This window comes from Ranitomeya variabilis, chromosome 4 (assembly GCF_051348905.1).
Source record: "Ranitomeya variabilis isolate aRanVar5 chromosome 4, aRanVar5.hap1, whole genome shotgun sequence".
Taxonomy (NCBI): domain Eukaryota; kingdom Metazoa; phylum Chordata; class Amphibia; order Anura; family Dendrobatidae; genus Ranitomeya; species Ranitomeya variabilis.
The window spans coordinates 57,883,556-58,005,451 of record NC_135235.1 but is presented as its reverse complement, the minus strand read 5'-3'; the positions used below and the strand labels follow the sequence as shown (position 1 = coordinate 58,005,451).

The following is a 121,896-nucleotide window of genomic DNA, read 5'->3' as shown; positions in this document are numbered from 1 at the left end:
TAAAACAAAACGTCACCAGTGTTAGGACATTTCCGCGTCCATGAAAATGAGCCAACAAATCAATAAGTGTAAGAATAGCTGCATGAGCTCAGCGTAACACCGGCATCACTGCGCCGCTGTGTCCGTCCTCAGGAAGGATCATTTGGCCACAAAATTAAAATAAAATCCCACATGGGTAAAGCCGCTGTGCGAGTGGTGAAAAATGTAAAAATGGCAATCACAAACTTCGGTTTATTCTCCCATGTAGCTGACAATCTACCGCTCTGCGTACAATATACTACGGGGCTTAGAACCAGCATGTGAGAGGCAAAACAAAATGGTTCCAACGACACGATGATCGGAGCGTCTAGAGCCGTGAGCGGCGATATCCCACGGCAGCGGCGATCTCCCGCGGCCGCCCACTCTTGTAAGTACTTATCCTGCTAAATAAAAGTGCTTTATCGTGTGTCGTGAAGAAGAAAAAAAAGTTGTAGCAGCCGCAGCTCGTCCACAATCCCGGGACCGTGCGATGGGGAAGAGTCACTATGACATGTATGACACGGAAAGGTTAAAAGCTTTATACTTCCTCTGCTTCGGAGTTGTTGAGGATCTTCCGATGGGCCTGGCGTAAGTACTGCTGCTGCTTGAAATACACCTTGAAGGCTCCTTTTATGGCCACAAAAGCTATGCCACCCTGGAAAACAAGACGTATGGGTGTGAAAAATGGCACAATGCTTGGAGGGGTATTCCCATATATAGTAGGTAAAATAATATTAGCAAATATCTCCAATTAGAAATGTAGTACAGTTCTCCAGATTAGCTATGTTGTTTACCCCATGGGCAGGCATTGCAGTAGCTTAGGTATCCATGGTTACAACCACTCATACATTGAGTTACTAGTGGTTGTAACCATGGATCCCTAAGCTACTGCAATGCCCTACACATGGGGTAAGCGACATAGCAGGATAACTATACCACATTTATAATTGGAGGGATTTGCTATTATTATTACACCTACTTCATATTGGGATAAGATCTTGGAGATTGGAATACTCCTTTTAATCAAACAAAGCCGCCTTTGTTCCAGTCGATGAATGTCTTCACCTAAACTGATGATTCACTGGTAAATTACACTCGCTGAACATTTCCTATGGTTGAAATCGTCCATTTTCTCAAACTTTAGTCTATTATGTATGAGCATCTTAAAGCCAATTTTGGCGCATTAACTCTTTCCAGACACAAATGGGTGCAGGCAAATGTGAAAGGGCTTGTTCACACGATCCTTTTTTCGATGCGGATTTTTCAGGTCCTGATTTGTGAAAACCGCAGTGCAAAACCTGCGGTGGTTTTCACTGCGGTTTTCAGTCCTTTTTCTACTGCGGATTCCACTGCGGGTTTCCAGCTGCATTTTCCTAATTGGTGCAGGTGGAAACCCGCTGCGGAATCCGCAGAAAGAATTGACATGCTACTTCTTTTTTTCCGCTGAAAATCCGCGCTGATTTTCAAGCCGAAAAAAGGATAGTGGGCACAGCGGTTTTCGTTTTCCATAGGGCAACATTGTACTGTACCCTGCATGGAAAACGTCTGCGGATCCGCAGCTGCAAATCCGCTGCGGATCCGCAGCGAAAACCGCATCGTGTGAACATAGCCAAAGGGCTCAGGAGCTGAGCCTGCTCCATACACGATGGGTGGCTGCTGTGCTATACTGCCGGCTCCTACCTCTAGAGGCTGCTGTCAATATCTGATATTGGCATTTAAATGGTTACAATCCGTGTGCGCCCCCAATACTGGTTCAGTGTCAGATTAGCACCATGATGCCGCAGCACATTGGTGTCTGAAGGAGTCAGAGGTGCAACCACACGGTGGCCATTTACACGCCAAGTGGGGCGCCTCCTGTTCCCTCCGCTCATCAACTCTTACGGGACAGATGTGTCTGTAAATGACCAGATCACATTCAGTTTTCTGTATCAATAATGCATTTGCCTTTTCACTCCATGGACACAGAGATTTGCTGGGTCTGCCAGTATTTTTTTTTTACATAATGCAATGCACTGAAGGCAAACTTCTGTTGCATGAAAAATGTTGACAAATCCTAAAAAAATAGTAAAGGACGAGATTAAAGACATCACCCCCCCAAAAAAAAAAATTCTACACCATTTTACTATGAGCGGTTATGTTACAGAGCAAATATATGGCTGGTAGGGGATTAATACATTCCCTCTATTACTGTCCTTTTCATGTAGATCCTCCTTACCAAAATCGTCCTTTGTAGGTTGGAGTTAACACTGCTGAACATCAGTTTGCCAACTATTGTAGCGATGGTGGGAAAGACAAGAGCTCCGCACAGTATGCGGGTAGCAGAGACATGATCTGCTAGAGGGTTGGCCTCAGCGGGCACCCGAGGCACCGGGCATCCAATTCCTGTGGAAAACAATGCAAGGAAAGCCATGAAATATAATGTGAATGTGCACCTTGGTATCCTGCATTATTACATAAAGGTATGGAGGTCAAAACGTATATATCCATCTATGTAGACTACAGAGGGGGCCAAAACATCTTGTACAACCAACACATGGTTGCAAAAGTGAAAAATAAAAGTTGGTAAACCTATCAGCAGGATTTTGCTAAGTAAAATACAGGCAGTGTCAGGTTGGCAGTGTTACACGAATTAAAATTATACCTGGGGTGAAGAAATCTGTCTTGTGGTTCTTGTGTAATCAGTTTTTAGAAGATTTCGGCTACTGATATGCCTGTTCTCCAGGGCAGGACTGTAGGCAGAGTGTTATCTTCCTGCTCTAAGCCAGAGAAACCAAGAAAATACCTACCCACAGGCTGCCCCGAAGCGCAAACACGTTCCTCATCATAGAGGCAGAGAGAGACAGACTGTTTGTGCCTTGGGCGGCCTGTGGGCAGGTCTCTCCTTAGTCTTTCCTTGGATTCTCTGGCTTAGAGCAGGAAAATAACACTCTGCCCACAGTCCAGCCCCGGAGCACGGGCATATCATTAACTGAAAACTTCTAACTCTGATTACACAAGAACCACAAGACGGATTTCTTCACCAGGTATCATTTTAATCAGTGTATCAGCGCCAACTTGACAATGCCTGTCGCTTATTTAGCAAAATCCTGCTGACGGGTTCGCTTTAAGGCTCAGGCACTCTTAGATGGCTAATATATAAAGTCATGCAGGAAGTAGGCTGTGGAACAAGTACATTAAGTAACTGTGGTGCCATCACTATTTTTGAGGGTACTGGGACCTCTCTAGACCAAATCAAAATTAAAAAAAAAAAAAAATGTCCACTCCTTTATATGGTATAATTGCAGACTACAGGACAAGCATGAAGTAAAGGATCACTTCCCGAGTCTTTCTGGGATAAGGACCTCCATTTATTAACCTTTTATGTTCCTTTACCTGGAAATATGCTGTTAAGTATCTGCAATTTGTTGGAGTATTTCCGCCACAGCCTGAGCACGTAATCTTCCCAGCGGATCATTTTGCCTAGGATCAGCATAACAGGGATGGTGGGAAGACCGATCAGCAGGAACAGAGGGTCTGCACGCTCCATAACATCTAGACCTTCCTTGTGCCCAACTACCTGCAGAAAAAGGAACCAACATGGACAGCTACAGTGAGAAACTGGCAAGCAATGTCTGGTTACCTTGGTGCACGTCAAGTTATTTGGATCTATAATAAGAAGACAAGCTAGTCCTCTTCCTCTCCAAAGAGACAATTTTCATATTTAATTTACCAGAGGAGCATAGCAAGCCTTAAAAGTCTCCTCACCTTGGCATGACAAGCTTGACATGTCACTCTCCGCAAGGAGAAATGTTACCCCTTAGATCCTGGCCAACAAGCAAACTGTTCGTCGGGTGAAGATTTATATTTTTTAAGCCCACAAAAAATATATATATCTTAAGAGGCCACACGGTACTGTATGTTTTATGGGTGTCGACCCCACCGATCTGATACGGATGACCAAGGGAGAAGTCCATCAATATCAAAGTAGTTGACAACCTCTTTAAAGGGAGTGGTCACATCTTGACAGGCACATTAAACATTTACGCTGTAGGTCATGTGGATGGCTTAATATTTGCTCCCACTTCCCGAGACACTAGATCTGCAAATAATCCGCAGCACTTGCTGAACCGGTCCGTAAAGTACTACAAGCGCAGCTTTCACTTGACCCGCCACATGTAACACAACATTTCCCCTCTAATGGCCACTGCAGAGAAATCGAGCAGCTGGCGGCAGCTTCCCAACAATACGGTGTCGCATAGCTTACAATGTTGAGCCATGTTCTTAATGACGGATGTTGAGCCATGGAGGTTTTCAGAAGGAACATCTGATGGATCAGAAACCCGAAATGCGTTGTACACTTGCAGGGCTGGGCATATGGCGCTGTCGGCAGGATGTATAATGAAGCACCAGAGAGCCTTAAATACTTAATGGGCTGCCAGAAGCTAATAAAGCATCAGGGAAACAATAATTGTGCATGGTCTCTTCTCCACGTGGTTCTTGTGAGTAATCACTTATATATTCCGTATGCAAATACACACAACAGAAACTGGAGGAAAATCAAAGTCAGCATCAACATAACTAGCACAGATGTTAATTAACAATGATAATCGAGCTTAACATTACTCATTAGTGAGAAGAAATAAACCTATTTTCTAAACTGAGGAAATGTATGGGGTTTGTGGTCCACTATGAAAACAGGAGCAGAAAAGTTCCCAGTAGTCAGGAGACATCCTCAGGTACAGGTCCAGCACAAAGCCAAACCTGCTACTGCAAAAAAAAATATGTCATGCTACCAATGTCATTTCATTACTGTAGGAATGGAAAAGCAAAACTTAACTACATTTTTAGCTGCCAGAGGGGGAAGGAGACTGATTCTGCTCCTAACAACCTTTCCGCATGACTTTTCATGGGTAACTCCTTTAAAGACAACCCCTCTACTACATTAATATTTCTTTTTTAGCAAATACTTGTTTTCTCATTAACTACTTCTAGAGAATATTTCCATAAAACTGTGTTGTACGCAGTTCCTCTGTTCTGAAAAAATGTAGGAATAAATGTGTAATAATTTTTATTGTCAAAGGAGTGGGTTCCAACAGTCTGGACTATGAACACAGACTGGGTCCAACTGCAGAAAGACAAATCTACAATTGGTAACATCAAGTTGTCAATTTACTCATAAATTTCTAGGTGGAATAACAGAGGAACGATACAAAACAGATGGATAAAAAATATACGTAAAAAGTGTGTATAGTATGGGGAATTCAGGTATTTACTAAAATAGACATGATAGGAGCAGGGACAGAATTTTTTTAAGGGGTTTTCCAGTTTAAAAAGAAAAGTTACTTAGTATGCTCAATAGCTGTATTACAAGAGAGGAGTTAACTCCTAACATCCCAGTCAGACAGCTGAATTTTGACAGTGCGCCCCGTAATGGCAGTTATGTGCAGATTTTTTTCATATGGCGTCTCTCAACAGAAAATAATTGAGAGAAGTAAATGAGAATAGTATGCAACTGCATATATGCTGTCACTTGACCAACTACTAGCACAGGGACGTCAGGGAATCATGACAGTGTGCACACTGCGCAAGGTCATGATCTGGCAGTCTGCAGCCATTTATACCTCTTCTTCGACCGGAAAACCTCTTTAACTTACAAGACGTAGATGACTTGTCTGTATGGCCTGTAAGTGTATATGAATTGTATAATGGGGGGGGGGTAACCTATGACGAGAGCGGCTGCAGAAACTCTGATAGGTTCTGGCTCGTATGGCATGTCAGGAAAGTATATGTCATGGTCTGCCACACTAACTGTATTACGTACCATAGATAACCTTTTTTTCAGAGTTTTATTTTACATTTTAGGATATATGACATATCGATAGTCATATATCTTAAATATAGTTATTGCATCAGATGTCTACAATCCTTCACATTTATTCTCCTCTCTGAGCCAATTTTTCATGAATATTTCCGGGGTCATATCAAAAGATCTTGACACCCTCTCTTTTGGTAAGATACGGCGTCTTTCCTCTGCTGGGATGCACAGCGATGGCTTGTGACAGAAGCTTGTCTGGCCGCTCTCCATGGCTCACACAGCTGTCTACAAGTCCGCACGTCTAGGATTATTCCCCTAGAGAGCAAACATCTGTAGCCAATACCATAGGGATATACAGTGAACACATCTGCTAGCAGTAACCATGCGTTTTCCAGGACATCTAGGAGCCGCTAATTAAAATGCATCTTATGTTAGAAATGCACCCTGGCGGCAAATACACGAGGGCCGGCCAGCCCTATCCTTCTGGTGTCACATCAAACTACTACTACTATAGAAAAGAATTTAAAAAAAATACAACCCAGGAGAAGACATATAAAAGAAAAGCATAGTAGTCAGAAGATCTCGCACTCTCAGATGTCCGCAGATCTATACAGTGCATTAATTATTTGGAGACCCAATTCTGGGAGAATAGTCATCAGACGAAAGTACACCCGTCATCAAGTCAGACATCTTTTGATCATTTTATTGGAAGGATATACACTAGTGGCCAAAATTGTGGAAACCTTTTGAAAAAAAGAGAACTTGTAAAGTCTGATGGCTCAAAACTCCATTTTTTGGGGGGGTTAAAATACCATAAAATAATATATCATTGGAAACAGAATTCAATGTGATGTGAGGCAGCACATATTTTGTTAATCCAACGTAGTGGCTTCCTTCTAAGATCCAGGGTTTCATACTTTCTGTATGACTATAGGGTCATTGGCTGCCTGTACGGAGTATGTTTTCTGTGCATTAGACCCAGGGTTTGTTAAAGGGGTATTCTCATGTTATTAAATTGCATGAGTTAGACAGCATGAAAATAAGCAACTCTGCCTTTGATTTGCTATTTCTAACTGCTTTCATTCTCCTGCAGTGAGGACGTTTTTCTTACATAGTGTACAGCTTGTTTCCAAGGAGCTTTGTCACCAAAGCCTGGCCGAGTACGCTCAATTGTTGTATTACAAGAGAGGAGTTAACTCCTAACATCCCAGTCAGCTCTCTCCAGTCCTTTGATTTCTAAACAGTAGTGCTCACCTCCCTATCCTTTCCTCTCAGCTATTTTCAGTCCTGCAAAATCACCGGCTCCCCTCCTAGCCTCCACCATTAGCAGCTTCCAGAGCAGTTCTCCTAATCACTGCTCTTACTTTCCTGACCAGGGTGCTTGTTCAAATGCCCGGTATTTCTCAAATTCTTTTAAACACACGCCAAACAGTCCTTACCTAGACACAGTCTACTAATCCTTCCATCACTACCTGCTGTTGTGCCCTTTTTACTGCCTTTAACAGTCTAGTTTTAGAGTGACCGTCTTATTATACCCCATTCAAAGCTTGTAAATACCTCCTTAGTTAAGGTTTCCACTGATAGATCTTTTAGTTTCAAAAGTGTAGCCTTGATCAAGCAAAATTACTATTTTACATCGCTTTCGGGGAACAAGTCAACTGATTTCTTTTTTTTATCTGGTTAGTTAGCTATATATTTAGATAGAATCCAGATACAAACATTTTTTTATTGCCTTTACAGAAGCCATGCCGCTAATGTGAACACAGCCTGTAACTAATTCCTAAACATACAAGACGCTCAATACAGGGACCCAAAAAACAAGCATGGATTTTATTTATTGCCGGGGGATGTAGATTTAGACAGTAATAAACCCACTTGCCTGCATGACCGTCACTGCACCATAGGTGACGGCAGTCCAGTAGATCGAACCCACCATTATCCCAGCAGCAGCAAATGGACAGGCTTTGGATATCAGTCTGTCTGCTAGGTCCAACATATATACAACTGGACCTGGAAGAGAACAAAAATAAATTATTACAATACAAAACCATGTGTGTTGAGATTTAGAATCTAAGAATTTATTTTTTTTTTTAGTTTGGAAGAACAGTAGAGGATCTCGCTCTGTGACGACGGTATCGGGAGGGGTGTAAATACGTTGTCACATTATAAATAGCTCGATTCCTCCAGAGACGCCCCGGAGAACTGTGCGGAGCTGTACAGAACCTGCTCATCAGCCGGTGAGTATAATGCAGCTCTGGCTCCTCTATTGTCCAGGACCTTCCCAGTGGACCTGACCCAAACTAAACAAAGTGCCTGAACAAAGAGAAAACGCATGGCTGGATGCTGATACACAATGACTTGAAATGTTAAAAAAGCAAGTTTATTTTTATCCCTTTTTCAAAATCAAGTGTAGGGTATTATTTCTGCATCCTCTACCTAACGAACAGTCAACACAGGAACTGCATGTACAAGCACTTCTGGTGAGTGAATGGAGGAAGGAATTACTACTACAAACACTTCTGGTGAGTGCATGCAGGCAGGAATTACTACTACAAACACTTCTGGTGAGTGCATGGAGGAAGGAATTACTACTACAAACACTTCTGGTGAGTGCATGCAGGGAGGAATTACCAGTACAAACACTTCTGGTGGGTGCATGCAGGGAGGAATTACTAGTACAAACACTTCTGGTGAGTGCATGCAGGGAGGAATTACCAGTACAAACACTTCTGGTGAGTGCATGCAGGGAGGAATTACCAGTACAAACACTTCTGGTGAGTGCATGCAGGCAGGAATTACTACTACAAACACTTCTGGTGAGTGCATGCAGGGAGGAATTACTACTACAAACACTTCTGGTGAGTGCATGCAGGAATCACTACTACAAACACTTCTGGTGAGTGCATGGAGGAAGGAATTACTAGTACAAACACTTCTGGTGAGTGCATGGAGGGAGGAATTACTAGTACAAACACTTCTGGTGAGTGCATGGAGGAAGGAATTACTAGTACAAACACTTCTGGTGAGTGCATGGAGGGAGGAATTACTAGTACAAACACTTCTGGTGAGTGCATGGAGGAAGGAATTACTAGTACAAACACTTCTGGTGAGTGCATGGAGGAAGGAATTACCAGTACAAACACTTCTGGTGAGTGCATGCAGGGAGGAATTACTAGTACAAACACTTCTGGTGAGTGCATGGAGGAAGGAATTACTAGTACAAACACTTCTGGTGGGTGCATGCAGGGAGGAATTACTAGTACAAACACTTCTGGTGGGTGCATGCAGGGAGGAATTACTAGTACAAACACTTCTGGTGGGTGCATGGAGGAAGGAATTACTAGTACAAACACTTCTGGTGAGTGCATGCAGGGAGGAATTACCAGTACAAACATTTCTGGTGAGTGCATGGAGGAAGGAATTACTAGTACAAACACTTCTGGTGAGTGCATGCAGGGAGGAATTACTAGTACAAACACTTCTGGTGAGTGCATGGAGGAAGGAATTACTAGTACAAACACTTCTGGTGGGTGCATGCAGGGAGGAATTACTAGTACAAACACTTCTGGTGGGTGCATGCAGGCAGTACCGTCTACGAGCCATTTGATAGCCAGTGGGATTAATTAAGCAATAAAATCTACAATGAGGCGATTTTCTTTTATGCCAAATCATCGGTACTCCCCCACTATCACTATTTAGGAGGACTTCTTATGAAAAGATTTTAGGACAGCCACTATTTATGGGTGTGTCTGACCTGAAGAAAAGGGTCTTCCTGGTTCTGGGCAAAGTGTATGCAAATGCATAGTTACTGCTTACTGGAAATAGGCTTGCGGAAAAAAGGATGATAATAGATCATATATAAGCAACATGGAAAGTGCTGCTCACTTGGCTGTTTCAGTATCAATAAGGATATGTGCACACAGATTTTTGGAGGCAGATAAAAATGAAGTTTTTTTTTCCTCTCTTTTTGGAGGCATTTATTTCTCCTAAAAGTAGGTATTGAACCTGTTTCTTGACCCCGAAAAGGTTTCTTGCAGCCTTTCAACTTGACAGTGTTAAGTTTGGAGCAGATAACACGAGAAATCCTCATTATTTTTCAGCAGTGAGTCTTTCCAAAGCTTCGTAAGGAAAAAAAAAATGCTCAAAAAACTCCTCGTATGAGCAGCAAAGTAGAATGTCAATTGAAATAAACAAGAAGAATATATAAAAAGTGTATTTTGAATTTTTTTTTTATGTGGATATTTGTGTGGATCCACTTCAAAATGCTCATTAAAAAAACAACAACTGGACAAAGGGACTGGACAATTATCCCCAGGATGGTCAAGGATCCCACCAATCTCATTTATGAATCCAATTACGGTAATAACTATGCATTTAAAAAAAAAAAGTTGCTTACTTGCATAAAGTCATAGCAGTGTACAAAGAGTAAAAAAGTTGCGGAACAAATACATTTGTTTTGTGACTATTTTTGCATAAAGAGTCGAAATTTGCGTAAACTTCTCCATCAACATGCCACTTTTCACACTTTGATGTCAGACTCTTGTTTGACATTAGAAAACAATACCATCATGCCTAAAAAGATGCGCTGTCCTGATTTACTCCAACTTTATCATTAAGCTGCGACATTTGATAAATATGGCGCCAAAGACGTGCTGCAGAGTACAAGCACAGCGTTAATCGTGTTCCCCCAGGCCGTGTTTGGGGATTTCGGACGCTCATTGACATGTTCATGACTTTTGCTTGTGGGTCGTCTTCACAAACCTCACAATTCAGTAGTATGATTCCTTATTATCTAGATTTTACACGCACAGTAAATGCCACGGACCGGACAATCTTGATCTTCATTTTTACAGACGCGGCGTCACATCTGAAGAGCTTCTCTAGGCCTTTCATCCTCGGCTTTTATTTCCTAACTCTGTTCCTTGTTATCAATAATTGATCTAAGAAAGTAGCAGCGGTCTACAGCGTCTATGTCTTCACATCCCCCGCAGAGCGATCCGCCTCGTTATCTTCACATTATGGCCCCTGTGGACAGCAACTTGCAGCCCTAGCCCAGTGCTCGGGGCGTCTCCAACCACCTTAATAGTCTCACATTGTGGAGGCCTGTAGTGTTCTCAGAGCCACCATTCGCAGCCAGGTGCATTCTCTGTAAATGATGAATGCACAGATAGTACTGCTTCCTAGTCTCTCCCTGTAAATGATGAATACATAGATAATACTGCCTTCAAGCCCCTCCCTGTATATGATGAATACATAAAACAGTACTGCCTCCTAGTCTTTCCTTATTAACAAATACTCAGATAGCACTGCCTCCTAGCCTCTACCTGTACATGAATAGATTCTGTATATGATGCATACAGATAGTATTGCCCCCTAGACTCTCCTTGGAAATGAATACATAATACTGCCTCCTTGTCTTTTCTTGCTAAAGATGAATACACAGATAGTACTGCCTCCTGGCCTCTAACTGTACATAACAAATACAGAGAGTATTGCCTCCTAGATTCTCGTTGTAAATGAATACATAAACAGCACTGCCTGATAGTCTTTCCATGTTAATGATGAATACATAGATAGTACTGCCTCCTAGCCTCTACCTGTACATGACGAATACAGATCTTGTATATGATGAATATAGATCGTATTGTTTCCTAGACTCTTCTTGCAAATGAATACATAAACAGCCATGCCTACTAGTATTTCCTTGTTAATGATGAATACACAAATAGTACTGGCTCCTAGCCTCTACCTGTACATGATAAATACAGGTAAGTATTACCTCCTAGACTCTAGTTGCAAATAAACACAAACAGCACTGCCTCTTAGTATTTCCTTGTTATTGATGAATACACAGATAGTACTGGCTACTAGCCTCTACCTGTATATAATGAATACAGATAGTATTGCCTTCTAGACTCTCCTTGTAAATACACACAAACAGCACTGCCTCTTAGTATTTCCTTGTTACTGATGAATACACAGATGGTACTGGCTCCTAGCCTATACCTGTATATAATGAATACAGATAGTATTGCCTTCTAGACTCTCCTTGTAAATACACACAAACAGCACTGCCTCTTAGTATTTCCTTGTTACTGATGAATACACAGATGGTACTGGCTCCTAGCCTATACCTGTATATAATGAATACAGATAGTATTGCCTGCTAGACTCTCCTTGTAAATACACACAAACAGCATTGCCTCTTAGTATTTCCTTGTTAATGATGAATACACAGATGGTACTGGCTCCTAGCCTATACCTGTACAAGACGATTTCAGATCCTGTATAAGATGAGTACAGATTGTATTGCCTCCTAGACACCCCTTGTAAATCAATCCATAAACAGTACTACCTCCTAGTCTCTCCCGGTAAATTATAAATACTTCCTTCAAATTACCTCACATGCATTTATGAAGAATATATAAGCTAGCACTGCCTCATAGTCTCCCCCTGTCAATGATTAATACATAGATAGTACTGCATCCTAGTCTCTCCCCCTGTGTGATGAGTTTTGTTGAAGTCACTCACAAGGCTGCATTGACAACTGTACTTCAAGTAATATCTGCAATGATCAGTACAACGGGTGGTCTCCTGAACGGAGACCCCACTTTGGATGACATTGTGACCCTAACAAGAACCATTAAAAACAGTCATATCACCTTATCTCACACAACACTAGGCAAGGGCAGGAACCTATTGAAAAATATCAGGGAAAAAAATATGCCATTAATGTGAATTAATGCCACTTACCGAGGTTGGGGAACTCTATCAAGTATTCGGCATTACACTGTGGGCAGGCGACTCTGGCAGTGCTGTTTCCTCTCTGCTTCTCATCTACCCAGCGCTGGAGACATGACTGATGTACCCACTTTGTAGACCCTCGGCACCGGCACGGTCTGACCCACTCCGCTGTTCTGTCATCTTCATCCGTAGCGAAACACACCCAGCAACTCCTGAAAAACAGGTGGTCGACACGGAGTCGTCAGTTCGCTGCACTTATCAACAAGGTTATATAGAAAAAGTGATACTTGACCAGCTCTCTCTAAATTCCCAAGTTATGTGGAAATCTGGATCTACTCGCCATCATTATCTTCACAGCAGGCACGTGTGGAGATCAGTGGCCTGTAGGGGTCGCTGTTCCTCCTGCTGCCTATAGTCTGCATCTCGTCAGCATTCAATAAAGTGGAAAGTGATTGTGTTTTCTGCAGAGGGCAGACGCCAATGTCAGGAGAATTGTGTCACGGCTCTCGGATCCGGGGATTTAATACTCGCCGTGCCTAACCAACGCAGAGCAGCACGATGCCCCTGGAATCTAGGCCTATTTTGCTTTTCTTTTTTTTTTTTTTTTTTTTTTTTTAGAGGTGGGGATTTTTGTGGTTGAAAAATCTACAAGTAAAAAATACTTCTGTTTTTGGCGCAGAACATGTTTTCATGCACTATATATTTTCTCACTGAAATGAACTGGAAGCTTCTTGTTAATGGATTTTAGAGCAAAATCTGCACGAAAAACAGCCAAAAAGCTCAGTCTGATCATATTCTAGAGGGTTTTTCGGCTAAGTAAAGGAGTGTACCTGGTGTTGCAAGATCTCCGCTTACAGTCACTGAATGACATACTCATACGTCAGAAGGATATCAGATTAGGAACTCGGCCTCTAGTTATAAAGAAACCGGTCGCCATTTACGGACAGTAGGAACCTGCACGTGTGGAGGAATACGTATACACAGCATAGGGTTTTTTTTAATTGTTTTATTGTTTTACTTAAAATTGGAAAAACCTGCTCTGGAAGTCTAGATTTGAGGTCCACAGGCGAATGTATGCGGCGACATCCGCGTCTACAGAAAACAAGGATCATGATAAGTTCGAATATGGAAAGGAAAGGAAAGCAAATTTTGCACTAAAAAGTCACACATGTCGCAAAATTTAGCAAAAACTGGCACCCTCAAAACACACATCAGGTGGAGACTGGAATTGAGATGCGCCAAATGTTGCGACTTTTAAAAAAAACGCACATAAGAGAATCTGGAATCGCTAGACTCTGCCCACAAAGCAAAAAATAAAAACAAAAATGAAACAGGCATGCAAGTATAAAATAGACTTCAAAAGAGGCACAAATAGAATACATTGGGTACAAAAAGAAAAAAAAAGAAAAAAAGATCACAAATCTAGACAAAAAAAAAAAAGAACAGGCGCAAATGTAATGATGAATTGTGGCTACTGGGCCACCTGGTAAATATAATGCATTAATTACCGTGTACTGGTGATCAGGAGTTACAGCCTATATTATACTCCAGAGCTGTATTCACAATTCTGCAGATTGACACCAGAAACATTTAATAAACTTGATGTCACCACTACCAGCTAAGCTATGACGCAGCACAAAGGTTTTCCTTTGTCAAACTACCCGGGGTGCATGGGCTCGTGGAGCGCACACAGAGAGCGAAGCGCAGGCTGACACAGAGAGCAGCGCACATGTTACGAGTGTTCGGAGCGACGGATGGAGATCTGGGTCTTCAGCCCATACACTGCTGTGTGTGCTAATGCAGCGGCAGGGGGCAGTGCAAGGGGGCACGCGTGACAAGGCTCTGTTCTAGGACCCTTACTCTTCTCAATCTACACTTGGCCTGGGACAACTCAAAGTCCTATGGCTTCCAGTACCACCTTTATGCTGATGACACTCAGATCTCCCTGTCTGGCCCAGATGTCACCTCTCTGCTCTCCAGAATCCCGGAGTGTCAATCAGTCATATCCTCCTTCTTCTCTTCTCGCTTCCTCAAACTCAATGTGGACAAATCTGAACTCATCATCTTTCCTCCATCTCACAGATCTTCCTTACCTGACCTAAGTATCGCAATTAACAACATCACGCTTTCCCCCCTACCAGAAGTCCGCTGCCTCAGAGTTACCCTTGACTCTGCCCTGTCCTTCAAACCGCACATCCAAGCTCTTTCCACCTCCTGTCCTGTCGAAAAATATCTCCAGAATCCGTCCTTTCCTCAACCGTCATTCTACTAAAATGCTTGTGCATGCCCTCATCATCTTCCGCCTTGACTACTGCAACATCCTTTTCTGAGGCCTCCCTGCTAACACCCTTGCACCTCTCCAGTCCATCCTTAACTATGCTGCCCGACTAATTCATTTCCCTCCTCGCTACTCCTCCGCTTCCTTCCTCACTGGCTCCCATTCCCTCATCGTATCCAGTCCAAATTACTAATACTGACCTACAAAGCCATCCATAACCTGTCTCCTCCACATATCTATGAACTAATCTCCAGATATCTTCCCTCGCGTAATCTCCGGTCCTCCCAAGACCTCCTTCTCTCCTCCACACTTATTCGCTCCTCACCCAATTGCCTCCAAGACTTCTCCCGAATATCCCCCATCATCTGGAATTTTTTGCCCCAACAAATCCGACTATCAACCACATTCGGATCCTTCAGACGGAACCTGAAAACCCACCTCTTCAAGAAAGCCTACTGTTATGGTTCTCAATGGCAAGAGAACATAGCCCAGCAAACATAAGAACTAGCTCTTGGAAGGATGGAAACTAAACTGACCATGAACTAAACCTGCCGCACAACTAACAGTAGCCGGGTAGCGTAGCCTGCGTTTTATCCCTAGACGCCCAGCGCCGGCCGGAGGACTAACTAATCCTGGCAGAGGAAAATATAGTCCTGGCTCACCTCTAGAGAAATTTCCCCGAAAGGCAGACAGAGGCCCCCACAAATATTGGCGGTGATTTTAGATGAAATGACAAACGTAGTATGAAAATAGGTTTAGCAAAATTGAGGTCCGCTTACTAGATAGCAGGAAGACAGAAAGGGCACTTTCATGGTCAGCAGAAAACCCTATCAAAACACCATCCTGAAATTACTTTAAGACTCTAGTATTAACTCATAACATCAGAGTGGCAATTTCAGATCACAAGAGCTTTCCAGACACAGAAACGAAACTACAGCTGTGAACTGGAACAAAATGCAAAAACAAACAAGGACAAAAGTCCAACTTAGCTGGGAGTTGTCTAGCAGCAGGAACATGCACAGAAAGGCTTCTGATTACAATGTTGACCGGCATGGAAGTGACAGAGGAGCAAGGCTAAATAGCGACTCCCACATCCTGATGGAAACAGGTGAACAGAGAGGATGATGCACACCAGTTCAATTCCACCAGTGGCCACAGGGGGAGCCCAAAATCCAATTTCACAACAGTACCCCCCCTCAAGGAGGGGGCACCGAACCCTCACCAGAACCACCAGGGCGATCAGGATGAGCCCTATGAAAGGCACGGACCAAATCGGAGGCATGAACATCAGAGGCAGTCACCCAAGAATTATCCTCCTGACCGTATCCCTTCCATTTGACCAGATACTGGAGTTTCCGTCTGGAAACACGGGAGTCCAAGATTTTTTCCACAACGTACTCCAACTCGCCCTCAACCAACACCAGAGCAGGAGGCTCAACGGAAGGCACAACCGGTACCTCATACCTGCGCAATAATGACCGATGAAAAACATTATGAATAGAAAAAGATGCAGGGAGGTCCAAACGGAAGGACACAGGGTTAAGAATCTCCAATATCTTGTACGGGCCGATGAACCGAGGCTTAAACTTGGGAGAAGAAACCCTCATAGGGACAAAACGAGAAGACAACCACACCAAGTCCCCAACACAAAGCCGAGGACCAACCCGACGCCGGCGGTTGGCAAAAAGCTGAGTCTTCTCCTGGGACAACTTCAAATTGTCCACTACCTGCCCCCAAATCTGATGCAACCTCTCCACCACAGCATCCACTCCAGGACAATCCGAAGATTCCACCTGACCAGAAGAAAATCGAGGATGAAACCCCGAATTACAGAAAAAGGGAGACACCAAGGTGGCAGAGCTGGCCCGATTATTGAGGGCAAACTCCGCTAAAGGCAAAAAAGCAACCCAATCATCCTGATCTGCAGACACAAAACACCTCAAATATGTCTCCAAGGTCTGATTCGTCCGCTCGGTCTGGCCATTAGTCTGAGGATGGAAAGCAGACGAGAAAGACAAATCTATGCCCATCCTAGCACAGAATGCTTGCCAAAATCTAGACACGAATTGGGTACCTCTGTCAGAAACGATATTCTCCGGAATACCATGCAAACGGACCACATTTTGAAAAAACAGAGGAACCAACTCGGAAGAAGGCGGCAACTTAGGCAGGGGAACCAAATGGACCATCTTAGAGAAACGATCACACACCACCCAGATGACAGACATCTTCTGAGAAACAGGAAGATCCGAAATAAAATCCATCGAGATGTGCGTCCAGGGCCTCTTCGGGATAGGCAAGGGCAACAACAATCCACTAGCCCGAGAACAACAAGGCTTGGCCCGAGCGCAAACGTCACAAGACTGCACGAAGCCTCGCACATCTCGAGACAGGGAAGGCCACCAGAAGGACCTTGCCACCAAATCCCTGGTACCAAAGATTCCAGGATGACCTGCCAACGCAGAAGAATGAAACTCAGAAATGACTTTACTGGTCCAATCATCAGGAACAAACAGTCTACCAGGTGGGCAACGATCAGGTCTATCCGCCTGAAACTCCCGCAAGGCCCGCCGCAGGTCTGGAGAAACGGCAGACAATATCACTCCATCCTTAAGGATACCTGTAGGTTCAGAATTACCAGGGGAGTCAGGCTCAAAACTCCTAGAAAGGGCATCCGCCTTAACATTCTTAGAACCCGGCAGGTAGGACACCACAAAATTAAACCGAGAGAAAAACAACGACCAGCGCGCCTGTCTAGGATTCAGGCGTCTGGCGGACTCAAGATAAATTAGATTTTTGTGGTCAGTCAATACCACCACCTGATGTCTAGCCCCCTCAAGCCAATGACGCCACTCCTCAAAAGCCCACTTCATGGCCAAAAGCTCCCGATTCCCAACATCATAATTCCGCTCGGCGGGCGAAAATTTACGCGAGAAAAAAGCACAAGGTCTCATCACGGAGCAATCGGAACTTCTCTGCGACAAAACCGCCCCAGCTCCGATTTCAGAAGCGTCGACCTCAACCTGAAAAGGAAGAGTAACATCAGGCTGACGCAACACAGGGGCGGAAGAAAAGCGGCGCTTAAGCTCCCGAAAGGCCTCCACAGCAGCAGGGGACCAATCAGCAACATCAGCACCCTTCTTAGTCAAATCAGTCAATGGCTTAACAACATCAGAAAAACCAGCAATAAATCGACGATAAAAGTTAGCAAAGCCCAAAAATTTCTGAAGACTCTTAAGAGAAGAGGGTTGCGTCCAATCACAAATAGCCTGAACCTTGACAGGATCCATCTCGATGGAAGAGGGGGAAAAAATATATCCCAAAAAGGAAATCTTTTGAACCCCAAAAACGCACTTAGAACCCTTCACACACAAGGAATTAGACCGCAAAACCTGAAAAACCCTCCTGACCTGCTGGACATGAGAGTCCCAGTCATCCGAAAAAATCAAAATATCATCCAGATACACAATCATAAATTTATCCAAATAATCACGGAAAATGTCATGCATAAAGGACTGAAAGACTGAAGGGGCATTAGAAAGACCAAAAGGCATCACCAAATACTCAAAGTGGCCCTCGGGCGTATTAAATGCGGTTTTCCACTCATCCCCCTGCTTAATTCGCACCAAATTATACGCCCCACGGAGATCTATCTTAGAGAACCACTTGGCCCCCTTTATGCGAGCAAACAAATCAGTCAGCAGTGGCAACGGATATTGATATTTAACCGTGATTTTATTCAAAAGCCGATAATCAATGCACGGCCTCAAAGAGCCATCTTTCTTAGCCACAAAGAAAAAACCGGCTCCTAAGGGAGATGACGAAGGACGAATATGTCCCTTTTCCAAGGACTCCTTTATATATTCTCGCATAGCAGCATGCTCAGGCACAGACAGATTAAATAAACGACCCTTAGGGTATTTACTACCCGGAATCAAATCTATGGCACAATCGCACTCCCGGTGCGGAGGTAATGAACCAAGCTTAGGTTCTTCAAAAACGTCACGATATTCAGTCAAGAATTCAGGAATCTCAGAGGGAATAGATGATGAAATGGAAACCACAGGTACGTCCCCATGCGTCCCCTTACATCCCCAGCTTAACACAGACATAGCTTTCCAGTCAAGGACTGGGTTATGAGATTGCAGCCATGGCAATCCAAGCACCAACACATCATGTAGGTTATACAGCACAAGAAAGCGAATAATCTCCTGGTGATCCGGATTAATCCGCATAGTTACTTGTGTCCAGTATTGTGGTTTATTGCTAGCCAATGGGGTGGAGTCAATCCCCTTCAGGGGTATAGGAGTTTCAAGAGGCTCCAAATCATACCCACAGCGTTTGGCAAAGGACCAATCCATAAGACTCAAAGCGGCGCCAGAGTCGACATAGGCATCCGCAGTAATAGATGATAAAGAACAAATCAGGGTCACAGAAAGAATAAACTTAGACTGTAAAGTGCCAATTGAAACAGACTTATCAAGCTTCTTAGTACGCTTAGAGCATGCTGATATAACATGAGTTGAATCACCGCAATAGAAGCACAACCCATTTACGGAATTTCTGGCAGTATATTTCAGCTTCGTCTTGCCCCTGAGATAGGGACATCAAGGCCTTTTCCGCCTGAAGTTCTAACTGAGGTTCCTCATAAAGCAACCCCAAGGCCAGAAAAAACGCATCCACATTGAGCAACGCAGGATCCCCTGGAGCCAATGCAAAAGCCCAATCCTGAGGGTCGCCCCGGAGCAAGGAAATCACAATCCTGACCTGCTGAGCAGGATCTCCAGCAGAGCGAGATTTCAGGGACAAAAACAACTTGCAATTATTTTTGAAATTTTGAAAGCAAGATCTATTCCCCGAGAAAAATTCAGGCAAAGGAATTCTAGGTTCAGATATAGGAACATGAACAACAAAATCTTGTAAATTTTGAACTTTCGTGGTGAGATTATTCAAACCTGCAGCTAAACTCTGAATATCCATTTTAAACAGGTGAACACAGAGCCATTCCAGGATTAGAAGGAGAGAGAGAGAAAGGCTGCAAAATAGGCAGACTTGCAAGAGATTCAATTACAAGCACACTCAGAACTGAGAAAAAGAAAAAGAAAAAAAAAAAATCTTCAGCAGACTTCTCTTTTCTCTCCTTTCTCTGTCAATTAATTTAACCCTTTTTTTGGGCCGGTCAAACTGTTATGGTTCTCAATGGCAAGAGAACATAGCCCAGCAAACATAAGAACTAGCTCTTGGAAGGATGGAAACTAAACTGACCATGAACTAAACCTGCCGCACAACTAACAGTAGCCGGGTAGCGTAGCCTGCGTTTTATCCCTAGACGCCCAGCGCCGGCCGGAGGACTAACTAATCCTGGCAGAGGAAAATATAGTCCTGGCTCACCTCTAGAGAAATTTCCCCGAAAGGCAGACAGAGACCCCCACAAATATTGGCGGTGATTTTAGATGAAATGACAAACGTAGTATGAAAATAGGTTTAGCAAAATTGAGGTCCGCTTACTAGATAGCAGGAAGACAGAAAGGGCACTTTCATGGTCAGCAGAAAACCCTATCAAAACACCATCCTGAAATTACTTTAAGACTCTAGTATTAACTCATAACATCAGAGTGGCAATTTCAGATCACAAGAGCTTTCCAGACACAGAAACGAAACTACAGCTGTGAACTGGAACAAAATGCAAAAACAAACAAGGACAAAAGTCCAACTTAGCTGGGAGTTGTCTAGCAGCAGGAACATGCACAGAAAGGCTTCTGATTACAATGTTGACCGGCATGGAAGTGACAGAGGAGCAAGGCTAAATAGCGACTCCCACATCCTGATGGAAACAGGTGAACAGAGAGGATGATGCACACCAGTTCAATTCCACCAGTGGCCACAGGGGGAGCCCAAAATCCAATTTCACAACAGCCTACAGCCTGCACTGACTCCGCTGCCTCCTCACCACAACTGATGCTATCGTCTCACCAACACCGGAGCTCCTGCAGCCCTCAACCTATTGTCTCCTTCCCCAACATCTTGTAGAACAGTGTTCCCCAACTCCAGTCCTCAAGAGCCACCAACAGGTCGTGTTTTCGGGATTTCCGTAGTATGGCTCAGGTGATGGAATTGTTGCCTGTCTAGGTGATGGAATTCTCACCTGGGCAATACTAAGGAAATCCTGAAAACATGACCCGATGGTGGCTCTTGAGGACCAAACTTGGGGAACACTGCTGTAGAATGTAAGCCCGCAAGGGCAAGGTCCTCGCCCCTCTGTATCAGTCTGTAATTGTTAGTTTGCTTACTGTAAGTGATATCTGTAATTTGTATGTAACCCCTTCTCATCTACAGCACCACAGAATCAATGGTGCTATATAAATAATAATAATAATAATAATAAAAGTGCAAGGGGGCTTGTGTGACACGTGCAAGGGGGCATGTGTGACAAGTGCAGGGCATAAAAAAAAGTGTAGGTACTAGTAATGAGCGAGCGTGCCCGACACTCGAGTAAGCATTGGGGTGCTCGGGTACACATTGAGTACTGTGGTTGCTTGAGTGTCCGGCCCGCATGTTTCACTTCTCTTAGCCAAAAAACATTTGCTAACAGCCGCAAAATATGTGGGGCGGAAACTCTAGCATGGCGCTCAAGCACCCCGATGCTCACTCGATGGGCGGGCACGCTCGCTCATCGCTAGTCGGTATGCATTCATACACACACACATTCTTTTAGTACATTTCTTGTAGAGAATCATCCCATAAAATGATGGCTGGGGATTCATCTAGTCTGCAGTCACAGAAAGCTACAAACCAAAAACTGCCTTCTGCTTTTCAGCTTCTCCGCTGGACTCGCAGTTTTCTTCTAGGTTTCTGCATTGAGCCTTTTCCCACCATTCATGTAATTATCGATAATTGCCCACCGCACACTTGTCCCCATCTCCTTAGCTCGGGACTTAGTTCTGCCCAATCCTTGCCGGTGGACGATACCGATTCTGCAAGGTAAAGTTCTTCTGCAGTGTCATTTCTAACTAGAAAGATGTAACGGAGTGAAACAGCCAAGGGATCGGCGATTCTATTACTAATTTCTATACTTCTGTATATACAAGACTGAGTGCAGCAAACGTTTCGTCAAATTAAAGATTCAAGGTCGACCTCCTTTTAAACCCCCGGAACAAAAATGGCAGCACATGATAACCCTCTGGATAATTAAAGCTTTACAAAGCGATGAATAATGGATTGAGGTTCCCTTGTATTCTCTCGCCGGCTTCGTCTCTTTCTATTGTTGCATGGTGAGCTAAATAAAAAAAAAAAAACACGGTTTCATCACAAGGCTCCTGGTGCTTGCCAGATTTTCCATTTTCTTGCGCTGAATAAAACATGACCTTGGTCCTGGGACTGAATCAGGTCAGCGCTCAAATAACAACCTGAAATAGAAAAAAAAAAAGTCTGGCCGGCAGAAACAGCAGCGGCATTGTTGGGAGAGTCGGGCCGGGTCCTCTGATGATGACTGCACAAAACACCAGAATCTGTCCGGTAACACAACGCTTCCGGCAAACAAACGGAATCAACGGGAGTGTAAAAAAAGCACAAAGAAAGCAAAGCCTGGGGTGTACGAGCTGGACATGGCATCTATAGGGATGAGGACCCGCCACCAATCTGACAGGTCTCATAGTCAACACTTCCGATACCCATGAGAGGACACATTTTCTAAGATCTCTGCATTGTCCTGTTCCTTACAGAAATATATAACTAAATCAGGGTTACAAATTAGGGGAGGGGTGTCCTTTAAGATGTTTTCCCTCAAACAAAGTTCATTTTAATCAATAGATCTTGGAATAATAATAATTTCCACAATTGGATGTATGTAAATAAAATGTTCCTGTGCTGAGATCTATATATATATAATTGTCTAAGGGGTACTTCCGTCTGTCTGTCTTTCTGTCGGCAACTTCCGTCACGGAAATCCCGCGTCGCTGATTGGTTTCGCCAGCTGCCTGTCATGGCTGCCGCGACCAATCAGCGACGGGCACAGTCCGATTAGTCCCTCCCTACTCCCCTGCAGTCAGTGCCCGGCGCCCGCTCGCTCCATAATCCCCTCAGGTCACCGCTCACACAGGGTTAATGCCAGCGGTGACGGACCGCGTTATGCCACAGGTTACGCACTCCGTTACCACTGCTATTAACCCTGTGTGTCCCCAACGTTTTACTATTGATGCAGCCTACGCAGCATCAATAGAAAAAAAATGTAATGTTAAAAATAATAATAAAAAAAAAAACCCTGCTATACTTACCCTCTGTAGTCCGAGGATGCGCTCGCGCATTCCGCCAGCTTCCGATCCCAGAGATGCATTGCGAAATTACCCAGAAGACTTAGCGGTCTCGCGAGACCGCTAAGTCTTCTGGGTAATTTCGCAATGCATCCTGGGAACGGAAGATGGCGGCAGACGCGCGCACATCGCCAGCGCGCCGTTGGATCCCAGGAGGTGAGTATGTAACTATTTTTTATTTTAATTCTTTTTTTTTTTTTTTTAACAGGGATATGATGCCCACACTGCTAAATACTGCGTGGGCTGCGTAATATACTACATGGCTGCTATATACTACGTGGGCAGTGCTATATACTACATGGCTGCTATATACTACGTGGGCAGTACTATATACTACATGGCTGCTATATACAACGTGGGCAGTACTATATACTACATGGCTGCTATATACTACGTGGGCAGTACTATATACTACATGGCTGCTATATACTACGTGGGCAGTACTATATACTACATGGCTGCTATATACTACGTGGGCAGTACTATATACTACATGGCTGCTATATACTACGTGGGCAGTACTATATACTACATGGCTGCTATATACTACGTGGGCAGTACTATATACTACATGGCTGCTATATACTACGTGGGCAGTACTATATACTACATGGCTGCTATATACTACGTGGGCAGTACTATATACTACATGGCTGCTATATACTACGTGGGCAGTACTATATACTACATGGCTGCTATATACTGTTATGATCTGGTGACTTTGGAGCCGCATGAACTTTCTCTGGAGTAGGTGGAAACTGTACTGACCGCAAAACCTGAACTAACACCGCAACTAGAAGTAGCCGTGGGGTGTGCCTAACAAACCCTAGACACCTCGACACAGCCGGAGGACTAAATACCCCTATAGATGGAAATAGGAATACTACCTTGCCTCAGAGCAGAACCCCAAAGGATAGGCAGCCCCCCACAAATATTGACTGTGAGTAGGAGAGGAAAGACACACGCAGGCAGAAAACAGGATTCAGCAAAAGAGGCCACTCTGGCTAAATAGGGAAAGATAGGACAGAATACTAAGCGGTCAGTATTAAAACCCTTCCAAAAATATCCACAGCAGATAATACAAAAAGTTCCACAATCTAACTAAAGACATGGAATGTATATCTGCCACTCCATAGAATCCAACAAGACTGAGAAAATACTGACACAATCTAAGCTGGACACCAAAAAAAACACTGAGTAGCACAGAATTATTAAGCACACAGCATGTGTGCCAAAGAAACAAAACCAGACACTTATCTTTGCTAATTTGGCAGAAGGCACCAAACCAGGACCAAAACCTCCCAACAACCATGGACAACTGGCAAGGACTAATGAATCCTGCACGCCTAAATACCCCAGTCAGAACTGCAATAAGCAGATACACCTGACCAGGACTGCAACTCAGAGACAACTGCATTACCACCTACAACCACCGGAGGGAGCCCAAAAGCAGAATTCACAACAATATACTACGTGGGCAGTACTATATACTACATGGCTGCTATATACTGCGTGGGCAGTACTATATACTACATGGCTGCTATATACTATGTGGGCAGTACTATATACTACATGGCTGCTATATACTGCGTGGGCAGTACTATATACTACATGGCTGCTATATACTGTGTGGGCAGTACTATATACTACATGGCTGCTATATACTACATGGCTGCTATATACTATGTGGGCAGTACTATATACTACATGGCTGCTATATACTACGTGGGCAGTACTATATACTACATGGCTGCTATATACTACGTGGGCAGTACTATATACTACATGGCTGCTATATACTATGTGGGCAGTACTATATACTACATGGCTGCTATATACTATGTGGGCAGTACTATATACAGTACTACATGGCTGCTATACACTACGTGGGCTGCGTTATATACTACATGGCTGCTATATACTACGTGGCCAGTGTTACATACTATGTGGCCTGTGTTTTGTACTGCGTGGGCTGTGCTATATATTGCGTGGCCTGTGTTATATACTACGTGGCTGCCATATACTGCGTGGCCTGTGTTATATAGTACGTGGGCTGTGTTATATACTGTTTGGGCTGTGTTATATACTGCGTGGCCACTGTATATATCTATATTGTGTGGCCTGTATTAACGCATCGGGTATTCTACAATATGTATGTATATAGCAGCCACATACTATATAGCACAGGCCACGTACTATTTGTCTGCTATATACTACATGGCTCCTATATACTACGTGGCCTGTGCTATATACTATGTGGCTGCTATACAGATACATATTCTAGAATACCCGATGCGTTAGAATCGGCCACCATCTAGTAATCTTATAAATGTGCCCCTGCTGTGTACTGTGTAATGGCTGTGTCTGACTGTGCAGGAATATTGTCTGATCATACCACTTTTATGACTTCGACCTATGTGCAAATCAAAGCTGACGTGAAGATTATCTCATAGGAACAATCCTCCAGTTTACATGTCCAGATAAAAATATATAACTTTTATACCAACACGATTAGAAGGGATACTGATACCTCCAAATACATCCAGCAATGTTAAGCGATCCTACGCGTTTCAAACTGCAAACCAGTTCTAGTATCAGTTAACATTGCAGGAAGGCTCCCCTCCGTGCCGCTTATCACAGTGTTTCAGCAGGGGTGAGCCGCTTTTCCTCCACTTTTTCTGTAAGATTATGTAGAGACACACCCCTTTGACAAAAACAAACGGTAATGCCTAGTTGTCAGTTTATTCATAAACTTCTATGAGGAATACAGAGGAACAGCACAGTTATCCAGAATTAGTATTTGATGGAGAATACATGTATTTACTAAAAAGAGACTCTTTAAAGTGACATTTCAGAAAAAAAAAGTTGAAAATACACCAATTGGTACATGCCTATACGCTGGCAGCGCCCAAGAAGCTGTATAGGAAATGACTCAATGCACAGGTAGGCGGTGTTGTACACTTAGGCCAGAGGGGCAGGATCCATGTGAAACCTGCCGCTTCATTCCACGCCTAATGGACACTGTCCTGCCGCCGAGAACCAGAGGAAACAGTAAGACTCAAGTCCTCTGTCCTGCGATCCTAGAGATGTGTCCCATACATCTTATAGAGAACAGAAAATTCCCCCTAAAGAACACCACTAGGGCCTGTAACTTTTGCAAGGGTAGGTACCGGTATATATATTTGGACTAGATCTGTACAAAATGCTAGACCTACAGAGATGCTCCATGTTTAGTCTTATATCACTGGATACTACTTTTAGTATTATATTGCATATCTGATCCAGCCTATCCTTATTGATATCAATTTTCTTTAGTTACAGAGGACCTTTCACTTTAATTTTTTTTTTTATTTAAACTAAGTACCTCCTCCAATTGCTGCCATGCCGCCGATTCTGGACAGTTTTTCCTTTCTTTTTTTTTCTGTCTCCCTCTGTCACAAAGTTATGCCCCCTGAAAATAAAAGATGCAAACTTTCCCTTCAATCCAGTGGGTGGATACCACAGAACCTCTCTGTGGGTGTTTCCTTTTTCGTTCCCATGACACTGGCCAATCAAAACAAGGCCGCGCCCACAGAGAAGTTCTGTAGAACACGCCCAGCTGATTGAAGGGAAAGTTTTGGCCTTTATTTCCTGGGGGGGTATAACTTTGGAACGGAGGGGCATGGGGGAAAAAGAAAAACTGCTCCAAAAAACAGTGAAGCTGCGGAAAGTGCAGGAGGTACACCGCTTAAATAAAATTAAAAAAAATCCAATGAAAGGTTCTTTTTAATAAACAGCTATACAACCGTGCGCTCACAGCGAACGCAGCTGAACAGGAGAGAAAATGTAGCATTGATGCATGCTAAATGTTTTTCCTACAATTTAGTTTGGATTCCTAGTGTCAGCTAGTTCAAAGTCAGAAGTGAGGCAAGCAAAGCTCTCAAAACAGCAAAGCGGTGCCCAATATTCCCCTTTGAAGATCACTGCAGCATGTTCAGAATTAAAAAAAAATTGTAAATTATGCTGATCACGCGAAAAGATATTACTTCACATATTAAAGTGAAATTTAAATAGCTGCAGATTAAAAAGCTAATGAAGGATAAAATCAGCATATGTGCGCATTAATGAAATGCCATTCTGCACTGGCAAATGGAAAATATTGGTATGCAAAAGCCTAAACGGGAATTAAACCTTGCATCTGTGAAAAACAGAATGTGGAATTTCATTAACAATAGAAAGTTAAATGATTATAAAGATTAAAAATAAAAGTGCGGAATAAATATGCACATTAATTCATTTCCTATACCAGTGATGGCGAACCTTTTACAGACTGAGTGCTGAAACGGCAACCCACTTATTTATCAGATAGTGCCAATACGGCAATTTAACATCACATGACAGAAGACTTGCAAAATACTCCCCCTTACACATACACATACTACCCTTCTGCAAAATACACACACACACAGCCCCTCTGCAAAAAATATATACGCACACACATTGCCCCCTCTACAAAACACACAACGCATTTCAAAGGAAACAGTCCTTCCTCAGCCAGATATCATAGCTTTATAAGCCTCAACTTGTTCCGTTTCCAGTTAGTTCAGAAAAGGGTGAAGAGTAAAGGGAACAGAGTAAAGGGTAAATGGAAAAGGGTAAAGGGAAAAAAATAAAGGATAAAGGGAAAAGGGTAAAGGATAAAGGGTAAAGGATAAAGGGAAAAGGGTAAAGGATAAAGGGTAAAGGATAATGGGAAAATGGAAAAGGGTAAAGGGAAAATGGAATAGGGAAAATGGAACAGGATAAAGGATAAAGGGAAAAGGATAAAGGGAAAAGGATAAAGGGAAAAGGATAAAGGGAAAAGGATAAAGGGAAAAGGATAAAGGGAAAAGGATAAAGGGAAAAGGATAAAGGGAAAAGGATAAAGGGAAAAGGATAAAGGGAAAAGGATAAAGGGAAAAGGATAAAGGGAAAAGGATAAAGGGAAAAGGATAAAGGGAAAAGGGTAAAGGGAAAAGGGTAAAGGGAAAAGGGTAAAGGGAAAAGGGTAAAGGGAAAAGGATAAAGGGAAAAGGATAAAGGGAAAAGGATAAAGGGAAAAGGATAAAGGGAAAAGGATAAAGGGAAAAGGATAAAGGGAAAAGGATAAAGGGAAAAGGATAAAGGGAAAAGGATAAAGGGAAAAGGGTAAAAAGTAAAGGGTTAAAGGGAAAAGATAAAGGGAAAAGGGTAAATGGTAAAGTGAAAAGGGTATATGGTAAAGGGAAAAGGGAAAAGGGAGGAGGGAGGAGGGAGGAGGGAGAAGGGAGGAGGGAAAAGGGAGAAGGGAAAAGGGAAAAGGGAAAAGGGAAAAGGGAGAAGGGAAAATGGAGAAGGGAAAAGGGAGAAGGGAGAAGGGAGAAGGGAAAAGGGAGAAGGGAGAAGGGAGAAGGGAGAAGGGAGAAGGGAAAAGGGAGAAGGGAGAAGGGAAAAGGGAGAAGGGAGAAACTCAGCCATTCCTCGTTATGTGGCCCATCCAGAAATCATAGCCTTATACAGCCTCAACTTGTTCCACCTCCAGTAAGTTCAGAAAAGGGAAAAAGGTAATGGGAAAAGGAAACTCAGTCCTTCCTCATCCAGAGATCAGTCTTACATAGCCTCAACTTGTTCCGCCTCCAGTAAATTCAGAAAAGGATGAAGAGTAAAGGTAAAAGGGAAAAGGTTAAATGGAAAAGGGTAAAGGGAAAAACTCAGTTCTTCCTCATTGTGTGGCCCATACAGAAATCATAGCCTTGTACAACCTCAATTTGTTCCGCCGCCAGTAAGTTCAGAAAATAAAAAAAAGGTAAAGAGAAAAGGAAACTCAGTCCTTCCTCATCCAGAAATCAGCCTTATATAGCCTCAACTTGTACCGCCTCCCATAAGTTCAGAAAAAGGAAAAGGGTAAAGGAAAGAGTCAGATATAAGGCTGAATTCAGCCATCCACATAGAGACAGCAATTCCTGCACCAACACCAGTTCTCCTGACCAACACTGAACCATTTTTTTTATTCAGTCCCATTGCCCCTGGTGTATAACCTCCTGCCCCCCTTCGCGCCGTCAGCCTTCACCAACATGTGTGACAGAATGGCTGGTGGTAAAGATCTCACCAACACCAGTGCAGTGCAGGGATAGAAGCCACCGAAGTAACAAGTCCGTTCATGACATTTCTTCCCTTCTAAGTATTTCATGATCCACTTTGATATTATTGAAACGTGGAAGTGTTTATGATCCACAGCAATTCAGACACGAAGTGGAGACCATGTAAAGTTACAGAGGGAGGTCACTTAGTGCAGAGAAGCGGAGGGCAGAAAAGTCACCAAGGCTCTGCTGACTCCATAAGTGAAGGCTCCAAACCTACTGTACCTACTGGGAACTTCATGGCATGTGTGTTCGAGCAGTTGCTTGCAATCCTTACATCACCAAGCACAATGCAAAACGTTGGATGGAGTGGTGCAAGGTACGCTGCCCATGGAGCAGTGGAGATGTGTTCTGTAGAGTGATGGGTCACACTTCTCTATATGACATCTGATTTACAAGTATGGGTTTGGTGAATGCCAGGAGAACGTTACCCGCCTGACTGCATTGTGCCAGCTGTAAGGTTTGGTGGAGGAGGATTTCACGTAAGGTAAACCTTAATGCTTCACCACTCCAATACATTTGGGAAAATCACTGCTTCCAACTTTGTAGGAACAGTTTGTGGAAGACTCTTCTGTTTCCCATGATTAGGTCCCAGTACACAAAGCGAGGTTCATACAGGCATGGTTGGGGGGAAAGGTGGGTGCGATGTGGAAGAGATTACCACTCTGGTCCTCTCCTCCAACATCAGTGTCTGACTAGTGATAAGTGAGTGTGCTCGTCACTCAGGTTTTCCAAGCATGCTCGGGCGTGCGAGTATTTTGGGCGTGCTCAGAGATTATGTTTGAGTCCCCGCAGCTGCATGATTTGCGGCTGCTAGACAGCCTGAATACATGTGGTGGTTGCCTGTTTGTTAGGGAATCCACATATGTATTCAGGCTGTCTAGCAGCTGCAAATCATGCAGCGGTGGGGACTCAAACATAATCTACGAGCACGCCAAAATACTAGGAGACCACCCGAGCATGCTCGGAAATCTCGAGTAAAGAGCACACTCGCTCATCAATATGTCTGACCTCACAAATGCTCTTCTGGATGAATGGAAAAAATTACAAAATCTTGTAGAAAACCTTCCATGGATAGAAGCTTTTAGAGCTGCAAAGAGTGAACCGACTGTATACTCATATCTATCTATGGCTTTAGAATGGGACGTCAGGAAAGGTCCTGCAAGTCTGATATCACATATGCGGATAGCATGGTTTTAAAGGTGAACTCCACACTTTGCAATGACTAAATACGGATTTCCTTGACAATGCATTGTTCTCTGTAGGAAACGACTACTTATCTGATCACATTTGTGTCCTGTAAGAATGCCATCCAGTCTATCTGCAATGCATGGCTCAGCCAAAAAAAAAGGGTACGTTTTCATATAGCAAAAACGTAGGGTATTTTCTTTGTGGTTACAGAACTAGGATTGTGCATGGATTAAAGGAAATCTATCACCAAGTTTTTGCTACCCCATCTGAAAGCAGCAGAGTGTAGGGGCGACGTATAATTTACTGGGCTGCTTGCTGCAGTTTTGATAAAAGTTTTATCTGCTGCAGATCTACCAATTCTCTGACTGCTGAGTTCTGTGTAACCCCGCACACACAACAGACTGGCAGCTTTGTGTGCAGGGGGGGCAATAACCATGGACCCTCTCTAGGCTATTAAGATCTGCCCTCAGTCACTGGCTTTCCCACTCTGGCGGAGAAAATTGCACGGGAGACCACGCCAGTTTTTTCCGTGATTTAACCCTTTATTTTAACACCTAGAGCTCCCAAATTTTGCACACACACTACTAACATTATTAGTGAGGAATATGCAAAAATATAACGGATATGAAATGGTTTACTGTATGTAAACCATGTCTCATATCCTGTCGGGTTTGATAAGGAGATAATAATAATTTTTATTTATATAGCACCAACATATTCCGCAGCGCTTTACAACTTATAGAGGGGACTTGTACAGACAATAGACATTACAGCATAACAGAAATCACAGTTCAAAACAGATACCAGGAGGAATGAGGGCCCTGCTCCTCGCAAGCTTACAAACTATGAGGAGATAGCAAAAGCCGGCAATTGAATTACTGGCTTTTAAGCTATCCAGCTCTGTACTAAATATAAATATATATACAGTGCCTAAAAGTAGTATTCAACCCCCTGCAGATTTAGCAGGTTTAATAAGATGCAAATAAGTTAGAGCCTTCAAACTTCAAACAAGAGCAGGATTTATTAACAGATGCATAAATCTTACAAACCAAAAAGTTTTGTTGCTCAGTTAAATTTTTATAAATTTTAAACATAAAAGTGTGGGTCAATTATTATTCAACCCCTAGGTTTAATATTTTGTGGAATAACCTTTGTTTGCAATTACAGCTAATAATCGTCTTTTCTAAGACCTGATCAGGCCGGCACAGGTCTCTGGAGTTATCTTGGCCCACTCCTCCATGCAGATCTTCTCCAAGTTATCTACAGGTCCTTCTCAAAAAATTAGCATATAGTGTTAAATTTCATTATTTACCATAATGTAATGATTACAATTAAACTTTCATATATTATAGATTCATTATCCACCAACTGAAATTTGTCAGGTCTTTTATTGTTTTAATACTGATGATTTTGGCCTACAACTCCTGATAACCCAAAAAACCTGTCTCAATAAATTAGCATATCAAGAAAAGGTTCTCTAAATGACCTATTACCCTAATCTTCTGAATCAACTAATTAACTCTAAACACATGCAAAAGATACCTGAGGCTTTTAAAAACTCCCTGCCTGGTTCATTACTCAAAACCCCCATCATGGGTAAGACTAGCGACCTGACAGATGTCAAGAAGGCCATCATTGACACCCTCAAGCAAGAGGGTAAGACCCAGAAAGAAATTTCTCAACAAATAGGCTGTTCCCAGAGTGCTGTATCAAGGCACCTCAATGGTAAGTCTGTTGGAAGGAAACAATGTGGCAGAAAACGCTGTACAACGAGAAGAGGTGACCGGACCCTGAGGAAGATTGTGGAGAAGGACCGATTCCAGACCTTGGGGAACCTGAGGAAGCAGTGGACTGAGTCTGGTGTGGAAAGGCGTGTGCAGGAAATGGGCTACAGGTGCCGCATTCCCCAGGTAAAGCCACTTTTGAACCATAAACAGCGGCAGAAGCGCCTGACCTGGGCTACAGAGAAGCAGCACTGGACTGTTGCTAAGTGGTCCCAAGTACTTTTTTCTGATGAAAGCAAATTTTGCATGTCATTCGGAAATCAAGGTGCCAGAGTCTGGAGGAAGACTGGGGAGAAGGAAATGCCAAAATGCCTGAAGTCCAGTGTCAAGTACCCACAGTCAGTGATGGTGTGGGGTGCCATGTCAGCTGCTGGTGTTGGTCCACTGTGTTTCATCAAGGGCAGGGTCAATGCAGCTAGCTATCAGGAGATTTTGGAGCACTTCATGCTTCCATCGGCTGAAATGCTTTATGGAGATGAAGATTTCATTTTTCAGCACGACCTGGCACCTGCTCACAGTGCCAAAACCACTGGTAAATGGTTTACTGACCATGGTATTACTGTGCTCAATTGGCCTGCCAACTCTCCTGACCTGAACCCCATAGAGAATCTGTGGGATATTGTGAAGAGAAAGTTGAGAGACGCAAGACCCAACACTCTGGATGAGCTTAAGGCCACTATTGAAGCATCCTGGGCCTCCATAACATCTCAGCAGTGTCACAGGCTGATTGCCTCCATGCCACGCCGCATTGAAGCAGTCATTTCTGCCAAAGGATTCCCGACAAAGTATTGAGTGCATAACTGAACATTATTATTTGATGGTTTTTTTGTTTGTTATTAAAAAACACTTTTATTTGATTGGACGGGTGAAATATGCTAATTTATTGAGACAGGTTTTTTGGGTTATCAGGAGTTGTAGGCCAAAATCATCAGTATTAAAACAATAAAAGACCTGACAAATTTCAGTTGGTGGATAATGAATCTATAATATATGAAAGTTTAATTGTAATCATTACATTATGGTAAATAATGAAATTTAACACTATATGCTAATTTTTTGAGAAGGACCTGTAGGTTCTTTGGGTGTCTCATGTGGACTTTAATCTTGAGCTCCTTCCACAAGTTTTCAATTGGGTTAAGGTCAGGAGACTGACAAGGCCACTGCAACACCTTGATTTTTTTCCTCTTGAACCAGGCCGTGGTTTTCTTGGCTGTGTGCTTTGGGTCGTTGTCTTGTTGGAAGATGAAATGACGACCCATCTTAAGATCCTTGATGGAGGAGCGGAGGTTCTTGGCCAAAATCTCCAGGTAGGCCGTGCTATCCATCTTCCCATGGATGCGGACCAGATGGCCAGGCCCCTTGGCTGAGAAACAGCCCCACAGCATGATGCTGCCACCACCATGCTTGACTGTAGGGATGGTATTCTTGGGGTCGTATGCAGTGCCATCCAGTCTCCAAACGTCACGTGTGTGGTTGGCACCAAAGATCTCGATCTTGGTCTCATCAGACCAGAGAACCTTGAACCAGTCAGTCTCAGAGTCCTCCAAGTGATCATGAGCAAACTGTAGATGAGCCTTGACATGACGCTTTGAAAGTAAAGGTACCTTACGGGCTCGTCTGGAACGGAGACCATTGCGGTGGAGTACGTTACTTTAGTATTGACTGAAACCAATGTCCCCACTGCCATGAGATCTTCCCGGAGCTCCTTCCTTGTTGTCCTTGGGTTAGCCTTGACTCTTCGGACAAGCCTGGCCTCGGCACGGGAGGAAACTTTCAAAGGCTGTCCAGGCCGTGGAAGGCTAACAGTAGTTCCATAAGCCTTCCACTTCCGGATGATGCTCCCAACAGTGGAGACAGGTAGGCTCAACTCCTTGGAAAGGGTTTTGTACCCCTTGCCAGCCTTGTGACCCTCCACGATCTTGTCTCTGATGGCCTTGGAATGCTCCTTTGTCTTTCCCATGTTGATCATGTATGAGTGCTGTTCACAAGTTTGGGGAGGGTCTTAAATAGTCAGAAAAGGCTGGAAAAAGAGAGAATTAATCCAAACATGTGAAGCTCATTGTTCTTTGTGCCTGAACTACTTCTTAATACTTTAGGGGAACCAAACAGAATTCTGGGGGGTTGAGGGGTTGAATAATAAATGACCCTCTGAAAAAACTTTTCACAATTTAAAAAAAAAATAAACAAAGAAATAACATTCTTTTTTGCTGCAGTGCATTTCACACTTCCAGGCTGATCTACAGTCCAAATGTCACAATGCCAAGTTAATTCCAAATGTGTAAACCTGCTAAATCTGCAGGGGGTTGAATACTACTTGTAGGCACTGTACATATGTGTGTGTGTCAATTACAATATATACAGTATACCTATTCTATGTGTAGACATTTATTTTATCTATTCTAACCTGACAGTGTGATTTTACTGTACACCGCACTGAATTACCAGCTTTTCTATAGAACACCGCTGCGTATTTCTCGCAAGTCACACGCATGGTCCGTGTGTAATCCGTATTTTTCTTGCCCCCATACTTTCATTAGCGTATTTTTGGAGGAATTCGCTGACAATCGCAGCATGCTGCGATTTTCTCAGCCCGTAAAATACAGCCGAGAAATATACGGCTGATAGAAGCTGCCCCATAGAGAAACATTGGTCCGTGTGCAATGCGTTGTTTTTGCACCTCGCTCTCGTCTGTATTGTTCTCTAGTGTGACCCCGGCCTTAGAGTAAGGCCAGAAAACCGCAGGGTCTGATTTCATGTACTCCTGCACTGATTAGAAGAGCTTTATCATCATATTTAAAAGCGCAGGTTTCTGATAGCAATGCAGGGGTTAATCTGTTCAGTTGAGAGCTTGTGCAGCTTTCCTGCTTTGATGTTCTCAGCTGTTCAGTGTTGGCCACTCCCCACTGCTATATATACTGGCCTCTGGCAATCAGGGATTGCCAGTGTTAGTTTCATACTGCCTGGTTCTGGAGTTGATGGTTGTGTGAGGAGGAGCTTGGAGTGTTGTTCAAAAGACTGTTGCTTTGTGATTTGTCTGTGTGCACATCCTCATCATCTCCTATTTGGTTTTTCCTTCTTTTACTTCCCAGTATTCCACTCTGTTTGTGAGTGCACATTTGTATGATTAGTATTTTCATTTATCCCTGTAGGTCTTCCCTCGTTAGTCTGGTTTGTGTATTCTCATACACTACTACTCTCCACCACTTAACTGGGTGGTGGAGAGGACAGATAAGGGCTGATTTAGGAATTCAACAAGGCACGTTACCCTGGCATCTTCACCATCAGAAGTAATCCAAGGAGCAGGAATAGCTAAGAGCCCTAGAAATCCTGCAACAGTGCTGTGACTTCTAGTGATAATCACCTGCTGATAAAACTGTTAATCAAAACTACAGCAAGCAGCCCAGTAAGGGACACATTGCTGGAATCAGGGTATCTGGCTCTACATTGTGCAACTCTCAGATCCGGTCGCAAAATCCTGGTGACAGATTCCCTTTCAGAGCTCTCATGCACAAGTTGCAAAAAATATCTGCAGCTAAGTAGAAATCAGCAATGTGTCAATTTATTTTGTAGATCTCGGGGTGTATTTTTTTTTATACTATTATTTATTTATATAGCACCATTGATTCCATGGTGCTGTACATGAGAGTATTTCACCCTTTGAGATGAATATGGTGAAACATGCAGCCATATTGTACCATTTTTGCAACATGAAATGCCCCGTGAGAATGTGCCCTTATATTGGGACACCACAGGGTGGATAAAAATCAATGTTTTTTTAAAAAAATCAAAAAAATCGGATTTTTTTTATTTAAATCGGATTTTTTTGATTTAAATCGGATTTTTTTCAATAAACTGCTTTTTGAGGAAAATATTTTACCATCCAAAGGTTCTTCCATCATGAGATAAAGCTGAGTTGTTTAACTCAGTAGAATAAAGGCTGTATATGTGTAACATTCACAATGCCATGCTCTTCCAGAGGTTTCTGTAGGATGCTGACTATCCAACAAGTTTGGGCATGTCAACTGAATGGAAAAAGAAACTAAACCAAAAGTGAAACCAAGCTAGAAGTGTGGAATTAAAGGGGCAGTATGAACAAAATGTGGAGGCTATTAATAGTTTATACAATTAAGACATGCTGCTTTTAAACACCTACCTATTGCCATATAGTAAAACAAAAAAGATTTTTACTTACTTTGGGGTCCCCCCCTCACCCTGGCGTTAGATCGTTGCCCCTAGTTTTGTCCGTGTAACTATGGGCGCACATGCGCACTGCTCTCACTTCTCATTTTAATCGTGATTTATATTAAAAAAAAACTTTTGATTTAAATCAGTGATTTAAATCATGATTAAAATCATGATTTAAATCGGCGTGATTTAAATCAATCCACCCTGGGACACCATCAGTCTACAATTTTCAAGAACATTTTTAGGTGAAAAAAGTGGGCTCTGACCCCATATTGTTCCACCATTCTGCAATTTCCCACCACCTCTCTAGTCTCTGAATACTGCCATGCCCCCGGTATTAGTTTATGTACTGATTTCTGCCATCAATATCCAATTCTGCACCCCATTTTAGTCCATTGTGTGTATGAGGCCATTCAGATACACATCAGGTATAAATGTGGATATAAAATATGTCTGACATATTAGGGTCTTCTAGGTTCATTTAAACCCACGCTGGTTCCCCGCTTCCACGCATCAGAAATCAAGTTCATTTAGCGGCTGCTACCACCCAACCGTACACCGCCGTACAGTCATTCCACCAAAATGAGGAAAAATGACAATTTCAGCAGAGAATAATGAAGCGCTGCCCTCCGAGACGGAAAAGGTCAAAAAATCTATTTTCAAACTGGGGCCGATACGTGGCAACTTAATTGGAATCCATGGAAACTGTTTTATTGCTGGAAATAAAGATTGCACATTGCTCTGCATCAGTAAACATGTCAGCGCTGTACATTGCTATCGCTTCGCAGGACGTATCTGCACGGCGGTGTCATCACAGCTTCCTTGTACTGGAAATATCTCACATGGGTTAAAGGATAACCAGAGTGAAAAGTTTATATAAAAGTTGGATCTAGTCACTCATAACCCAATCCCGATCTGACGGTACACGAGGTGCCGAATCATTATTTATTGACACGGAATTAATCATTTACTTTTAGGCAAGTAGCGCAGCACTTACAGCTCTTTGCTACAGAGCTTGCGAGTGCAGCTTTGAAGGTGGCCAGTCACTGGATCTGGCTCCTCTGGCAGGCCTGCCCCAGCCTCAGAGAGAGTGCAGAGTTCAGGCCGGCGGCGTCCAAAGTCTGAATTATCATCAGGAGCGCACCGCCACCTGGCAGGCAGGAAGTCGGGAGGCTAGGGAGAGGTGTGCTCCTGAAGCGCCATGTTGACACCACTCCTTTACTATAAGTTATGCCAGAGGAGGAGATCTACTCCAGTTTGTGGTTCACGGGCTGCACAAGATGCCACTTCGAGACAAGCACCTCCTAATAAAATTGATGCTACTTATTACAGCACACGTCTGATTAAGATCAGCGTATGAACACTGGTCTTAACCCCTTCACCCTGAAGCCTGTTTTCAACTTCCTGACCAGGCCATTTTTTTCAATTCTGACCACTTTATGAGGTCATAAATCTGAAACGCTTCAACGGATCCTGATGATTCTGATTGTTTTCTTGTGACATATTGTACTTTATGATAGTGGTAAAATTTCTTCGATTTGACTTGCGTTTATTTGTGAAAAAAAAAAAACGGAAATTTAGAGAAAATTTTGAGAATTTTGCAATTTTTAAAGTTTTAGTTTTTATGCCCTTAAATTAGAGAGTCATATCATACAAAATAGTTAATAAATAACATTACCCACATGTCTGCTTTACATTAGCACAATTTTGGAAACACAATTTTTTTTGTTAGGAAGTTATAAGGGTTAAAAGTTGACCAGCGATTTCTCATTTTTACAACAAAATCATTTTTTTTTTAGGGACCACCTCACACTTGAAGTCACTTTGAGGGGTCTATATGACAGAAAATGCCCAAAAGTGACACCATTCTAAAAACTGCACCCCTCAAGGTACTCAAAACCACATACAAAAAGTTTATTAACCCTTCAGGTGCTTCACAGGAATTTTTGGAATGTTTAAAAAAAAACTGAACATTTAACTATTTTTCACAAAAATTTTTAGTTCAGATCCAATTTGTTTTATTTTACCAAGGGTAACCACAGAAATTGGACCACAAAAGTCATTGTACAATTTGTCCAGAGTACGCTGATACCCCATATGTGGGGGTAAATCACTGTTTGGGCACATGGCAGACCTCGGAAGGGAAGGAGCGCCGTTTGACTTTTCAATGCAAAATTTGCTGGAATTGAGATCGGACACCAAGTTGCGTTTGGAGAGCCCCTGATGTGCCTAAACAGTGGAAACCCCCCAAAAGTGACACCATTTTGGAAAGTAGACCCCCTAAGGAACTAATCTAGATGTGTGGTGAACACTTTGAACCCCCAATTGTTTCACTAAAGTTTAGAATGCAGAGCCGTGAAAATAAAAAAAAAATCTTTTTTTTTTTTTTTTTTTCCACAAAATGATCTTTTAGCCAGCAATTTTTTATTTTCCCAAGGGTAACAGGAGAAATTGGACCCGAAAAGTTGTTGTCCAATTTGTCCCGAGCACGCTGATACCCCATATGTGGGGGGAACCACTGTTTGATCGCATGGCAGAGCTCGGAAGGGAAAGAGCGCCGTTTTGAATGCAGACTTAGATGGATTGGTCTGCAGGCGTCACGTTGCATTTGCAGAGCCCCTGATAATAATAATAAATAATAATTTTATTTATATAGCGCCAACATATTCCGCAGCGCTTTACAACTTATAGAGGGGACTTGTACAGACAATAGACATTACAGCATAACAGAAATCACAGTTCAAAACAGATACCAGGAGGAATGAGGGCCCTGCTCGCAAGCTTACAAACTATGAGGAAAAGGGGAGACACGAGAGTTGGATGGTAACAACTGCTTTGATGTACCTAAACAGTAGAAACCCCCCACAAATGACCCCATATTGGAAACTAGACCCCCCCAAGGAACTTATCTAGATGTGTTGTGAGAACTTTAAACCCCCAAGTGTTTCGCTACAGTTTATAACACAAAGCCGTGAAAATAAAATAAAAAATTTCCACAAAAATTATTTTTTAGCCCCGGGTGCTTTATGCACATGTAATAAATTCACTGAGATCCCTGGTGGTTGTATGCATAGGAGTCCAGTGGGCGGTCCTACTCAGTGAGTGACAGTCTTCCCCGTATGACTGTACATGAACTGTCAATCACTGAATAGCACCGCCCACTGGACTCCTATCCATACAAACACCAGGGACTGCAATGAATAAAGTGCAAGTATTACAGAAACTTTTCCCACAAAAATATCTAATCAATCTGATCGTCTGTGATACATCACATAACATTTCAAAACGCCAAATTCCATTTAAGAGCATTTTAGGGGTGTGTGTGGGGGGAGGGGAAATGCGAAAGATAAAGCAGATAGAAGCAAGTGTGATTAAAAAAAAAAAAAGAAAAAGAAATATTGTAAAAAAGAAAGAAAGAAAATAAGAACTTACTACTAGGCCACGTTCACACTATTTTACATTTGTACTATTTTACATCAGTATTTGTAAGCCAAAACCAGGAGTGGAACAATCAGAGGAAAAGTAGATTAGAAACACGTCACCACTTCTGTATTTATCATCCACTCCTGGTTTTGGCTTACAAATAGTGAACGTGGCCTTAACTAGGTAAATCCCTCACTAATCAGGAGCCCGTCCCCCCCCATGAATTGGTCTTGGCAACATGTCCTGCAGTGATATTTGCCATATGTTATATGTCACAGTGTGATTCCTGCATGTAGAGCACAGGACTGGCACGTCACCACTACAGGACAAGTCACCAAGGCCAAGGGGAGACAACTAAAGTTGCAGCGCTAGAGCAATGGGGAATTTTAGGACATTTTACTGCTGGAGAACACTGAGTAATATACAATGGGGCAAAAAAGTATTTAGTCAGTCAGCAATAGTGCAAGTTCCACCACTTAAAAAGATGAGAGGCGTCTGTAATTTACATCATAGGTAGATCTTAACTATGGGAGACAAACTGAGAAAAAAAAATCTAGAAAATCACATTGTCTGTTTTTTTAACATTTAATTTGCATATTAAGGTGGAAAATAAGTATTTGGTCAGAAACAAACAATCAAGATTTCTGGCTCTCACAGACCTGTAACTTCTTCTTTAAGAGTCTCCTCTTTCCTCCACTCATTACCTGTAGTAATGGCACCTGTTTAAACTTGTTATCAGTATAAAAAGACACCTGTGCACACCCTCAAACAGTCTGACTCCAAACTCCACTATGGTGAAGACCAAAGAGCTGTCAAAGGACACCAGAAACAAAATTGTAGCCCTGCACCAGGCTGGGAAGACTGAATCTGCAATAGCCAACCAGCTTGGAGTGAAGAAATCAACAGTGGGAGCAATAATTAGAAAATGGAAGACATTCAAGACCACTGATAATCTCCCTCGATCTGGGGCTCCACGCAAAATCCCACCCCGTGGGGTCAGAATGATCACAAGAACGGTGAGCAAAAATCCCAGAACCACGCGGGGGGACCTAGTGAATGAACTGCAGAGAGCTGGGACCAATGTAACAAGGCCTACCATAAGTAACACACTACGCCACCATGGACTCAGATCCTGCAGTGCCAGACGTGTCCCACTGCTTAAGCCAGTACATGTCCGGGCCCGTCTGAAGTTTGCTAGAGAGCATTTGGATGATCCAGAGGAGTTTTGGGAGAATGTCCTATGGTCTGATGAAACCAAACTGGAACTGTTTGGTAGAAACACAACTTGTCGTGTTTGGAGGAAAAAGAATACTGAGTTGCATCCATCAAACACCATACCTACTGTAAAGCATGGTGGTGGAAACATCATGCTTTGGGGCTGTTTCTCTGCAAAGGGGCCAGGACGACTGATCCGGGTACATGAAAGAATGAATGGGGCCATGTATCGTGAGATTTTGAGTGCAAACCTCCTTCCATCAGCAAGGGCATTGAAGATGAAACGTGGCTGGGTCTTTCAACATGACAATGATCCAAAGCACACCGCCAGGGCAACGAAGGAGTGGCTTCGTAAGAAGCATTTCAAGGTCCTGGAGTGGCCTAGCCAGTCTCCAGATCTCAACCCTATAGAAAACCTTTGGAGGGAGTTGAAAGTCCGTGTTGCCAAGCGAAAAGCCAAAAACATCACTGCTCTAGAGGAGATCTGCATGGAGGAATGGGCCAACATACCAACAACAGTGTGTGGCAACCTTGTGAAGACTTAAGGTACCTTCACACGAAGCGACGCTGCAGCGATAGCGACAACGATGCCGATCGCTGCAGCGTCGCTGTTTGATCGCTGGGGAGCTGTCACACAGACCGCTCTCCAGCGACCAACGATGCCGAGGTCCCCGGGTAACCAGGGTAAACATCGGGTTGCTAAGCGCAGGGCCGCGCTTAGTAACCCGATGTTTACCCTGGTTACCAGCGTAAAAGTAAAAAAAACAAACAGTACATGCTCACCTGCGCGTCCCCCAGCGTCTGCTTCCTGACACTGACTGAGCTCCGGCCCTAACAGCACAGTGGTGACGTCACCGCTGTGCTTTCACTTTCACTTTAGGGCCGGCGCTCAGTAAGTGTCAGGAAGCAGACGCTGGGGGACGCGCAGGTGAGTATGTACTGTTTGTTTTTTTTACTTTTACGCTGGTAACCAGGGTAAACATCGGGTTACTAAGCGCGGCCCTGCGCTTGGTAACCCGATGTTTACCCTGGTTACCAGTGTAAAACATCGCTGGTATCGTTGCTTTTGCTTTCAAACACAACGATACACGGCGATCGGACGACCAAATAAAGTTCTGGACTTTATTCAGCGACCAGCGACATCACAGCAGGATCCTGATCGCTGCTGCGTGTCAAACGAAACGCTATCGCTAGCGAGGACGCTGCAACGTAACGGATCGCTAGCGATATCGTTACAAAGTCGTTTCGTGTGAAGGTACCTTAACAGAAAACGTTTGACCTCTGTCATTGCCAACAAAGGATATATTACAAAGTATTGAGATGAAATTTTGTTTCTGACCAAATACTTATTTTCCACCATAATATGCAAATAAAATGATAAAAAAACAGACAATGTGATTTTCTGTATTTTTTTTCCTCAGTTTGTCTCCCATAGTTGAGGTCTACCTATGATGTAAATTACAGACGCCTCTCATCTTTTTAAGTGGTGGAACTTGCACTATTGCTGAATGACTAAATACTTTTTTGCCCCACTGTACATATATACTGCATGGGGGGAATTTGTAGTGACATCATACTCTCTGGGGGGAGGCTTTGTGGAGACATCATACTGTCTGGGGGGCTTTGTGGAGACTTTATGGTCATGGGGACATCATACTGTCCAGAGGGCTTTGTGGAGACTATGGTTTTGGGGACATCATACTGTCTGGGGGGCTTTGTGGAGACTTTATGGTCATGGGGACATCATACTGTCCAGAGGGCTTTGTGGAGACTATGGTTTTGGGGACATCATACCATCTGGGTGGCTATGGTTTTGGGTACACTATACTGTCTGGGGGTTTTTGCAGAGACTATGGTTTTGGGGACATCACGTGGTCTGGGGGCTTTGTGGAGACTTTATGGTTTGGGGGACATCATGCTGTGTAGGTACTGAATAAAAGAAACAGTATAATTAATAAAAAAAAACAAACAGTAAATTATGTGGTGTTGATTCGTTGCTACAGGTAAGAATACAGGTTACTATAAGCCCTAATGTGTCATGTATTAGTAGTAGCAAAGAGTCACCATACTTTATTCCAGGGCTGTGGAGACTGTATAAAATGGACCAACTCACTCCTAAAATGTATAATACATCGGGTACAGAAGTACAATGCTAGATGTGCTGTAAATTTTTCATAAGAATTTGGGAAAGTTATGAAATGTCCTATAAATGTCTGTTTTGTTCCTGATCTAAGGATCTTGGCTTTTAGTTGCGATGAATCTGTGCTGCGCATTATGCACATGCTCAGTAGTGATCAGTGCTGTGAGGTCGGAGTGGAGATGAATCTGTGCTGCGCATTATGCACATGCTCAGTAGTGATCAGTGCTGTGAGGTCGGAGTGGAGATGAATCTGTGCTGCACTTTATGCACATGCTCAGTAGTAATCAGTGCTGTGAGGTCGGAGTGGAGATGAATCTGTGCTGCACTTTATGCACATGCTCATTAGTGATCAGTGCTGTGAAGTCGGAGTTGAGATGAATCTGTGCTGCACTTTATACACATGCTCAGTAGTGATCAGTGCTGTGAGGTCGGAGTTGAGATGAATCTGTGCTGCACTTTATACACATGCTCAGTAGAGACCAGGGCTGCGGGGTTGTAGTCGGGAGTCAGAGAAATTGAGGAGTCAGTGGATTGACTTACCGACTCCACAGCCCTGCTTAATTCTGCTCAATATTACGTAATATAAATTAATATAAAACAATAATAATGAAGATTCGGTCCAGTTGGTTGATTGGACCCTCCATGACAGGCACGGTCTCATGTGGCCCGTTTGGGACAATAATTGCCGACCCCTGATGTAGATCATTTGCAGCCACTTTACTGTGTGACTTTCCTGCTACATCATACAGTAGAATAGGTACAGATCCTGCTATGTGCATAGAGCGGAGCAAACATGCCGTGCTTTTGGCACACAAACTAATTCCTGCTGTGACATAACTACAGACAGCAGAGGGAGGACAACAAATTAAAGGGATTTTCCGGAACATGGAAAAAAAAGAAAAATGCCGTAAACATTCCGAATCAGCTTCTCTATATAGCGCGGGTCTGTCAGATGACAGCTATGTTGGGGGAGAAAATTACAACTACACGTCCTAGTAGGCAAAAATGTAATTGCGCAGAACATTAGTACTGGTAAAATAAAGCAGAATAAGATAAATAATATCTAAATTGTAATTTTCTTTCAAGTGTGTATAGTTAAAGGGGTTCTATCATAGCAAGTGCTCGGAAAAACAAGCACATTTTCAATTTAGCCTTTATTAAAAATACTTTCTGTTCTCAAGAAGGGGAGTATTTTTAATTGCATAGCTTATCGCTTGTTAGCAAGGTTACCGGCCATCGCTGCAGTCTCAGAGTGGCCGGTTACCTAGGCAACAAGAGTGTACAGATTGCGGGATCAGATCAGCTTCAGCGCCCCTACGCTTCTCCTATACCGCAGAGGCAAGACCACCTTTGCTAGCAGCACGGAAGACTGTACAGTTCGGACCAGCGGCACGACCACGCACGTGATCCACACTGTCAACCTTCAGGAGCGCGGCGCCCCCTGACAAATGGAAAGAAAGGAGGCATGGGGGGACAGTGCGCTCCCGAAAAAATTAAAAGGCTGCAGACATCTCTGGCAGGGAGAGGGGAACAAACACTTCAGGTTTAAAACATCTTAGAAACTCACAGGAGGAATTACAAATATAGCAACATGAAGTAATGCTGCCAAGTCAGCGTGAGCGTCACATCATGTACTATATATGTGCACGGTACTGCGGCCGGTGTCTGAGGACGTCACAGCCTGTACATGTCTGAGAACTAGGAGCAAAGGCGTCATTGTTGGCTAAAGGTCCGGTCATTGTAGCTTTTGTCCTATTTACAAAAAAGCCATGAAGTTAGTGTCCCCTTAGAGAGGTTGTCCTAAAAAAGTGGCGCCAAGTCATCTGTGCGTATGGCGCAATAGTGAGCTTGTGCTTGGGTTTTTTTTTTGCATGATCAGACATTTTTTATTGATACTACTTTGGGGTACATAAAACATTTTCATCACTTTTTAATGTATTTTTTTTGGAAGGTGTGAGACAGAAAAACAGGAATTCTGGGGTTGTTGCAATTTTTATTTTCTATATGGCATATAATTTTAGATTTGCGTAGATCGGACTTTTACAGACTTGGTGATAACAAATATGTTTACTTTATTTTATCTTATTATTTAAGGGGAAAATAGGGTAATTCAAATTTTTTTTGTTATTTTTTTTTTTTTTTTTTTAAAGTCCCCTTAGGAGCAGGGCTGTGAGTCGATAAGCCAAACCTCCGACTCTTCAATTTTCCTGACTCCGACTCCGCAGCACTGGTCATTATTGAGCATGTGCATAAAGTGCAGCACAGATTTATCCCAACTAAAAGCCAATATCCTTAGATCAGGAACAGAAAAGACATTTATAGGACATTTCATTATTTTCCCAAATACTTATCAAAACATTTACAGCACATCCTGCATTGTGCTACTGAACCCAATGTATTATATATTTTAGGAGCCTGTCCATTTCATACCGACTCCACCAAAATGGACAGAGACTCCGACTCCACAACCCTGCTTAGGAAAATTGAGTATACAATTATTTAATCACTTCTTAGAATATATAATTATATTTTATACACACGTGTGTAATATATATATAGTTTACATACCCCGGCAGAATTTTTGCTTTCTTGGCCTTTTTTTCAGAGAATATGAATGATAACACAAAACTTTTTCTCCACTCTTGGTTAGTGGTTGGATGAAGCCATTTACTCTCAAACTGCTGTGTTTTTCTCTCTTTAAATAATAATGACAACCCAAAACATCCAAATGACCCTGATGAAAAGTTCACATACCCTGGTGATTTTGGCCTGATAGGATGCACAGAAGTTGACACAAATGGGTTTGAATGGCTGCTAAAGGTAACATCTTCACCTGTGACCTGTTTGCTTGTAATCAGTGTCTGCATAAAAGCTGAGTGAGTTTCTGGGATCCAGACAGACTCTTGCATCTTTCATCCAGCCACTGACATATCTGGATTGTGAGTCATGGGGAAAGCAAAAGAATTGTCCACGTATGTACGGGAAAAGGTAGTTGAACTGTATAGAACAAGAAAGGGATACAAAAAGATATTCAAGGAATTGATAATGCCAGTCAGCAGCGTTCAGACTGTGATAAATGGAAAATTAGGGGCTCTGAAAATACAAAACCACGGTCAGGTAGACCAACAAAAATGTCGTCCACAACTGCCAGGAAAATTGTTTGTGATGCAAAGAAAAACCCACAAATAACATCAGCTGAAATAAAGTACTCTCTAAAAACTAGCGGTGTGGCTGTTTCAAGATGCACAATAAGGAGGCACTTGAAGCAAAATGGGCTGCATGTCGAGTCTCCAGAAGAAAACCATTACTGCACAAATGCCACAAAGTATCTCACCTACAATACGCAAAACAGCACAGAGACAAGCCTCAAGACATCTGGAACAAGGTAATTTGAAGTGAAGAGCCAAAATTGAACTTTTCAGCCACAACCATAAATGTTACATTTGGAGAGAGGTCAACAAGGCCTATGATGAAAGGAACACCATTCCTACAGTAAAGCACGGAGGTGGATCGCTGATGCTTTGGGGATGTGTGAGCTATAAGCTTTAACTCCCTCCTCCGCCTACCACTGCCCCCTCCAACCTTTCTCATCTCTGCTGATGACTTTGCCACACACTTCAAAAATAAGATCCAACAAACAAGGCAAGTCTTTAATGTTCAACAACCACAGCCCCTTTGTATACCAGACTAATGCCCTTCCCCTATAACCTCCCTCTCCAACATCAGTGAAGGGGAGCTTAATTGTCTCCTCTCCAAATCGCACCTCACCACAAGACCCCATCCCATCCCACCTCCTCCCCAACCTCACCACCACACTTATTCCATCCCTAACCCACGTCTTCAACCTATCACTAACTTCTGGTATCTTCCCTTCTGCTTTCAAACATGCCAGAATCACGCCTATCCTTAAAAAAAGCCAACCTTCGAACCAATTGCTATGTCCAGTATCGCTGCTCCCATTCGCTTCCAAACTCCTGGAGCAGCACGTCCACGCTGAACTTTCCTCCCACCTCTCATCTAACTTGCTCTTTTACAATCTACAATCTGATTTCCGTCCCCATCATTCCACTGAGACAGCTGTGACCAAAATTACTAAAGAACTACTTACAGCCAAAGCTAACGGACAATACTCTGTACTCCAACTTTTAGACCTTTCCTCTGCTTTCGGCACAGTTGACCACTGCCTCCTACTACAGATCCTCTCCTCCTTTGGCATCAAAGACCTCGCCCTGTCCTGGATTCCTCATACGTTTCCAACCGCACATTCAGCGTCTCCCACTCCCACACTACCTCCTCATCCCACCCTCTCTCTGTTGGAGTCCCCCAAGGCTCTGTTCTAGGACCCCTGCTCTTCTCAATCTATACACTTGGCCTGGGACAATTCATAAAGTCCCATGGATTCCACTACCACCTTTAGTGCTTGTTTCCACTTGCGAGAAACACGTCCGTGTCTCGCATGTGAAAACCAAGCTCTGGTGCCGGCACTTTGCAGCGGAGCGTGCAGCTCCATGTATTGCTATGCGGCCGCACGCTCCGCTCTGGAGTGCCGGCGCCAGAGCTTGGTTTTCACATGCGAGACACAGACGTGTTTCTCGCAAGTGGAAACAAGCCCATATGCTGATGACACTCAGATCTACTTCTCTGGCCCAGACGTCACCGCTCTGCTGTCCAGAATCCTGGAGTGTCTATCAGCCATATCCTCCTCCTTCTCCTCTCGCTTCCTCAAACTCAATGTGGACAAATCTGAACTCATAATCTTTCCTCCATCTCACAGATCTTCCTTACTTGATCTATCAAAATAAATTACATCATGCTTTCCCCCGTACTGGGAGTCCGCTGCCTCAGAGTTAGGCTACTTTCACACTAGCGTCGTGCACTGCACGTCGCAATGCGTCGTTGTGGATAAAAAACGCATCCTGCAAAGTTGCCCGCAGGATCCTTTTTTTCTCCATAGACTTATTAGCGATGCATTGCGACGCAGTGCCACACGTCGCAACCGTCGTGCGACGGTTGCTTCGTGTTTTGGCGCACCGCCGCCACAAAAAAAGTTACATGTAACTTTTTTTGTGCGTCGAGACCGCCATTTTTGACCGCGCATGCGCGGCCGAAACTCCGCCCCCTCCTCCCCAGGCCTTGCAATGGGGCAGCGGAAGAGTCGTAAGACTGCTTCTGCTGCCCATGTCGGGCATTTTTTGCACAGTATGCGTCGGTATGTCGGGCCGACGCAGCGGGGGGGGGGCCCCGTACCGACGCTAGTGTGAAAGCAGCCTAACCCCGACTCTGCCCTGTCCTTCAAACCGCACAGCCAAGCTCTTTCCACCTCCTATCGCCTCCAGCTCAAAAATATTTCCAGAATTCGTCCTTTCCTCAACCCTCAATATACTAAAATGCTTGTGCATGCCCTCAGCATCTCCCACCTCGACTACTACAACATCCTTTTCTGTGGACTCCCTGCTAACACCCTTGCACCTCCCGTCCATCCTTAACTCTGCTGCCCGACTAATTCATCTCTCTCCTCGCTACTCCTCTGCTTCTCTCCTCTGCAAATCTCTTCACTGGCTCCCATTCCCTCTGCGTGTCAAGTTCATATTACTAATACTGACCTACAAAGCCATCCATAACCTGTCTCCTCCATATATCTCTAAACTAATCTCACGTAATCTCCGGTCCTCCAAAGACCTCCTTCTTTCCTCCACACTTACACAATACTCACCTAATCGCCTCCAAGACTTCTCCCGAATATCCCATCCTCTCAAATTCTATGCCCCAACACATCCGACTATCAACCACATTCGGATCCTTCAGACGGAACCTGAAAACCCACCTCTTCAGGAAAGCTTACAGCCTGCACTGACCCCGCTGCCTCCTCAACACTACTGAAGCTACTGCCTCACCTGTTGTGAATTTGGATTCTGGGCTCCCCCGGTGGCTACTGGTGGAATTGAACTGGTGTCTTCATCTTCTCTGTTCACCTGTTCCCATCAAGATGTGGGAGTCGCTATATAACCTTGCTGCTCTGTTAGTTGCTTGCCGGTCAACAATGTTATCAGAAGCCTCTCTGTGCTTGTTCCTGCTCCTAGACAACTACTAGATAAGTTGGACTCTTGTCCATGTTTGTTTTTGCATTTTTGTTCCAGTTCACAGCTGTAGTTTCGTTACTGTGTCTGGAAAGCTCTTGTGAACAGGAATTGCCACTCTGGTGTTATGAGTTAATGCCAGAGTTTTAAAGCAATTTCTGGATGGTGTTTTTGATAGGGTTTTCAGCTGACCATGAAAGTGTCCTTTCTGTCTTCTGCTATGTAGTAAGTGGACCTCAAATTTGCTAAACCTATTTTCATACTACGTTTGTTATTTCATCTCAACTCACCGCCAATACATGTGGGGGGCCTCTGTCTCCTTTCGGGGTATTTCTCTAGAGGTGAGCTAGGACTAATATTTTCCTCTGCTAGCTTTATTTAGTCCTCCGGCTGGTGCTGGGCATCTAGAATCAACGTAGGCATGCTACCCGGCCACTGCTAGTTGTGCGTTAGGTTTAGTTCATGGTCAGCTCAGTTCCCATCTTCCAAGAGCTAGTTCCTATATATGCTTATGCTATGTTCTCTTGCCATTGAGATCATGACAGGTTGACCGGCCATCAAAGTGTTAATTGTTTGGGCTGAAGCAGGAGAAAAAGAAGTGTTGAAGGGAAATTTTTTTTTTTTTTTTTTCCCCTCAGAGTTTTGCTGCCTAGCCCTTAATTGCTGTCTAGCTGCTTCTTACCTCCTCTTAACCCTTGAATGGCTCTGTGTCCACCTGTTTGTAATGGATCTTCAGAGTGTAACTGCAGGTTTGAATAATCTCGCCACGAAGGTACAATATTTGCAAGATTTTGTTTGTCATGCACCTGTATCTGAGCCGAGAATTCCTTTGCCGGAATTTTTCTCGGGGAATAGATCCGGGTTTCAGAATTTTCGAAATAATTGCAAATTATTTTTGTCCCTGAAATCTCGCTCTGCCGGAGACCCTGCACAGCAGGTCAGGATTGTGATTTCCTTGCTCCGGGGCGACCCTCAAGACTGGGCTTTTTCATTGACACCAGGGGATCCTGCGTTGCTCAATGTGGATGCGTTTTTTCTGGCCTTGGGGTTGCTTTATGACGAACCTCATTTGGAGCTTCAGGCAGAAAAAACTTTGATGTCCCTATCTCAGGGGCAAGATGAAGCGGAAATTTACTGCCAAAGATTCCGTAAATGGTCTGTGCTTACTCAGTGGAATGAGTGCGCCCTGGCGGCGACTTTCAGAGAGGGTCTCTCTGATGCCATTAAGGATGTTATGGTGGGGTTCCCTGTGCCTGCGGGTCTGAATGAGTCCATGACAATGGCTATTCAGATCGATAGGCGTTTGCGGGAGCGCAAACCAGTGCACCATCTGGCGGTGTCCACTGAGAAGTCGCCAGAGAGTATGCAGTGTGATAGAATTCTGTCCCGAAGCGAGCGGCAGAATTTTAGACGGAAAAATGGGTTGTGTTTCTATTGTGGTGATTCTACTCATGTTATATCAGCATGCTCTAAGCGCACTAAAAAGCTTGGTAAATCTGTTTCCATTTGCACCTTACCGTCTAAATTTATTCTATCTGTGACCCTGATTTGCTCTTTGTCATCTATTACCACGGACGCCTATGTCGACTCTGGCGCCGCTTTGAGTCTTATGGATTGGTCCTTTGCCAAACGCTGTGGGTATGATTTAGAGCCTTTGGAGACTCCTATTCCTCTGAAGGGGATTGACTCCACCCCATTGGCTAGCAATAAACCACAATACTGGACACAAGTGACTATGCGTGTTAATCCGGATCACCAGGAGATTATTCGCTTTCTGGTGCTGTATAATCTACATGATGATTTGGTGCTAGGATTGCCTTGGCTGCAATCTCACAACCCAGTCCTCGACTGGAAAGCTATGTCTGTGTTGAGCTGGGGATGTAAGGGGGCTCATGGGGATGTACCTGTGGTTTCCATTTCATCATCCATTCCCTCTGAAATTCCTGAGTTCCTGTCTGACTATCGTGACGTCTTTGAAGAATCCAAGCTTGGTTCGTTACCTCCGCACCGAGAGTGCGATTGTGCCATAGATTTAATTCCGGGTAGTAAATACCCAAAGGGTCGTTTATTTAACCCCTTCGCGACATGCGCCGTACATGTACTGCGCATGTCGCATCCCCTGCTTTGATGTGCGCTCCGGCGGTGAGCGCACATCAAAGTCGCGACATGTCAGCTGTTTTGAACAGCTGACATGTGCGCGCAATAGCGGCGGGTGAAATCGCTATTCACCCGCCGCTATTAACCTGTTAAATGCCGCTGTCAAACTCAGACAGCGGCATTTAACTACCGCATCCGGCCGGGCGGCCGGATATGACGTCATCGCCGACCCCCGTCACATGATCGGGGGTCGGCGATGAGTCAGGAAGGTAACCATAGAGGTCCTTGAGACCTCTATGGTTACTGATCGCCGGTGGCTGTGAGCGCCCCCCTGTGGTCGGCGCTCACAGCACACCTGCATTTGAGCTACATAACAGCGATCTGATGATCGCTGTTATGTAGCAGAGCCGATCGGGCTGTGCCTGCTTCTAGCCTCCCATGGAGGCTATAGAAGCATGGCAAAAGTGGGAAAAAAAAGTTTTTAAAAATGTGAAAAAAATATTAAAAATATAAAAGTTTAAATCACCCCCCTTTCGCCCCATCCTAAATAAAACAATAAAAAAAAAACAAAACCTACACATATTTGGTATAGCCGCGTTCAGAATCGCCCGATCTATCAATTAAAAAAAAGCATTAACCTGATCGCTAAACAGCGTAGCGAGAAAAAAATCCGAAACGCCAGAATTACGTTTTTTTGGTCGCCGCGACATTGCGTTAAAATGCAATAACGGGCGATTAAAAGAACATATCTGCGCCAAAATGGTATCATTAAAAACGCCAGCTCAGCACGCAAAAAATAAGCCCTCACCCGACCCCAGATCACGAAAAATGGAGACGTTACGGGTATTGGAAAATGGCACTTTTTTTTTTTTTTTTTTTTAAGCAAAGTTTGGAATTTTTTTTCACCACTTGGATAAAAAATAACCTGGTCATGTTAGGTGTCTATGAACTCGTAATGACCTAGAGAATCATAATGGCAGGTCAGTTTTAGCATTTAGTGAACCTAGCAAAATAGCCAAGCAAAAAACCAGTGTGGGATTGCACTTTTTTTGCAATTTCACCGCACTTGGAATTTTTTTCCCGTTTTCTAGTACACGACATGCTAAAACCAATGATGTCGTTCAAAAGTACAACTCGTCCCGCAAAAAATAAGCCCTCACATGGCCATATTGACAGAAAAATAAAAAAGTTATGGCTCTGGGAAGGAGGGGAGCGAAAAACGAAAACACAAAAACGAAAAAGGGCCGCGACTTGAAGGGGTTAATCTGTCTGTGCCTGAACATGCTGCTATGCGAGAATATATAAAGGAGTCCTTGGAAAAGGGACATATTCGTCCATCGTCATCTCCCTTAGGAGCCGGTTTTTTCTTTGTGTCAAAAAAAGACGGCTCTTTGAGACCATGTATTGATTATCGGCTTTTGAATAAAATCACTGTTAAATATCAATACCCATTGCCGTTGCTGACTGATTTGTTTGCTCGCATAAAGGGGGCCAAGTGGTTCTCTAAGATTGACCTTCGTGGGGCGTATAATTTGGTGCGAATCAGGCAGGGGGATGAGTGGAAAACCGCATTTAATACGCCCGAGGGCCACTTTGAGTATTTAGTGATGCCTTTTGGTCTTTCTAATGCTCCGTCAGTTTTCCAGTCCTTTATGCATGATATTTTTCGCGATTATTTGGATAAATTTATGATTGTGTATCTGGATGATATTCTGATTTTTTCGGATGACTGGGACTCTCATGTCCAGCAAGTCAGGAGGGTTTTTCAGGTTTTGCGGTCTAATTTTTTGTGTGTGAAGGGTTCTAAGTGTGTTTTTGGGGTACAGAGGATTTCCTTTTTGGGATATATTTTTTCCCCCTCTTCCATTGAAATGGATCCTGTCAAGGTTCAAGCTATTTGTGATTGGACGCAGCCCTCTTCTCTTAAGAGTCTTCAGAAATTTTTGGGCTTTGCTAACTTTTATCGTCGATTTATTGCTGGTTTTTCGGATATTGCTAAACCATTGACCGATTTGACTAAGAAGGGTGCTGATGTTGCTGATTGGTCCCCTGATGCTGTGGAGGCCTTTCGGGAGCTTAAGCGCCGTTTTTCCTCTGCCCCTGTGTTGCGTCAGCCTGATGTTGCTCTACCTTTTCAGGTTGAGGTCGACGCTTCTGAGATCGGAGCTGGGGCAGTGTTGTCGCAGAAAAGTTCTGACTGCTCCGTGATGAGGCCTTGTGCCTTCTTTTCCCGTAAATTTTCGCCCGCTGAGCGGAATTATGATGTTGGGAATCGGGAGCTTTTGGCCATGAAGTGGGCTTTTGAGGAGTGGCGCCATTGGCTTGAGGGGGCCAGACATCAGGTGGTGGTATTGACTGACCACAAAAATTTGATTTATCTTGAGACCGCCAGGCGCCTGAATCCCAGACAGGCGCGCTGGTCATTATTTTTCTCTCGGTTTAATTTTGTGGTGTCATACCTACCGGGTTCTAAGAATGTTAAGGCGGATGCCCTTTCTAGGAGTTTTGAGCCTGACTCGCCTGGTAACTCTGAGCCCACAGGTATCCTTAAGGATGGAGTGGTATTGTCAGCCGTTTCTCCAGACCTGCGGCGGGCCTTGCAGGAGTTTCAGGCGGATAGACCTGATCGTTGCCCACCTGATAAACTGTTTGTTCCTGATGATTGGACCAGTAGAGTCATCTCTGAGGTTCATTCTTCTGCGTTGGCAGGTCATCCTGGCATTTTTGGTACCAGGGATTTGGTGGCAAGGTCCTTCTGGTGGCCTTCCCTGTCACGAGATGTGCGAGGCTTTGTGCAGTCTTGTGACGTTTGTGCTCGGGCCAAGCCTTGTTGTTCTCGGGCTAGTGGATTATTGTTGCCCTTGCCTATTCCTAAGAGGCCTTGGACGCACATCTCGATGGATTTTATTTCAGATCTGCCTGTTTCTCAGAAGATGTCTGTCATCTGGGTGGTGTGTGACCGTTTTTCTAAGATGGTCCATTTGGTTCCTCTGCCCAAGTTACCTTCTTCTTCCGAGTTGGTTCCTCTGTTTTTTCAAAATGTTGTTCGTTTGCATGGTATTCCTGAGAATATCGTTTCTGACAGAGGGACCCAATTCGTGTCTAGATTTTGGCGGGCATTCTGTGCTAGGATGGGCATAGATTTATCTTTTTCGTCCGCTTTCCATCCTCAGACGAATGGCCAGACCGAGCGGATTAATCAGACCCTGGAGACATATCTGAGGTGTTTTGTGTCTGCTGACCAGGATGATTGGGTTGCTTTTTTGCCATTGGCGGAGTTCGCTCTCAATAATCGGGCCAGCTCTGCCACTTTGGTGTCCCCGTTTTTCTGTAATTCGGGGTTTCATCCTCGATTTTCCTCTGGTCAGGTGGAATCTTCGGATTGTCCTGGAGTGGATGCTGTGGTGGAGAGATTGCATCAGATCTGGGGGCAGGTGGTGGACAATTTGAGGTTGTCCCAGGAGAAGACTCAGCTTTTTGCCAACCGCCACCGTCGTGTTGGTCCTCGGCTTTCTGTTGGGGATTTGGTGTGGTTGTCTTCTCGTTTTGTCCCTATGAGGGTCTCTTCTCCTAAGTTTAAGCCTCGGTTTATCGGCCCGTATAAGATATTGGAGATTCTTAACCCTGTTTCCTTCCGTTTGGACCTCCCTGCATCCTTTTCTATTCATAACGTTTTTCATCGGTCATTATTGCGCAGGTATGAGGTACCGGTTGTGCCTTCCGTTGAGCCTCCTGCTCCGGTGTTGGTTGAGGGTGAGTTGGAGTACGTTGTGGAGAAAATCTTAGACTCTCGTGTTTCCAGACGGAGACTCCAGTATCTGGTCAAGTGGAAGGGATACGGCCAGGAGGATAATTCTTGGGTGAATGCATCTGATGTTCATGCCTCCGATCTGGTTCGTGCCTTTCATAGGGCCCATCCTGATCGCCCTGGTGGTTCTGGTGAGGGTTCGGTGCCCCCTCCTTGAGGGGGGGGTACTGTTGTGAATTTGGATTCTGGGCTCCCCCGGTGGCTACTGGTGGAATTGAACTGGTGTCTTCATCTTCTCTGTTCACCTGTTCCCATCAAGATGTGGGAGTCGCTATATAACCTTGCTGCTCTGTTAGTTGCTTGCCGGTCAACAATGTTATCAGAAGCCTCTCTGTGCTTGTTCCTGCTCCTAGACAACTACTAGATAAGTTGGACTCTTGTCCATGTTTGTTTTTGCATTTTTGTTCCAGTTCACAGCTGTAGTTTCGTTACTGTGTCTGGAAAGCTCTTGTGAACAGGAATTGCCACTCTGGTGTTATGAGTTAATGCCAGAGTTTTAAAGTAATTTCTGGATGGTGTTTTTGATAGGGTTTTCAGCTGACCATGAAAGTGTCCTTTCTGTCTTCTGCTATGTAGTAAGTGGACCTCAAATTTGCTAAACCTATTTTCATACTACGTTTGTTATTTCATCTCAACTCACCGCCAATACATGTGGGGGGCCTCTGTCTCCTTTCGGGGTATTTCTCTAGAGGTGAGCTAGGACTAATATTTTCCTCTGCTAGCTTTATTTAGTCCTCCGGCTGGTGCTGGGCATCTAGAATCAACGTAGGCATGCTACCCGGCCACTGCTAGTTGTGCGTTAGGTTTAGTTCATGGTCAGCTCAGTTCCCATCTTCCAAGAGCTAGTTCCTATATATGCTTATGCTATGTTCTCTTGCCATTGAGATCATGACACTCACCACTACCGGAGCTGCTGCAACTCCCCAACCTACTATCTCCTTCCCCACCATCCTGTGTAGAATGTAAGGGTACTGTCACACAGTACCATTTTGATCGCTACGACGGCACGATCCGTGACGTCGCAGCGATCGTATGAATATCGCTCCAGCGTCGTAGAATGCGGTCACACGTTGCAATCACGGCGCTGGAGCGATGCCGAAGTCCCCGGTAACCAGGGTAAACATCGGGTAACTAAGCGCAGGGCCGCGCTTAGTAACCCGATGTTTACAGTGGTTACCAGCGTAAAAGTAATAAAAAAACAAACAGTACATACTTACATTCCGGTGTCTGTCCCCGGCGTTCTGCTTCTCTCCACTGTGTAAGCGCCATAGCCGGCAAGCACAGCGGTGACGTCAGACGTCACCGCTGTGCTCGCTTTCCGGCTGGCAGACGCTCACACAGTGGAGAGAAGCTGAGACGCTGGAGGACAGACACCGGAATGTGAGTATGTACTGTTTGTTTTTTTTACGTTTACGCTGGTAACCACGGTAAACATCGGGTTACTAAGCGCGGCCCTGCGCTTAGTTACCCGATGTTTACCCTGGTTACAAGCGAACACATCGCTGGATCGCTGTCACACACAACGATCCAGCGATGTCAGCGGGTGATCAAGCGACGAAAGAAAGTTCCACACGATCTGCTACGACGTACGATTCTCAGCAGGGTGTCTGATCGCAGTAGCGTGTCAGACACAGCGATATCGTAACGATATCGCTAGAACGTCACGAATCGTAACGTCGTAGCGATCAAAATGGTACTGTGTGACAGTACCCTAAGCCCGCAAGGGCAGGGTCCTCACCCCTCTGTATCAGTCTGTCATTGTTAGTTTGTTTACCTTAAGCTATATCTGTAATTTTTATGTAACCCCTTCTCATGTACAGCACCATGGAATCAATAGTGCTATATATTAAAATAATAATAATAATAATAATAATAAAAGCACAGGAAACTAGGTCAAAGCTGAAGGAAAAATGAATGCAGCACATTATCCTGGAGGCAAATTTGCAATCATCAGCCCGGAAGCTGCGCATGGGACGTACTTGGACGTTCCAACATGACAATGATCGAAAACACAAGGCTAAGTCGACCTGTCATTGGCTACAGCAGAACAAAGTGAAGGTTCTGGAGTGGCCATCTCAGTCTCCTGACCTCAATATCATTGAGCCACTCTGGGGAGATCTCAAGTGCGCAGATCATGCTTGACAGCCCAGGAATTTACAGGAACAGGAGGCTTTTTGCCAAGAAGAGTGGGCAGCTTCACTATCTGAGAAAATAAAGAACCTCATCCACAACTAACACAAAAGACTTCAAGCTGTCATTGCTGTTAAAGGGGAGGGGACAATACTCGGTATTAAGGAATGGGGTATGTGAACTTTTGATCAGGGTCATATGGATATTTTGGGTTGTCATTATAATTTAAAAAGAGAAAACACAGTAGTTTGACAATAAATGGCTTCACCCAACCACTAACCATGAGTGGAGAAAAAGTTTTGGTGTTATTCATATTCTCTGAAAAAACACCCCATCACAGGAGGGTACAGAGGTGTAGACTTATTCGAGTAATTCATACTGTTGCGATCTGAACAGAATTCCCTTCTGTATCTACACGTAGCTCAGTAACAGTGAAAGTAAGAGTCAAAAGAAGAGATAAAACTGAAAGTACAGTGTTCACCCTGTGCATTACTCCACCAGTCACAGAGGTCAGAGTACGGCCTATTAAACATTGAGCAAAGTTTTATTATTATGGATTTTCCTGCAGATCTGTGGCAAAGTTTTATTATTATGGATTTTCCTGCAGATCTGTGGGTAAACTGAGGTAAAATCGTCAATAACTAGGGGCGGCTGCCTCACATACCGTATTTTTCACTTTGTAAGTGATTATAAGACGCACCCCAAATTTTGAGGAGAAAAATAGGAAAAAAAAATTTTTTTTTTAATAAATTGGTGGTGCTTCTTATAATCCATGCGTCTTATTGCTTACCGGGGGTGGTGGCTGTGGTGAAGAGGGGTCCCAGTGTCGCTGCTAGAGGAGGCAGGAGTGGAGCGTTGCTGCAGGCTGGGATGAGGGGGTGTGCAGGTGTCCTGTGCTGCGGGGGGCTCCTGTGCTGCAGGGGTGTCTCCAGTGCTGCGGGGGACTCTGCCGACATTTTGTGGAAGGCCAGAGCCCCTGGCATTTGGTCCATGCTTTCCTGTGCAGTGGACTACGGAAAAATGGCCGCCGGGAGACGGCGCATGCGCAGATGGAGATCTTGGGAACAAGATCTCGAGAGATGAGATATCAGCGCTGAAATCTGATCTCCCGAGATCTTGGTGCCGAGATCTCTATCTGCGCATGCGCCGTCTCCCGGCGGCCATTTTTCTGGAGTCCGTCGCACAGGAAAGCATGGACGAACTGCAGGGGGGGCTCTGGCCTTTCACAAAATGTTGGCAGAGCCCCCCGCAGAACCCGAAACACCAGCAGCACCCTGGGCAGCGGCGGCGGACACCCCCTCATCCCGGCCTGCAACAGTAAAGGTAAGCAGTATATCCACTTTGTAAGACGCACCCCAGTTTCCCCACCAAATTTGGGGGCAATAAAGTGCATCTTACAAAGCAAAAATACGGTACCTCAATGGGGGAAATCTGCAACATGAAATGACAAGTTCAGGATTTCATTAAACCATATTCTGCAAAGCAGATTATCCCAGGTCCGGACGGAAATCAGCAGCTGTTCTTGCTAGTGACGTCGCTCCATCAACTTCATCTATTCTATGTGATATATAAAATGACCCAAAAGACTAGTGATGACCCCATGGCAGAAACACTGGATGGCTTCTCTTTACTTTCCCTCAACAATTTGCCTGATTAATTGGAAATTACTGAAATATGTAAACATATATATTTGTGTGAAATACACAGTCGCCGTCCGTACGGTCACACACCGTCCGTCCGTCCGGTCACACACTATCATGCCACACTTATATACACAGTCAGGCACCGTACATAGAGTGCAGCACAGATTCATCTCATCTACAACTCCACAACACTGGTCACTACTGAGCATGTGCATAAAGTGCAGCACAGATTCATCTCAACTAAAAGCCGAGGTCCTTAGATCATCAACAGAACAGACATTTATAGAACATTTCAGAACTTTTCCTAATTCTTATGAAAACATTTACAGCAATTCCGGCAGTGTACTACTGTACCCAATTTATTATATATATCAGGAGTCAGTCCATCTTAGGGTATGTTTCCACGTTCAGGAAACGCTGCGTTTTTGATGTTACAGCATAGTGGAGGGGATTTCATGAAATCCCGTCTCCACTATGCATTAAAAGACGCATGCGGCAGACCCGCGGAAACGGACATGCGGCGTGTCTTTTAAGAACGCAGCATGTCCTTACATTGCTTAAACAACGCAAGGACAACGCAGGTGACCTGCCAGTGACCTCAGGTGCAGATTTGGTCAGGATTTTACCTGCATAAAATCATGACCAAATCCTGATGCAATCCTGAACGTGGACACATACCCTTATACCGACTCCAACTCCAGAGCGCTGCCATGTACAGTCAGAGACCATCAAGCCACATGTCCATATAGTTACACATCATGCAGCTGCTCGTTCTTATACAGTCACGCACCATCCAGCCGTCCGTATACAGTCACGCACCATCCAGCCGTCCGTATAGTCACGCGCCATCCAGCCGTCCGTATACAGTCACGCGCCATCCAGCCGTCCGTATACAGTCACGCGCCATCCAGCCGTCCGTATACAGTCACGCGCCATCCAGCCGTCCGTATACAGTCACGCGCCATCCAGCCGTCCGTATACAGTCACGCGCCATCCAGCCGTCCGTATACAGTCACGCACCAACCAGCCGTCCGTATACAGTCACGCACCATCCAGCCGTCCGTATACAGTCACGCACCATCCAGCCGTCCGTATACAGTCACGCGCCATCCAGCCGTCCGTATACAGTCACGCGCCATCCAGCCGTCCGTATACAGTCACGCGCCATCCAGCCGTCCGTATAGTAACGCGCCATCCAGCCGTCTGTATACAGTCACGCACCATCCAGCCGTATGTATACAGTCACGCGCCATCCAGCCGTCCGTATACAGTCACGCGCCATCCAGCCGTCCGTATACAGTCACGCACCAACCAGCCGTCCGTATACAGTCACGCACCATCCAGCCGTCCGTATACAGTCACGCGCCATCCAGCCGTCCGTATACAGTCACGCACCAACCAGCCGTCCGTATACAGTCACGCACCATCCAGCCGTCCGTATACAGTCACGCGCCATCCAGCCGTCCGTATACAGTCACGCGCCATCCAGCCGTCCGTATACAGTCACGCGCCATCCAGCCGTCCGTATACAGTCACGCGCCATCCAGCCGTCCGTATACAGTCACGCGCCATCCAGCCGTCCGTATACAGTCACGCGCCATCCAGCCATCCGTATACAGTCACGCGCCATCCAGCCGTCCGTATACAGTCACGCACCATCCAGCCGTCCGTATACAGTCACGCGCCATCCAGCCGTCCGTATACAGTCACGCGCCATCCAGCCGTCCGTATACAGTCACGCGCCATCCAGCCGTCCGTATACAGTCACGCGCCATCCAGCCGTCCGTATACAGTCACGCGCCATCCAGCCGTCCGTATACAGTCACGCGCCATCCAGCCGTCCGTATACAGTCACGCGCCATCCAGCCGTCCGTATACAGTCACGCGCCGTCCGTATACAGTCACGCGCCATCCAGCCGTATGTATACAATCACGCACCATCCAGCCGTCCGTATACAGTCACGCACCATCCAGCTGTCCGTATACAGTCACGCACCATCCAGCCGTCCGTATACAGTCACGCGCCATCCAGCCGTCCGTATACAGTCACGCGCCATCCAGCCGTCCGTATACAGTCACGCATCATCCAGCCGTCCGTATACAGTCACGCGCCATCCAGCCGTCCGTATACAGTCACGCATCATCCAGCCGTCCGTATACAGTCACGCGCCATCCAGCCGTCCGTATACAGTCACGCATCATCCAGCCGTCCGTATACAGTCACGCACCATCCAGCTGTCCGTATACAGTCACGCGCCATCCAGCCGTCCGTATACAGTCACGCACCATCCAGCCGTCCGTATACAGTCACGCGCCATCCAGCCGTCCGTATACAGTCACGCATCATCCAGCCGTCCGTATACAGTCACGCACCATCCAGCTGTCCGTATACAGTCACGCGCCATCCAGCCGTCCGTATACAGTCACGCACCATCCAGCCGTCCGTATACAGTCACGCGCCATCCAGCCGTCCGTATACAGTCACGCACCATCCAGCCGTCCGTATACAGTCACGCGCCATCCAGCCGTACGTATACAGTCACGCACCATCCAGCCGTCCGTATACAGTCACGCACCATCCAGCCGTACGTATACAGTCACGCACCATCCAGCCGTCCGTATACAGTCACGCACCATCCAGCCGTCCGTATACAGTCATGCACCATCCAGCTGTCCGTATACAGTCACGCACTGTGCACAGGTCAGCACCGCCATGCACCTGTCCAGGATCTGCTGCAGGGATACGCTGCTCGGCTCCGACATGTCTCCTCCCGGCTGTGTCCCCTCCGCTGCCCGCGCACACCGCTCACACGTCCATGCACAGATCCCCGGGGGTGAAGGAGCGGTTCCGCCACAGCAGCGCGAACACCGGGGGCCGCTCCGTACTGTTGCCGTGAGGTCACCGGAGAATCGTCGCTCCACTGCCGTCACGTGACCCGCCGTAAGTGCGTCCTGTGTCACACGCTAGTGACGTAGCCGGAAGTGAGGGACCATGTGGAAGGCGTTGCTAAGGCAACAGTCAGAGGAGGGGGGTACCAGCATGTGCATGGGGCTGAGGCAGTGATGGAGATGTGGGGGCTGAGGAGGCCAGAGTGAGAACATCACTGGGGAGGCCCTGCGTTATAGCACACACTATAGTGCTACATTCTCACCTTAGGGCACGCTCAGTATTTGGTCAGTATTTTACCTCAGTATTTGTAAGCCAAAGCCAGGAGTGGAACAATCAGAGGAAAAGTAGAATAGAAACACGTCACAACTTCTGCATTTTTCACCCACTCCTGGTTTTGGCTTACAAATACTGAGGTAAATACTGACCAAATACTGACCGTGTGCTCTGGCTAAGTTCCCATGATGAGCTTATGGTGAGTTTTTGATGTTGCAGATTTTCTGCACCTATTAACTATATTAGGTTACTTGCGTTCCTTCAAAGTGTTTTAGTGCAGTTTTTACATTGCTTTTGTTGTCTTCTGGTTGTATGTCATGTTTTCACCCCTTAGTGATGGAGCAAATTTCGTACTTAAAGGGAACCTGTCACCCCGTTTTTTTCAATATGAGGTAAAAATAGTGTTCAATAGGGCCTGAGCTGTGCTGTACAACAGTGCCTTTATTAGCCCGATTCCCCACCTTTGCTGCCAAAATACCTTAGTAAAGTCGCCGTTTTCAGCTGTCAATCACGCAGGTCTGGTCAAATGGGCGTGGTGAAATCGCTGTTTCTCCCCCACCTCTTGCTTTTCTTCCCGGCGTTGGCGTAGTGGTTCGCGCATGTGCAACAGCCGAATGCACTGCGCAGCGGCAGAAAAAGCGCGATCTGCGCTATTCAACGGTTTATCGGTGGCGGCGGCCATCTTCCTGAGGCCGCGCGTGCGCAGATGGAGTGCTCTGCTTCCCGGGGCTTCAGGAAAATGGCCGCCGCGATCTCCATCTGCGCACGCGCGGCATCCCACGGCCATTTTCCTGAAGCCTCGGGAAGCAGAGCACTCCATCTGCGCACGCGCAGCCTCAGGAAGATGGCCGCCACCGATAAACCGTTGAATAGCGCAGATCGCGCTTTTTCTGCCGCTGCGCAGTGCATTCAGCTGTTGCACTTGCGCTAAACACTACGCCAATGCCGGGAAGAAAAGCAAGAGGTGGGGGAGAAACAGCGATTTCACCACGCCCATATGACCAGACCTGCGTGATTGACAGCCGAAAACGGCGACTTTACTAAGGTATTTTGGCAGCAAAGGTGGGGAATCGGGCTAATAAAGGCACTGTTGTACAGCACAGCTCAGGCCCTATTGAACACTATTTTTACCTCATATTGAAAAAACGGGGTGACAGGTTCCCTTTAATGACCGAGCCAATTTTACAATTCTGACCACTGTCCCTTTATGAGGTTATAACTCTGGAACGCTTTAACGGATCCCGCTGATTCTGAGACTGTTTTTTCGTGACATATTGTCCTTCATGTTAGTGGTAACACTCCTTCGATATTACTTGCGATTATTTATTAAAAAAAAGGAAATATGGCGAAAAATTTTACAATTTTTGCAATTTTCAAACTTTGTATTTTTATGCCCTTAAATCAGAGAGATATGTCACACAAAATAGTTAATAAATAACATTTCCCACATGTCTACTTTACATCAGCACAATTTTGGAAACAAATTTTTTTTTTGTTAGGAAGTTATAACGGTTAAAAGTTGACCAGCGATTTCTCATTTTTCCAACAAAATTTACAAAACCTTTTTTTTAGGCACCATCTCACATTTAAAGTCACTTTGAGGGGTCTATATGATAGAAAATAACCAAACTTGACACCATTCTAAAAACTCAAATCATATAAACCTAACCAAAAAAGCACTATAACATCAAATTATGAAGTGCCAGGATGTAAGGAGAAAGGTTCAGTGCACACATATAGAATAACCAATGAAAGAAAAAGCACCAGAAGAACCAAATTCATATAAAATTAACAATTTTATTAACACAAAATACATAAATAGTAAAAAAGAGATCATAGGGAGATGACAAAGGACTCACCAAAATAAGGTGGCAAGGCAGTACCCTCTAGGCAAGTAATAGTTAGATAATAGCTCAAGAAAGTGCCAGTGCATTGTGCAAAAAGTTAGAATATATATCAATTATAAGAGATGCAAAGAACACCAGAAAAATACATGGTTGCCACAGCATAACCTATGCATAACAAGAGAGCATAAACCAAGTGGAACTAGTGATATAATTACCTGAGGGACCACAATGCCACCCACCCCAACGCGCGTTTCGGCGCCGTGCCTTCTTCCGGGGGTATGGCATCATGGGACATATTGAGTAATTTATAGGGCTGTGAAGCCAATCATCATGTAGATAACAAAATGCGAACCATACTACGGCGCATGCGCCATCAGACCGCATCCGGAGCCAAGACAACGCCGAGGGCGTCAGAGCGGGGAGGAAGTCCCCGTCACCCAGACCCCGCCCACATGAAAACACGTGACCGGAATCAGGTGACCGTCACGTGTTTTCATGTGGGCGGGGTCTGGGTGACGGGGACTTCCTCCCCGCTCTGACGCCCTCGGCGTTGTCTTGGCTCCGGATGCGGTCTGATGGCGCATGCGCCGTAGTATGGTTCGCATTTTTTTGTTATCTACATGATGATTGGCTTCACAGCCCTGTAAATTACTCACTATGTCCCATGATGCCATACCCCCGGAAGAAGGCACTGCGCCGAAACGCGCGTTGGGGTGGGTGGCATTGTGGTCCCTCAGGTAATTATATCACTAGTTCCACTTGGTTTATGCTCTCTTGTTATGCATAGGTTATGCTGTGGCAACCATGTATTTTTCTGGTGTTCTTTGCATCTCTTATAATTGATATATATTCTAACTTTTTGCACAATGCACTGGCACTTTCTTGAGCTATTATCTAACTATTACTTGCCTAGAGGGTACTGCCTTGCCACCTTATTTTGGTGAGTCCCTTGTCATCTCCCTATGATCTCTTTTTTACTATTTATGTATTTTGTGTGTTAATAAAATTGTTAATTTTATATGAATTTGGTTCTTCTGGTGCTTTTTCTTTCATTGGTTATTCTACCATTCTAAAAACTGCACCCTTCAAGGTGCTCAAAACCACATTCAAGAAGTTTATTAACCCTTTACGTGCTTCACAGGAACTGAAACAATGTGGAAGGAAAAAATGAACATTTAACTTTTTTTGCAAACATTTTACTTCAGAACCAGTTTTTTTTATTTTCACAAGTGTAAAAATAGAAAATGAACCACAAATTTTGTTGTGCAATTTCTCCTGAATACGCCGATACCCCATATGTGGGGGTAAACCACTGTTTGGGTGCAAGGGAGAGCTCGGAAGGGAAGGAGCACAGTTTGACTTTTTCAATGCAGAATTGGCTGGAATTGAGATCGGATGCCATGTCGCTTTTGCAGAGCCCCTGATGTGCCTAAACAGTGGAAACCCCCCACAAGTGACACCATTTTGGAAACTAGACCCCTTAAGGAACTTATCTAGATGTGTGGTGAGCACTTTGAACCTCCAAGTACTTCACAGAAGTTTATAACGTAGAGCTGTGAAAATAAAAAATCACATTTTTTTCTTACACAGAAATTATCTTTTCGCCCACAAATTCTTTATTTCACAAGGGTAACAGGAGAAATTAGACCACAAAAGTTATTGTGCAATTTCTCCTGAGTACGTCGATACCCCATATGTGGGGGTAAACCACTGTTTGGTCGCACAGCAGAGGTTGGAAGAGAAGGAGTGCCATTTTACTTTTTCAATGCAGAATTGGCTGAAATTGAGATTGGACGCCATGTCGCGTTTGGAGAGCCCCTGATGTGCCTAAACAGTGGAAACCCCCCACAAGTGACACCATTTTGGAAACTTGACCCCCTATGGAATTTATCTAGATTTGTGGTGAGCAATTTGAACCCCCAAAGTGCTTCACAGAAATTTATAAAGTACAGCCGTGAAAATAAAAAATAAAAAATTTTCCCTCAAAAATTATTTTTTAGCCTGCAATTTTTTATTTTCTCAAGGGTAGCAGGAGAAATTGGACCCCAAAATTTGTTGACAAGTTTGTCCTGAGTACGCTGATACCCCATATGTGGGGAGGGACCACTATTTGGGCACACATCGGGGCTCGGAAGGGAAGGAGCGCCATTTGGAATGCAGACTTTGATGGGATGGTCTGCGGGCGTCATGTTGCATTTGCAGAGCTCCTGATGTACCTAGAAACCCCCCACAAGTGACCCCATTTTGGAAACTAGACCCCCCAAAGAGCTTATCTAGATGTGTGGTGAGCACTATGAACCCCCAATTGCTTCACAGAAGTTTATAATGTAGAGCCATGAAAATTAAAAAAATATTTTTTTCCACAAAAATGATCTTTTCACTCCCGAATTTTTACTTTCACAAGGGTAACAGGAGAAATTGGACCCCAAAACTTATTGTGCAATTTATCCTGAGTACGCTGATACCCAATATGTGGAGGGGGGACCACTGTTTGGGAGTATGGCAGAGCTCGGAAGGGAAGGAGCGCCATTTTGGAATACAGACTTTGATGGAAAGGTCTGCGGGCGTTATGTTGCCTTTGCAGAGCCCCCCACAAGTGACCCCATTTTGGAAACTAGATCCCCCATGGAACTTATCTAGATGTGTGGTGAGAACTGCTTCACAGAAGTTTATAATGCAGAGTCGTGAAAATAAAAAATGTTCCACAAAAAGGATTTTTTAGCCCCCTGGTTTTTATTTTCACAAGGGTAACAGGAGAAATTGGACCCCGAAAGTTGTTGTCCAAATTTGTCCTGAGTACACTGATACCCCATGTGGGGGGGGACCACTGTTTGGGCGCATGGCAGAGCTCGGAAGGGAAGGAGCGCCGTTTTGGAATGCAGACTTTGATGGAATGGTCTGCGGGCGTTCTGTTGCGTTTGCAGAGCCCCTGATGTACCTAAACAGTAGAAACCCCTCACAAGTTACCCCATTTCGGAAACTAGACCCCCCAGGGAACTTTTCTAGATGTGTGGTGAGAACATTGAATGCCCAAGTGCTTCACAGAACTTTATAATATAGAGTCATGAAAATAAAAAATATTTTTTTTTCCACAAAAAATATTTTTTTAGCCCCCAAGTTTTTATTTTCACAAGGGTAACAGGAAAAATTGGACCCCAAAAGTTGTTGTCTAAATTGTCCTGAGTACACTGATACGCCATGTGTGGGGGGGACCACTGTTTGGGCGCACGGCTGAACTCGGAAGGGAAGGAGCGCTGTTTTGGAATGCAGACTTTGATTTAATGGTCTGCGGGCGTTATGTTGCCTTTGCAAAGCCCCTGATGTACCTAAACAGTAGAAACCCCCCACAAGTGACCCCATTTTGGAAACTAGACCCCCCCCAAGGAACTTATCTAGATGTGTGGTGAGAACTTTGAATGCCCAAGTGCTTCACAGAAGTTTATAATATAGAGTCGTGAAAATAAAAAATATATTTTTTTCCACAAAAAAAGATATTTTAGCCCCCAAGTTTTTATTTTCACAAGGGTAACAGGATAAATTGGACCCCAAAAGTTGTTGTCCAATTTGTCCTGAGTACACTGATGCCCCATATGTGGGGGTAAACCACTGTTTGGGCGCACAGCAGAGCTCAGAAGGGAGGGAGCACCATTTGACTTTTTGAGCTCAAAATTGGCTGTCGCGTTTGGAGTCCCCCTGATGTACCTAAACAGTGGAAACCCCCCAAATCTAACTCCAACCTTAACCCCAACACACCCCTAACCCGAATCCCAACCCAATCCATAATCCTAATCACAACCCTAACCATAACCCTAATCACAACCCTAACCCCAAAACGCCCCTAACCCTAATCCCAACCCTAACCATAACCCTAATCAAAACCCTAAGGCCAACACACCCTGAATCCTAATCTCAACCCTAACCTCAAACCTAACCCTAATCCCAATACACCCCTAACCCTTATCCCAACCCTAGCCTTAACCCTAATCCCAAACGTAACCCTAATGCCAACCCTAACCCTAATACCAACCTTAACCCTAATCCAAACCCTAATCCCAACCCTAACCCGAATCCCAACTCTAATCCTAACTTTAGCCCCAACCCTAACCCTAACTTTAGCCCTAACCCTATCCCTAACCCTAACTTTAGCCCTAACCCTAGCCTTAACTTTAGCCCCAACCCTAGCCCTAACCCCAACCCTAACTTTAGCCCCAAACCTAAACCTAGCCCTAACCCTAACTTTAGCCCAACTCTTCTAGTTGCCGGCCGGCAGATTATGGTGGGCGCACTGCTCATGTGCCCGCCATTTTCTTACCGGAGGAAGAAGCCGGTGGCCAGGAGGGGACGCAGGAGGACCCAGGGAGACCGGTAAATATAACAGGATCCCCGATCCCCCAAAGATCTTTTTGCCGGAACAAGATGGCGGCGCCCATCAGGAGCCACGAGGAGCACCGGGGGAGACGGGGGAGTATCTGGGGGACGATCGGGGACCCCATTTCTCTGTCCTCTGATGTGCGATCACATCAGAGGACAGAGAAATTAAATAGGAAATCGCTTTTCTTGTGTTTTTTTTGCGACCGCCGGTAAACGGTTAATTACCGGCGATCGCAACCCGGGGGTCGGTAAAACCCCCCGAATCATGTTCTCTGGGTTCTCAGCAACCGAGACCCCAGAGAAAATCTGACTCTGGGGGGCGCTATTCACTTTTTCCACAGCACCGATAATTAACGGTGCTGTGGTTTAAGTACCCTTAACTGCCGCCGTTAAAAGGCGTATCGGCGCTCGTTAAGGGGTTAAATAAACCTGCTTTGTTTTTGATACTTGCCAGTATTTATTTTGACAAAACTTTATTGATCATGTGCAGATTACATGCATTTTTACCTGCAGATTTGTAATACTCCACTTGCCCTTAAGAGAAATTGACATGTGCGTGTTTAACATTGTAAAGTATAGCAGAAGCTCTGGAATTGATTTTTCTTAAGCCGTTCTGGAAGAAAACAGATGACACACTGATACAGAAGGTATTATATGGACGAGTGAAGGGGCCCTTAACAACCATTCGAGACCAATTACGTACTTGTACGTCATCAGCCGTGTCCTTGCCTTTGATGTGGGCCCACACGCTGATCCCGCATCTTTCCCTGCAGTTGATGACTTATTTAATCAGCCATCAAGTGCCTCTTTGGCTACGTTCCAACGGTCAGGACCGGCAGCAATTTGGATGCAGCACATGTCTGCTGCGTCCAAAGCGCCGCCGGCTTTTGAATGCAGGTGATTCCGCATGTGTTCATTGAACCGTGCAGAATCACCGCGCCCAATACATTGTACGGGGACATTTATCTTGTGGAGACTGAGCATCTCCGCAAGATAAATTGACATGCTGTGCTCTGGAAAGACCCGGTGCATGTGCGCCTCCGCATGGAAGCCACCGGTGCACGCATAGTGGACATGGGATTTTTTCAAATCCCATCCACTAAGCTGTAACATTTGGCCGATGCGGGTTGGAAGCTGTGGATGTACGCAGCGTCCAACCTGCAGCTTTTATTGAATGTGGGAACATACACCCACAGCCGTTAGGGTATCTCGGATCCACCCGCAACTGTTAAACAGTTAAATGCTGCTGTCAATCACTAAAGGCAGCATTAAACAGACAGGAAACGCATAATTGATCTCGCCCATCCCATGATCTCGTAGCGCCGATGGTTTGTCATGACAGCTGGGGTCTTCTAAAGACCCCTTTTGCCCGTCATCATGATCCTCCTGTGAACGCCGGCCCATAGCCGGCATTCATTCTTATTATTTTTATTTATATAGCACCATTGATTCCATAGTGCTGTACATGAGAAGGAGTTACATACAAATACAAATATCACTTACAGTAAAACTAACAATGACAGACTGATACAGAGGGAAGAGGATCCTGCCCTTGCGGGCTTACATTCTACAGGAATATGGGGAAGGAGACAGTAGGTTGGGGAGATCATGATTTTTAGCTATACATAGCAGTGCTAAATATAGGACATGTGATCGGACCATCGCAGCTTCAAGTCTCTTAAGGGGGCTATTAAATACAGTATAAAAAAAAAGAAAGTTCAAATCAGTCCCTTTCGCCCCATTAAAAATGAAACAGTTTTAAAAAATACACATCCGATCTATCAAAATATAAAATTAATCCAATCGGTAAACATAGAAGGAAAAACAACTCACGAATTACGGTTTTTTGGTCACCGCAACAGTGCAATAAAATGTAATAAGAGGCAATCAATATATCGTATCTAGCCCAAAATGGTATCATTAAAAATGTCAGCTCAGGGTGCAAAAAATAAGCCCTCGCCCAGAGCCCGAAAAATGAAAATGCTGCTGTTCTCGGAAAATGGCGACAAAAGCAAAAAAATATTTTGACAAATTTCTGAATTTTTTTCACACTTAAATAAAAAAAAATAAACATGTTTGGTATCTAATTAAGACAAAAGAAACATACAAAAAAAGTGCAGGTACATATGCAGTGTATCACAATATTAATGTGCGCATCAGCCCCAGACCAGATGTAGGAATGACTCCCCGGAGAACTAGGTGAACAGAAAAGAAAGGAAACCAAAATAATGTTCAATAATAATGTTACAAATAGTTTATTATTAAAATTAGAAATATGAAGTGGATGGGCAGTGATGCTGAAATGAGGAGCATGTCATGGAATGAAAGAGATCATATTACACGAAAGGACGAGAACAGTAATATATGGTATTATACAATTTCGCTGCACAGAGAAATCATGACATACAGGTTTGTGATACTGTAATTTCTTGCATGATGCTAGGATTCCAAAATGGATGAATATAAATTACATAAATCAAATACACAGTAGCTGTGTCTGATATGTTCAGAGATATGGTGTATCACTTCATCTCCTGGGTAGAATTATCGCTATATTAATAAAGTGCACGTGCAGTAAAGTATATAAAAATACTATACAACCTAAAATAAAGTGCATGTGTAAAATGTCCCTCTGTTTACATATATTAGACCTGAGATCGATTAGTGAATAAATCAAATAAATTACATAGCTATAATTGGAATAATGTATTTACCTTGGTATACAGGTGGTGCAGCTTGTGGTGACGTGCACCCACCCCTATGCGTGTTTCGCGCCTTCATAAGGATTGGTCATCAATGTAAAAGTGGTGGACATCCTGCTTAATTCTATATGGTTATAGCTGACCATTTTGGAATATGTACCCATTATTTTGTTTTGATTATAACATCGTATGCTTGTTTGCAATTTTTTTAAATATTCTATTAGCATCATTTATTGTGTTTATTAGTCAAATCATTTGTTTTTATTTGTGCAGATATCCTTGAGAAAGGCCTCAAGGCCAAAATATTGGATGTTTTATCTGTAATTCATTTGTTGGCTTTATTAAACAACACATCAATTCTTGATGTTTCCCTGTTTCTGTGCTGAAGGCTCCTGATATATTGATTATGTTTCCATCTTATTCTCCGGTCTGTCACGTCTTGACTGTTCTCCTGGTGACAACTGTTGGCTTTGCTCCTGGATTATTACTGGATTAATGCTACTGCCTCCAATCAGGACTATTCTGGGGACTGCAGCTTGAGGATTCTTCTGAAACAAAGACAATACTTTCTATGAGTAAAGTCCAGGGCATCGCTAAGACTCCGCACCCCAGTGTAGCCAACCTCAGATTATGATTTAGAGCATCCAAAGATCTGGCACATGATCACAACAATTTGCCAGTGAGGTCATCTATTAGTAAAAGATTGTTCTTCTGTGGCGCATAGAAGAACGTAAACATCTACCTGTAGTGTTCCAGACCATGCCCTTTCTCCGATAGCACCATTGCCTCCAATCTGTGATTACTCTGGAAAATACGGCCAGGGAATCATTCTGCAGCAAAGTTCACACTGAGTCAAACTCCACACCTTTTTATGACATGGATTTTGTTACCATAAACAGGTGCCTTTAACCCTGTTTACGACCTTTGATGCATCCATTTGTCCAGGTCGTTAAGCACTTACCGACCTTGAACGTATGGATATGTCCAGGGGATTTTGGTCACACAGAAGCTGTGTGTGCTCGATTGCCCCTGGGTGGTCAGCTGATATCACAGCTGACACCAGGCACTCACCCGCACTGTTCCCTGCAAATTAACCCCCTAAATGCTGTGATCAAAGTCAATCGCAGCATTTAGAAGGCAGGCTGAGGGAAGGAGGCCCTCTGTCCTTCGATCGTTGTCATTGTGACTCGATGTCGTCATGTGACCTGATGTCAATGCGCAGTGCATGATCCAACTAACTTGCATTGCTAAGCTGTATAACTGATCAGAGTGCTGAAAGTGAAAGTCCCATATTGGGACTATGTAAAAAAGTGAAAAAAAAAAGTTAAAATATTATGTTAAAGAATCATAAAATATATATATAGTGTCATGATTCTCAACGGCGAGAGAACATAGCCCAGCATATATAAGAACTAGCTCTTGGAAGATGGAATCTAAACTGACCATGAACTAAACCTGCCGCACAATTAACAGTGGCCGGGTAGCGTGCCTACGTTTTATCCCTAGACGCCCAGCGCCAGCCGGAGGACTAACTAATCCTAGCAGAGGAAAATACAGTCCTGGCTCACCTCTAGAGAAATTTCCCCAAAAGGCAGACAGAGGCCCCCACATATATTGGCGGTGATTTTAGATGAAATGACAAACGTAGTATGAAAATAGGTTTAGCAAAATCGAGGTCCGCTTACTAGATAGCAGGAAGACAGAAAGGGCACTTTCATGGTCAGCTGAAAACCCTATCAAAACACCATCCAGAAATTACTTTAAGACTCTAGTATTAACTCATAACACCAGAGTGGCAATTTCAGATCACAAGAGCTTTCCAGACACAGTAACGAAACAGCAGCTGTGAACTGGAACAAAATGCAAAAACAAACAAGGACGAAAGTCCAACTTAGCTGGGAGTTGTCTAGTAGCAGGAACATGCAAAGAAAGGCTTCTGATTACATTGTTGACCGGCATGAAACTGACAGAGGAGCAAGGTTATATAGAGACTCCCACATCCTGATGGGAACAGGTGAACAGAGAGGATGATGCACACAAGTTCAATTCCACCAGTGGCCACCGGGGGAGCCCAGAATCCAATTTCACAACAGTACCCCCCCCCCTCAAGGAGGGGGCACCGAACCCTCACCAGAACCACCAGGGCGATCAGGATGAGCCCTATGAAAGGCACGGACAAGATCGGAGGCATGAACATCAGAGGCAGTCACCCAAGAATTATCCTCCTGACCGTATCCCTTCCATTTGACCAGATACTGGAGTTTCCGTCTGGAAACACGGGAGTCTAAGATCTTTTCCACAACGTACTCCAACTCACCCTCAACCAACACCGGAGCAGGAGGCTCAACGGAAGGCACAACCGGTACCTCATACCTGCGCAATAATGACCGATGAAAAACATTATGAATAGAAAAAGATGCAGGGAGGTCCAAACGGAAGGACACAGGGTTAAGAATCTCCAATATCTTGTACGGGCCGATGAACCGAGGCTTAAACTTAGGAGAAGAAACCCTCATAGGGACAAAACGAGAAGACAACCACACCAAGTCCCCAACACAAAGCCGAGGACCAACACGACGACGGCGGTTGGCAAAAAGCTGAGTCTTCTCCTGGGACAACTTCAAATTGTCCACTACCTGCCCCCAAATCTGATGCAACCTCTCCACCACAGCATCCACTCCAGGACAATCCGAAGATTCCACCTGACCGGAGGAAAATCGAGGATGAAACCCCGAATTACAGAAAAACGGGGACACCAAGGTGGCAGAGCTGGCCCGATTATTGAGGGCGAACTCCGCCAACGGCAAAAAAGCAACCCAATCATCCTGATCCGCAGACACAAAACACCTCAAATATGTCTCCAAGGTCTGATTAGTCCGCTCGGTCTGGCCATTAGTCTGAGGATGGAAAGCAGACGAAAAAGACAAATCTATGCCCATCCTAGCACAGAATGCCCGCCAAAATCTAGACACGAATTGGGTCCCTCTGTCAGAAACGATATTCTCCGGAATACCATGCAAACGAACAACATTTTGAAAAAACAGAGGAACCAACTCGGAAGAAGAAGGCAACTTAGGCAAGGGAACCAAATGGACCATCTTAGAGAAACGGTCACACACCACCCAGATGACAGACATCTTCTGAGAAACAGGCAGATCCGAAATAAAATCCATCGAGATGTGCGTCCAAGGCCTCTTCGGAATAGGCAAGGGCAACAACAATCCACTAGCCCTAGAACAACAAGGCTTGGCCCGAGCACAAACGTCACAAGACTGCACAAAGCCTCGCACATCTCGTGACAGGGAAGGCCACCAGAAGGACCCTGCCACCAAATCCCTGGTACCAAAGATTCCAGGATGACCTGCCAACGCAGAAGAATGAACCTCAGAGATGACTCTACTGGTCCAATCATCAGGAACAAACAGTCTACCAGGTGGGCAACGATCCGGTCTATCCGCCTGAAACTCCTGCAAGGCCCGCCGCAGGTCTGGAGAAACGGCAGACAATATCACTCCATCCTTAAGGATACCTGTGGGCTCAGAATTACCAGGGGAGTCAGGCTCAAAACTCCTAGAAAGGGCATCCGCCTTAACATTCTTAGAACCCGGTAGGTATGACACCACAAAATTAAACCGAGAGAAAAACAACGACCAGCGCGCCTGTCTAGGATTCAGGCGCCTGGCAGACTCAAGGTAAATTAAATTTTTGTGGTCAGTCAATACCACCACCTGATGTCTGGCCCCCTCAAGCCAGTGACGCCACTCCTCAAAAGCCCACTTCATGGCCAAAAGCTCCCGATTCCCAATATCATAATTCCGCTCGGCGGGCGAAAATTTACGGGAAAAAAAAGCACAAGGTCTCATCACGGGGCAGTCGGAACTTCTCTGCGACAACACCGCCCCAGCTCCGATTTCAGAAGCGTCGACCTCAACCTGAAAAGGAAGAGCAACATCAGGCTGACGCAACACAGGGGCGGAAGAAAAGCGGCGCTTAAGCTCCCGAAAGGCCTCCACAGCATCAGGGGACCAATCAGCAACATCAGCACCCTTCTTAGTCAAATCACTCAATGGTTTAACAACATCAGAAAAACCAGCAATAAATCGACGATAAAAGTTAGCAAAGCCCAAAAATTTCTGAAGACTCTTAAGAGAAGAGGGTTGCGTCCAATCACAAATAGCCTGAACCTTGACAGGATCCATCTCGATGGAAGAGGGGGAAAAAATGTATCCCAAGAAGGAAATCTTTTGAACCCCAAAAACGCACTTAGAACCCTTCACACACAAGGAATTAGACCGCAAAACCTGAAAAACCCTCCTGACCTGCTGGACATGAGAGTCCCAGTCATCCGAAAAAATCAGAATATCATCCAGATACACAATCATAAATTTATCCAAATAATCGCGGAAAATGTCATGCATAAAGGACTGGAAGACTGAAGGGGCATTTGAAAGACCAAAAGGCATCACCAAATACTCAAAGTGGCCCTCGGGCGTATTAAATGCGGTTTTCCACTCATCCCCCTGCTTGATTCGCACCAAATTATACGCCCCACGGAGATCAATCTTAGAGAACCACTTGGCCCCCTTTATACGAGCAAACAAATCAGTCAGCAGTGGTAACGGATATTGATATTTAACCGTGATTTTATTCAAAAGCCGATAATCAATACACGGCCTCAAAGAGCCATCTTTCTTAGACACAAAGAAAAAACCGGCTCCTAAGGGAGATGACGAAGGACGAATATGTCCCTTTTCCAAGGACTCCTTTATATATTCTCGCATAGCAGCGTGTTCAGGCACAGACAGATTAAATAAACGACCCTTAGGGTATTTACTACCCGGGATCAAATCTATGGCACAATCGCACTCCCGGTGCGGAGGTAGTGAACCAAGCTTGGGTTCTTCAAAAACGTCACGATAGTCAGACAAGAATTCAGGAATCTCAGAGGGAATAGATGATGAAATGGAAACCAAAGGTACGTCCCCATGAGTCCCTTTACATCCCCAGCTTAACACAGACATAGCTTTCCAGTCGAGGACTGGGTTATGAGATTGCAGCCATGGCAATCCTAGCACCAAAACATCATGTAGATTATACAGCACCAGAAAGCGAATAATCTCCTGGTGATCCGGATTAATACGCATAGTTACTTGTGTCCAGTATTGTGGTTTATTACTAGCCAATGGGGTGGAGTCAATCCCCTTCAGAGGTATAGGAGCTTCCAAAGGCTCCAAATCATACCCACAGCGTTTGGCAAAGGACCAATCCATAAGACTCAAAGCGGCGCCAGAGTCGACATAGGCGTCCGCGGTAATAGATGATAAAGAACAAATCAGGGTCACAGATAGAATAAACTTAGACTGTAAAGTGCTAATTGAAACAGACTTGTCAAGCTTCTTAGTACGCTTAGAGCATGCTGATATAACATGAGTTGAATCACCACAATAGAAGCACAACCCATTTTTTCGTCTAAAATTCTGCCGCTCGCTTCTGGACAGAATTCTATCACATTGCATATTTTCTGGCGTCTTCTCAGTAGACACCGCCAAATGGTGCACAGGTTTGCGCTCCCGCAGACGCCTATCGATCTGAATAGCCATTGTCATGGACTCATTCAGACCCGCAGGCACAGGGAACCCCACCATAACATCCTTAATGGCATCAGAGAGACCTCTGAAAATCGCCGCCAGGGCGCACTCATTCCACTGAGTAAGCACAGACCATTTACGGAATTTTTGGCAGTATATTTCAGCTTCATCTTGCCCCTGAGATAGGGACATCAAAGCTTTTTCCGCCTGAAGCTCTAAATGAGGTTCCTCATAAAGCAACCCCAAGGCCAGAAAAAACGCATCCACATTGAGCAACGCAGGATCCCCTGGTGTCAATGCAAAAGCCCAATCTTGAGGGTCGCCCCGGAGCAAGGAAATTACAATCCTGACCTGCTGTGCAGGATCTCCGGCAGAGCGAGACTTCAGGGACAAAAACAATTTGCAATTATTTTTAAAATTTTGAAAGCAAGATCTATTCCCTGAAAAAAATTCAGGCAAAGGAATTCTAGGTTCAGACATAGGTGCATGAACAACAAAATCTTGCAAATTTTGTACCTTCGTGGCGAGATTATTCAAACCTGTAGCTACACTCTGAAGATCCATTTCAAACAGGTGAACACAGAGCCATTCAAGGATTAGAAGGAGAGAAAGAGAGGAAGGCTGCAGTATAGGCAGACTAGCAAGTGATTCAATTATGAGCACACTCAGAACTAGAGAAAAAAAAAAAAAAATTTTCAGCAGACTTCTTTTTTCTCTCCTTTCTCAGCCAATAATTTAACCCTTTTGGGCCGGTCAAACTGTCATGATTCTCAACGGCGAGAGAACATAGCCCAGCATATATAAGAACTAGCTCTTGGAAGATGGAATCTAAACTGACCATGAACTAAACCTGCCGCACAATTAACAGTGGCCGGGTAGCGTGCCTACGTTTTATCCCTAGACGCCCAGCGCCAGCCGGAGGACTAACTAATCCTAGCAGAGGAAAATACAGTCCTGGCTCACCTCTAGAGAAATTTCCCCAAAAGGCAGACAGAGGCCCCCACATATATTGGCGGTGATTTTAGATGAAATGACAAACGTAGTATGAAAATAGGTTTAGCAAAATCGAGGTCCGCTTACTAGATAGCAGGAAGACAGAAAGGGCACTTTCATGGTCAGCTGAAAACCCTATCAAAACACCATCCAGAAATTACTTTAAGACTCTAGTATTAACTCATAACACCAGAGTGGCAATTTCAGATCACAAGAGCTTTCCAGACACAGTAACGAAACAGCAGCTGTGAACTGGAACAAAATGCAAAAACAAACAAGGACGAAAGTCCAACTTAGCTGGGAGTTGTCTAGTAGCAGGAACATGCAAAGAAAGGCTTCTGATTACATTGTTGACCGGCATGAAACTGACAGAGGAGCAAGGTTATATAGAGACTCCCACATCCTGATGGGAACAGGTGAACAGAGAGGATGATGCACACAAGTTCAATTCCACCAGTGGCCACCGGGGGAGCCCAGAATCCAATTTCACAACAATATAGTACCCATAAACACATTTTTTAATGATTTTTATTTAAGTACAGATATTTGGTATGGCCACATTTGGAATATCTCACCCTATAAAAAGTCACTCTAGTTAACCCCTTCAGTGCACACAGTAAAAAAAAATGAGGCAAAAAACTTTGCTTTATCATCGTACCGCCGAGCAAAAAGTGGAATAAAATGTTATCAAAAAGATGAATGTAAATAAAAATGGTATAGCTGAAAACGTCATCTTGTCCAACAGCCAAACATAGAAAAATATATAAATCTGGTATCGCTGTAATCGCACCGACCCAAAGAATAAAGTCGTGTAATCACTTATACCACGAGGAATGGCATAAAAAATAAATAAAAACAATTCTTCACCTGCTTTTGATTTGTTCATTCTGCCTCCCAAAGATCAGAGGCTCGGCGCACATTTATCTTATGCTGAGCGTATACACCAGGGTTTCCATGTAAATCACTGAAATACGTGATTGAGACGGAAGATTTGTAATATAACCGGAGATGTGGCCTTCTGTCTGAAGCATCCGAAGCCTGCACAGAGTGGCGCCGGAGTCAGCACATGTTCATATCGCACTACTGCACTATTTGATTGAAGACACTATGTGCGAATTCACTGCCAACCAATCATAGGCCAGCAGCTGATATCAGCGTGCACGTGACTGGGTGCATGGCAGTGACATCACGCGCCCCCGTGGACACTGAAATTAGTTGCTGGCTTCAGAAGATGATGACACTCTGCAGTGGAGCAGAGGAAAGAAGAGTAGGAGTGTTTTAGTGTTTTTTTTCTATGTATTGAACAACAGCAGCTCAGGCAGGAGGACATATACAAGGATGGGGGATATATACAAGAATAGGGGGCATATACCGCAATGGGGGGCATATACTAGGATGGGGAGCATATTCAATAATTTGGAACATACACAAGGATGGAGGATATATACCAGGATGGGGGAGTATACAAGAATGGGGGGGCATATACCAGGATCGGGGAGCATATACATGGATGGGGGATCATATACAAGGATGGGGGCATATACCAGGAAGGGGGAGGATATACAAGGATTGGGGGACTACATACAAGGATGGGAAACCATATACCCAGATGGAGGGCCATATACAAGAATGGTGGGCATATACCAGGATGGGTAGCATATACAAGGATGGGGGGCATATACCAGAATGTGGAAGCATATGCCAGGATTGGGGGACATATGCCAGGATGGATGGAACATATACCAAGATGGAGCATATATCAAGATGGGTTAGCATATTATTTTATATCTGCAGTCTGGTACCCCTGCTTCTGTCTTTTGGCTGCTCTCTGTTGCCCCTGCCTGCTCTCTGCTGCCCCCACCTGCTCTCTGTATGAGGTTTTTTTTCTAAACTAAAATGTCAGTATTCAGGTTAAATTGCTGTGTTGGCACTTAGTCTCTAAAAGGTTCACCATCACTGTTGTAGTACATTACTTCAATAAAATGATGCCGGAGTCCGTGCGTGCACATACCGCGATCTCCGGTGGCATTTCATTGAAGACATTGTACATACAAATTTGCAAACACAGTGTCTTAAAAAAATGGCGTAAAATTAAAAATGTACTATTAAAAATACTCGCCACCTGGGCGCAGAACAGGTTCAATAGCTACAGGCGCTTCTCAAAAAATTAGAATATCATCAATAAGTTAATTTATTTCAGTTCTTCCACTCAACTTTCCATTAATATGATTGGATACAGCACTCTGTGAACAGCCAGCTTCTTTAGCAATGACCTTTTTGGCTTATCCTCCTTGTGGAGTGTGTCAATGACTGCCTACTAGATATCTGTTAAGTCAGCAGTCTTCCCCATGATTGTGGATCCTACTGAAACAGACTAAGGGTCCCTTTTAAATGCTTAGGAAGCCTTTGCAGGTGTTTTTGCTAATTATCCTAATTTACAGAGATAATGACTTTTGGGTTTTCATTGGCTGTAAGCCATAATAATCAACATTAACAGAAATAAACACTTGAAATAGATCACTCTGTTTGTAATGACTCTATATAATACATGAATGTCACTTTTTGTATTGAAGAACTGAAATAATTTAACTTTTTGATGATATTCTAATTTTGTGAGAAGCACCTGTAGTTCTCTATAATTAGGCAGATGGAGGCACTGTGGATGCCGTCTGACTTGTGATCCGGAGGTGTCCGTCTTTTAAGGTGTGCATAAAAGTGCTGTGGTCCACAGTTTTGAGCACTTCTAAAAAGAAGGTGACCACTGAACAGAGGCCAGACGGAGTCCGGAGTAATTCTGCTACCTCATTATAGTGAATGGATCCTTTGGGGGTTTTATCTGAATCTCATCACTCGGAGATTTAGATGGAAACCCCGATATGAGTGCTCAGCGTAGAGCGCAGGATAAATGTAATTCAAAATGTTATGTAAAATGTTCGTAACAAAAGCTTCAAATCAATTAACAAAAAAGCAAGTCCACACTCAGATCCATCATCTGTCAATGGAAACATAGAGGCTTCCACATTACTTGTAGCACAACGGTTCAGGTAAAAGTAAAATGGTTCCTCGCCCCCCAAAAGAAATTCAGCAAATTCTGCGTTACCAAATCCAGATGTCCCCCTCCTTTCTGAGCCGCAATGTCCCTAAACCACATTTCCACCTGTTTGGCATTTTTGTAGCAAGGAGAGCCCGCCTAATTTACTGGTATGTGTCTCAAGTAGCACGAGCTGGGCACTACCACATACTGGTCACTACAAAGTACTGGGGACTACAACGGTAGTTTGCAATTTTCACTCAGCAACATCTCCTGCTGCATGTTTCTGGAAAACACACATGGAGTCAAAACCGTTACTACACCTGTTGGTAAATTCCCAAAGGGGTATTTCCAAAATGGGGTCACTTGAGGGGGTATTCTGTTGTTGTAGCACTTAGGGGTTCGGTATATGGAGTCCGCAAACTATTCTTGGAAAATCTGCACTACAGGAGGCAAATAGCTCTCTGTCCCTTCCGAGTCTATCTCTATGGCTAATGGATTATAGTAAAAGGCGGTTTAGTAGTGGAGCGCCAGGAGGTAGACCCAGAGAGGGGAGAGGCAAGAAAAGGTGCAGAGTCCCCTGCAGCTTCCAGCCGAACACCTCCAGTGGAGGACGCGATAGCAGGGAAAATGAAGATCGGTCTCGGGAGCGCAGAAAGATGACTCGAACACCAGGATGTATTTGAACCACAACGCGTTTCAACGGATAACACGTCTTCATCAGGTGGGCAGTTACTGCCCACCTGATGAAGACGGTGTTATCCGTTGAAACACGTGGTTCAAATACAACCTGGTGTTCGAGTCTTCTTTCTGCGCTCTTGAGACCGATCATTTTCCCTGCTATCTGCATGGCTAAGCAGTACTGTACAGCCACATATTGGGTATTTCCACATTCAGCAAAAATTGTAGGATACATTTTGGTGCCATTTTTACCCACTTTCCCATGTGAAAGTGTAAAATCTGGGGCTAAAATAAAATTTTGGTGGTAAAAAATGTAATTTCTTTTTCTTCACTGCCCAATGGTATAAAATTCTGTGACACCTGTGGTATCAGTATGATCACTGCACGTAGATTAATTAATTGAGAGGTGCAGTTTGTAAATGGGGTCAATTATGAGGGGTTTTGCTGTTCTGGCACCTCAGGGACTCTCCTAGTGGGTCATGGCAAACCATAATATGGCGCTCCTTCCCTTCTGAGTTTTGTACTGTGCCTGAAGAGTATTTCCTGATTACATGTAGGTTTTTTTTACGTACTCAGGAGAAATTTTTACAACAAACTTCATTTTTTCCTATTAAGCCCTTGGAGAAATTAAAAACTTGAGGCTAAAACAACATTTTAGTGGTAAAAATATAATTATTCTTTCTTCACCGCCCAATGGTATAAAATTCTGTGAGGCACATGGGGTGTCAATATGATCACTGCACACCTAGATTAATTAATTGGGTGGTGTATTTGTCACATATGGAAGGTTTCTGCTGTTGTGGCACCTCAGGGCTCTGCCTTTGTAACATGGCACCCTCAAACCATTCCAGCAAAATCTGAACTCTGATATGGCGCCTCTTCCCTTCTGAGCTTTGCACTGTGCCTCAAAAGTAGTTTTCGAACACATATGGGGTACTAGTGTACTCGGGAAATTGCACAAGAAATTTTGGGGTCTATTACCTCCTAATATCCTTGTGAAAATTAAAACATTTGGGGCTAAAACAACATTTTTGTGGGAATTTTTTTTTTTTTTTTTTCATTTTCACAGACTAACGTTGTAAAATTCTGTGAAGCACCTGGGGGTTCAAGGTGCTCAGCACAAGTCTAGATAAATTCCTTGAGGGGGTCTAGTTTAAAAAATGTAGTCACATGTAGGGTGGTTCCACTGTTTAGGCACACCAGGGGCTCTCCAAACGCGACATGACACCAGCAGACACCATTCCATCAAAGTCTGTGTTCCATATTGTCACTCCTTCCATGAGCGCAAATTGTAGTTTTCCCCTACATATGGGGTATCTGCATACTCAGGAGAAATTGCACAACAAATTGTTGGTTCAATTTAAAATAATATTTTTGTGGGAAAAAAATTATTTTTTTGTTTTCACGGCTCAATCTTATAAATTTATCTGTAGCAACTGGGGGTTCAAGGTGCTCACCACATATCTAGAGGGATCTAGTTTCCAAAATGGGGTCACTTGTGGGGGTTTCCACTGTTTAGGCACATCAGGGGTTCTCCAAAAGTGACATGGCGTCTGATCTCAATTCCAGTCAATTTTGCGTTCAAAAATTCAAACAGTGCTCCTTCCCTTCCGAGCCCTGCCGTGAGCTCAAATAGTATTTCCCCCACACAAATGGGGTATCTGCGTGCTCAAGAGAAATTGCACAACGAAGCTTGGTGTCCATTTTCTCCTGCTACCCTTGTGAAAATAAATAAATTTGGCTATACAGTAAAATTTTTGTGAAAAAGTTAAATGTTAATTTTTTCCTTCCACAATTCAAAAATTCCCATGAAGCACCTGAAGGGTTAATAAACTATCTGATTGTGGTTTTGAGCACCTTCAGATTTGCAGTTTTTAGAATAGTGTAAATTTTGTGTATTTCCTGTCATATAGGCCCCTCAAAGTCACTTGAAATGTGATGTGGTCCCTAAAAAAAAAAAAGATTTTGTAAATTTTGTTGGAAATATGAGAAATCGCTGGTCAACGGTCAAATTGTAACCCTTCTAACTTCCTAAATAAAAAATATACAGTACAGACCAAAAGTTTGGACACACCTTCTCATTTAAAGATTTTTCTGTATTTTCATGACTATGAAAATTGTACATTCACACTGAAGGCATCAAAACTATGAATTAACACGTGGAATTATATACTTAACAAAAAAGTGTGAAACAACTGAAATTATGTCTTATATTCTAGGTTCTTCAATGTAGCCACCTTTTGCTTTGATGACTGCTTTGCACACTCTTGGCATTCTCACCGGGAATGGTCTTCCAACAATCTGGAAGGAGTTCCCAGAGATGCTTAGCACTTGTTGGCCCTTTTGCCTTCACACTGCGGTCCAGCTCACCCCAAACCATCTCGATTGGGTTCAGGTCTGGTGACTGTGGAGACCAGGTCATCTGGCGTAGCACCCCATCACTCTCCTTCTTGGTTAAATAGCCCTTACACAGCCTGGAGGTGTGTTTGGGGTCATTGTCCTGTTGAAAAATAAATGATGGTCTAACTAAATGCAAACCGGATGGAATAGCATGCCGCTGCAAGATGCTGTGGTAGCCATGCTGGTTCAGTATGCCTTTAATTTTGAATAAATCCCCAACAGTGTCACCAGCAAAGCACCCCCTCACCATCACACCTCCTCCATGCTTCACGGTGGGAACCAGGCATGTAGAGTCCATCCGTTAACCTTTTCTGCGCCGCACAAAGACACAGTGGTTGAAACCAAATATCTCAAATTTGGACTCATGAGACCAAAGCACAGATTTCCACTGGTCTAATGTCCATTCCTTGTGTTCTTTAGCCCAAACAAGTCTCTTCTGCTTGTTGCCTGTCCTTAGCAGTGGTTTCCTAGCAGCTATTTTACCATGAAGGCCTGCTGCACAAAGTCTCCTCTTAACAGTTGTTGTAGAGATGTGTCTGCTGCTAGAACTCTGTGTGGCATTGACCTGGTCTCTAATCTGAGCTGCTGTTAACCTGCGATTTCTGAGGCTGGTGACTCAGATAAAGTTATCCTAAGAAGCAGAGGTGACTCTTGGTCTTCCTTTCCTGGGGCGGTCCTCATGTGAGCCATTTTCTTTGTTGCGCTTAATGGTTTTTGCCACTGGACTTGGGGACACTTTCAAAGTTTTCCCAATTTTTCGGACTGACTGACCTTCATTTCTTAAAGTAATGATGGCCACTCGTTTTTCTTTACTTAGCTGCTTTTTTCTTGCCATAATACAAATTCTAACAGTCTATTCAGTAGTACTATCAGCTGTGTTTCCACCAGACTTCTGCACAACACAACTGATGGTCCCAACCCCATTTATAAGGCAAGAAATTCCACTTATTAAACCTGACGGGACACCTGTGAAGTGAAAACCATTCCCGGTGACTACCTTTTGAAGCTCATCAAGAGAATGCCAAGAGTGTGCAAAGCAGTCATCAAAGCAAAAGGTGGCTACTTTGAAGAACCTAGAATATAAGACATAATTTCAGTTTTTTCACACTTTTTTGTTAAGTATATAATAACACGTGTTAATTCATAGTTTTGATGCCTTCAGTGTGAATGTACAATTTTCATAGTCATGAAAATACAGAAAAATCTTTAAATGAGAAGGTGTGTCCAAACTTTTGGTCTGTACTGTATATGTTTCAAAAATTGTGGTGATGTATAGCAGACATTTAGGAAATGTTATTTATTAACTATTTTGTGTGACATAACTCTCTGATTTAAGGGGACAAAAATTAAAAGTTTGAAAATTGCAAAATTTTCCTCAAATTTATGATTTTTTTTCACAAACCAACCCAAGTCATATCCAACAAATTTTACCACCATCATGAAGTACCATATGTCACGAAAAAAACAGTCTCAGAATCAGTTTGATCTGTTGAAGCGTTACAGAGTTATTATTATCTCATAAAGTGACACTCTTCAGAATTGTAAAATTTGGCCTGGTTAGGAAGGTGAAAACAGGCTTGGCGGGGTTCAGTAGGTTCAAGGAGTTTTACCAAGTTTTCAAGTTTTTCCCTGTCAGTAGGTTAGGGCATAACCTACTAAGTGGTCCGACTGTTGAAACCTCAAGCTATCATGGAAATGGGGCTCTCTGGTGTTCAGGCATATGCACTTCCATTTCATTCCTTCTCCATGAGGCTGCCGGAAATATCTGAGCTGCCCTCCATCCAGATGGGTCTGTGCAGAATCCTTGTGGGTCCCAGTGGTCGGACCCCCAGAGATCAGTAATATTTCCCATATTTTACTGATAGTGGATAATTTGAAAACTTGGTAAAACCAAGTTATGGATAACTAATATCCAACAAACTAATACTGTAGCGAGAAGAAGAACCATATGCGTTGTGCATCTTTTAGGTGTATCGCAGTGTGTGAGTGGCTATGCTTGTGCAATATGGTAATTTTTGTGTTTGTCCCGTTGGAATGTATACAAAGAGATTGTATTTTACTGCTTTCGCAATGCTAGACATCATTTCATGCCAGAAAAGCAGATCTAACCAGCAGAGATACCTTGGTGTAAGACATTAGAACATGACTCTCTGTAAAGGTTTTCCATGCATTAATGTTCTCTTGTGAAATGATGAAAAAGATTAAATTGGCTCATGCGGCGAGTAATTAACTAGGAAATCTCTGCGCAGTACATATGATTACAATCTAGTGTTTTGTCTCCGAATTTCGCAGTGCGAGCTTTCTACTAGCCTATATTTCATCTGGAGCACAAACCCTTGCTCTATGGATCAGCTGGTACTGATTTCCTCTAAAGGAAATGATATGGGCACAGTTATTTTCGTTCCTACCTCTCTGCAGCTGGCCACTATGTAGATTTTTATTGTGTGAGCTGGCCGCCTGCCTTTGCGCACTATCCTAGCAGCTGCAATGTCACTGGCTTCTGCCGAGAGTATTGGTGAGAGAACAAAGAAATGATATGATTCACATAGACTGTAACCTAGGAGCTGTTCTACAGATGCGGCATTTTTTTTTGTTCTTTTTATCCTTTTTTGTCTAATTTTATACCAAAAAAAGCTGCTTCAATCTGTACAGTCTAACTTAACAGCCTACTTATATATTCATTTCCTTGTAATAGTAAAATATTTAGAATTGAGAGTCCTCAGTGGTTGATACCTTTTAATGGCTAACTTAAAAGGTATCAACCACTGAGGACTCTCAATTCTAAATATTTTTCTATCTACTGGCTAACACGGTACCAAGATAAATCTTTCCTGCATGTAATAGTATGAATAAAAATCTAATTTTTTACGCTAAAATCATATTTTTTTCCTGGTTGTAGTGTATGAGTACTGAGCTACTGTGCATAAAACATCTGTATATTCAGACAAGGAAATATTCTGCAGCAGATCCGGATGCAAATTCTGCATATCTCCCCCAATCCATTGGACGTATAAAATCTATGGTGAAAATGATAAGCTTTTCTTCTGCCAAATAATCATGAGTGATTTTCAACTTATCATGAAAAAAATGTATTATCATCTCTAGACCTTTACAGTATACAGTATACAGTCAATCATATAAATGCAATTATTTCTCATGTGATTGGTGTGTCCCTTTTTCACCAAATCCATAGGTCAATCCATCATCCATTAATGGTCTTCCAAGATCTCATACTATAGATGCATATAGATGGGCTACACCGACTTTTTGTAGACCTGCTGATTGATTTTAACTAGTGATGAGCGAGTGTATGGGGTGTACCGGGACTGACATGTACCCCTCCCCTTTTTTCAAGTTAATGCATTGTATAAATGTGAATTGCTATGTATGTTTTCCTCCGTATATATTGTCATGTTTCTATATGTTTATTTTGTACAGGTAGGAAAAGTGCAGTACGTAAGTTAGTCCACTAGATGGGGACACCATAGCACACATAAGATAGTAAATAGTTAACATAGGAGGGGCCAACTGTGGGTAAGACAGGAGTATTTCCTGATTGGAGTTCAGTGGGCCAGGGAGCCCAGACAGACCAGTAGCGCCTTAGAGCCCGGACAGGGCAGTCAGCTCTGTAACATTAAGGCTACTTTCACACATCAGGTTTTCAGCGTCAGGCTCAATCCAGCTAATTAAAAAAAAAAAGAACCGGTGAATGTTGCCTCCGGATCCGTTTTTTTTCCCATAGACTTGTATTAGTGCCGGATTGCACCTGATGACCTTGCGTTTCGTCCTGTTTTCGCCGGATCCGACAAATCTGCCGTTTCCGGTTTCTTAAAAAAACGTCCACAGCAACTTTTTTTGTCTCCAGCAAAAATGCCGGAAGCATTGGATCCAGCGCTTCCGGCTGTTTGCTAGAATGGAAGTCTATGGGGGCCGGAAGGTGCTGGATCCGCAAAATGACAGATTCCGGCGCCGGATTCCGTTTTTTTAAACTGAGCATGCTCCAAATTTTTTTTTATCCAATAATCTAGATATGCTAACTGGATCCGTCGAAAAAACGGATCCGTCGCATCAGTTTTTCACAATCTGCTCCGGATCCAGTTTTTCCAACATTCGCCGGATGTTGCCTGATGCAAAAAATCTGATGTGTGAAAGTAGCCTAAAGCTAGAAGCCCAGTTGTCCAAGGCCGGTAGGCCAGAAATTGCAGTAGCACAGGAATGCAGGTGGCTCTATCATGTGACAGCTTACTACGTGGACAGATGTCCTTATTGCGAAACGGACAGAGGAAGTCCTAAAGGTAGTGAAGCTGGACAGGGAGGACGCTGGACAGGGAACATGCTGAAGGACATGAGGGAGAGCACAGGGAGAGTGAAAGGTGTAAACTGTGTGGAACCTTATGCAAATGCTGTAATTGATTTGGACGTGCTGAGGAAGGAAAGCAGTAAAGTTACTCGTTTTAAGTTTGGAACTGGACTCTGTCTCTATTTGTGTGCAATCAACGGGAGTGAGCCTGCAACAGACCAGAGGTGACCATGATGGTTCGGAGAATGGAGAGACAGGTACACTGACAAAGGGACATTGTAAGTGCAGCGCCCCAGAGTCCTGGTCATTGCAGTACTGTGGCTCCGCCGCTAAGGGGGGCTATGGTACGTCTGATGGCACTGAAGGAGTTCATCTGACCAGGTATCACATACACCAATACATTTCACAGTCGGGCCTCCAGGGGGAGCTAAGGGTGCTATTTATTAGGCCACTCCTCACCGTGTGGGTAAACTGGGGGTCAGGCAGGAAGTGAGACAGAAAGCTGACTGGGTTGGAACCAGGCAACACCTTGTGGCAGAGGGTGTTGTGGGGGAAGATTCAGTAGGGTCCCTGTCAGGTTTGGGACCCTGACAGAGGCCTGGCTACAAGAAAGAACGTCACGGGACCGTGCCTGCTCAGCATAGCGGCGGTGCCCTAAGAAAGGAACAGAAGCGAGATATATTGTGCTGAGTGAGAAACGAGATCAAAGCAAGAGGAGAAATACCAGTAGGAGTCGTGCTGTAAGACCGAGGCAACATCCTACTGAGGCGCACAACCGGCGGCCAGAACGCCGAGGAAGTATTTATATATCTAGCTCCAAGCAATACTTCAAACCAACGGCAGGACAGTCAGTCTCAGGCGGGCTGTCTCACATACATCACCTATGAAGACATGGGGGGCGCACTAGGAGAGGGGCGACTCTAGGGTCCCGGAAGAGCTCCGAGCCTACTCGTCATACGGGTGCCGTCCTAACCAGAACATCAGGGAGGGACGGAGGAGAAGAACATCATCCGAACGAGTTGTGAGGGAACATCAGAAACGGACACAACAGTTGTGGGGTACTATCCCGTAAGCACAGCAGGGGAGGACCACAACACATAGCGCTAGCGGGAAGGCACAGATTTCCACCTGAAAAAGAGAACTCTGGAGGTGCCATTGGGCCGGCCGGACTTGCGTAGCCTGGTGAACCGTATTCCGGACTGAGGACCCAGAGATCTTCAGTAAAGAGGTAAAGAGACTGCAACCTGGTGTCCTCGTTATTTACTGCACCGCACCACCACCATCATCCACATCTATTACTGTACGCCCCTCAGCAGGGTCACGGACCGGGTCTAGCCACCGGGACAACCCCAGAGCAGAGACTCAGAGGCCCGGTACCGGGTACCCCTCGGCCCTGCGGCAGTGGGGGCGCTACAACTTGGTGTCACGAACAGGATCTACTTAAGCCTGAAGAATCAGGTCATGTGTGCCTTGGAACTGTGATTCACTGTGCTTGGACTGTACTTTATTGCAAAGACTGTGCTGTGCCATTTACCGCCAAAAGTTCCCGCCAAAAGTCGCCGCCATTGCAGTATCACAGGGAGCGCAGAGGAAGAAGAAGGGCGTGCCATGGGAGGAGACTACCAAAGCGGCGCCAGGAGTGGCGACCGCCCCCTCCGACTCCTGCTGCGAGAGGACGACCTACCCAGCAGCAGAGGAGAACCGCCCCCTGACTTGCAATGGCGGGAACGAGGTGAAGAAGGAGCCCGACCTCGGAGACATGGCGGAGCTAGGTGCATGCGTTGCCGCCGAATGCCCGACAGCGACGATGAGCAGCAGGTGCCCGAGCAACAGCGAGGTGATCCCGGCCTGCCCTTACCCATCAGAGACGGACTCGCGTCCCCCGTCAGTGGAGGAGCCGAGCCTACCTATCCCAGCCACGGAACCATGGAGGGCGGAGCCACATCAAGAGGTGACTCCGGAGGAGCCGCGGTCCGGGCTGCAGCCGATTCCAGTGTCCTTGTCAACGGAACAGATCGACATCGGTGGAATCACATCAGGCGCAGGTATGGACGGCACCCCTGCTCCCCCGACCGATCCAGCTCCCCTGACCGATCCCACTCCTGTGACCGCTCCTCACCCCAGCAATAATCGTTTTTTCTCGGAGCGGGTGATCCTCACCTCTAACGCGATGGGGAAGCTAGTGCCTCCGCTACCAACCAAGATGGGAGAACCCATAGACGTGGGCCCAGACGGGGTGATCCTCCGGTGGGACACCCCCTGGACCGGGCCGGATGGAGCCCGGGAGGACGGCCTCACCCTTGCCGTGCTCACTTGGGAGCAATATAAGCAATGTCTAATCCACCACTGGAAGGATTGAGACGAGGCCAAACAACATGATACACAACGTAGAAAGTCTGCGCACGGCAGGAAAGACGTGGTAAAGCGGGGAACTGTGCTGGCCTACCACCCGAAGAGGGGATGGGGCTCCATACAGGAACCGGGACTACCAACTGATGTCTTTGTTACTAGTTACAATGTGAAAACCCCCTGCTGCAGTCGAGATGGTGACCCATTACAAAGGGGGGATCAGGTGACCTACACCCGTCATCGGAATGCACAAGGATGGTGCGCCCGGAACGTTCGACGGTGTGAGCCTGAGAGAGCGCCACCTGTTGCCCCGATCATGACTGATCCCGATTTGCCAGATCTTGTTACTATCACCACCGTACGCCTTGTAGCGGCTACTGAACTTGCGAGCAGGATTAGCCTTCAAATCGAGACACCGGCTGATCTGATGGCATCTGAGAGACCAACTACCAGCACAGGTGCTGCATCGGCTGGGGATCAAAAACCACCTTCGGCATCACAAGAGTAAGATCTTAAAACTCTGAAAATGTACATAGTTCTTCTAACTGTTTGTTTCCTGTTATGTTGCTGCTAAACCCGTCCAGGGTTAACTCTTAAAGGGATCCCTTTGTTGACCCGGGATCCCTATTGTTTCCGCTGTTTGGTTTGTTTTTCCTACCTTTTGTTCCGTTACCAAGAACTGCCGCAATCATGAACAGTGCATGATACAAACTGCTTGTAAATAGTTTGCACCTTTTTAAAGGTGCTCCCTACTGGTTTTACATAAAGAAGGACTCTTTGTGAAGATACCGCACCGGAGCCTTTGCTGAGTACGGACTGGTAGCTTGAGAAGATGTGCTACCTCATAGAGACTTGATCCCCTCTTAAAGGGGATGTTCACGTATTGCGCTGATGAACCGCATTGCCTTAAGACAGTTGGGTGGCAATAATGTCTTGAAAAGAGAAAGTAATAATGCTGATATGTAAGAGTTAAATGTAACTAACTAGTTAATTGTAAGAAAGGTTCAATAATGTTGAAAGAAAAATGAGGACAGAAAGTGAACCCGTATGGGGTTAATCAGTGAGTCCTCTTAGGAGTCATGTAGGGATGGCTCAGTGATTTCAAACTGAAAGTAAATGTTATGTTCTATACTGTGTATAGTAGTGGAAGGACAGTAGGCCCGGGCTGAAAAGGGCGGTCCTGTAAAGAAAGGAGAGGCAGTAGGTCTGGAGCATCTAGGACAGGCGGTCCTGCAGATTTAAAGAAGGAGTATGAAGTTAATTGCCTTATAATGTGTTATAAGAAGGTCTTTAGTGGATTTAGAGTGTACATTCTTAAAGGCAATGTTAAATTATTGTTCAACAATTTTGCACTTAGTAGAATACCCGGTTGGGTAAAGGAAAGTTAGTTATAGCATGTTGCTATAATATTTGACCATGTTTTGTAACGTTCAAGTGCCCTCACCTCCCATAAAGGGAAGCCTGTTTAAATATGCTTACGGTTATTGCACTCACAAAAATTGTATGTCTTTTTGCTAACCTGTATTGTTGTTTTCTTCCCAGTCCCGGAGTACTGGATTTAACCGGGGGGGAGTGCAGCGCCCCAGAGTCCTGGTCATTGCAGTACTGTGGCTCCGCCGCTAAGGGGGGCTATGGTACGTCTGATGGCACTGAAGGAGTTCATCTGACCAGGTATCACATACACCAATACATTTCACAGTCGGGCCTCCAGGGGGAGCTAAGGGTGCTATTTATTAGGTCACTCCTCACCGTGTGGGTAAACTGGGGGTCAGGCAGGAAGTGAGACAGAAAGCTGACTGGGTTGGAACCAGGCAACACCTTGTGGCAGAGGGTGTTGTGGGGGAAGATTCGGTAGGGTCCCTGTCAGGTTTGGGACCCTGACAGAGGCCTGGCTACAAGAAAGAACGTCACGGGACCATGCCTGCTCAGCATAGCGGCGGTGCCCTAAGAAAGGAACAGAAGCGAGATATATTGTGCTGAGTGAGAAACGAGATCAAAGCAAGAGGAGAAATACCAGTAGGAGTCGTGCTGTAAGACCGAGGCAACATCCTACTGAGGCGCACAACCGGCGGCCGGAACGCCGAGGAAGTATTTATATATCTAGCTCCAAGCAATACTTCAAACCAACGGCAGGACAGTCAGTCTCAGGCGGGCTGTCTCACATACATCACCTATGAAGACATGGGGGGCGCACTAGGAGAGGGGCGACTCTAGGGTCCCGGAAGAGCTCCGAGCCTACTCGTCATACGGGTGCCGTCCTAACCAGAACATCAGGGATGTACGGAGGAGAAGAACATCATCCGAACGAGTTGTGAGGGAACATCAGAAACAGACACAACAGTTGTGGGGTACTATCCCGTAAGCACAGCAGGGGAGGACCACAACACATAGCGCTAGCGGGAAGGCACAGATTTCCACCTGCAAAGAGAACTCTGGAGGTGCCATTGGGCCGGCCGGACTTGCGTAGCCTGGTGAACCGTATTCCGGACTGAGGACCCAGAGATCTTCAGTAAAGAGGTAAAGAGACTGCAACCTGGTGTCCTCGTTATTTACTGCACCGCACCACCACCATCATCCACATCTATTACTGTACGCCCCTCAGCAGGGTCACGGACCGGGTCTAGCCACCGTGACAACCCCAGAGCAGAGACTCAGAGGCCCGGTACCGGGTACCCCTCGGCCCTGCGGCAGTGGGGGCGCTACAACTGTATGTGGCGGGAGACCAGGGCGTGATTGAGCAATATGTGTCAGCCACGACTACGACCCTGGCTCCCCTCACACGAGTGTGTTCGTTACTTGGGTTTTCGAAGCATGCTCGGGTGATCTCCGAGTATTTGGGGCGTGCTCGGAGATTATGCTTGAGTCGACGCAGCTGCATGATTTGCGGCTGCTAGACAGCCTGAATACATGTGGGGATTCCCTAACAAACAGGCAATCCCTGCATGTGTTCAGGCTGTCTAGCAGCCACAAATCATGCATCTGCGGGGACACAAACATAATCTACGAGCACGCCCAAGATGCTCAGAGACCACCAGATCATGCTCGGAAAACCTGAGTAACAAGTACACTTGCTCATCCCTAATGTTAACTACTAAAGAAGCACTCTTACTAACATTTGTTTACTAAATATGTGTATATGTGTGTTTAGTGTACTGTGTTGCAACATACTCACCTATATATATGTTCTCCGGTATCCAGTGCCATTCCTGTCCTCTTCTCAGTGATGTCACTGCTCGAGACCCTCGAGTCCATGCTCTACATGTGATCCAAAAGTCTTTTTTACAATATAAGACTATGGAGTCTCATTCTAATGCTTCCTAGGCTTACATTGTAAAAGCAACTCCCGGGTCACATAGAGGTCAGTGTGACCCGGACAATCTGAGAGTGGTGATGTCATTGAGAAGAGGAGCAGAATGGCGCTGGATACTGGAGAAGACTGTTAGATGAGTATATTCAACACACACACACTACAGCACATACACATATACACACACATTTAGACCTCATTCACATGTCCATGTTTCCAGTATGTGTGTCATCCGTTTTTGTAAGGATCCCACATCCTGAACGTATCTATTATAACCTATGGGGTTGTTCACATGGCCATGATTTTACACTGACCACGTGTCTGTGAAAACCACAAGGACACTTGTATGTTTTTTTCCAGCAGCACGGATGACAAGAGACTATACAAGTCGATGGGTTCGTGAAAAACACATACTGCACACGGATGGCAACAATATGCCATCCGTGTGCTGTCCATGTTTAACATTGCAAAGTATAGGAGAAGCTTTGTAATTTATGTATTACTTTATCCCATACCGGAAAAACCCTGATGACCAAACTGATGGTAAAAACGGACCAAATAATGAAGACACACTGATGGTAAAAACAGACCAAACACCAATGACACTGGTACCTTTATTTTACGTATGTGTTTAAACATGGACGTGTGAAGGAGGCATTAGTGAAAAAAAAATGTTCATGTGAGCGCTTCTTTAAGTGGCAGCTGCAGTCCATCATATACCGTATATACTCGAGTATAAGCCGACCCGAGTATAAGCCGACCCCCCTAATTTTGCCACAAAAAACTGGGAAAACTTATTGACTCGAGTATAAGCCTAGGGTAGGAAATGCAGCAGCTACTGGTGAATTTCAAAAATAAAAATAGATACCAATAAAAGTAAAATTAATTGAGACATCAATTGTGCCATATATAATGCTCCATACTGTTCATTATTGCCCCATATATGCTCCATATAAAGCTGTGCCATATAGAATGCTCTGCACCGTTCATTATTGCCCCATAGATGCTCCATATAAAGCTGTGCCATATAGAATGCTCTGTACCGTTCATTATTGCCCCATAAGATGCTCCATATAAAGCTGTGCCATATACAATGCTCTGTACCATTCATTATTGCCCCATAAGATGCTCCATATAAAGCTGTGCCCCATATAATGCTCTGTACCGTTCATTATTGCCCCATAAGATGCTCCATATAAAGCTGTGCCCCATATAATGCTCTGCACCGTTCATTATTGCCCCATAGATGTGCTATATAAAGATGTGCCCCATATATAATGCTCTGCACCGTTCATTATTGCCCCATAGATGTGCCATATAAAGATGTGCCCCATATATAATGCTGCTGCTGCTGCAATAAAAAAAAAACCCGACATACTCACCTCTCTTGCTGCCTGCAGCTCCTCAGCGTCCCGTCTCTCCGCACTGACTGTTCAGGCAGAGGGCGGCGTGCACACTAATGCTGAACAGTCAAAGTAAGAGGACGGGAAGACGGAGCGGCGCCCTGCGTGTGGAACGCGGACAGGTAAATATGAGATACTTACCTGCTCCCGGCGTCCCTGGCTCCTTCTCCTGGACAGCTGGTCTCCAGGCACTGCAGCCTCTTCCTCTGTCAGCGGTCACCGTTACTGCTCATTAGAGGAATGAATATGCAGCTCCACCCCTATGGGAGTGGAGTCCATATTCATAACATGAGCGGTACCACGTGACCGCTGAACAGGGGAAGATCTGCGGCACCTGAAGACCATGGGACAGGCAGGGACAGCGCCAGGAGAGCCGGGAGCAGGTAAGTGTGCGACAGTCCTCTCTCCCCCTCACCCGCTGACCCTGCCGCCGACCGTGACTCGAGTATAAGCCGAGAGGGGCACTTTCAGCCCAAAAATTTGGGCTGAAAATCTCGGCTTATACTCGAATAAAAATGGTAACTTAATGTATTGATTTGGACTATAGACGTGGAGGCCACACACACTACTGAGCATCATTTCCTTGTCTTGAGATATTTCCACTGAAGTTGGATCAGCCTGTAATTTGATTTTCCAGTTTGATGAGTATCATTTCAAATCCAGACCTCCATGGGATATTCATTTTTTATTTACATTGATCATTTATATGTTTTATTGTTCTCAACGCATTCCACTATGTAATGAATAACGATTTGCAACTGGAATATTTCATTCAGTGATACCTTGGATGTGGAATTCAAGTATTCCCTTTATTTTTTTGAGCAGTGTATAAATATCGGGATAGAGGGTGCCCCGGTCCAAATCTTGCATCGGACTCTAGTTACGCCACTGACCATAGGCACTACATGAACAAAAAATAGTAATGTGTAACACTACACAGCTTGCATCCAGGCTACTAATGGTGCACATGGTACTGCGGTTATATGGCTTCTTCCATAATTTGACGAAGAACCAGGGCTGCCTAAATGTATTATTTTTATGGACAATTTAACAAAAATCATAGGCAGTCAAAAACCAGAATAAACTATCAAAATTGAAAGCTATGTCTGCTTTTCAGATTAGTAATATCAAGACAATGGCACCATTGTCTGAGAATTGTAAAATGATACTTAGACTCATAATAGGCTTTTCCAGTTTAAAAAAAAGGAAATCACAGTCAATTTATTTTTTAATGGAAAAAAGTCCCATATTTTACAGATGGCTGGTAACCCCCCAAAATACTGAAACTATTTGCCCACTTGGGATTTGGCTTGTCTTCAGTTCCTATTATATGCACCATTTTTATTTATATTCATTTTGAAGCCATATCACAAATCTTCACCTTGGCAAAAAAAAAGGTATAAAGAGGTAACACCATATATTTGCCACAGTATACCAGTCCATATCGTAGTTAGCAAAAACTTTGTTTCCGTACTTAGCACGTGGGTGTATCCCGCATGGTACAACGCACCTGGAAGTTTCGGGGCAGAGTTGTATATACATCGGCTTCAGTTCTTATTTTTGCTCATTTGCATTTTCTGTTATCTGATTGTTGCAGTTTTTTTTTTTTTCTAATTATTAATATGTTGTTATTTATGGTTTGATGTATATGTAATATTTGTATGTAATATATATTCAGTATATATTTGCCCAAAGTACTTTTTTAGTTTGGCTATTATTCCTTGCCCTTAATTAAGATTTAATATGAATTTAATTCTGATACTATATAGTTCGAGTACAGGATACATGACATGGCACATACTTGAATAAAAAGCATTCCCCCGAAACGTTCATACACTAAGTTTTGGCTAACTACGATATGGATTGGCAGTCCATGTATGATGTTACATTTTTATAGCCTTTTTTTGCCATTGTGAAAATTTGTGATCTGGCTTTAAAATGATTTTAAAGCCATATGTTTGTTGATTATGGCTTGCTGGTTTTGATAGCGTCCGATGGACACAGTACAGCAACGCAATTGCTAACCCGCTGTCCTTTCCTGCTTTCTTGTTCATACAGAGCAAAGCTTAGATCCTCCTGGGTGTCTTTACCACTTTCTTCCTACTATTAATAGGATCTTGAATCTTGATGGAAGCCTCGCTATTAGTGTTGATACATGCTCTGACTTGTTCCAAGGAAATCTATATCCTCTGGGTTTACCTATAATTAGGAAATTATTAACAATTAAATGCAGAAGTCAGCTCTTTCCTTGTGAATGTAGTGTTGCAGTAAATCATTAACACCTAAATTGAAACTTTTACTTCTCTATTCAAGGCCAAATTTACACATTTGGGATTGCAATACCCTGACTGACCACTGGGTCACCGGACCAGAGCTACACCCGTGACCAGTCAGGATAGGGTGGCCCAAACGTGGCTGTCTAAACTAAGCCTATGTTTGTGACTTTCAGGGAATATATGCAACGTACAAAAAAATTGTTCTGCACGCTCATTTCAAAGTGATTTGGAAAAAGCTTGCAGTACCATTCAAGGCCACTGAACAATGTATGGCGTTGTTGTCAGGCATTTGAACCCTTGAGCCTTTGCTTTCTGGACGGCTCCTCTGTGTCACGGGGAGACTAGGTGAGCGAGAGCTAATAACCTGGGCCCCTGCAATTTCCCTCAGACTAGGGAAATCCTGACTGACCCTCTACCTGGAGTTTACACTGATGGTGTGCATGTCCAGGCCTCGAACCTCACCCTGTCTCCTGTTTCAACCCTAAGCTGAAACCTCCGCCCACCACCCAGTGAAGATGTAATTCACCAATACCCACAGTTAGCACAGACAAGGATAAAGGAAAATATACACCACGCCACAGTCACTCAGGAATACACTATAAATGTGCAGGGCAAAATAAATACAAATATAGGAAGGAGTAAATAAGACAAAGGAAAATACACCACCAGCAACGAATCTCCAGCAACCAGCTCTCCACTCCAGACCGAGATAACAACGCACAAGACAGAAGCTATAATCGGCGACGCCCAATGATCAGGAGAACTATTTAAAGGCAATGGGCATGGCCCAGCTTCCAATCTGAGGATCAGGTAAATTAACCCCGGAACAGCTAGATAAAATCTAGCCGACGCCAATGAGCAAATAGTGGTCAAAAGCGGAATTACCGCTGTCTGTCGAACGACCTGGTCTGAACAGCATCCGACATGACACTCTGTCGGTGAGCCTTATCAATTACATCTTTCCTTCATGTGTTAGTTTCTGTTATTCTTACTTCAGTCTTTTTTAGGATAACAGGTGTTTTTACTTACTCATTTGTCTTCCTTATCACCTTTCGGTTGAGGCTTTATACAGCTCTGTCAAAAATTAAGAGACCACTGCAAAATGTTCAGTTTGTCTGAATTTTCTCTTTATAGGTATATTTTTGAGTAAAATGTAAATTGTTGTTTTATTCTATAAACTTCCGACAACATATCTCCGAAGTAATAATTTTTGTATTTTTTTTTCTGACAAAGAAACATGGTCAAAATTAAAAAAAAAAAAAAAAAAATCAGTGCTTTCAGACCTCAAATAATGCAAAGAAAACAAGTTCATAATCATTTAGAAACAACAATACTAATGTTTTAACTCAGGAAAAGTTCAGAAATCAATATTTTGTGGAATAACCATGATTATTAATCACAGCTTTCATGCGTCTTGGCAGCTTTCCACCAGTCTTCCACACGGCTTCTGGTGCAAAAATGTAAGCAGTTCTTCTTTGTTTGATGGCTTGTGACTATCCGTCATCCTCTTGATTACATGCCTGAGGTTTTCAGTGGGGTTCAGGTCTGGAGTTTGGGCTGCCCATGACAAGGTTTTGATGTGGTCTCTTAATTTTTGCCAGAGCTGTATACTTTCCCATGCTGCTATTTTCTGCTGGTAATAGTCTCATTTGGATGTCCAGCCATACTGCTGTAGTTTAAGCCACTCAGTGAAAGTCCAGCCAGGGTTTATCTCTCTGCTGTTTATGTTCTTTACTCTACACCTATCTTCTGTTTCTTTATAGAAAGTAGGCAGCATATTCTCTAACAGTGCATACTTAAGCCTTTAATTTGTATTTTGTGGTGTTTTACTCACTCTGGGATCTTTTTCTATTTCAGCACACTTTCCCTTATGTAGGTAATTTACACTCTGCTCTGCCATTGATTGTTTATCAGGAATGTAAAGCACTCGACGGCCTTTCAGGCATCATAGGTCTGAGTTGCCATCATCTAGTCTGTAGTTAGGCCTATTTCAGCTCACGCAGGAATCACTAGGGACTGTGGGGTCAGGATCTCTAGTCTGTACAGGAGCCGGCAGTGTCATTTGCAGTTTTTAGTGTGTTACCTAATTTACCGAGTGAGTTGGTACACTATTATAACAATTGTACACCTACTGATGCGCTGCAGCGCCTTAATTTTACTGATCACTCGGAGGAGGAGAAAGCTGGACCCCTGTCAATCATATATCCATGATTAATTCTACGGTCGGGTGATCAATTACAACAGGGGTCTTTATGAGGGATGAAGAGATAGCAGTCACACTTAAACTGCTGTGCTAAAGGCACCTAAAGACCCCTCTATTACATAAGAGGACAATAGTATCATACATGTGCAGCGCCCCAGAGTCCTGGTCGTTGCAGCACTGTGGCTCCGCCACTATGGGGAGCTATGGTACGTCTGATTGCACTAAAGGAGTTTCTCTGATCAGGTAACACCTCACTACACTTCACACTCCGGCCACCAGGGGGGGTGGTCCTATCTAGTAGGCCACTCCTCACACTGGTAAAACTGGGGGTTGGACAGGAAGACAGGGAGAAGTAGCTGGGAAGAGCTAGTGAGAGGACCTGTCAGGGATGGGATCCTGGCAGACTCCTCAGAGCAGAACTAACCAGTGCACAACGGGAATACAGTAAAAGAGGAATTAGGACCAGAAGGAGTCGTGCTGTTAGACCGAGGCAACATCCTTCTGAGGCGCAAACAGTCGGTGGCCGGAACGCCGAGCAGGTAGGAGACTTTAAGTACTGCTGCAGACCACGGCAGGACAGTCAATCAAAGGTTGGCTGTCTCACTGAACACCTAGGCAGACAACGGAGGCAGCTGTGGGAGAGGGGCGACTCTAGGGTCCCGGAAGAACTCCAGGCCTACCCCGTCATACGGGTGCGTCCTACCATATCACCTGGGAGACGGAGAGAACGAACATCAGAGAGAGAGACAGATTGAGTTGTGAGGACTGTCCCGGGAGCTCAGCAGGGAAGGACTACAACACCCAGCGCTAGAAGGTAGACACTGATTCCCACCTGTAAAGAGAACTCCTGATATGCCTTTGGACCGGCCGGTCTCTGACAGCCCGGTGGACAGCGCTCTGGACTGAGGTCTCAAAACCCATCAGTAAAGAGGTAAAGAGACTGCAACCTGGTGTCCTCGTTATTTACTGCACTGCATCACCACTGTCACTTACACGTATTATAGACTGTGCGCCCCACGGCAGGGTCACGGACCGGGGCCTAGCCGCCGTGACAACCCCAGAGCAGAGACTCCGAGGCCCGGTACCGGGTCACCCCTCGGCCCTGCGGCGGTGGGGGCGCTACAACTTGGTGTCACGAACAGGATCTACTTAAGCCTGAAGAGTCAGGTCATGTGTGTCTTGGAACTGTGATTTATTGTGCTTGGACTGTGTATTGCCATTTACCGCCAAAATTCGCCATTGCCGCGCACGGAGGGAGGAGCCTTAGCTTCGTGGGCGGAACCAGCCAAAAGAAGCGCGGAACGGAAAGCGCAGTAAGGCGCCAATCCCGGAAGAGGAACTCCGACCTCCAGCAGGTTAGTGGGAGGAAGGGACAGCCATGTCCGAGTCGGGAGGAGAGGAGGTGGCGGCCGCAGCCGCGGACGCAGGGGCAGCTCCGGTCCTCGCAGCGAGTGAAGCCGCGGCCCTAATACCACCACCGGTTGCCGCAGAACCCGCTGTCCCCCTCAGCCAGTCGGACACTGCCGCTAACACAAAAGCCATAATGCCCTTCTCCATGCCGTACCTGCCCGCAGCGGCCTGGCTCCCACGATACTCTGGGGAGTCGCATACATTCACCGACTTTAAAGAAGGGCTCTGCAGCCTGCTTGAGTTCTATCCCCTGACAGAGCCTCAGAAGGTTCATATGATAACCGGCCAACTCTTTGGGGCGGCTCTGAGAGAATTGAAGTCTTGGCCCGCCGAGGATAAAGGAACTGCACAGCAGGTTTTTGCAAAGCTTAAAGCCACCTTCGATACTCGCACTGCTACAGAAATTAAACTGACTTTCTACGGATGCAAACAAAGGCCGCAGGACAGCTTACGGGACTATGCCCTTAATCTCCAGGAGGCGATGCGGGCCATTAAGCAGAGTGACCCCGGCAGCGTGCAGGATGAGGATAAGCTCCTGAAGGAGCGGTTCATTGAGGGGCTCCTGTGCAGTCACCAGCGGGGCCAATTGCACTTCCTGGCCATGCAAAATCCAGACTTGACTTTTGCGCAATTCAAGGATAAAGCTATCCAGGCATTGCAGGAGCGACAGCCCAACCGCGCAATACCACCCAGGCGCCCCGCTCTCACATACCACCAGGAGGTGGCATCGGATACCCCAGTTGCCACGGAGGCCGACGCCCAGAGCTTCGAGGACGACTCCCCTGCAGGACTTCGCCTCCAGATGCAAGAGCTAACCAAGAGCGTTGCTGCCCTAGCCCGGACGGTGCAGGCCCTACAGGAGGCCCCCAAAGAAAAGATCCAGCTAGCCTCCGGACCAGAAGATGTTCCCTGGACGCGACAGAAGAGGACCCCACCAACCAGAGGCCGGGACAGCGATCGCTTCCATCAGGACGGACGACCCATCTGCCGCCGATGTCACCAGGTGGGCCACCTTGCAAGGTACTGTCCTTTAAACGAGCAACCCCTGGGGCAAAGGGCCAACCCCCAGGAGTAGGACGATCAGGCCCGCAGCATTGGAGAACCAAGTATATTGGAGGACGACCAGTTCTCCCTGTAGTGATTGATGGAATCCCCTTGAACGCTTTGCTGGACACCGGTTCTCAGGTGACGACTATACCTTACGTGCTTTATAAACGGTATTGGGAGGACGCTGATATTACTCGTGGCCCTGACGATGATTTCACCATAATAACCAGTAATGGTCAGCCGTTGCCACAAGTGGGGTATAAGGAGGTCACCATCAAGGTGGGGCGGGTGGAATTGAAAGCCCAAGGGATTGTGATTGTTGATATTGATCGTCGAGAATGTAATCCCATGATGACTCTTGGTAGTAATGTTATAGAAAATTGTCTTGCAGAAGTTATTGTTTTGTTGCAACAGGTGGCAGAAACCGCTGGCCACAGCGAGCAACGTGCCCTGCAGAGGGAAATCAGAGCTCTGATGCAGAGACAGCAGGTAGAGCTGACTGGTGGTGAGATTGGTCGTGTCACTGTGAGTGATTCAAACCCCATCGCGATACCCCCCAGGAGTGAGATGTTAATATGGTGTCGGGCAGCCATAGGCCTCAGGGGTAAGGACTACCAGGCCTTGGTAGAACCCGTATATTCAGACAATAGGCCTACTGTTCTGACAGCCCGGGGGGTGGTCGACGTCCGCCAGGGGAGAGTGCCCGTACGTGTCCTCAATTGTGGGGAGGAAGAGGTTCACCTCACCAAGTATACCACGCTCGCCAAACTGTTCACTGTCAATAATAGTGTGATACAGACACCTGAACCCTTGGTCCCGTCAAACGTGGCGGAGAACAAAGGTTCTGCAGAGCACTCGAAAGACTGGTGTCGGGAATTGCATGTGGGCACTGACTCTACCCCATCCCATCAAAAACAGGGGGCCTACAGGGTGGTACACGAGTACGAGCAGGTATTCAGCAAACACCCCTTAGATTTTGGGCAGGTGAAAGGGATCCAACATCACATCCCCACGGGAGATCACCGACCCATAAAAGAGAGATATCGCCCTGTACCCCCAGCTCATTACCAGTGTGCCAAGGACATGTTGCGGGAAATGAAGGAGGCTGGGGTGGTGAGAGACAGCTGTAGCCCCTGGGCAGCTCCGTTAGTCCTTGTTAAAAAGAAAGATGGTACAATGAGGATGTGTGTTGATTACAGGCAGTTGAATCGCATTACACATAAGGACGCATACCCACTGCCCAGGATAGAGGAGTCTCTGGCCGCCTTAAAATCTGCTAACTACTTCTCTACCTTAGATCTCACCAGTGGGTACTGGCAGGTTCCTGTAGCGGAGGCGGACAAAGAGAAGACGGCCTTCACGACACCAATGGGTCTCTGCGAGTTCAACTACATGCCCTTCGGACTGTGCAATGCTCCCGGAACGTTCCAGAGGATGATGGAGTGCTGCCTAGGACACATGAACTTTGAAACTGTGCTGCTGTATTTGGATGATGTCATTGTCTTCTCTAAGACCTACGAAGACCATCTGAACCACCTGGCCGAGGTGTTTGAAGCCCTGTCCAACTTCGGCTTAAAGGTGAAACCGTCCAAGTGTCATCTGCTCAAACCTAAAGTGCAGTACCTGGGCCATGTGGTGAGCGCTGAAGGAGTGGCCCCAGACCCCGACAAGGTCACAGTGATCAAGGACTGGCCAAAGCCTAGTGACCTCCACGAAGTCCGTCAGTTCCTCGGGTTGGTAGGTTACTACCGGAGATTCATTAAGGACTTCACCAAGAAGGCCGCACCCTTGCAAAACCTGCTGGTGGGCCAACCAAAGAAGACCAAGGGGAGGAAAACCCCCTTTGATTGGAACGAGGAGCTGGAGGAATCCTTCACCTGTTTGAAGTCGGCACTGACGGGAGAAGAGGTACTGGCTTACCCCGAATACGATCAACCGTTTGTGCTGTACACAGATGCCAGTAATGTGGGATTAGGAGCCGTGCTGTCCCAGGTTCAGAACGGCAAAGAAAGGGTGATCGCTTATGCCAGCAGGAAACTCCGTCCCACAGAAAGGAACCCTGACAACTACAGTTCCTTCAAGCTGGAATTCCTGGCCCTCGTCTGGGCAGTGACAGAGAGGTTCAAACACTACCTGGCCTCCGCGAAATTCACCGTCTTTACGGATAACAATCCCCTAACGCATCTGGATACTGCCAAACTCGGGGCCTTGGAACAGCGATGGATGGCCCGGCTGTCCAACTACGATTTCACCATCAAGTACCGGGCAGGACACCAGAATGCCAATGCCGATGCCTTGTCCCGAATGCCCAATTTGCCAGAAACGGGAGAAGACCCGGAGGCACTTGAAGAGGTGGAGCTGCCTGCATTCCATCGCCCCAAAGCCACTCAGAACTCTCATCATGTGAAGAACAGGCACAAGAACCAACCAGATGCCACGCTGAATCCCCTGCCTCATCACGGGTGGGCAGAAACCCAGGATGGTGACCCCGCGGTCCGTCGGGTGAAAGAGCTCTTGACGCAGGCAGGGTTGCATCCCGGCCCAGATGATCCACAGGAAACCCAACAGCTGTGGAAGGGGAGAAGCAAACTGTTTATCCATGATGGCAAGCTGTGCAGGAGGAGCATCGACCCACGTACTCATGAATTGGTGTGGCAGATAGTGGTGCCAAGGCGAGATGCGCCCATGGTTCTGTGAGCCTACCACGATGGAGCCGGACACTTCGGATGGAGGAAGCTAGAGAGGCTACTCCGAGGGAGGTTCTATTGGATTGGCATGAAGAGAACCATTGAGAAGTGGTGTCGGGAGTGTGGTCCATGTAGTCTGCGCAGGAAGGACCGTGTCAGTCAACGGGCTCCGTTGCGGCCTATCATCACCAAACGGCCGCTCAAACTGGTCGCGCTGGATCATGTGAAGCTGACACCTAGCCGGTCGGGCTATATCTACGCCCTTACCATCGTGGACCACTACTCCAGGTTTTTGGTGGTTGTACCTGTCAAGGATCTAACGGCTAGGACTGCCGCCAGGGCCTTCCAGCAGCACTTTTGTAGGCCCCATGGCTACCCAGAGAAGGTACTGACCGATCAGGGACCTGCATCTGAAGCAGAAGTGTTTCAAGAATTCTGCCAACTGTACGGGTGCAGGAAGATCAGAACCACACCATACCATCCTCAAACCAACGGGATGTGCGAGAAGATGAATCAAGTGGTAATCGATTTATTGAAGACCTTGCCTGTGGAGGAACGGAACCTGTGGCCGATAAAGTTGCCTGACTTGGTGGATATGTACAATCACATCCCAGTAAGTTCCACCAACTGTACTCCAGCGTACCTGATGCGAGGAAGATCTAGTCGGTTACCCGTTGATCTGGACATGGGGGTCCTAGTGCCTGAAGATACCTCGCCGGATGCAGATTGGGATGCAGAAAGGCAGCGAAGGTACCGCGAAGTACAGGAGAGTGTAGAAAGAAGTCTCGCCCAGGCTAGGCAGAAACAAGAAAGGGACTACAACCAACACGCTCCTGCGATTCCCCTGTCACCTGGTGAGCAAGTACTTAAACGAAAGAGATTACACAAGCTCGATGACCAATGGGAAGCGGAACCGTATACCATCCTGCCATCCGACTTCGACAACACGAAGGTCTGTCTCATCAGCAAGGACAGAGGGGAGACCTCGACAGCGGTATCCAGGGATCACCTTAAGGTCTGCCCCGATAAGTTGAGAGAGAGGGACACGGCCCCAAGAATCTCTCCGCCGGTGGAAAAGGAGAAGATGATTCATACCGTCCTTGGTGACTTTCCCCAGTCCTGGACTCAGATAAATCAGGCCATCGTGGTACCTGTTCTAATGTTTCCACAGCCGGACCCACCAGAAACAATGGTGGTACCAGATCATCCGGCCCCGCAACCTCAACAAGCCTTACCTGAAGATGCCATGCCAACCGTTGAACCGGCAAATCCTCCCTCTGCTATCAGTGAATCTGCTGTACCCACTGTTGATAGCAGCAGCCCTGAGAGCTCCAGCCTGCCAGTGCTACCCAGACTCACTAGAAGTGTAGCTAGAAGACAGTGCACTACACCAGCGGTAGCCAGCATATCGGGCCCTGTTAGGCCAATAGCAACCCCTGCGCTGCGACGGTCCACACGCAGCACTCAAAATCAAACTCCTCTCCGCTACAAGACTTGGAGGTATTAGCGGGGGTTGCTATTCAGTTGAAAATGTTTGTGTGTATATCTTTTGTTACAGGTTTTAAAATGGACAATAGAGTAATGGACAGTGAATTGCTCAAAAACTTTCACAAGGGGGCCCCTTTGTTTACCCGGGGTCCCCGCTGTTTCAACCACTGAACTGAGAGTCATAAACTGTGCATGACCTAACTTTCGCAACGTTCAAGAGTCCTCACCTCCCGTAAAGGGAAGCACTGTTATGTTTAATTGTTTATGCTATTTCAAAATTTTGTGTGTTTTCTGTTAACATGTATTATTGTTCTTGTTTTTCCAGTCCCGGAGTACTGGATTTAACCGGGGGGGAGTGCAGCGCCCCAGAGTCCTGGTCGTTGCAGTACTGTGGCTCCGCCACTATGGGGAGCTATGGTACGTCTGATTGCACTAAAGGAGTTTCTCTGATCAGGTAACACCTCACTACACTTCACACTCCGGCCACCAGGGGGGGTGGTCCTATCTAGTAGGCCACTCCTCACACTCTGTTAGACCGAGGCAACATCCTTCTGAGGCGCAAACAGTCGGTGGCCGGAACGCCGAGCAGGTAGGAGACTTTAAGTACTGCTGCAGACCATGGCAGGACAGTCAATCAAAGGTTGGCTGTCTCACTGAACACCTAGGCAGACAACGGAGGCAGCTGTGGGAGAGGGGCGACTCTAGGGTCCCGGAAGAACTCCAGGCCTACCCGTCATACGGGTGCGTCCTACCATATCACCTGGGGGACGGAGAGAACGAACATCAGAGAGAGAGACAGATTGAGTTGTGAGGACTGTCCCGGGAGCTCAGCAGGGAAGGACTACAACACCCAGCGCTAGAAGGTAGACACTGATTCCCACCTGTAAAGAGAACTCCTGATATGCCTTTGGACCGGCCGGTCTCTGACAGCCCGGTGGACAGCGCTCTGGACTGAGGTCTCAAAACCCATCAGTAAAGAGGTAAAGAGACTGCAACCTGGTGTCCTCGTTATTTACTGCACTGCATCACCACTGTCACTTACACGTATTATAGACTGTGCGCCCCACGGCAGGGTCACGGACCGGGGCCTAGCCGCCGTGACAACCCCAGAGCAGAGACTCCGAGGCCCGGTACCGGGTCACCCCTCGGCCCTGCGGCGGTGGGGGCGCTACACATGCCACATGGTAAGTGGTGGATCCTTTTAAGCTGCAGGACATGGTTGTACATAGGATACGTAAGATGTGATACATCAAAAAGCCTCAGATTTAAGTTGAAATTCATATGATGGGTATGGTGGGATGGAGACCAAGGGACAAATAACTATTTTGTCCAAGCTGCAAAAAAAAAAAAAAAGAATTAGAAGTCAGCTCATTCTGGGTCTCTCTTTCCATCTCATCAGTGACCAGTTGGCAGCCATTGGCAATCGAAAGTTATAAAATCACTATTGTGAACAAGCAAGATGGCAGCTTGTGATGTCAATCATTCTGCAAATGTGTAGATCAGCTGGCAATAGGTTTATCGCTGCCCAGTTCACAGACTTCTGTGGCGTCAGCATGATTTTTATGTGTGACTGTTTTAGCACATTGCAGATGTACCATATTTTGCCAGTTTTCTTTTCGTTTTCTCCTAGGATGAACCTTCCCAGTGACAAGAACGCATCTACCCATTAATTGGGGAACATTTGGTTGGTTTTGTGTATGATAACTGCCAGTGACGTCTATGGACAGCTTAACGTGACCGCCAGCGAAGTACCAACTCTATTGTAGAACTGGAACAAAGGCGGCACACTGCATGGCTGTAATACGCCTCCACCATTGTGCATTGTTCCTAGGTATTGAATGAACAAAGGTACAAGGAGAACCTGTTATCTCCACTTATAAGTAAACACTTCAGAACGAGCTGGTCAGCTGGAGCATTTATCAAACTCAATTCATCCCAGGTAAGAAAGCACAGAGGACAAAGGCGTTATTTACTACGCGGACTCCTTTATATCACCAGTACCGAGAAGCAATAATTGCGTGGTATCTTTACTATCTATTGAGAGTTATTGTATTGATTTGTATCATTATATAACACATGAAACTGTGATCTGTTATGTTTTACTTATTTTCTGTTGGACTCGTCAGACCTTGTCCACAAGGAAGTGAATAGGGGACATTTGTTTGGAGAAGGCTTAAGATACCCCTGCTTTTCAGCACCTGTATGATTTTTCAGTGGACAGGTCCAGCAGAGGTGGCAATTCTACACTTTCTTCCCGTACTTATTAAATATGCCGTAGCTCTCACTGCCTCTTGATCTTGATTACTTATACGTCCGAAGGTGGTGACAGTGAAGTCAGCGCTGATTGGGGTAACAGCCACACGTGGGTCCCAGGAACGTGAGTGCGAATATCGCTGGAACGGCACTGACACGAGAGGTGACTATGAGTGTTTTCAAATGTTCAGATTGAGAAGGGGTTGTCATAAAAGTGCACAACCCCTTTAAAAGAAACTATAATTTATTTTATTATGAATACTACCTAAGCTGTGTGGCACAATGGTTTTAGTCCAGGTCCTGGGACCCCAAGCCACTCTACAACACTGTTGTTAATTTGGTTTTTGGGCTCCCCCGGTGGTCGCTGGTGGTACTGGACTTGTGTGCTTCACCTTCTCTGTTCACCTGTTTCCATCAGGATGTGGGAGTATCCTATTTAGCCTTGCTGCTCAGTTATTCTAGTGCCGGCCATCAATGTAACCAGAGCCTTTCTGTTGCATGTTCCTGCTTCTAGACTACTATCAGCTAAGTTGGACTCTTAGTCCTAAGTTTGTTGCATTTTTGTTCCAGTTCACAGTTATGTTATGTTTCTGTAGCTGGAAGCTCTTGTGGGCCGAAATTACCACTCCGGTGTCATGAGTTGACACATGAGTCTTAAAGTAATTTCTGGATGGTATTTTAATAGGGTTTTCAGCTGACCGTGAAGTTCCCTATTGTATCTTCTTACTATCTAGTAAGCGGACCTCGCTTTGCTGAACCTACCTTCATACTGCGTATGTCTTTTCCTCTGAACTCACCGTCAATATATGTGGGGGGCTTCTGTCTCCTTTTTGGGGGAATTTCCCTAGAGGTAAGCCAGGTCTGTTTTTTCCTCTATTAGGGTTAGTTAGTTCTCCGGCTGGCGCTGGGCGTCTAGGGATAAAACGTAGGCACGCCACCCGGCCACTGTTAGTTGTGTGGTAGGTTTAGCTCACGGTCAGCTCGAGATTCCATCACCCAAGAGCTGCTCTGTTATTTATGTTCTCTGACGTTCCCTTGCCATTGGGAACCATGACAGTATGGCCGGCCAAGGGTTAAAACCGTTGGCAGAAGAAAGGAGAGAAAAAGAAGTCTGCAGATTTTTTTATTTTTTTTTTTTCTTCTGAGCTTGCTCTATAGTTTACTCAGTTGCATTTCTGCTCTAATTGCAGCCTTTGCCTCTCTCTCTCCTTCTAATCCTTGAATGGCTCTGATCTCACCTGATTAAAATGGATCCTCAGAGTTTGGCTACAGGTTTGAATAATCTTGCTACGAAGGTTCAAAATTTACAGGATTTTGTTATTCATGCTCCTATATCTGAACCTAGAATTCCTATACCAGAATTTTTCTCCGGGGATAGATCTCGTTTCCTGAATTTCAAATATAATTGTAAATTATTTCTTTCCCTGAGATCTCGCTCCGCTGGAGATCCCGCACAGCAGGTTAGGATAGTAATTTCCTTGCTGCGGGGTGACCCTCAAGACTGGGCATTTGCATTGGCACCCGGGGATCCTGCGTTGCTCAATGTGGATGCGTTTTTTCTGGCTTTGGGGTTGCTTTATGAGGAACCTAATTTAGAGATTCAGGCTGAAAAAACCTTGATGGCCCTATCTCAAGGGCAAGATGAAGCTGAAATATACTGCCAAAAATTTCGTAAATGGTCTGTGCTTACTCAGTGGAATGAGTGCACCCTGGCGGCGAATTTCAGAGAGGGTCTCTCTGATGCCATTAAAGATGTTATGGTGGGGTTCCCTGCACCTACAGGTCTGAATGAGTCCATGACAATGGCTATTCAGATTGATCGGCGTTTGCGGGAGCGCAAACCTGTGCACCATTTGGCGGTGTCTTCTGAGAAGGCTCCAGAAAATATGCAATGTGATAGAATTCTGTCCAGAAGCGAACGGCAGAATTTTAGGCGAAAAAATGGGTTGTGCTTCTATTGTGGTGATTCAACTCATGTTATATCAGCATGCTCTAAACGTACAAAAAAGGTTGATAAGTCTATTTCAATTTGCACTTTACAGTCTAAGTTTATTTTGTCTGTGACCTTGATTTGTTCATTATCGTCAATTACCGCGGATGCCTATGTCGACTCTGGCGCCGCTTTGAGTCTCATGGATTGGTCCTTTGCCAGGCGCTGTGGGTTTGATCTAGAGCCTCTGGAAGTTCCTATACCTCTGAAGGGTATTGACTCTACACCATTGGCTAGTAATAAACCACAATACTGGACACAAGTGACTATGCGTATGAATCCAGACCATCAGGAGACGATTCGCTTCCTTGTGTTGTACAATCTACATGATGTTTTGGTGCTCGGTTTGCCATGGTTACAATCTCATAATCCAGTTCTTGACTGGAAAGCAATGTCTGTGTTAAGCTGGGGATGTCAGGGGGCTCATGGGGACGTACCTTTGGTTTCCATTTCGTCATCTATTCCCTCTGAGATTCCGGAATTTTTATCTGATTATCGTGATGTTTTTGAGGAGCCTAAGCTTGGTTCACTACCTCCTCACAGAGATTGCGATTGTACCATAGATCTGATTCCGGGCAGTAAATTTCCAAAGGGTCGTTTATTTAATCTATCTGTACCTGAACATGCTGCTATGCGAGAATATATTAAGGAGTCCCTGGAAAAGGGACATATTCGTCCTTCTTCATCTCCCTTAGGAGCCGTTTTTTTCTTTGTATCTAAAAAAGATGGCTCTTTGAGGCCGTGTATTGATTATCGACTCTTGAATAAAATTACAGTCAGATATCAGTATCCTCTGCCACTGCTGACTGATTTGTTTGCTCGAATAAAAGGGGCTAAGTGGTTCTCTAAGATTGATCTCCGTGGGGCGTATAATTTGGTGCGAATTAAGCAGGGGGATGAGTGGAAAACCGCATTTAATACGCCCGAGGGCCATTTTGAGTATTTAGTAATGCCTTTTGGTCTTTCAAATGCCCCTTCAGTCTTTCAGTCCTTTATGCATGACATTTTCTGGGAATATTTGGATAAATTCATGATCGTGTATCTGGATGATATTTTGATTTTTTCGGATGACTGGGATTCTCATGTCCAACAGGTCAGGAGGGTTTTTCAGGTTTTGCGGGCTAATTCCTTGTGTGTGAAGGGTTCTAAGTGTATTTTTGGGGTTCAAAATATTTCTTTTTTGGGGTACATTTTTTCCCCCTCTTCCATTGAGATGGATCCTGTCAAGGTTCGGGCTATTTGTGATTGGACGCAACCTTCTTCGCTTAAGAGCCTTCAGAAATTTTTGGGCTTTGCTAATTTTTATCGTCGATTTATAACTGGTTTTTCTGATGTTGCTAAACCTTTGACTGATTTGACCAAAAAGGGTGCTGATGTTGCTGATTGGTCCCCTGCTGCTGTGGAGGCCTTTCGGGAGCTTAAGCGCCGCTTTTCTTCCGCCCCTGTGTTGCATCAGCCTGATATTACTCTTCCTTTTCAGGTTGAGGTCGATGCTTCCGAGATCGGAGCTGGGGCGGTCTTGTCGCAGAAAAGTTCCGATTGCTCCGTGATGAGACCTTGTGCGTTCTTTTCTCGAAATTTTTCGCCCGCCGAGCGAAATTATGATATTGGTAGTCGGGAGCTTTCGGCTATGAAGTGGGCTTTTGAGGAGTGGCGTCATTTGCTTGAGGGGGCTAGACATCAGGTGGTGGTATTGACCGATCACAAGAATTTGATTTATCTTGAGTCTGCCAGGCGCCTGAATCCTAGACAGGCGCGCTGGTCGTTGTTTTTCTCTCGGTTTAATTTTGTGGTCTCATACTTACCAGGTTCTAAAAATGTGAAGGCGGATGCCCTTTCTAGGAGTTTTGAGCCTGATTTCCCTGGTGATTCTGAACCTACAGGTATCCTTAAGGATGGGGTGATATTATCTGCTGTTTCCCCAGACCTGCGACGGGCTTTGCAGGAGTTTCACGCGGATAGACCTGATCGTTGCCCGCCTGGTAGACTGTTTGTTCCTGATGATTGGACCAGTAGAGTCATCTCGGAGGTTCATTCTTCTGCGTTGGCAGGTCATCCCGGGATCTTTGGTACCAGGGATTTGGTGGCTAGGTCCTTCTGGTGGCCTTCTCTGTCTCGAGATGTACGAGTTTTTGTGCAGTCTTGTGATGTTTGTGCTCGGGCCAAACCTTGTTGTTCTCGGGCTAGTGGATTGTTGTTATCTTTGCCTATTCCAAAGAGGCCTTGGACTCACATCTCTATGGATTTTATTTCTGATCTCCCTGTTTCTCAGAAAATGTCTGTCATCTGGGTGGTGTGTGACCGTTTTTCAAAGATGGTTCATTTGGTGCCCTTGCCTAAGTTGCCGTCCTCTTCCGAGTTGGTTCCTCTGTTTTTTCAAAATGTGGTTCGCTTGCATGGTATTCCGGAGAATATCGTTTCTGACAGGGGGACCCAGTTCGTGTCTAGATTTTGGCGGGCGTTCTGTGCTAGGATGGGCATTGATTTGTCTTTTTCGTCTGCGTTCCATCCTCAGACTAATGGCCAGACTGAGCGAACTAATCAGACCTTGGAGACTTATTTGAGGTGTTTTGTGTCTGCGGATCAGGATGACTGGGTTGCCTTTTTGCCGTTGGCGGAGTTTGCCCTCAATAATCGGGCTAGTTCTGCCACTTTGGTTTCTCCTTTCTTTTGCAATTCGGGGTTTCATCCTCGCTTTTCTTCTGGTCAGGTGGAGTCTTCGGATTGTCCTGGAGTGGATACTGTGGTGGATAGGTTGCATCGGATTTGGGGACAGGTGGTGGACAATTTGGAGTTGTCCCAGGAGAAGACTCGGCATTTTGCTAACCGCCGTCGTCGTGTTGGTCCTCGTCTTCGTGTTGGGGACTTGGTGTGGTTGTCTTCTCGTTTTGTCCCTATGAGGGTTTCTTCTCCTAAGTTTAAGCCTCGGTTCATCGGCCCGTATAAGATTTTGGAGATTCTTAACCCTGTGTCCTTTCGATTGGACCTCCCGGCATCTTTTTCTATCCATAATGTCTTCCATCGGTCATTATTGCGCAGGTATGAGGTACCGGTTGTGCCTTCCGTTGAGCCTCCTGCTCCGGTGTTGGTTGAGGGTGAATTGGAGTACGTTGTGGAGAAGATCTTGGACTCCCGTGTTTCCAGACGGAAACTTCAGTATCTGGTCAAGTGGAAGGGCTACGGTCAGGAGGATAATTCTTGGGTGACAGCCTCTGATGTTCATGCCTCTGATTTGGTCCGTGCCTTTCATAGGGCTCATCCTGATCGCCCTGGTGATTCTTGTGAGGGTTCGGTGCCCCCTCCTTGAGGGGGGGGTACTGTTGTGAATTTGGTTTTTGGGCTCCCCCGGTGGTCGCTGGTGGTACTGGACTTGTGTGCTTCACCTTCTCTGTTCACCTGTTTCCATCAGGATGTGGGAGTATCCTATTTAGCCTTGCTGCTCAGTTATTCTAGTGCCGGCCATCAATGTAACCAGAGCCTTTCTGTTGCATGTTCCTGCTTCTAGACTACTATCAGCTAAGTTGGACTCTTAGTCCTAAGTTTGTTGCATTTTTGTTCCAGTTCACAGTTATGTTATGTTTCTGTAGCTGGAAGCTCTTGTGGGCCGAAATTACCACTCCGGTGTCATGAGTTGACACATGAGTCTTAAAGTAATTTCTGGATGGTATTTTAATAGGGTTTTCAGCTGACCGTGAAGTTCCCTATTGTATCTTCTTACTATCTAGTAAGCGGACCTCGCTTTGCTGAACCTACCTTCATACTGCGTATGTCTTTTCCTCTGAACTCACCGTCAATATATGTGGGGGGCTTCTGTCTCCTTTTTGGGGGAATTTCCCTAGAGGTAAGCCAGGTCTGTTTTTTCCTCTATTAGGGTTAGTTAGTTCTCCAGCTGGCGCTGGGCGTCTAGGGATAAAACGTAGGCATGCCACCCGGCCACTGTTAGTTGTGTGGTAGGTTTAGCTCACGGTCAGCTCGAGATTCCATCACCCAAGAGCTGCTCTGTTATTTATGTTCTCTGACGTTCCCTTGCCATTGGGAACCATGACACAACACGTTGCCCAGAAGGCTGAAGCGCTGAGCTTCTGCCTGAGCATATGTTCTGAGAGGTGTACGGGCTCCATAGAAAGTCTATGAGCTTGTAGCCTACTCTCCGTAAAGGCTTCCATTGAGTCTGTACACCGCTGTGCACGCACTCAGGCAACAGCTCAGTACTTCAGCCTGTTGTGCAACATGCTGCACAGTGTCTTTTTCAGCAATTTATGGGGTTCCAGGACTACCGTTGGTCTTTTAGATAATTTTTCATTATATTATTTAGCGGCCTTTGAAATAGTGACTTGATGGTTGAATGCTCTGTAGGAAAATCGATCTTGTGCAAGCCTAGATAGGTCCGCCAGGGTCTTTTTCGCCGTTGCTGATTTTTCTCTTTGCCTTGTTCCTTCTATTATTCTGACCATGATGTCCTTCTCCAGTCTGGTTTCTCTCATCTTCCTCTTGACAATACCCCATAGATTCTCTATTGGGTTAAGGCCAGGTGAGTTTGTTGGCCAATGAAGCACAGTGATACTGTTGTTTTTAAACCAGGTATTGGAACTTTTGTCAGTATAGACAGGTGCCAAGTCCTGCTGGAGAATGAAATTTCCATCTTAAAAAAAAAGCTTGTCGGCAGAGGGAAGCTACACTGACTTTGGTCTTGATAAAACACAGTGGACCTACACCAGCAGATGACATGGCTCCCCAAACCATCACTGATTGTGGAAACTTCATGTTAGACCTCAAAGCAGCTTGGATTGTGGCTTCTCCACTCTTCCTCCAGACTCTGGGATCTTGATTTCCAAATGAAATGCAAAATTTACTTTCATCTGAAAACAACACCTTGGGCCACTGAGCAACAGTCCAGTTCTTTTTGTCCTTGGCCCAGTTAAGACACCCTAGCGTTGTCTATTGGTCATGAGTGGCTTGACACAAGGAATGTGACACCTGTAGCCCATGTCCTGGATACGTCTATGTGTGGTGGCTCTTGAAGCAATGACTCCAGCAGTAGTCCACTCCTTGAGAATCTCCCCCAAATTTTTGAATGGTCTTTTCTTAACAATCCTTTCAAGGCTGCGGTTATCCCGGTTGCTTGTGCACCTTTTTCTACCACTTTTTCCTTCCACTCATCTTTCCAGTAATATGCTTGGATACAGCACTCTGTGAACAGCCAGCTTCTTTAGAAATGACCTTTTGTCGCTTATTCTCCTTGTGGAGTGTGTCAATGACGCCTTCTGGACATCTGTCAAGTCAGCAGTCTTCCCCATTATTGTGGAGACTAAGGGACCTTTTTAAATGCTTAGGAAGCCTTTGCAGATGCTTTTTTGTGAATTATTCTAATTTACTGAGATAATAACTTTTGGGTTTTCATTGGCTGTAAGCCATAATCATCAACATTAACAGAAATAAACACTTGAAATAAATCACTCTGTTTATAATGACTTTATATACGAGTTTCACTTTTTGTATTGAAGAACTAAAATAAATTAACTTTTTGATGATATTTTAATTTTGTGAGAAGCAATTGTATTACAAGACCAATGAGACCACCAGAGTAGCGGAACTGGAATAGCGGGGAATTTACCAGGAGAGTAGAAGTTATTTTTCGTAGTACCACTTACCCTACCTATAGTAATTTTTGTTTTAAAAATTGTGGAAAACCAGTTAAGGCATCGTGATCTACTATAGAACTATGTATACACTAGTCTGTATTGTGAAGATGGCTATCCCTTACAGACCTATTATCATAGGAATGGCTTCAGTGGTATATAGAATGGATTTTGTAATCATGCTTTCTTAGTAAATTGCTATTTCTGCATCTTCGATAAATGCATTGTAATCTGTCATGTTTTCCTTTTTTTTGTACCTATTGCGGCTGTATATCAATTGTTCATTGTTTGAGGCAAGGGTTAACTTTTTGATAGTGTACACTAGACCTTAAGACTTTAGCACAACATACGTCATGAAGACAAATGAACCATGGCGGAGGACTTTCATATACAAACAGTTCAAATAAGTCAGCTCAGTGAACAAAAAGGTTTTATCCGTTTTGTGCTTTAAGCAATCTGCCACGTGGCCATTGTGGACCAAGGCCAATGAATTATATTACACGTGTAAATGACGTCACATGGAAGTGTGGGGCAGGACAGCTCTACAGGTTTAGGTGAAACGCTGGCTCGGCATTTCTTTCCACGGATTTTGCCCTTTGTAAAGCTGGATCAACAGCAAAGCTGCAAATGTTATTCACTTCCTTCTTTGCGAACACGTCTTTAGCTTTTAACACATTTCCCTCCAGCTCTTCTACGATGACATTGGTTCTTTTCTAATAGTGCAAAGGTTCCTACTAACATTAGAAGTATGTCGGATGAAACCAGCTATTTCGTGGTGACTGGCCAACTACCTAATGTTTATGCTGTCTCGAACCTCTCAAATGACCGATGTCAGGGGAAAGATATTGGATGCCAACATGCAGAAGAGTCTGGTAGTGGTTCCTCTTGTCTCCATACAAGCGTTCACGCATACAACGCAGTAGAAAGAAATTGTTGTCTGTCGACAACTATTGTGAGTGAATGGGCAGCTTGCAGGCAACCTATCACAAGCCTAAAGTCCCCTAAATCAGAGGTGTCAAACTGCATTCCTCGAGGGCCGCAAACAGGTCATGTTATCAGGATTTCCTTGTATTGCACAGGTGATAATTTAATCTAATCACCTGCACAGAATGATTCCAGCACCTTGTGGAATGCTAAGGAAATCCTGAAAACATGACCTGTTTGTGGCCCTCGAGGAATGCAGTTTGACACCCCTGCCCTAAACCATCATTTTCTGAAAAGTTATGTAGTCAGGTCCTCATACTTTCTTTGATTGACATCCTGGAGGCCATAGAATAACATGTCATGGTTCACAGAAGATGAATCGAGCCTGAATAGACATGTTTAAGATCAGACTACATGACTCTTTAGCATCTCGCCATGACCTAGTGACTTTCCACATCGCTTTACAGACACCATCATTGCTGTTTCTATTGGGGGGTCAAAATCTAAATTTCCTATCTGTATGTGTTTGGAATGTGGGAAGAAACCGGAGAAACCAGAGGAAACCCACACAAACTTAGGAACTCCTTGCAAATGTTGTCCTTAGCCCAAGGCCCTAGAACAGAAAGGCTACAGTGTTAACCACTGAGCCACCGTGCTTGCCAAGCATTGGACAGATTATACAGGGGCATCGTGACAATATCATTCAATATAAAGGCCTATATCCTGTGACAGGTTCCTGTTTTGAATAGGGTAATCTTCACCCAATATAAGAAATTACCATTATTGCTTCTCCAGCCCGAAGCACTCCAGTTGCTGCAAGACTACAGATTCCAGCATGAGATGTGAGGTGTGCATCTATTGTAGCACTCACTGATGAGTTAGGAATCGGACTAAAGGCCTGTTCAAGCGTTGGCCACATGTTCGTAACTCCATTGGGTCCTATCCTAACACCTGAAAAAAGGGATTCAAATGTGCTCCCGATGGAGCCATAGACTTCAATTATCATACAGTCCAAAACATGTAACTTTGGACTTTGTTTGAGGGTTTTGGCAGTGGTATCCAGCTTTCAAATTGAACAATAGACACAAATTACACATTAGACTAAAGGTACTGTCACACTCAGCGACGCTGCGGCGATATAGACAACGAGCCGACCTAAACTAGATCGCTGGAGCGTCGCTGTTTAGGTCGCTGTAGAGACGTCAAACACAGCAACTCCAGAACGATGCAGGAGCGATCCAGTGACGTAACGGCGACTCACTTCTCGTTCTCGCTGGTTGTTAGCTCCATGTCAAACAGCCGGAGTGTACCGATTGGCTAGAAGGAGACGCTGCGACGCCCCCTATGCTCGTTGCTGGCGTAGTTGCTTTTGATGTCAAACATGACGATACACGCCGACCTGGCGACGAAATAAAGTTCTGGACTTCTAGCTCCGACCAGCGATGGCACAGCGGGATCCAGATCGCTGCTGCGTGTCAAACACAACGAGATCGCTATCCAGGACGCTGCAACATCACAGATTGTTGTCGTTCTCTTTGCAAAGTTGCTGAGTGTGACGGTACCTTAAGCTATTGTTCTGACTTTAGAGATAAACACAGAAAAAAAAGGTCAAGAAAAATTCAAAGTTGCATGTCTTGGACTTTGGTAATTGAAGTCTATAGCTCTACCAGAGCACATCAGAGTCCCTTGTTTGGGGGGTTCAGATGAAACCTTAGGGTTCCATTTCACTTGGGAGATATACAGCCGTGTCTCGCAGGTTAAAATCAAGCTCTGGGGCGGGCACTTGGGAGCGGAGCATGCAGCTCCATGTGTTGCTATGTCTCGCAAGTGAAAAGGAGCCCTTAGATGGAGTCACGAACGTTTGGCCAAAACATTTTATCTGCTGCAGTTTTCCAAAATGGAAAAGGAAGAAAGTCCAGCTCAACGATGTGGTGAAAAAGATTTTTTTTCGACTTTATTCACTTAAATTCATATGATGTGAAGGATGAAAAACATCAGCAGCAATAAAGTTAAAAACAAGATCAACGCGTTTCTGGTGACAAAACACCCTAAGGGTGCTTTGTCACCAGAAACGCGTTGATCTTGTTTTTAACTTTATTGCTGCTGATGTTTTTCATCCTTCACATCATATGAATTTAAGTGAATAAAGTCGAAAAAAAATCTTTTTCACCACATCGTTGAGCTGGACTTTCTTCTTTTTCCTGTTTGTTCACACCCTGACACAGCGGTTCCGTGCTCCGAGTTTCCAGGGATGTCGGTTATGGTGAGCTGGACTTCGTTTTGCTCTAGTTTTCCAAAATACACAATAGCAATCTCCTCTTATTATTGCATTTTCGTTGTTTTTGTTGGATTTATTATGATTTTTCCCCTATTTTTTCCCGCTTTTGGTGGAGATATCTAGCTGTTTCTTAATGGATTTTTTAGTGCATTAACGCTGGGATTCTGCACTTAAACACACAACTGCATTTTTTTAAACTCCCCATAAATCCTAAGGGTACGTGTCCACGGTCAGGATGGCCGGCGGTATCGCCGGAGCGGCGAAGCCGCTCAGCGCTAAGCCCCGCCCCCTTTCTGGAATGCGATGATGCCGGATGTGTTAACTGTACACATCCGGGATCATCGCACCCTCGCATAGCGCCCTGTGATATTACTTGCGGCGACGCAGCGTCGCCGCAGGTAGCACGGACATGCTGCGATCTGAAAAGACGCGCAGCATGTCTGGAGTCGCAGGGAAGTCGGATGCGTGTTTCCACGCATAATGGACACGGGATTTCATAAAATCCCCTCCACTGTGCTGGGACATCTGGACGCTGCGTGTTTGACGCTGCAGCTCTGCGCAGCGTCAAACAAGCAGCGTTTACTGTCCGTGGACACATACCCTTATAGAGGAAAAAATGGAACCAAAACCCCAGAAAGTTCAACAGTGAACATGAGTTTACATGACGGTAGTTGATTCTTGCTATACATAGCAATACTGTGGTATTGCTGTGCATAGTAGAACAGATTGCAGGTTCAAGTCCCCTAAAGGTTCTAGCAAATACAGTAGAAAGTGAAAAAAAAATTTAAATATAAAAGTTCAAATCTTTCCCCTTTTCCAAAAAAAAATAAGGAAATAAAAAAAATAAAAAATCATATTTAGTATCGCTGTGTTTGTAAAAGTCCAATCTATCAAAATATAAATTAACCTGATTGGTAAATGGCGTAATGAGAAAAAAATAGAAATGCCAGAATTACGTTTTTTTTTGCTCCCGCAACACTGCTTTGAAATACAATAATAGGTAATCAAAACATTGTATCTATCCCAAAATGGTGTCAATAAAAAGTCAGCTCAGGTCAAAAAAAAATCAAGGCCTCACCCAGCCCCATTGACTAAAAATTGGAAACGTTATGGGTCTCGGAAAATGGCAACACAAGTGAATTTTTTTTCTCTACAAATTTCAGTTTTTTTTCCCACCGCTTAAATAATTTCAAACTATGAATGTTTGGTATCTGTGTAATCACACAGACCTGGAGAATCACTGTGGCCAGGTAATTGTTACCGTATAATGAAAATGGTAAGTAAATTTTTTTTAAAAACAATTGCAGAATTTCGCTTTTGTTCGCTATTTCGATGCACTTTTAATTTTTTTTCCCTACTTTCCAGTACATCACATTATAAAAAGATGTCATTCAAAAGTTCAACTCAACGCAAGCCCTCATGTGGAAGGAACAATAATGAAATGTATAGCTCTTGGAAAAGGGGGTGAAATAACAAAAGTGCAAAAAACTAAAAATTGCCCCATCAGGAATGGGTTAAGTGGCACGATTCTGATGGGGCATTTGTTCCAGTGCCCATTTCTTTGCCCCTTATCACACCAGCATCTCACAACATGATCACCGGGATCTGATGGATTGCCATGATTGCTGGAGGCCTGCAAACCGGCCTCGTCACCACTAGACATAAGCGAATATCTTCGGCTCCCTCCTTATTCGGCAAGCTATAGCGCTTACCTTAAGAAGCTGCAGTGGGAACCCGGATACCAGGAGCGCTCCGATAATCAGGTGTCCGGTGCCGCAGCTGCATGTGTCGCGGCTGTGTGACGGTCACAACACATGCATGGAGAGCCTGATATTTCTAGTCACCACCATCTGGTCTCTCTTGTGAAGCGCCAGGCTTCGTAGAAGATCATATTTTTTTCAGTCCCACTAGAGGGGCCTTGAACTGATGTTTAGTATTGCAGTATACAGTCAAAATAAAGTGAAAATAAATTATTAAAAATATCTAAAAAAAAAAGTAAAAATACAAAATAAATAAAAAATGCAATGCAAAATCATCAAAATGTTGTAAGTGCCCAAAAATGGTACCAGGAAAAACCACAACTCGGTACACAAACAACAAGGACACACAGATTTCCATTGGTGGTAAAAACAAATTTAAAAAAATGAAAAAGGTGACATATACTAAATATTTTTTTTACAACGTTCAGAATTTTTTAAGCCTCTAAAATAATATTAAAAAACGATCCTAGTTTGGTATCGCTGTAATCCTACAGACCTAGAGGATCATCAATATAAACAAACTCACAGAAATGAATGAATGTCACGTAGTTGGGAGCATACTAGCTTCAGCAAGCATTTCTATTTCCCCATGTAATTAAATCTGGATAGTATTTGTATGCTCCTATATACCGTAACATGAAAAAAAACTGGAGTGCTATACAATGAGTAAAAAAAATATAAAAAAATCTTTATTAAACAATTATTAATACATATTGAAAAAGATCAATATTCACAAACAATAGCAGAAAAGGACAAATCACCCTAGTAAGAAGAATGGGTCCAAGACATAAATAATAATATATATATATATATATATATACAGTCATAGTAAA

General features: G+C 44.9%; 1 protein-coding gene across 1 annotated transcript; it reads right to left on the bottom strand.

Moving 5' to 3' along the window:
- Window positions 1–213: 213 nt before the first annotated feature.
- Window positions 214–61,990, bottom strand: MARCHF5 (membrane associated ring-CH-type finger 5). Its single transcript, XM_077258571.1, has 6 exons — window positions 61,693–61,990; window positions 12,566–12,768; window positions 7,692–7,822; window positions 3,391–3,574; window positions 2,234–2,400; window positions 214–673 (listed from the first exon to the last, which is right to left on the bottom strand). Exons 1-6 carry the CDS (start codon window positions 61,734–61,736, stop codon window positions 557–559), a joined length of 846 nt encoding a protein of 281 aa, XP_077114686.1. The 5' UTR covers window positions 61,737–61,990; the 3' UTR covers window positions 214–556.
- Between the last annotated feature and the right edge of the window lie 59,906 nt (window positions 61,991–121,896).

Bases quoted from the DNA above. Each gene is read 5' to 3' on its own strand.
- MARCHF5 (XM_077258571.1), bottom strand. From the start codon at position 61,736: ATGTCGGAGCCGAGCAGCGTATCCCTGCAGCAGATCCTGGACAG. The intron at 7,823-12,565 runs GTAAGTGGCATT...GTTCTCTTCCAG, and splicing joins GATAGAGTTCCCCAACCTCG to GTCCAGTTGTATATATGTTG. The intron at 3,575-7,691 runs GCAAGTGGGTTT...CTTTTTCTGCAG, and splicing joins GTGCAGTGACGGTCATGCAG to GTAGTTGGGCACAAGGAAGG.